The 144,179-nt window shown below is 43.9% G+C and overlaps 1 long non-coding RNA gene across 2 annotated transcripts; it reads right to left on the bottom strand.

Moving 5' to 3' along the window:
• Window positions 1–30,745: 30,745 nt before the first annotated feature.
• Window positions 30,746–124,049, bottom strand: LOC147709699 (uncharacterized). Of its 2 annotated transcripts, none has more exons than XR_015296568.1 (3): window positions 123,923–124,049; window positions 83,576–83,725; window positions 30,746–31,253 (listed from the first exon to the last, which is right to left on the bottom strand). It is a non-coding gene; the product is annotated as an uncharacterized LOC147709699 (long non-coding RNA). The 2 variants fall into 2 exon arrangements; XR_015296567.1 differs by having other exon boundaries at window positions 30,746–31,250.
• Window positions 124,050–144,179: the final 20,130 nt, after the last annotated feature.

Below are 144,179 nucleotides of genomic sequence, written 5' to 3'. Positions count from 1 at the left end.
AAATTTATTTGAGTGGTGGACATGTTAGCCGGTTATTTGCATTGAAAAAGGATAGTGGAGATATAGAAGAAGACAGAAAGGAGGAGAAGAAAATTAATTTGGACCTGACCAAACTAAAGATGTAGGAGAACAAGCGGGACCATGCACTGAGTCGAAGAGAGCTGGATTTGAAAGCCAAGCAGAGTGAAGCCAGCAGTAATAGTGACAGCATAACTGCTGTGTCCACTGGAGAAAATACTGGTCCGCAAACCCAAGGATTTTGCATACAGTTATGTGGTGGGGGATGACATTGACAAATTGTTCTCCACCTATGGCTTTAAGGGTCCACAAAGTTCCTGAGGAGTCCTGGTGGGAGTAAGCATGTGGATGCACATGCCATCAGTGGGGAGGGATACACTCTTAACACTAGAGGTAGAGGATCCAACACAGTATACCCCCATGAAGGCCGCACTTCAACATATTTGGACTTACCCCTGAAATATATAGATAGCAGGAATAGCCACACAATCTCTAAACAGACCTGGTGGACTTCCAGGATTTTTCCAGCAAAGCATTCCAGGGCTGGGTGAAGGGCAGCAAGGTTGAAGATTACACTGGGCTGGACAACTTGATTTTGAATGAGCACATGCTAGATATTTATTTCCCAGAGCTGCACCAACACCTGGTTTATAGTAAGCTGACTGGCCCCAGGCACCCTGGTGAGGAGGCAGACATCTGGGTCAGCACCAGAGTGTCCGAGAAGGCATTTGAGGGGAGACTGTCAAAAGGGTGATCAGGATTCCCACCAGAATAAGGAGGGGGGAGGGAAAAATAAAAGTTCTCTCAGAGCTCTCAAAATAGTTCACAGGGGAAAGGTTTCCATTCCCAATCTGTGTACCAGGAAAAGAGTTTCCCTGATAAAAATCAGAGTAAGAACATAAGTGCTATGAGTTCTACCAGTATGAACACTCCAAGAGGGATGACAAGTGTCCCAAAAGGGCACATCTTCCCACTGGAGGAAAGAAACAGGGGTGATTAGTGTAATATTTAAGGAGAAGTTTGTCTTAGTTTGTCAGGGGAGACTCAGTGAGATCACACTAGTGTCCCTGGGTGACGTGGAAACACATATGCCTACCAAATCTGCAAAGTATAGGCAGTAGGTCAGCCTCAATGGGCAAGGTGTTGAGGCTCAGAGGGACCAAGGTGCCAGTATGACTAGGGTAAGGAATCAGATGGTGGCCTAAAGCAGATTGATCAAATGCATTCCACCAGGTTGTAGTAGCAGACAACAATGAAGGTCTCTGGTCAGTGGTGCTTGTTCCATTTGAGTGGGGGGATCAAAGGTCTTCTGAAAGTAACTGTGAGCCCTCCATGCCTGTGGATTGTTTGTTAGGGAATGATTCTGAGCACGTCTGGTGGTGCTGTTTGTTTGCTCTGGCTCTTTCTAACTTTGCGGAGATCACTGGGGGCTGTGAGGAGTTTGCCCGCCACTTAAGAGGACACTGAGGGCTTGTTGATGCTAAACACAGACGTATTACATCCATCGCAGGACCCGAAGTCCCAAGAGTTCTTGGGCTGCCCGCACCTGTACCGGGGCTTGAGCACCTTCCCACCACTGACGCCTTGTTAAAACCTCACCGCACCCGCTTCGCGGGAGCCGCAGAGTCTGGTGGTGCTGTTTGTTTGCTCGGGCTCTTTCTAACTTTGCGGAGCTCACTGGGGGCTGTGAGGGGTTTGCCTGCCACTTAAGAGGACACTGAGGGCTTGTTGCTGCTAAAAACAGACGTGTTACATCCATCACAGGACTCGAAGTCCCAGGAGTCCTTGGGCTGCCCGCACCTGTACCGGGGCTCGAGCACCGCCCCACCACTGACACTATTTAACCCACTACTACTTCCACTGCGCGGGAGCGTCCTGGCAGAGGAGGCCGGGCAGGGCCACCCCACTGATTACTTTAATCCTGAACTGTAAGCGTTTTGTAATCCGGTTTGCTGTACTTGTTGCAGGGGGTTTGACTGCGGGTTATTAGCATCTGACTGAAATTCATGATTATGAGCAAAAGGAAAGTTGGGGACAAGGTGGTGGGTACTCTTGACGCCTTCCTTGTAAGAGCGGATTCAGTTCTAATACATGAGATTGAGGCTACTGAACGCAGACTCTCCCTTGATCCCACTCTCCTAAGGAGGGATCACTGCCATGTGCTCAGCTACCTGTAGTTCATTTAACACCATATGTTGCTGCGTCCAATGATATCCCCTCGCCAAGGTCGCCAAGCCTGCTCCTCACTAGCCCGTAACAGCCCACCTTACAGTTCCAGAGTAGTGTGAGTAGCCCGGCTATGGTAACAACAAGAGGGATGAAGGCCCAGGGTGCCATTAACAAAGAATCTCCAAATAAATAAAAAAAAGGGGCGAGGTGCAAAGATAAAAAAGTCTCCTTTAGCTCCCTTTGGCCCAAGTGGGGTATTTGTTTTTGGTAATACTAAAACTAACAACAACCCGTCTATGGCTTTAGTTACTGCTCCATTGAATAGTACTATATTAAAGGAGCACCTTTCAGCCCTCCTTGAGCCACTTCTTAAAAGATTAGATTTGGTTGACCTTAGACTCTCAAAGGTTGAAGAGGTACTGGCACTCCCGACCCAAGCGACCCTGGTTCAGCCCAGTAAGCAGGCACCTTCAAGCACTAGTCCAGCTAGTGTGGGAGAAATCCATAGGAATCAGGTTGGGGGGAAGTCGAATGCCCAGATACTGGTGGGTGGGGTCCAGACTAATGGGAGTACTACTACTAGGATCATCCCAGTTGTTAACCCTAGTATCAATAAGAATCTGCCCAAACGAAGGCCCCTTGAGATAGAGGGTACACGGAGGGTGGATGAAAATGGTGAAAATGGTAATGATGGTCGGATAGAGAAGTCCCCCTACTTACATTTACCACCCGAAGTGACCCCCTATACAGTCATTTTAGCAAATGTCTCCCCCCTCGCTCAGGCCTCTTTTGAACATTGGTCTTATCTTAAAAATAAGGCCCTTCACTACCTGAACAAAAAAACTGGCATGGGGGATGCCCTATTACAGGAGTTTAAAATGGTGAGACGTATTGAATGGGTTGGACACACCACCAAAACCATGCCAGGAGATTGTGCGGTACTGAGTTTTAGGTCACCTGGGTTGGTCCATCATATTTTTGAGACGGCCAGTCACGACCCACTCGATAGGGCTGCCATTGGCATACTCCCCCTTGGCTTCTTTTATAAACAGCATTTGCAGCCAAGGTTGAGGGATACTCGAACTTTACAAGGGATTGCCTCAGGCCCGATTTTACTATCCAACTCAATAATCGCTTTGAGGCTTTCTCCTCACTCGAAGAAATTGATTGAATGGGGATGGATGTACAAGGGGGTTCAGCTAGAGAAGGCATCAAGGAGGGTGTGGGGGTCCCTATGAGGTTTGGCCCACCTCCACTAGCCGTAGTTGAAGATGAATCCCCCCTTCATACCCCCGTGGCATTGGTGTTTGATAACAATTCTCTGGGAACACTACCTGGTATTGGGCGTTATGATTTTGCGCCCCTGAAGAAACCTTTGTTTATCTCTTCATGGAATATAGCGGGTTTGGAATCAAAGGTTTTATCAGCCGTTTGGATGTAATTTATTCAAGGTATAGATATCTGGGCATTTCAAGAAACATGGTCGACCGAGGCTGTGTTCCATGTTGGTTTTTTACATTTTTATAAACCTGCAACAAGGGGTGTTAGGGGGAGATCGCAGGGAGGGTTAACCTGCTGGGTAAGGCAAACTGAGGGGGTAACTGTTGACAAGGTTTATCTAGATAGACCTGACATCCTGGCCATTAGAGTAAGATTGACGAGAGGCCTAGACCTGATTTTGTTTAATGTTTATGCTAGGGGCCAACCGGGCAGTAGGAGTTCCCAGGTTATTGCAGCCCTTGAGACATATTTAACCGAAGGTGCACTTAATGCAAATGTAATTATTGCAAGAGATTTTAATACCTGCTTTGAGCCCTTGGACACCGAAGACGGCGGGCTTGGTGATGAGGTGGATGCGATCTGGGGTGTGCCACAGCTGGACCTTCAGCCCATGAAAAAGGCAGCCCTCCAGGTTAAAGGAATGTGCCTGGAACGGGGTCTCAGCGCAGTTAACGGTAGGACAACCTCCGATGTCAAGGGTACGGCGACTTTTGATAACAGGCTTTCTTAAAGCCATATAGACTACATTCTAGTGAATGTAGAGATCTGGCCCCTGGTTTTAGATATGGAAGTCATATGTCGCCCTGAAAGCGATCAAAACCCCCTGGTCCTTACTCTGAACGATTGGAGTTTTTGTGGCACAACCTCTACGGAGGGTGACACACGCCCTGACCAAGTAATTCTGGCAAATTATTTGAGAAGGGTCTGATGGGCTAAGGTGGTCCTCGAAGAAAGGAAGGTGTTAGAGATCAGGGCACTAGTTTCAGGGTCGCTAAGGAAACTGGAGGAATGTGGTTCACAGGACGTTCTTAACGTTAGACCACCTGGGATCCTTAAAGAGCTCTTTAATGGGCTATAAGTTTTTTTATTAATACCATGCCAGCTAAGAAGGTTATTAAGCTAAAACCAAACTCATGGAATAATGACTTTTGCAGGCTTGCACATAAGGCTTTAGTGGCAGCTATCAAATCAAGGAATCACCCCAATATCCAACAGTCTAGAACACTCTAAAAAACCACCTTAAGAAAGGCAAAGAGAGACTGGGATGAGGTGCGTTGGCAGGACCTGCTTCTAGCATGCAAAGGTAGGAACATGACCCAGTTTTGGGATTTAATAAAATGGGGAAATGGGCAGAGGTCGATCATCCCAAACAATAATGTAGAACTACAGGAGTGGGTTGCCTTTTTTGAAGCCCAATTCCAGAAGGGCAAGGAAAGTGACGCCCCTGCCCTGCATATTACTTCAGACGTGCCCCTGCTATTTAGCACTAAAGAGGTTGAGGCACTCTGGATTCCAAATATTACAATCTTAATTAATTCATTAGCAGGGGGAGCTCCAATACCTGCATCTTGGCTCGGTGCGGCAATCATCCCAATTTTTAAGAAGGATGATCATTCCGTACCGACCAATTATAGGCCAATAAGCCTTATTGATGCACTGCAAAAAACTGTAGCCCTAGTCTTACCGGGTAGGATACAGTGTTGGATGTCTGAAGCAAATATCCTCTCCCCATTACAAGCAGGGCTTCGGGCCCATATGGGGACTTTGGACCAAGCCTTCAGATTTGTTCTGCTTTATTGGAAAGAGGTCCTGTTGGGCAGGGGTATGATCTGTGCTGCTTTCGTGGATTTAAAATCCACGTTTGATTTAGTACCAAGATCTAAATTGTGGAAAGTCCTATTAGGACTGGGAATGCCTAAAGAATTGGTTGCTTTCGTGGTAAGACTACACAGTTCTAACTACGCTCAGACCCGCTGGGGGAAACCGGGGGAGGTCACTGAAAAATGTACATAGGAGAAGGGCATCCGTCAAGGGTGCGTGCTGGCGCCCACCCTATTTACACGATTTATAAATGGGGTGGTGCAGTACTTTGATAATTACCCTACTGACGTGCCTATGCTAGCTGCCCAAAGGGTGCCCCTGCTCATGTTCGCAGATGACAGAGGGCCCCAATAAAGCATGTTCAGCCAAAGGATTGCATTCCCCAAGAATACCACAAAGCTAGATACCACATGTAGATAGGAACACTCAGCCAATCAGGACACGACATGAACACCTCACCTGGTGATCACTCGCTCCTCATGCCGGACATCTGGACACACACACACTGGCCCACACTAGCTCTCCACGAGGTAGAGAGCCATCTGTGTCCTTATCTGATGCCAAAGCTTGTTCAATTTAGGAATACAAAAATTACTTCATTGTTCCTAACCAGATGTATATATTGGCAGCGAAAACTTATACCAAGAGACTTTCTTTAGATGCATTCTGTTGAGACTCTCCCAGCCGCTGCGTTTAATTAAGCCAACTTGTTCCTGTTTTGCTAAACGCCTCTTGTCTTTTCATTTCTTTATGTAATATCATATTCGAGCAACATCCCAATGCCTCATGCAGCATCAGTGAGGATGAAGCAGCCGATCAGTAGCTGGGTTGTGAGGTTCGGTGTCGAGGTGTTACACGCTGCATCAGTTCTGATTAAGCTACCGATCTGGAGTTGGGGATGTGAGGACCCACATCAAGATACATTGCACTGCGTGGCTCCGATTAAGTCAGCAGTCTGGAGTTTGTTTTGTTCTCATAGCGTGGAACAGAAGGTCAGCCAACTGACCTTTGTAGTCCTGGGTTCATGCAGCAACGAAGGCCTCATTCCACAAGGCAGTCCGCAAGCAGCAGGGCAATACTAAAGGAGAAGGGAAGTACGCCAACAGCACAGTAGTACTTAAGCAGTTGGGCATTCCTTCTCCAGTAAAGTACATAGGTCGAGGAGTGTTCTGAAAAGTTGTAGTTGGTCTGAGGGTCCATTTTGTATACCTGGGACCAGCCTTTAATGTGGGAGAAACTTCTAGGCTCTTCCTACTATCTGTCTCTGGAATATTCCCCATTCCCTGCCAGGCTTCTGAAAGTCTAGGGTCCTAATACACCCACTATTAAACGCAACGCGAGAGGCAACCATAGTCCTATGTATTCATTATAATGGTAAACACTGTATAGTTCATCAGCGTGTTATCAATAAAGCATTTTATATTCAAAAAGTGTTTGAGAGTATTTTTTACTATTTTCATTCTACTACAACAGTCATAGAACCATTCTCAAGACATTCCTACACTCTAAAACCCAATAGCAAAAGCTCCAGTTCTGAGATCATGTTATAATGACCCCAGCATTCTGTAGGCCTGATTCACAAAGGTAAACTTACACATTTGTGTACTTTTTTTTCTTTTTCAGTATTCACATAACTGCAATTTAATAGTAACTTTATGACTGCAGAGACTCCACAGTCAGGGCAGAGAACTACAAACATACATAAAAGCTCTGTCATCTTTTACATTCTCAGTTTTCAAACACATTCTTGAAAGTGGCTGCTGCACCTCTGCAGCCTCCCAAATACTCTTTCATAACAGTTGGTGGCACTGCTGCCACTTCTTAGGGCACCACAATAGCAAGTATTTTAAATGTTGCCCCCTCGCGAGGAGTAAAGTAACTCTATATTTATTCAAATGCACATAAATAACATAGAGAACCATACTAGTGTCATGTATCATATAAAACGAAACCTCCCTATTTCTCAAGTCACCCAAATTTCAAAACTCATTTATTTAAACCATATTCTATAAACCTTAAAACATCTATAAATAGTTCTAAAATCTTTGCTAATATAAGACTCTAAAATAAATTACAAAGCACATTTCTAGACACATACAAACACATCAATAAAAATAACAGTTATTACAAAGATCTTATTCCAACCCGCTCGATCCTTCCAGGTTATCTGATAACCCTTTTAGTGACTCCTGTATTGCTATTAAAAACCTTCCTCCTTCACATACCATGTTTATAATTCTCATATTTATCATCAGGCTAAGAGCTTGATCCTGACAAGTAATCTAAAAATTCATTAACCCTAAAAAGATGTTTTTAAAATTCTCTCTGTTCATCTAGGAACCAGAAAAAATCAAAAAAATATGTGGTCCACTACATTTTACCTTCTGCCCACAAGTACACAAACCCTGCTCTTCATGTTTGCAAAACTTGGGTTAAGCCTTACCCTAAATGTCAACACAACAGTCCTTAACTTAGGGCTCGGTAGGGACTCAGTATAACCGGACGTATCATCATTGCTCCAATGTTTAACCAAGAACTGGGTAGACTGTTTACTCCCCAAGTAGAGCAGGTCTTCCTCTCTAGCTCTATTATTTATAATCGCAAGTAGGGATCCCTGCCCTGATCCGGCATGAATGACAGATTTCTGCAAATCTTATCTAGCGAAATCTAGCGCATGGGATGCGCAATTCAGTTTGCTTTTCTCTTTTCTGTTTTGCAAAATTGCAACATTGTTACATTTCTTTAACTATGGAATCTCTAACAAAAATTCAATGTAGCCTGCAGCCCCTGATAACTCCAGGTTGTAAGTTGGCATTCAGCCTTAATTTCCTGGATCATAGCTGATGGGTAAAGCGAATGAGCCTTTTCATCAACTTTAACCTTTCCCAAATACCAATTAACATCCCCTTTCCTTTCCCCAACACCATTGTTTTGGTCTTATCCAAACTAACCTTAAGCTTTTCTTTTAGGCGATAGTCATAAAAAATATCCAATTTCCTTTGTAAGTCGAATTCCGCCATGTCCACTATCACCAAATCTTCAGCATATAAGAGGCATGTCATATGAGTTCCTTCCCATCTTAGGGCAAAGGCCTTCAGCTTTATTTGGTGTATTAGGTAAATTGGACAAAAACAGAGTGAACAATAAATGGGCCAGAATACAGCCTTGCTGTAGAAAATTCCTTTGCCATATTTTCTTTGATTGAGTTCTCTCACCGGGCCCAGTTTTGGGAATGCAATTCGTGAATCACTGAGTGTTACTCCTTGTTGATACTGAGCTAGCCCAACATCTCCCACAATAATTTACATTCAACCAAATCAAAAGCAGCCCAGAAATCAACAAAAGCAACAGAACAGTCTACCTTAGAGCTCACAAGCCTTTTTACCATTGCCCAAAGACTTAGGCAACGATCTATTGTTGAATGGCCCTCCTTACAGTTGCCTTGCTCTATAGGTAATAGATTGTGCTGCTCCAACCACGCTTTCATTACACCTAACAGTATCTTAGAAATTACTTTCACCCACACATCAAATAAACTAATTAGCCGATAATACTTGGGCTGTGTGGCATCCTCCTTCTTATATATTGGTCCAACAATTGACCCTTTCCAACACTCTGGAAAACTCCCAGATGCCAAGGCTTTTTGGAAGACTACATCGTTTTTAAAATTGGTATTATGATTGCTGGAAGTTTACCTGGGTCTGCTGCTTTAGTTAATTATAGGGATTGAATAGTTTCCTTTATCTTCTGAAAGGAGAAGTGTGACTTTATATATGCCCCAACACTACTTATCATTTCCGGGTTCTCATCTACCCTATTACTATCATATAGATTACTGAAATGGTTAATCCAGTCATCTTCTCCAGCTGAACATCTTATTTTCTCTTGCTCATTCTCCTCTCGCACCAGCTGCCAACATTTTTAAATATTAATTGAGACCATCACTTTTAGCATTGATTGCCAATTTTTTGTTGTATACTCCAATTTCTTTTCCTGCAGCTTTTTTTTATACTCAAGTTTTGCCAGGTGGGGGCTCTCCACTATTACCTTATCCTGTCTTTTCCTGAGCAATCTTTCCCATTTCCGTACCCATAATTTTAACCTTCTACACTCATTATTAAACCATCCATTCCTCTTACCCCCTTACCATGATCGCAATCCTTATATACAGAGCCCAATCTTAGTTACAGCCTCAAGCAATCCACCACCTGCTCAATCACCTGATCATTCCCTGTTAAAACATTATTTGCATCTTCAATTTTACCAAAACATGGGAAACAACCTTTACAACGCAACTTTTACAACGCACTACCATTACAACGAAACTATTACAACATCCATTACAACGCATGCATTTACAACGCAACCATTACAAAGCATGACACTACAACGCACACCACTACAACGCATGCCATTACAACGCAGTCATTACAACGCATACCATTACAAGGCACAGCATTACAACACATAGTACCCTTACACTATCCAACACTTACCCTACTTTTGCACCCCCTGGAGTTAGAATAGTAATTTTTACCCCTACACTATCCAACACTACCCTTCTGTTGCACCCCCTGGAGTTAGAATAGTAATTTTAACCCCTACACTATCCAACACTTACCCTACTGTTGCACCCCCTGGAGTTAGAATAGTAATTTTTACCCCTACACTATCCAATGCTTACCTTACATGCAATGTAATTTTATGCGTTGTAATGGTATGCATTGTAAATGTAGTATGCGTTGTAGTGGAATGCCTTGTAAAGGTAGTTTCAAAGAATCCGTTGTAATGGCATGCATTGTAATGGTATGCGTTGTAATGCATGTTGCGGTGTAAAAAATGCGTTGTAAAGGTAGGCGTTGTAAAAGTATGTGTTGTAATGTCATACATCCCCAAAACACGCATAGTCTACCATCAGGTTATTTGGCAGTTTCAAACCATCATGTTATGCAAGTGCCTATACGTCAAGGATACTCCACCTGCAGGAAGGCTACTCTGTCTCTTTGCACCCCTTGATCTATCCTGAGAGTTATTGTAAAGGCCAAGGGTCACTGCCTTTAATTTGCAGCACTTCAAATCCCTCTACTTCACAACGGCATAATGAATTTGACAGATCTGGTTACCAATGCGAAACATCTGTCTTGCAGGACTGTCAGTATCTACATGTCCCTTTACACAGAACATCCCTCTAGATCCCAGAAAGTTCACTAGGGTTTCATCTCATCCAGTGCCACCAGCTACAGCGAAAATATCTTGGGGCAGCAGTGCAGTGGCTAACAATTCTTTGAAAATCTTATCGCTATAGGAGGGATCCAATCTATGGTTAAAATCCCTTAGAATCATTACCAACTGTGTTGCCTTTGCTGTACAGAGTAATTCCAGGTCTACTTTTAACAAATCCAGTCGATCATCTTAACCTATTATGTACCCCGGCCAAATATATATGTTAACAACTATTATTTGTCTTTCTTCCCAGGATCCATTATAGAGCTCTATCTAACTAATTAGGATCCATAACTATCAATCAATCAATCAATCATAGCATTTGTATAGCGCACTACTCACCCGGAGGGCCTCAAGGCGCTTGGGGGAAGGGGTCTGCTATTGCTCGAACAGCCAGGTCTTGAGTTGTCTCCTGAAAGCGAGATGGTCCTGAGTCAGCCGAAGGTGGGTGGGGAGGGAGTTCCATGTCTTGGCTGCCAGGTAGGAGAAGGATCTTCCTCCGGTGGTGGCTCTTCGAATGCATTGTACGGCGGCGAGGGCGAGGCTTGTTGAACGTAGCTGGCTAGTGGGCGTGTAGAGGGTCTGGCGGTCGTTGAGGTACTTGGGGCCCAGGTCGTGGAGGGACTTGTGTGCATGGGTGAGGAGTCTGAACATGATTCTCTTGCTGACGGGGAGCCAGTGCAGGTCCCTCAGGTGGCCGGAGATGTGGCTGGGTCGGGGGATGTCCAGGATGAGTCAGGCGGAGGTGTTCTGGATGCGTTGGAGTCTTTTCTGTAGCTTGGCTGCGGTTCCAGCGTAGAGGGTGTTTCTGTAGTCCAGTCGGCTTGTGGCGAGTGCCTGGGTGACCGTCTTCCTGGTTTCGGTCAGGATCCATCGGAAGATCTTGTGGAGCATGCGTAGGGTGTTGAAGCATGATGAGGAGATGGCGTTGACTTGTCTGGCCATCGAGAGGGAGGAGTCCAGGATGAAGCCCAGGTTGCGTGCGTGGTCTGTTGGCTTGGGAGTGATGCCCAGTGCGGGGGGCCACCAGGAGTGGTCCCAGGCGGAGGGCGATGGTCCCAGGATGAGGGCTTCTGTCTTGTCTGAGTTCAGTTTCAGGCGGCTGTTCTTCATCCACTCGGCGACGTCTTTCATCCCTTTGTGTAGTCTAGTTCTGGCGGTGGCAGGGTCTCTGGTAAGGGAGAGGATCAGTTGGGTGTCGTCGGCATAGGAGATGATGTTGAGGTTGTGTTGGTGTGCGATGGCTGCAAGGTCTCAGGTAGACGTTGAAGAGGGTGGGGCTGAGTGATGATCCTTTCGGTACACAGCAGATGACTTCGGTGGCCTCGGATCGAAACGGGGGGAGGCGGACTCTCTGTGTTCTTCCGGCGAGGAACAAGATGATCCATTCCAGTGCCTTCTCTTGGACACCTGTGTTGCTGAGGCGTTGGACTAGGGTGCGGTGGCAGACAGTGTCGAACGCTGCGGAGAGGTCAAGGAGGATGAGGGCCGCTGTTTCCCCATTGTCGAGCAGGGTTCCGATGTCATCGGTGGCTGCGATGAGGGCGGTCTCGGTGCTGTGGTTGGCTCGGAAACCGGACTGCGAGGGGTCAAGGGATCCGTTCGTCTCAAGGAAGGCGGCAAGCTGTCTGTTGACAGTCTTCTCGATGACTTTGGCAGGAAAAGGGAGGAGCGAGATGGGGCGAAAGTTCTTGAGGTCGGCTGTTGGTTTCTTCAGTAGGGCGCTGAGCTCTGCATGCTTCCAGCTCTCCGGGAAGGTGGCGGTGTTGAAGGAGATGTTGATGATGTCCCGGAGTTGGGGTGCGATGATGGAGTCGGGCTTGTTGAAGACGTGGAGGGGGCAGGGGTCGGTTGGACATCCGGAGTGGATAGTGTTCATTGTGCGGGCTGTGTCTTCGGGGGTCACCGTGGTCCATGTGCGGAGGGTGGCGGTGGGGGGCGTTGGTTCGACGGTAGGGTGCGTGGATGGTGCGCCGAAGCTGTTGTGGATGTTGGCGATCTTGCGGTGGAAGAACGAGGTGAGAGAGTCGCAGAGGTCTTGTGAAGGAGTGATGTCGTTATTGCCGGTGCTGGGGTTGGAGAAATCCTTGACGATGCTGAAGAGTTCCTTGCTGTCGTGGGCGTTGTTGTCCAGTCGTTCCTTCAGTCATTTTTTCTTGGTGGTGCGGATGAGCTGGTGGTGCTTGCGGGTGGCTTGTTTGAGGGTGGTCATGTTGTCTGTGGTCTGGTCGAGGAGCCTGGCTTTCTTGAGGGTGCAGCAGTTCTTCTTGGAGTCCCTGAGTTCATCGGTGAACCAGGTGGCTTTCTTGCTTCTGGGTCTGCTGGGAGGGTTCTTCAGTGGCGCGAGGTCGTCTGCGCAGGCGGTCGGCCACTGTGTGAAGTTGCGGGCTGCTTTGTTGGGGTCCGTTGTGCTGGCGGGCGGGTTCTGGCTGAGGGAGGTGGTGAGCTGCTCGGCGGTGATCTTGCTCCAGCTCCTGTGAGGAACCTGTTGCGGGTGGTGGTGGGTCGTTGTTCTTCTGAAGCTGAAGTGGACGCAGCTGTGGTCGGTCCAGTGAAGTCCGGTGGAGTGGCTTAAGGTGATGTGCTTGCTCGATGAGAAGACAGGATCAAGTGTGGGGTGCATAGTGGGTGGGGGTGATGACCAGTTGCTTGAGTCCGAGGTTTGCGAGGTTGTCCAGCAGGGCGGCAGTGTTGCGGTCCTTGTTATTCTCCCGGTGGAAGTTGTGGTTCCCTAGGAGGATGTAGTCCGCGGAGGGGCGGGCGTGCAGGCTGATGAAGTCCGTGATGTCTCCGCTGAATTGTGTGCATGGTCCCGGGGGTCTGTAGAAAAGGGGTGCCTCTGCGGGTAGTCTTTGGGTCAATGTATATCTGGAAGTGGAGGTGCTCGGCGGCGGGGAAGGTGTCGTTGGAGTCGGGCGTGATGCGGATGGTGTTCTTGTGTATGATGGCGATGCCTCCTCCAGTCTGGTTGACGCGGTCCCTCCGAGTGATCTTGTATCGGTCCGGGATGGTGATGGCGATGTCGGGAGCTGAGGAGGCGTTCATCCAGGTTTCCGTGAGGAAGGCGACGTCTCGTGATGTGGTGTCGAGCAGGTTCCAGAGTTCGACGGCGTGCCTGTGAACGGAGCGGGTGTTGAGCAGGATGCACTTGAGGTGGTTGCTGGGGGTGCTCGGCTTGGCGGGTGCGGTGCAGGTCCGGAGGCAGGTGAATTTGCAGGCTAGGCAGGTGAAGGGTCCGTGGGTGTGTTTCGGGGTGGCTCGGTAGCTGGCGGGGGATCGGCCGGCGTTGAGGGTGGCAGCGTCGTCGGTCCGTCGTGTGGGCAGGCGTCTTCGGGGGCCAGGGGTTCTGGCGCTAGACGCGGTCCAGGCGCGGATGGGCGCAGACGGGCTTGCCTTTGACACACCTTCGGCGCACAATCGGCGCGCCCGCTGCTCGTGACCGCTGCGCGTCCGTGCGGTCGCCATTTAAGGCTAAGTGGGAGGGAGGAGCAGCTGGGAAGCGGGAGCGGGGAGGTCACAGAGAAAAAGGGGGCGTGGCCACAAGAACGGTAGCGGCAAGCGGGGAGTGGGGCTAAACAGGCAATTCGGGAAACAATGCACTAATTTACAACAATTCAATTCAATTCAATTCAATTCAATTCAGTGATTTATATAGCGCGCTACATTCCCAGAGGGTCTCAAGGCGCTTGGAGAAGGGTGGGGAGTTACTTGTCGAATATCCAGGTTTTAAGTTGTTTTCTGAATGCTAGGTGGTTCTGGGTGAGGCGAAGGTGAGTGGGAAGTGAGTTCCAGGTTTTAGCCGCCAGGTAGGAGAAGGATCTTCCTCCCATGGTGGTTTTGTTGATGCGAGGTACAGCAGCAAGGGCTTGGTGGGAGGAGCTTAGCTGGCGGGAGGGGGTGTAGAAGGAAAGTCGTGTGTTGAGGCATTCGGGTCCAAGTTCGTAAAGTGCTTTGTGTGCGTGGCTTAGAAGGCGGAATGTTATCCTCTTATTGATGGGAAGCCAGTGGAGGTTTTTCAGGTGACCAGAAATGTGATCTTTACGCGGAATGTCTAGAATGAGTCTGGCTGATGCGTTCTGGATGCGTTGGAGTTTTTTCTGAAGTTTTGCGGTGGTACCAGCGTATAGGGTGTTTCCGTAGTCCAGACGGCTTGTAACAAGTGCGTGGGTGACCGTATTTCTAGTTTCAGTGGGGATCCAGCAAAATGTTTTTTTGAGCATGCGAAGAATATTGAAGCAAGATGATGAAACTGCGTTGACTTGTCTGGTCATCGAGAGTGAGGAATCCAAAATGACGCCCAGGTTTCGTGCGTGGTCTGTTGGGATGGGTGCTTTTCCAAGGGATTCTGGCCACCACGAGTCGTCCCAGGCGGAGGGGGAGGTACCTAAGATAAGGACTTCTGTTTTGTCGGAATTCAGTTTCAGGCGGCTGTGCTTCATCCACTCGGCTACTTCTCTCATTCCTTTATGTAGGTTGGTTTTGGCGGTGTTAGGGTCTTTGGTGAGTGAGAGGATCAGTTGAGTGTCATCAGCGTAGGAGATGATGTTAAGGTTGTGTTGACGTGCGATGGCCGCGAGGGGGCTCATGTATACGTTTGAAGAGGGTGGGGCTGAGTGAAGATCCTTGTGGCACGCCGCAAACGACTTCAGTGGCTTCTGATTTGAATGGTGGGAGGCGGACTCTCTGAGTTCTTCGGGCAAGGAACAAGGTGATCCAATCCGTTGCTTTTCCTTGAATTCCGATGTTTCTGAGGCATTGTAACAGGGTGCTATGACAGACCGTGTCGAAGGCTGAGGAGAGGTTGAGGAGGATGAGGGCAACGGTGTCACCATTGTCCAGTAGAGTTCGAATGTCGTCTGTTGCTGCGATGAGTGCGGTCTCAGTGCTGTGTTTGGCTCGGAAGCCAGACTGTGAGGAGTTGAGGGATTTGTTGGTTTCGAGGAAGGCGGCGAGCTGGTTGTTGACAGCTTTCTCGATGACTTTGGCCGGGAATGGAAGGAGTGATATGGGGCGGTAGTTTTTGAGTTCGGTGGGGTCAGCTGTGGGTTTTTTCAGAAGGGCGCTGAGTTTGGCGTGTTTCCAGCTATGTGGGAAGGTGGTTGAGGTGAGGGAGCAGTTGATGACATCTCGGAGGTGGGGTGCGATGATGGAATCTGCTTTGTTGAAGATGTGGTGAGGGCATGGGTCTGTGGGGGATCCTGAGTGGATGGAGTTCATCAGGCGGATGGTATCATCCGTGGAGATTGGGTTACAGTCATTAAGGATGTTCAAGGGGGGTGAAGGTGTGGCAGAAGGTTGGGTGGGTTGGTCTCCGGGTTGGTTGTCGAAGCTGTTGTGGATGTCTGCGATTTTGTCGTGGAAGAAGGAAGCTAGGGAGTCGCAGATGTCTTGAGATGGAGTGATGTCGTTGGAGTTGGCAGTGGGGTTGGTGAATTCTTTGACAATGTCGAATAATTCCTTGCTGTTGTGGGCGTTGTTGTCAAGTCGGTCTTTGAAAGCGGCTTTCTTGGCAGTTCGGATCAGTTGGTGGTGTATGCGGGTGGCGTTTTTGAAGGCGTCTCTGGTGCTGGTGTTTGGGTCTTTTTTCCAGGCCTTCTCAAGGGAGCGACAGAGTTTCTTGGATTTCTTAAGATCATCGTTGAACGAGGGGGCGTTTTTGCTGCCTAGTTTGATTTGACATTTTTTCAGGAGTGTCGGCGCTGTTGGTTAGCCATTGAGTGAGGTTAATGGCTGCTTGGTTGGCGTTCGATGAGTGGGCAGGGGGGTTATGAAGAAGCGATGAGGAGATCTGGTCGATGGTGATTTTGTTCCAGTTTCTTCGCAGAGTAGGTTGAGGATGGTTGTGGGTTGTGGTCTTTTTGTAGATAAAGTGAACGCAGCTGTGGTCCGTCCAATGGAGAGCTGTGGTGTGACTGAAGGAGATATGTTTGCTGGAGGTGAAATACTTTACAGGCTATTCTATTCTGCACCTCTTTGGTCAGCATTAGGAACCCATCTACTGGGTCAGGCACTTCACACAGCCACGATTCTTGGAGGCACATTATTTCATATTGTCCCAGTGCCTGTTTAAAGGTGTCTTGGTTCAGCCGCCTCCTCCGATTCCAGGTCAATACTCACAGGCTGGGTAAGTACTCTGATCCTTTGTCCAAATCACTCATCCCGCTCATTCTGCTATTTTCCCTACTTATCGTTGAATCAGAAAGGGTCACAAATCGATTCCTCACCAGTGGTCCAGTATTTCCTATGGTTACACATAGGCCACCTTTATAGATAAATTTTCTCTTATGCTGGTCCCCTGAAAATCCATACTGTACTTGATCAGGCCAAAATCCTGCACGGTGAGTCAGGGCCCTAAAACTCCTTCCCTCCATCCCCAATTCCTCCACTTGTACCAATCGTATACCCTCTTTTTCAAATGTATCACCAGCTCTCACCACCATCTGTTTACACATTTGAAGTAAAAAATGACCCTTCTTTTCCTTCCAAATTGTGATCTCACAAAGACTAGGGCATTTAGTCAACATGTGTAATAAATGGAAGCAGTTCAGGGGTTTTAGTTTCCTCTGCTACTTCCTCCTTGTCTCTCTTCCCCATGATCCTTAGAATACCCTTCTTTTGTGCTTTTCTTCACTTCTCCCATCTCTGGAAGCACATATTGGCTTTAGACATTCCCTTTTCCCAGGTTGCTCTGAAGAGGTATCACCCCTTTTAATTATACTCAGCAACTCACCCTCTGTTACAATGCCAGCTATTCCCCTTCCTCTTTCTTTTTCAGGCCTTCGGAGATGTGTACTTCCAAACACTGCCTTGGTGTTCCCTCGACCTTTTACTCCAACTTTTTTTAGAGTCCCTCAAGCCCTCTTTTTACTTTCTATTTTACTCTTCCACCGGCTCACTATATCGTATCTGGGGACATATACGGTCAATGTTCCTTATATCTTTCTGCACCCCCTTTCTTTTTGGATGTCCTCTTTAATTTCCCGTTTCCAGGTTGAGCCCTGAGCCAGCGCACAAGCGCTGCTCTGGGGTTGATCTGTGGTGGTAGAGTACAGGAGAGAAGCCGCGCCCACTCCCCGCCCTTCTTTTTCATTGGCTAGTGTCTTTGTCCTTTCTAAATGCTGCCTTCTGATTGGTCGATAGGCTTGTTAGTCACTCCTTATGATGGCCATGTCGTCATTTGTATCCTTCCATGGCTACAGGCCCCTTTACTTTGAGTGTTGCATGAGTACTTTTTTCTTCCAATGCCTTGTATCCCCACCTCCAGCTGTCCGTGCCTTCTCCCCCCCACACTCCCGTTGTTGAATGCAAGCAGATGTGTTCTGAAACAAGCTGCAAAGACTGCAGAAACGCATCCGTCCATGTGCTCATTTCCTGGGCCAAGAGGTCTTAGGGGATTAGCGGGATATAACCGACTGCTGAAAATGCAAGCCCCAGTAACCCTTGGGTGAGTTTGGGAGCTGCAGTATAGAGGTGGCAGTTAAAAATGACATTAGATTTAGTTATTTCATTTGAAATGGTTATCTCCCCTTACAGAAGTGATGTACACAATGTCAGCGCGATGGCTTGAATGAGGGCAACCACCTGAACTTAAACGTTACTATATTTCATATATCACATGTTCACATTTTGTTTCAAGTTTCAAGTTTATTTGTTTGATTAATTAAAATCTTACAAAAATAGCTAAAATATCAATATGTTCACATGTTGGAATATAGTATGTGGGCAAATGTAAGAACTCCAGTTGTCTACTACAGCCTTTCGACTAGGTTCTTTCCCTGCTGCGACATTAGGGGGAATATATTGGGCAGCCGAAGATGTTGCGACCTGGGGATAAAACTGAGCGCTGTTCTAGGGCTTTGCTCGTCATGCGGCAAGTATGTTGTTTATTGTAGCCCAGCTCAGTGCCCGCCAGTCCTGCGCTGCAGGTTTAAGAGCAAAAACAAGTCTGTGTTTTTATGAAGATGCCAGAGTCCCTGTGTGGTTTAATACAAGGAGAGTGCTTTGCAAGAGAGTGCTGACTGTCTCAGATTTTGATGTAACAGAAGCATCTGTATGATGGGCATCCTGGGCTTCACTATAGATCGATTTAAACTATTTTCACCTGTACAGCATGCATTATCCTGTGATAAGTAAAGGACCATGAAACTCGTGTATCCAGTATAATAACTTGTGCCAGTGCAGGTTGTTCAGAATATCAAAAGCTCTGGTTCATTTAAGCGCTTCTTTTTCAACAAAACATGATCCAGGCCAGAATGGCATGGCCCCCTCCCTGCCCCCAGCTCTCTTCACCCATCCACTGAGCATGGACTTAGCTCCAGCAACCCTCCTCCCCACCTGCTCCCACAAACCAGGAAATACAAATGTCATATGTGTCAGGACACCAGGGGGCGACGTCAGAAGACCGGAAGTGTCCGTGGAAACTTGGGGAGCAAGGATCGGCCCCCCGAATGTAGAGCAAGGGAGTGTGTGTACACTCCACACTCTAGACAGGAAGTGAAACCCACCAACGATAAATTTATGTTCTGAGATTCGTGTACTTGAATCACATTGTGCATATTCCTCTGCACTCATTTGTAACATGGCAATTTGGCTTCCACTTCCTTTAATGGTAAATTGGGTCTATACAGATTTAAATATGTTTGACGCAAATTCTTTCTGTATTTTCTGCTTGTGTGTAATTCAAAAGGGCAAAACCATGGCTTCTGCCTGTTTTTCCAATGTTTCACCAGCCTTGAAACGACAAGCATTTGCAATGCAATAGGTCTCGCATTTACTCGAGTTTAAGCTATTTAAATTGTAAATGACAATGCTTATTATTTTCGTTTTTTAAAACATAAATAAAATGCATTGTCATTTACAATGCCAATAGATTAAAACGTGCGTAAATGTGAGACCTATCGCATTGGAAAGGCTTGTTATTTGGGCCCCAATGCCCCTCCCTCCTTATTACCAACATTGGTCATTTTGAGATGTGCGCTGTACAGGAGCTAGTTGAAGGTGTTTGATCTTCTTTGTCGGTATCAACTTGCACATATACCTCCTGGACTCCTGTGTCCGTTACCGGTCGCCCTAGGGTGGGCATACAAGTATTCATGTCTTTGAGCTCCTCCGTGATCTTCTGAAGTAGGGTCTTATGAGATTTCCCCTGCCCGTTATTCTCAACTAAGACTTCAAATATATTGTCTGAAGGGATTTTTGCATTAGGAACATCACCTCTAATACCATGGAGGCTAGGGTCGCCGTCATATCTAGGGTATCAATGGGATGCTGTGTTTCTTAGGGATCTCCCTTTCTACCTCTTCCAAGGAGCCATTCTCCCCGCTCCCGCCCTCCCTCGCAGAGTCACTGGTTCTTGAAGGGTCTTGCTATCCTCTATGATGCTATTGACCCCAAATTGGGAGAGGCAGAGTGACAAGGATAACCTTGGCTCACTCAACAATCTCCTGCCTACATTTTTATCCCCTCTGTCCCCCAAACCTTGTTCCAAACCCGACAATGTTTAAAAAATGAGGGGCAGATTTACAAGAAAGGGATTCATGCCCACATGCATCAAACTTAATTGCATTCGCAAACGGTGCGAATCGCAGAATTCGACCATTTGCGAATGCAATTCCTGTTTTTGAGATGCATCATTCAAAATTGTACTTTTCTCAATCTGCGAATTTGCAATTGCTTTTGCGATTCCTTAAAATCTCGCAATTGTAAGGAATCGCAAAAAAATCTCAAAAAAGTGTATGCATCAAAATTCGCAAATAGCGTTTTTTGAAGGAATCGCATTTAGGAATCTCTAAATTTAGAAGTACTGGGAGCAGGTGGTAAATTTTTTAAATTGTAGGGAAACATGTGAAATCAATTATTTGGGTACTTAAGGGGTTGTTCATGAGTAGTACTTCTCTTTGAGGATGGCAGCAGTCATTTTTCTGGCACGTCGATGGAGGTTGAGAGCAGCAGGAAGGAGAAGGAGGATGCTTAGTGAAAGGATATTTAGATTGCGGATCACTTTGTTTGGTCAGACACAGGCAGAAATATATGACAAGTATAGGTTGAATGCTGACTCCATAATAGATCTTATTGCTGAATTAGACCCAATATTACGCAGAGAAACACGTAGGACCCTAGCCATACCCACCCATGTGCAGGTCTTATGTTGTCTACACCTGTTAGCCTCAGGATCCTTCCAGGGAGTAATAGCAATTGCTGGGGGGGTTTCACAGAGAGCACTTTCAAGATTTTTCCAAGATTTCATTAATGCAATGCTGACAAGGATACAGCATCACATCCATTTCCCTAGAAATCAACAAGAGTTGTTGGAAACCAAGTTGGACTTCTACAACATGGCTAATTTCCCACATGTCATTGGTTGCATAGATGGAACCCATATTCCCATTTGTCCACCATCTACCAATGAGTATATTTTTCGCAACAGAAAAAACTACCACTCTTTAAACATCCAAGTAATTTGCAATTCCAAAACAATAATCACTGACCTAGTTGCAAGTTTCCCAGGGAGTGCCCATGACTCCTATATATTCAAACATAGTGCCATCCATGGGCGACTGTTGTCTGGTGAATTTGGAGATGGATATTTGCTAGGTAAGTCATGCTCTACTGCTCAAATTACATTCCTTTTACTGTTACATGATAACTGAAATGCCATTGAAATATTTTTAAATCTTATAGGAGACAGTGCATATGGTGTGAGATCATATATACTGACACCATACCTCAATCCATCAACCCGTAAGCAGCAGAACTACAACCATGCCCATATTACAACTAGAATTGTAGTGGAGCGGACCTTTGGGGTCATGAAGTCTAGGTTCAGGATACTGCACAAAACCGGTGGAGCATTGCAATATCGTCCTGATGTATGCTGCAAAATTGTAGCGACATGTGCCATCCGGCACAACATTGCCACACGTAGAGGCTTGGAACTGGATGTAGATGACATTTTACCAAATAATGACAACCAGCCACAACAACCACATGCAAGAATGCGTGGACCTGATGCTGCTGAAGGAAGGCGAATACGAGCAGAAATCACAGAGCATTATTTTTAAAAACAGGTAAGAAGCCAGGTAATGTTCATGAATTCAGATTTGTTTTTAATTGAAAATGAAATAGCAATAATGACAAACCAATGTAACATGAATGCAAAAGAAGTTGAAAATAAAACAACATGTAGCTTTAATTTTTCAGCTGCTCAGGCCAGTATTGCCAAGTTTTGATTCATTCATTAGTCTTTACATTTATTTTCGTCCTCTCACACCTAAAGCTTTGCTTTTGGTACTCTTCAAAGCTGTAGATGTGTTGCCCTGCAGTGTGACATGTCTGGTACTGCGTCGTCCAACCACTGTTTCAGTTTTTGATGCAGTACTTGCTTCTGCACCTTCATTTGCATTGCCCCCATGTGTTGATGGAAGCACAGTCATGTCTTCCTGCATTACCTCCTTTGAATTACTGTTGGAAACCATTCTTACTGACAGGGCCTTGCAGCATTTCCTTAAGTCCTTTTGCATACACAGTGTAGTTGTAATAAGTTTGCTGTTTGTGTTGCATAAGCGATGGATTGCTCTAGTGTAAGTGTGTATGCTAGAGTACATTCTCAGGTGCCTATTGGCATTAGCAATGTTCTGTGACTCTATTGCATCACACATTCTCTCCATGGCTGTTGCCATGCGCTCAAGTTTCGAACTAGTGGCCAAATGTGCATTTTCCATCACAGAAGTCATTCTGACAAGGCTGTCACTCATGGTGCTAATGTTGCTTTTGATGCGGTTCAGTTGGCCCTTCATGACCCTGATGTCTTTGCCTTGCAGCCTTTGAACTTTGAGGAGCTTTTTCTCCACCACACTGGCCTAGCTCTCATCTTGTGTGGACATTGCCTGGTGAGCAGGACGTGATCTTCTCCTGTAAAAATGTTGGAGTCTACTGCGTTGATTTACAGTTTTTGTTACATTACTTCCAACTGATTGTTGCAAATTTTCATTTGTATTTATCTGTTCATCACTATCAGACTCTTCCAGTTGCAGAATCCTTTTACTTTTTTTCTTTTTGCATACTGTTGGTGATGACATATTTTGACTATGGACTTGCATGTCCTCTATGTCTGTATTGACATTGTTGTCCAAATCCATGCTTTCCCTCTCTTTTTGAAAATCTACAAATTAAAAATAAATGTTTAGGTAACATTATTATGTTTATGTGATTTTCCTTTCTTACTCTAATAAATTGATTTTTAAAATACTCTTCTGTCCTCTGACTTCGTAAGTAATTTGGAATTATTTAATTCAAACAAATTGAAAGACACAAATTCATACGAACTACATCTCCCACAATGCACTGCTGCAATGCAGACTCCCATTTATTCCTATGTCTCTTTTTGTGTGTGTTTCAGAGTACATGCTGTAAATTACTTATATCATTTGAGAAAGATTCTCAAGGCAAAAGTCTGTGACATATTTTAAGTAATAACATTTACAGTTACACACTTACCTTGCGAAGTACCAGGCATTTCAGATGTATCTATGTTGGTCACTCCTACCACTGCTTCAGTGAGCAGGGTCCCCTCAACCATCTCCTCCAGTGGGGTGTTTGGTTTATCCTTTGGGGGTCCACCACCTGTCTTGTTAGCATGTTTAATCCTGGAGGCAATTTTGTCCTTAGCACGGCTGCGCAAGTCATACCAGCATTTTTGTAAATTTGTGATATCTCCGTGGGCAACCCCCACAGCATTCACTTTTGATTGAATGGCCAGCCACAGTTTCCTCTTCACTCCTTCGGGGACTTTCAAGGAATCCTTGCCAAAAAGCTGGTCATGCCTCAGAGTGACCTCTTCAATTAATATTTCCAGTTCCTGGTCACTGAACTTTAATTTTCGTTTTCTCGCATGCAGGTCTTCAACAGCACTTTCAGCAGCCATCTCTCGTTCAAGGGCACACCAAACACACTCCTCCTGTAGCTGAAAGCAGTGCTCCAACTGCCAACAGCCACTCCTGCAGTTTAAAGTGAACTTCAGCTGAGTCTAATCATTGTACTGGTTTCCTGGGTGTGTCCTCATTGGTATGCATGAAATTGCGAATTCGCATTTTGCGATTTCGCAATGTGCGAAGTCGCACCGAAAAAATCGCAATTTTCTTGCGATTCAGAAAAAAATGCGATTTTTACCGAATCTCAAAAAAATTGCAAAAAAAATGATGCATACCATTATGCGATTCCTAATATGCGCTTCGCTAATTTTCGCAAATTAGGAAAAGCAAAAAATAACTTTGATGCATGTGGGCATCAGTGCCTTCCGCTAGCCATTTGGCTTCCCTGTACTGAGTCACTGTTAAAGCACAGGGATGGGACATATTTACAACAATATGTCGCATCTCTGTGCTTCTCCCTGTGCTGGCGCACAAACTGTTGCCATGCGCCGGCGCAGGCACCCTTGCACCATGGTGCAAGGATGCCTGCGTCGTGGTGAGATTGTTTTTGTTCAGGAAGGGTTCCCTTCCTGAACAAAAACAATCATTAGAGGTGATTTCCTCTTTCTGCATTTGCTAAAGAATGCAGCAAGCATAGCAAGAGGAAAAGAAAACGAGGAAAAATTAATACATTTCCCTCTGTTGCGCCTCCCTGTGCCTCCCCTGGGGAGGCGTAGCATTCACAAGTATTTCCAGATTTACGATCCCTTCTAAATTTGGAAATGTGTCTGGTTCCATGAGTGTTGCGTGGGATCGCCCACAGCAGCACCCATGGAACACCCTTTTCACGCAAAGTGCTGCGTGCAAAGGGGCCATATTTACAAGGACAGGAATAGTCATGCAGGGCGGCTTTTCCTGTCCTTGTAAATATGGAGCAGTAACATGTACATCGGGTACAACACAAAAAAGGGACGCACCAATGGCGCAAGGGGTTTGTAAATCTTCCCCTGAGAGAGTCACTTGTTGTGTTCAACCCCTCTATGTCTTGAGAGTGTCCTGACAGAAGGAGTTCTCTCAAACATTGGGTTTCATTTTAAAGTATTTCCCCACAAAGGGCCATATGTATCAACAACCAGATTTGCGATTCTGAAATAGCGATTTTTTAGAAATCGCTATTTCAGAATCGCAAATTGGGATGTATGTACAAATTCGCATGTTTTTTGAGAATTCTTAGTATTCCTTAATTGCGATTCGCAAATTGCGAATCGCAATTAAGGAATACTTTCCCATTCATTTCTACGGGCCAGGAGGCCCATAGGAATGAATTGGAAGTTATTCTCAATTTGCGATTCGCAATTAGAGAATCACAAATTGAGAATAATTTCAAGGGTGCAGGGGTGTCCAAAGGACACCCTGTTGCACCCCTGAAATAAGCATGGGTGCACATGTGGCGCACATACATGCCCTAAGGGCATGTATGTGCGTCACATGGCACTTTAAAAAATGCAGAAATTAGCATTTTTCAAGGAATTCACAAATTACCACCAACCTAAAGTTGGTGATAATTTGCGATTTGGCGTTTCCTTGTTTTGCACCAGCTTTTCCTTAATACATTCCATTTAGCAAATTCACATTCGCAAACGCCGAAATTCTGCAAATGTTGGCGTTTGCGAATGCAAATTTGCTCGATACATATGGCCCCTAGTCTTTTATAGAATGTCCCAAAGGTGTCACACCTAATTTTTCGTTAGGGTTTGCATAGGCGCCTATCACCTGATCATCCCCTACCTTAAAAATGGGCTCATTGGGTAACCTGTGTAGGTTCAAACAATTTCAATTTGGGGAGGGAGTTTGTTTTCTACAAAGACGAACGGTTCATATACTCATAAGTTACAGATGGTCAGGAAGTGTTTTAACCTGTAACTAAACGGTACGATAATCAGGGAGCCGAGAGTCAGGATTCAAATAATTTTTCATATCGATATTCGTAGTAGGGGAAAGCGATCTCCAGCTGTGGCTCTCGGTATCTGTGGAACACCACGAAGGATCACAGTGTGGCGAATGGCTGGATGCAAACAGACTGTCTTTGTAGGAAACAAACTCCCTCCCAAAAATTGAAATAGTTTGAACCTACACGGGATACCCAATGAGCCAGTTTTTAAGTCACAGTTATTAGAGATCTCTATCCGTGTCGCCGACATCATTACTAGTGGCTGTAATCACGCTGCATATAACGTCTTCTTTCCTTACGGTACTACGACCATTAAAATATCTTATTATGGCCTCGACCACCACGCTCTATCTCAGCTCAAATTAGTTTCATCTGCAAAAAGCCGGGTTGACACCTTGCAGCCCTTCACATGTTCTTTCTCTTTTTCATTGAATGGTTTGGATATCTTGGTCCTTTGCAATAGACGGTCACCTGAGGAAGGCTATTTGGCCGAAACCCTTGTTGTGAACTACCCTGCCGCATTGCCTCCATCATCTGTCATGTCTTATGCTTATTGTTTGTTTGTTATGTGTTTTTAAATCTACACGTTCATTGTAAATCAATCACATCAGAAATGAATATATAAAATGAAAAAAGATAAAAAAAAGTGTTACAAAAAGATAACATGTCTATATCAATTCTTCAATAAATAAATCAAATATCCAATCATTTCTTTGGGTGATGAGTCTACACACCATTGGATGCTATTACCATAACATTGAATTGTGTTTGTTTCACATACTGTTTAACAGTTCTTGCACTTCTACTTGGCTATAGACCGTTCTTAAATTAACTAGTTTTCCCTATGTATAGCAAGTGTATTATTATTAATATATAGGGGTCCCGTTTTTCCCAAATGGCGGTACTTCTGCCATCAGACTGCGATTTTCCACCTGCCAAATTAGGATGGTGGGGGAAATCCGACCGCGGCTGTGGAGGTTGCCAAGACTGTCCTCCACGGAACCGCCACAGGCAATTGATCTGTTTGCCTGGTGGACGGTCCACATTAGGTAAAATGGTGGTGGTGCCTAGCAGGCACCGCCGACCAAATTAAAACACGAGTTTCAGCAAGCCTTTACATGGTGGGTAGACCACCATTGAAAGGCTGGCGGAGATTGGTTTGGGGACCCGTTGTGGGCCCCCCTTCTGTTGGAGCGAGGTGTGGGTGCACTGGGGTACTAATAAAATATTAATAAAAGGCATTTGTAGAGCGCGCAGCTACCCCTGATGGAGTGTCCCGGCGCTATAGCAAACAGTGTACATGGTAGAGGACAGCGCAATACTAGTCATTCCTACTAAATAGCCGAATTTTCAAGGCCTTCCTGAATACCTGTTTGGACAGCATCATGCATAGGTGGGGAAGGAGGTTATTCCAACATTTGGTGGTCCCCATCTTGAATTTTCTACCACCCATTCTTGCATTCGCAAAGCGCAGTATGGAGAGAAATAGTTTGTGGTTGGACCTTAAAGGTCTATCTTGTTGATATGGGCGGAGTCTCCTCCTCAGGTAGATATGCCCTCTCCCTTTATCTGCTCAAAAGGCAAACATAATCGAGGTGGGAGGTGATTAGAGCATGGACCATGGTTTTGCGGGTTGAGTCAGTTTTAATTTTGCCAAAACAATCCGCAGAAACCAATTGTACATGGGTCGTGAGGGACAGATCTTTGTTCCATCTCACACCCAGATTTTTTACCAAGTCCTTCGGAGTGGGCGTGTCACCCAATTCTGATGGCCACCATGCGTTAGATGGGGGGTTGGTTAAAAAAACAGGACCTATGTCTTGTACGCATTAAGTTTTAAGAAATTGCAGTTCAAAGTCAAATTCAAAGTCAAAAGATCTTGTATAGCGCACATATGACCGTTAGGTCTCAAGGCGCCGGCAGACCCTTCAACTGGCTGAGTTGTAACTCATTTCACTTGGGGAACAGCCATGTTTATAATTCACTACAGAAGCGTAGGTTATCTGGGATGGACATAAGATGGGGTGGAAGCTGGTTCCAAAAATACGGGGCGAGATGGGAAAAAGATCGGCCACCGTTACGCACAGAGCGAACCCGCAGGGGAAGTAAAAGGAGCTTAGAACTGGATCTAAGAGGTCTCACAGGTTGATATTTTTTCATTTTGTTTCCCAAGATACCCAGGCCCGGTGCCATAAAAGCTTTTTTGTGTGAGGCTTTGAATTTTATACTGCCCTCTCTTTCTAATTGGAAGCCAATGAAGAAGCTTCAAATTGGGGATGGATGGCGACCTGGGAGGCAGATCCAGGATTAATCGGGCTGCCGGGTTCTGCAGAATCTGTAGTTTGGGAAAAAGATCTTCATTTATATAGGCCAATAAGGTGTTCCATAGTCCATGCGACTGACAATGAGGCCCTGCACCAGTGGCTTCCAGGTTTTAAATGGTAGCCATTTGAAGATTTTTCGTAATTTCCGTATTATGACATAGCAGGTGCCCAGTACACGATTCACATGTGCTTTCATGGAAAGTTTGTTATCGATGGTAATTCCCAGATTGCAGATGGTTTGTTTTGGAGATGGACAGGGTCTGAGTGTCTGGGGCCACCAGCTGCTTGACCAATGATCTTCGGCCTTGCCAAACAGAATGATCTCGGTTTTGCTGTTATTTAACTGTAGTTTATTTTGGCCCATCCAGTTGTCAATGTGGGTCATGCAGTTTTTAAACCGGATCATAGTATCAGTTGGGTCTGGGCCAAAGGTGATCTGCAGCTCGGTATCGTCTGCATACGAGACAGCCTCAAACCTATAGGATCTAATAATCTTGGCCAGCGGTGTAACATACATATTGAAGAGCATAGGGCTCAAGATAGATCCCTTGGGAACTCCAATACATACTGGTCTGCTACATGCAGCATGTGAGCTTAAGTGCACAGTGGTGAAACGATCCTTTAGATAGTTGTTAAACCAGTCATGAGCCTTCCCTTGGACCCCCACCTCCCAGAGTCGCTGTAACAAAATATCATGGGAGATGGTGTTGAAAGCGGACGACAAATCTAAAAGAACCAGCATAGCTGATTCCTTTTTGTCCAAGGCCAGCCTGATGTTGTCTACCATTTGAACTACTGCAGTTTCGGCACTGTGTGCTGCTCGAAACCCTGATTGAGAGGAATCAAGAAGCTTATGGCTTTCTAAGTGATTAGTTAGTTGTTTGTTTACCAGGGCCTCGAGAGCTTTACCCAAATATGGCAGCAGTGAAATGGGACGGTAGCTTCCAGGTTCGTTTGCAACCAATGTAGGCTTCTTTAGAATGGGTCTGACTTACTCTATTTTCCAGTTTCTTGGTATAACCGCTTGTTCCAGAGACATATTAAGAATCTCTGTTAACCACAGTGTCAGCTTTTCATCCAGTCAGCAATGTTTTTGAGGCACTCTTTTAGCGGGTCAAAGGTGGAGTCTGGCACTCCGCTGAAGGTGAACAGCAGCTGAGTGTCATCAGTGTAGGATGTCACCTTTATCCCCATTTTGGAGATAAGCTCCGCCAAAGGTGTTAAGTAGACATTAAAAAGAAGCGGGCTCAGGGCCGAACCTTGGGGTGCACCCCAGTTGAGAGGTTTAGCAGGCGAGGTGAAGGGTTGGGTCAGGACATGTTGGTTACGGCCATGCAAAAATGATGTTAACCAGTTCATGGTACCCCCCTACATTTACTGCACCAAGTGACAGGCACCGTGTGGTGCCTGCCACGTAGTGGAGTAAAATGCACAACATGCACTTTTAACATCGCGGCGGGTTCTGCTGTCTGCAGCACCCACCGCAATGTTAAAATGCAAGATGCGACCGCCATTGTAGCGGTCGCATCCTAATTTGGTGTGCGGAACCACCGCATGTATTGCGGATGCTCCCGGTCTCCACCACAATGGCAGACGGCCTCCAGATCGTCCACCATCGTAATTGGCCCCAATGTTTGGGGAGCAATCTCCCAAATACTGCCAGGTTTGCTTGCCTCAGTAATTTGCTAAGTCCTGTTTACATTTCTGACTTCTCCCTTGCATTGTAGAACACAGATTGGCACTGGACAGAGCTCATAAGGCTTCCAGCTAGTAGCACTAATAGTGTAACACTGGAAGCCATCCTAACTGTGAGACACTATTGAAGGCCCAGTCCATTATGTTCAGTCTCAAGTTGCAAATGAGTCACAGCTATTGGTAAAAATCCAATCCTTTCATCTGTGCATGGGGAGGGTGAACAAAACCGCTTGATAAGGTCATCTAAAATTGCAGCCACATATTGTGCACAAACGCTGGATGGTCAGAAAATTCTATCCTTGCTGTTTTACCCCAAATTGTTCATTTAGGTAATCTTTCTTTAATTGCTTTTAACTCATTTCATGTTTCAAAAAGGATCAATTCTCAGAGGCAATAGAATCCCGTAAGGTAGTAGCATTTTCCTCTAGGTTACGCCTTATACTACTCAAAGTGCTTCACAGAACTTACTTTACTAGAGAGACATTATGCAAGATAGGGAAAATCACTGATCAGTACTGCTTACCCCAATGTGGTGACATAGGCACCTTTTACCATACACTTTGGGAATGTCCTGCTATTGGTTATACTGGACAGAGGCAATGAACACTATCACTAAAGTTAGAGCCAGCCCGCTCCCACCTGAGCCTAAACAATGTCTCCTGAACATCTAGGAACAAACAGACATGAAACACCCAGCCCAAGCTTGGGTACACACTGGGGGTGGTGGACACTCCAGGTATTGAAGACTGGTGTAGGGATATGGATATGGACATGGTGGCCAAAAAAGCTACGTATGTCCACAGAGGATGTCCTACAAAATGGGAGAGAATGTGGGGTAAATGGAATACCTTTAGAGGAGGTATATGCACCCCTCCAACAATGGGTCCGGACGAGGATGAGTGATAAAGAAATTGTTTATGCGTTATAAATTATACAATGTCTGCCATATACATGATGTACCTACGTTATTGAGACAATGTAATGGGAACTGTAACCATACCAACATGCAACACGATTAATGTTATTACTGCAAGTCTTATCTTTAATTAAAAAAAATTTAAAAAAGGATCAGTTCTCCAGCTCCCCACCGGGTGGCTCACTGTTCTTCAGGGAATTAGAGTATTCTGCTGTAGTTGGAATTTTGGTCACTTCAGTACTTTCCATTCTGGGTTTTCTCTTCGGAAAGGCTGCAAGTTTACACACCACAGGCTTTGGGAAGTGAATAATTATTTACTACAACAGACCTGAGGTTGTGTCTCCAGCACATATAAAACTAATGTTTTACTTAATCAAAGGACGATGACATTTTCTTTGAATCAAAGTGTAATGGATTTCATGAACTAAATCCAAACAAGTTTTAATGTTTTAAGAGCTTTATTTATGATGAATTGAAATATTCATCCTTTTATAGCGCAGTGTGAACACCCCCACCAAGGCATGGCTTCTACACTAAGTAATAAAGTCGGAGGGAAACAAGACAATGTAGTCGATGGAAGATGCACTATGAAGTCAAACTTTCTTCATGTTAAAGAATAACAATGTTTTATAATAATTGTATGGATTGTTTAACATTTCAACTCAAGTGGATCTTTGCATAAGACACAATAATTATACATTAAGTTTGCTATATCTTTGATACAGGGAACCAATGGATAATCATCATCCCTCCACTGTTCCAGTCTAGTAAGCAGTGCAAATGAGGAGTAAAACAGAGCCAGCCTCAATATCCCAAGAGCACCCTTGCTACACACTAAGGGAGGAGACTCTTGTTGTTGCAGTGGTGGAGCAGCAGGAGGGAGGGACCACAATCCTTCTGATGCCAGGAGAAGAGCAGGAGCTTCATGTGAGATTGGATTCAGGCTGCTATGGGAAATATGGAAGCAAACAAGAACACAGTGAGTTAGACACTATATGTGCACTGACAAAACAAATCACAGTCGAATCCCAGGGCCTCATTTACAACAAAGTGATGCAGCGCTGCAGCGCAGGCCATTTAGCTGCTCAGAGATGCATCATTTTAAAAGTATAGGGATACGTTACATTAACAACAATACAACGCATCCATGTGATTTCCAATGCGCTGCATACAATTGGCTGGATGCACCAGTGCAGGTACCCTTGCGTCATGTTAAAAGGGTGCATGCGCTGTGGGGATGATTGTTTTTGTGCAGGAAGGAAAGCTTTCTGCACAAACAATCATTGATGGCATCTTCCTCTTTCTAAATGTACAGAACCTAGGGCAACTCATATTTATTAATCTGCAACATAGTAAAACGTACACAAATATAGAGGGGCAACACAAATGTGAAAATCGGGTACAAAAGTTTAGATTTGTCGCCAATGCTTTCTTAATGTATGTTTTTGTATATTTTTGTTTTGTTTTGGAAACTACCAACAAAAATGTGTGAAATCAAAAATATATATATATATATTCTTTCAAATATATTATTAAAATCCATACAATCCAAAGAATAATACATATCAATTAAGACACATACTCCAATAATGTCTACAGTCACACCCAATTTAACCACATGCTAAAAGCAAGGTGGACAAACAAGAACAAGACAAAAAACATTGTAGAGGAAAAACACTCAACTCTGTGATACCATGATAATATATAACATAACAATTGTGATATTTGATCAAGGAGCAGTCAGTGGCTATACAATAAACTTCCTGTTGTCATCACATGCAGCAAGCATAGAAATAGGAAACAACAAGGAGAAATACAACTATTTCTCCTCGTTGCGCCACTCCTATGCTGCCCCATGGGAGACCTAGAATTCTGACTCATTCTCAGGTTTACGAAAATTTGTAAATCTCGGAACGTGTCAGGTTCCAGGGATGTTGCATGGGAACACCCACAGCACCACTCATGGGACGCTCCTTTCACACAGAGTAATACACAAGAGGGGTCCATATTTACAAGGCCATGAAGCCATGCATGGTCGCATGGTGACTTTACGTGGCCCTGTAAATATGGGCAGGCCCTTTGCACCACATCTAAAAAAAGCGGGGCAATGGGCTTGTAAACGAGGCCCCTATACATCTCTTCATGCACAGACACTTATACATTGCAAGGAACAAAACACTAGAGGCAGGCTTTAGGAAAAGAGGTATAATAAGAACACTTGCAATAGTTGGGTATTTGTAGAAGATTATTTATGTCTTTGTCACAAACCATATAAACTCTTAACATGAAAAAAAAACACATTCATTAAGTAATTTGCATAATTACACAACAAGAGATGAAGGGGCCCTCCCAAGTCCTAGTTCCAAGTTTGGAAACGTCCACAAACACCTACATTTGTGGGAATTCCCAAAGTATGATCTGACCCTTTTCCACCGTGGAAGTGGTCAATAATGTATTCCAGTATTGCCTATAGCAAATCGTCTTCCAGGATGGGAAGGGGAATAGACCATCCCCAAATTTGGTACAGGTGTAGGGGAAGGAGTTTCCCCGCAGGCAAAAGTGTGTGATGACAGAGGGGACATATTTCACCCAGGGCAGAGAGTAAGGCTATGTAGAATTCCCCTCAGAGGTAATAGGAGCCCCAAGACGATGCCACATGGCTTCCCCGGCACAGCTTTCCAGGTGGACTCCTGGGAATGTTTGTGAATGGGAAAAAAGTTCTAATATATTCAGATGGAGGTGTATCTCTCCATCCATACTTTTACATTCTTTTTTCAAACAGGGGCTCAATATTTACATGAAGGTGTTTGCATCGGAGGGTTCAAGGATAGCAAATTAGGCGTAAGAATTTCGGGAAAGTTTAGAAATAGAAAGAGTATGAGTCTGTTGTAGGATACGAGCACTGATGGAAAAAGTAGTTAAAGCAGCAAACAGCATGGGGTAATACACTGCACCTGGGAAAAGGTGTGGACTATACGGGATACCATGGACTCTAAAGATAGGTGCTACACAGGTTAACAGGCAAGAAGATGCCCCACAAGCAGAAATATATGGGGTTCCCGGATGTCTAATTTTGGCATTAAGATGTGAATTAGAAGAGAGTTGTACCCAGGCACTCCTACGAAGTGAGAAGGTATGAAAGGGTATGGTTATGCAGTAAGGGAGGCACATATACAACTGGGAAGATGGATGCAGAGTGAGGCTTGGTTGCCTCCTTGCATGGAAAGTGAGAAAGGGGTACATGGGTGGCTGTTATACTTTTCTTTGACACTGAAACAGTAATCGATACATTGTGCATAGTGGCTGAAGAACAGGAGAACAGTGAAGGAGGGAAGGTGAGCTGGAATAAGAAACCTATCGAGGGATGTGGTAAGGAAGTATGTCTAAAAAATGGGAAAGTGTGCAGGTTTAGGAGAGTAAAATCAATATCCATTAAAAGCTTGAATCATCAGCATGAAGCTCAATTTTATTTGAGAAATTTAAATAATGAAAATGTGGTAACTAATTATACTGTATAAGGGAGTAAGTAAGGGAATGAAATATGAAGTGACGAACGTGGTGACACAGGTGTCGATGACAGCACTTTTTTTTCTGATAAAACATCAGAACAAGTTCTGATACAGAGCATGGACAGAATAAAAAACCTCACTTACAAACATTTAGCGTATTCAGAGGTATTTCAATGATACCAAAAACGTACAAAATGTATGGGAAACTCATTATTGTCTCTTGCCTTAATATTTTATGCCATTTACCATATTTCTTAAAATGGTCTAGAGGAATGTTTCTGACTCATGTGTCACAGTTCAGTTACCTCTTTCTGTCTGGCAGCTTCTCTTTCACATTCATCAAGAATTCACATCTATTTGTATCAAATGATCAGGACACTGCTAATGTCTGCTGAACAGATTTGCTAACTAAACTGTCTAGAAACTAACATAAAGTGTCCTAACCACATAGTTGAGAGTGAGTAGTGGTTCCATGATCTCCCATAACAAAGAAGATACATTTGCAGTATACATTGCGACACCGTGGTTATTGAATAGCATCCCTGCTAGGACACATCACACGGGACACAAAATGGCGATCCAGTGCAAAAGAGACAAGGCCACTGTTGCTTACTTATTTGCTAGAACAGGCACTGGGGATTTTGTGACAGAGTCCTTGTAGGCATTCCACTATTTTCTCGTACCTTATAACCGGTGTTGTAACAATAGCCCTCGCAGCCTCTGGGAGGGGGGGTGTGAGAGGGGGTGAGCACCAGGGGACCTCCTCCTGCCCTGTGCACGGGTGGTGTCTGAGAACTCCAGGCTCCTGTGTGTCCCCCTTCTTGTACTTTGCAGGGGGGCCCCTCAAGTTTTGTTGTGCCACTGCATACAACACGTCACTGGCTGAAATGAGATTGGTTGGCAGAACGGCTTCTCACCAGTAACACCCAGTAGCAGCTTAAGTCCACTTGGAAATTGGGACTGCGGAAGCGGAGATGAGATGAGGCAACATATTTACAGCATTGACCTCCACACATCATGATTAGGCCAAGAATCTGCTGGTTGCGCCAAAGGATTGTAGCCCTCATGCCCTACACTGCCATCCAAGGGGTGGCTTACTAACTCTATTCACAGCCCAGAAGGACATAACAAGCTGTAGAGTGTTCAAGAAGTTGTCCATCTTTCTAACAATCGTTGTTCGAATAGTAAAGATCCTTTGAAGTTGTAGGAAAATGCTAGTTATTGTAAATGTACATCTCTTGCTCAACAAGAAGCAAGGACAAGAATTTATCAGGCTCATTCATTGAGTTGCGGCAATTAAATTTAGATATCCGCAGGCCCCCATTATACTTTAACCAGATATTAATACAAAAATCCCAACAACGGCGAACCACAACGAGAAGGAGCTTGATTTGAAAAGAGTGTTGGGTATTCCTGGTCAAGTATTTTGCAAAGGGAAAACTACCTTTTTTGGAAAGAAATTAGGCTGTGCCTTAAATAGACTTAATCTGTCAGTTATAAATGGGAGGTCCTTTTGTGAGTGCCCTGCTAAAACCTCATTTACTAATAGGAGAACAACTTCACTGATAGATTATGTGGTGATATTTACTGAATAATTGTCGATGGTAATAGACAAGGTCATATCAGAGTCCCAGATCCTTCGCTGCTGATAAACATGGATTTGGACTCTCTCGAACACTCTTACTCAAGTGCTTATCAGGCTGGGATTACTGTTTCTGGAATTTATTATCTGCTTGTGCGAACCGAGTTAAATGTTGGTTCGCTAAATGCTGCATATACAATATTGGTTGAAATGCAAGAAGTGGGCAGCGAAGGATCTAGGACTCTGATATGACCTTGCTGCATCCAAACTATATTGTTATCAGCACAAGACTTTTTTTGTGCCCTGAAGAAGCCTTTGTCTGGGGTGCAAACGCGTTGGTTGCGTCTGTTTGTCACACTTTCAAGATTGGAAGAGAAAAAATAAAGAAAGAAACATTCAAGCAACATTGGACTCTATGGATAACTTTACAAATTATTTTAACAGTTGAAGAGATGTTAACTTGATTTTCCTTGTTTATGTGCTGCCTCTCATCTCTTATGTTCCTTCATGTATGATTCATGACCATTTGGCAGCTGGTTATTTGAGGAGGGCAATACTGGTGCTAGGAAACATACTTGTAACTATATTAGGTGGTGCAGTGATAGAGCCTACCTAACTGACACTATTTCTTCAGTAGTACCACAATAAAATTGTCTCCCAGCAAGCCTCAGATGTCTACATTTAATTACAGCACAGTCCCTGCTCTTGGTTTTAACAGATGGACCAATCCATCTAACCCTTCCTACCAAGAGGATATCCTTGTATTTATGTGGCATAAAATCTGTATATTGAGATAACCAATGACAAACTTTATTCTTTAGTTCAAAAGTCAATTCATCTTTGTTGTTGTTCAGATGGGGAACATCTATCAATATAGCCACATATGGACAACAATCTGGAGGTAGTTCTATATTAGGTTTGGAAGGGCGAGGTGGCTGACGTACTACTGGCTCTGCTGTTTCTCTGGGTTCTTTCATTTTGGTTATAACTCTCCTCGGGGTGACTGGCCATTAGGCAGATCATTATTCCTTATTTTGATGGAACATTGAGATAGTGGGACACCAAAGCGAGGCTAAGATTGATTCTCCTGTCCCATAACTGATGAATTTATGGAATTCAAGGTCAAAACTTGTGGCCTGGTAGCAGTCTCTACCAATGCTTGGTTTGGGCAGAGATGACAACTTGTCTTAGCATGAATATTAAAAAGTTTGATCACAACAGCTTCCAATTTACCAGGACTATCCAGAATTGGGCAGAGGCTTGTTGACAGAGCGTGCTGGATTTGAGCAAATACATGATCCCATCTCGGACCAGAAGTGATACCAGCACTTGCAGGGCCAGGCCCAGTACCAGGCTGTCTAGATTAGCTAAGCCACGCTCTGGTGGGGTGTTTGTTAACTGGAGCTGCCGCCTTTGCAGCCGTGCTGTTTTTAAAATGTTTGAAGCAGCTTGTTTGATTTTGTTGGTCTTAACATGGTGAGGTGATAGGCATACCTCACTGGTTACAGCCTCAGTTGGTGTGCTATATTGCACTATTTCAATCTCGATTCCTACTGCAGCTATTCCCTCAAAATCACTAATGGGCCCTCAATGACTCTGAGCAAAATCACTTAAATCCACAGATAACGGTTGTTCGGCCAATGATATCTCTTAGACCAGCACTCCCAGAGCTTGTATAAAAAAGAGTCAAGAGTGGAGCTTCATCGATTCCAAGAGGCCACATTCGTAGCCCTTGCATTTTCCGCTTACTCATAGTAAACTCATAGTATTCACAGATTCTGACTCGAGTAAACAATCACTCTCCAGTAATATGTTAGGTAAGACTGGGGCCAAGGAGGGTAGCCCAGCCCAGGCTCCTCTGGGCTATGATGGGTGAAGACGGGCCCTGTCTAGTCCCGTTCTCCGCCCAGGCGCAAGCCACACTGCAGGAAAAAACAAGGAACTTTATAGAGAGTGTATAATGTGGGGAATCAGGCGGCAGTCCATCCTCTATGGTAATGTCTTTATGGGACCACAAGGTGGGCACCCAATAACTCAATTCTGTCAATATCTGTATACAAGTGTCTGGCTTTCAAGCACACATGAGTGTTGGAAGGACAGGCAGTGGCATTGTCTTCTTCAGTCATCACATGTAGTTGAAAGGGAGCAAATATGTGAATATTGTACTTAAGCACATTAACAAAATTGTTAAAGATCGGATGCACACATATCACCCTGGTCAATGGAGTGATCACCTCCCATTGCATTCTTCTCTCACAAACCTTACAAACTGCTTTGATAAACCTTTAAACTGCCCACCAACCATAGCGGACTCTACCAGATCCCTTGGAATAACCGATGACTGCAGTTTGAACATGTGTGACCACTTCAACTCGATGGGCAAATCAGCCAGATTTCACCTGAGCTACCTAAGGAAACTGAAACCTTTCCTTGACACTCCAGACCTAAAAATGGCAGTCTAGGCTCTTGTCATTTCAAGACTGGAATATGGCTGCTCTACCCTCTCAGGTTTACCCAAGAACTCTCTGGCCCCTCTGAAAGTCTTCCTCAATGCGGCCGCCAGAATCCTAACAGGCTCAAGGAAATTCAACCACATTTGTTCACACTTGAAAGCTCTGAACTGGCTTCCTCTTGAGGTCAGAATGCAACTTAAATTGGCATGCATCACGCTCAAGACCCTTTACTCAAACTCCCTGGCATTTCTTGCCCAGAAATCTTGTGATATCCGGAGGAGCTAGAAACTCCCATTCTGCCAGAGACCTTTTTCTCCAACCAGCATGCTTGTGAAAAAAAAGCTTACAATCGGGGCTTCTCTGGGGCTGCACCAAGAATATGGAACTCACTCCTGCCTGCCATTAGAAGAACTCCATCTCTGGCTTGTTTAACCCCTTCAGTGCTGATGACGAGCCCAGGCTCGTCGTGCAGCACGGTGCTCGTGTGCTCATGACGAGCCTGGGCTCGTCATGAGCCGTGGAACGCTCACACACAGGGCTATTTCCCCCGCTGTGCTGAGCATTCCATTGCCCGGGCACCGTGCTGCATGACGAGCCTGGGCTCGTTATCAGCACCCCAGCGCCGAGCGCGGCCCGCCTCCCCCCCGCACCGCTGGGGAATTAGCCCTGCGGCGAAGGGGTTAAAAAAGGATGCCAAAACCTTCCTGATGGGCAAATTCCTCTCCTACATATTGACTTGAAATCACCCCAGCGACCTTGTCCCACTTCCAGTTACTTTCGACTACTACCTCTCATCTGGTCTATCCTGTTGCCATCCACCCAGTACCTCCGAGCACCCCACCCTGGCATCTGGGATCTCTGTTTCTCGTAAACTGTTTTTTCCTGTGTTTATCCCAAATGTTCCCTCCCCCCACCACTAATCCTCTTGTTTACAATTTGTGAATTCTGTAAAGCTCTCTGATATCCTTCGGGCCAAGTTCACTTGTTGTTACCCCCAAATGTATATCCACCCCCCTCGAAGTCTCTTGTACACATCTTATGAATCCTGTAAAGTGCTCTGATTCCCTAACGGGTCAAGTTCACGCTCTATAAAACACAAATAAATAAATATGAGACACTTCCGCTCACCCAGGCTCCTACTTGGACAAATCACTACTTTACAAAAAGCCAGTTCTGGTAGTCAAGGCTTCTCCTGCATCACTTCTAAAGCAAGGTACCTGCTACTACACATAAGATCCTTCTCTTCACATCTTTAATTCCTCAAGCAGCTGAAGACCTGGTTTTGGTACTGTCTCACTAGGCCATTGGTGTGCCTAAACTCACACCTGATAAGAGCCAGGATACACCAATGGGTAAAACTGCACTCTACAAATCTGCATAACATACCACTCTCAGCTGTCTCCCTACTCCCCTTATGCCAGTCTGATCAGACTGGATTGTAGTCCCAATTTAACGGGATATGGATGTTGGCAAATAAATATAAAGAATTTGGGAAGCACAGCCATTTTATCTATAGCAGCAAAGGGAGTCTTTTTCATATCGGCACTCACGCCTCCAGCCAAGTTATCACTCTGACATAGTTTTCACGCAAGAAGGAGTCAAGAGCACAGCTAGTATTTCATAAGTCCCATGACCCATTTCAGGGGAAACACCACAAAATTCGACTGTGACAGAGGTGAGTGGAAAAACCACTGGCTTGGCCCAATTTTTAGGTCGAGCCTGGCAGCGTGCATGCGCTATCTGGAGGACATGTTGTATTGACTATAAGGAGTATAATCCTGCCTGCTGCTTGCAATAGCCTTATTCCAGTGTCAGTCTTCTTTGCTGCTTCCTAATTGGTTCTGCAGCCGATGCGCCATGGCCCTTTTTTCGTTCATAGGCTCCAACTAAGTACAGTTTCCTCACGCTTTTATTGCTTTTGTGCTGGTTGGGACATTCATGACCACCACTCTATATGCGGCAGTGCTGCACTCATGCGCCACCCTGGAGTGCTTACGCAATCTCCCTTTCACTTTCAGTGCATGCAGGACTACTCATGTTCTCAAGAGTGGACTAATTTAAATCATTTTCTGGAACGCATGCATATGTATTGAAACTGTGTAATATGGAAATTTTCACAAAGAAAAACAATTTATTTATGACGCCAACATTGTACAGCATGTTGTAAATGGTGTGATAGGACATGTGATATTCAATGCTAGCGTGGTTGTGGTTTTTGCTCTCTGTGTGGCCCTTAGAGCTGAGTGCAGCTATTAAAAATGTTGGCTCACCTTCTCTGCAGAAACTCAAGCAAAGGAATCTCCATGAGCCTTGTATGTTGGGTGGAATCAATCATGAACTGTTATACTCTTCCCCACGGCTTGACAAATACAACATGACATGAGTCATTGCAGCAGCACGCATTGATGGACAAACACGAGTAAACGCCGTTTCTTGGATGGCTCTCTCTTTGCTTCTACTCTTTTCATTGCATTTCCCAGCATTTGAGTTTTATATATTTTATAGGGGAAAGGATGTGGCCTAACAGCCAGCATTGCTGACTTTTTTGCACGGGCACCAGGTTTGAGTTGCGTGTCGGCTCAACATCCTGTGATTCTGGGCAAATCACTTAATCTGCAATCCTTTCTTGCTCAAACATTGTTGAAACACTCCAAAACCGAGGTGTGAAGCCGTAGCAGAATAGGGGACAAACTAAGGAAAACCTCTTTACAGATCTCCCTGGCACAACAGGAGAGTCACTGCTATAGAAATAGAAGACCTTGATAAGAAAATATGTTCCAATTCAACAATCTCTAACTCTAAGGATGTGTTAGAAATTATTACTTTGACCATAAAAGAATTTGAACAATTTAATAAAAGCAAAAAGGCAGACAATATACAGAAGGATATAAAGAGGTATAATAAAGAGCAAACCTAACCTTATTTGAGATAATATTTTTATCAAATGTCCGGTGCTAATACCAACTCCATTAAAATACCTACTTTTTCTGATAAGAGTTCTGACACAGAGAGTGAGCAAGCAAAAGATAGATTCTATCCAACAGTGTATGATAATTAACATCCACCTCCAATCAGGCTTTTTTAAGATTGACTCACAGAGACTCAGGTCCCGGAGAAAAACACCAATGGCCAGACAAGGATCGTTTGGCAACTAGTACACTCAGGAGATAGAAAAACCCAGAACAAATATTACGAATAATGAATGATAACTTAACAGTACCCATTTTTAACCTCTGTTCACACACACTTACTGATTGTGAGTCCTCTGTCCTTGCAACAGGATTATCTTTCGTGCCGACAAATATAACTGATATATTCCAGACCAAAATAGAACTTCATAGATTTGTTTGATAGGTACAATTAAAACATGTATTTTCGATGCAGGACTCCACCTATAGACAAGACACCACTGGACTACAAACCTTTTGTACTATGAATACCATGACACCAAAAGAAATTGTTACCTTCGAAAACGCAATCTTAACTGAGAATGTCAATCTTTTAATAAACCCTATAGGACAAAATTCAATTTACTACGCGGGAGCCCCGTCCAAACTCATCAACAGACTCCAAAGAATCCAGAACGCCTCCGCATGCCTGATCCTAGACGTCCCACGCTGAGACCACATCACCCCGCACCTGAGAGACCTGGACTGGCTCCCCGTCAAAAAAAGAATCACATTCAAACTCATGATCCACGCACACAAGGCACTCCACAAGACTGGCCCAGCCTATCTCAACAGCCGACTCTCCTTCTACGCCCACAACAGGAAACTCCGCACTGCTGACCTGTCCCTGGCTGCCGTCCCCCACATCCACAGAACCACTACCGGGGGCATATCCTTCTCCCACCGCGCCGCCAAGTCCTGGAACACCCTCCCCCTCCGCTTACGACAGACAGCAGACCTCCCGGCCTTCAGAAGACTGCTCAAGACCTGGCTCTTCGACCACTAGCTGCAGCTCCTCCCCCCCCCCAGCGCCTTGAGACCCTTGCGGGTAAGTAGTGAGCTTTACAAATCCCCATATTGATTGATTGATAGTGATTGAAATTATCGAAAGATCAACAGAAAGCTCTCCAGAATCTAAAACTTCTGTCTGATGAGTGTAAAGCAGCTTGTTTTTATCAGATTGCAATCTTATAGTAGAGATTAAGTGAAGAAGAACCACACAAGATATTTATAAAAGTATATATCTATGTATTTATTATACAATACTCACAAAATAATATTTCCTACCCGGGCAATTCACAATAGACATAATGCGTTGCAAAGAAGCACAGTAACTAGCATAGACAATGCGGTGGACCCCAGGGAGGGGACCAAACCATATACTAAATAAGTGGTATAAGAACCACGACTCGAGTCAAGACAATGTCGAGAGGACGTAGAATCACTGACGACCCACATAATGACTCAAGGTAAGTAGATATGGACCCCACTGAGAGCGTGTGCAGTGTGCGTACACAACCGCTACCACAACTGCAGGCTCCGTACAGTTCTACGTGTAAGTTGTGTTGGGAGTTTTAAAGGAAAAGGGCCCTTCCCAAAGGACACTGAAGACACCATGTGAAAGACAGCAAGTTGGACAGCCACCCCACCCATAAATACCCTAGTACCCACTTTACCTACAACAGGGAAGCCATGTCCATAGGAGTGAAGTGATGTCGGAAACTACTGTTGAACCCAATGAGGGACTCCAGGAAAGTGCTGCGTCTGGAAAAAGAGAAAGTCCGTGGCAAACCAAATGTGGATTCTTGAAGAGTAGTACCTGAAAGCAGAGGGGACAGAGTCTATGTCACTCAGGAGTGACCAGGAGGCTGGCAGGCGAATGCCCATTTATGTTGGGTATTTCAGTAGGGAAGACGATGAGCTAGACAATGCAACTGTGTGGCCAAGATAATGAGGTCAAAGTCCAGGAGCCATCCACAAGCTGTACCACGCTGAATGCCGTGTCTAGAGGGGTCGGTGTCTGCCAGGAGCACCAACAAGCCTTGACAGATGCAAAGGACGTGCAGAATCAAGATGGAGCAAAGTCGTGATCAGCAAGGTCCTGAAGAATCACCAACAACAGGATAGTCAGGGCAGGCCCTGAGCAATCAGGGGAGCACAAGAAATCAAGAGATGACCCTCAAGAGGCCCCACAGGCCGATGGCACTGGAGTTGCGGGAGGACCTTGAGCAGCTCAACAACGGAAGCAGGGCACGGTGCCCACAAAGCGATGTGACTGAAGATCTTGGTGGAAGATATTGCCAGAGGTTGGGGCTACTTGGAGCCCAATGCACTTGTTGCAAATTTGCAAACAAGCACTTGCAAATAAATGCAGTGCACTGGCGTACGGTTATTGCAGCCCCCACGAGGGATACTGGACTCTATCTTGGTGAGAGGATAATGCAGGCCTCGAAGGATGTAGAGAACCACCACCTGTGTTGACGACCACTTTAAAGTCCACAGCAGCTTGGGTGCAACAGGCTGATCAGCAGTGTTACAGTGCCTGCGAATGTAGGGAAGTGACTCCTTCGCTTCAAGGGAGATTCCTCCAAGTGTCTTTGATGCTCCACATCCTTGGAGGGACTCTGTATGAAGCACAGTCATGGACGTTGCAGTAGACGAGCAGGGAGACAAAGTCGGGCCCTTAAAAGTCCAGAAATTACCCTAGGAAAAGGGTTGGGACGATTCACGGGACCCTCCCAGGAGACGGTCTGGACAGGGAGGAGATTACTCCCATGTCCTTTGTCCAGTTTCATGCCGGAGTGGGAGCCAACGGCTCCCAGGACTGGTTTGAACTAGACTATGCAGAGGGGACATAAAATGTGCCCCTCATGCAGACTTTCTGGTGCTGGCAAGGACCCCCATCCAGTCCTAATACTCAGAAACCTGTGGGGAGGTGGTCGCACCTCCCTGTGCCAGGATACCTATTATTCTGCCTTCCTCTGCTCGAGCTGGCTCAGCAGCAGGAGGGCAGAAATGTGTCTCTAGTTGGCAATAATCATTTTGTGCTGTCAGGGTCTGGAAGACTGGTACCAGGAGCACCAAGAGCCTAACGGAGGTCCTTTCCAGGGCTTGAAATCATAACTTCCACACCATTGTATGGGGGTATGATTCCAACGTGTTTGACAGAAAACATGATAAGAAGAGTTTCAGCCAATTTTGAGATGGTAATTACGCGGTACCACTTTATGTTAGTCTATGGCTGTATCACTGACAACCCTTCAGAGTGCAACAGAATCTAACGCCACCCCAAAGGTGGTGTTTGGGGGGCTCTACTAGGGTACATGTTTTCATTTCTCCTCTTTTTGTAATGTCTCTATGTGTGAAGCATTCTGAAGCACACAGAGAAAGAAGAAATACTCTAGGTTTTGTGCATGTAGGTGTCCCTTCCCGCACAACATCAATCAGTTCCGCAACACCGTCACCTTTGCACCTCAGCGCAAGGTTGCCTGCATTGGCACAGAGCAGCCATTGTGCCCCAACATAGGGGGAAAAGACAGGGGGATTATTCATGAGCCCCTTATGACAGTTGACGCCGCTGGTGCGTCATTTTCTAGACTAACTTGCAGCTTGAATGTGACACCACATTGCACTTTATTTCCTAAGTAACACATCTAGGCATGCGTGACCTTGTGAAACCCTGTGCCACATTATACCTGTGTCAGAGTGGGCATTCCCATGCAACAAAGCCTTGTAGAAGTGGCACAGTAAAATCTATGAGATTTAACTGCGACAATTCTATGATGCCACTGTATCCAAACCTTACGCCATAGGGATAGGCCTGATGCATGAATTGCTGGAGTTGCATCACACTTGCGACTCAACTACAGCAATGCATGACTTAAGCGCTGATAGATATGTCAGAAATACAGATGTATCTGTATTTGATTGCGAGATGGAGGGCCACCAGATTCAGGATAGCCTGCTGATGAGGGGTGTTACCCCGAAACCGGTCCCAGGATGCTTGTTTATGGTCCTGGTAGGCCCTGATCTGGCAGTTCCAACTGGACTGTTCCCATGGGGCACAGGGTGAAGAATGATTTCCTTATAGTTGGGTCCAAACTGGAATGGCGGGCTTGCAAAAAAACAATGGATTTAACCCATATCTGTGACTGGGGTGAATGCTTGGTTAATTCAGCATTCCCTCCATTATCTGTTCTTTTTACATTTGTCCCCCTAAGTGAGAAGGGTATGCCCATACATGTGTCCCATGCTCATATGCCACCAGATTCATGCTAGGCTGGCTGATGAGGGGTGTTTCCTCGAAAACAGTCCCAGGGAGGACCTGGTCTGGCTGTTCGGGTTGGACTGTTCTAATGGGGGACATGATCATGCATATGGGTGGGTCTAACCTGGAATGGTGTGGTGTGCAAAAGAAACTATGGATTTAACCCAGATTTGTGACTGGCAGTGAATGTTTGATTAATTCAGCATTCCTTCGATTATCTGTTGTTTTTGTACAGTAAATAGGGCACATCCATGGTGTCGCAAGGAGGGCACGTTGAAAAGTGTTGGATCACTGTTTTATCACAGCGATGCAACACTTTTCATGAATGAGGCCCAGGAGTTTGCCCTATCTTATTTATAGGGCGCATTCCTGACCTTTTGTATTGGTGCCGGGTAGCACAGCAATATTCCTTGCAGCGCTTTACAGTACCCAGACATCTTATTTGTGGACCCAAGTGTTTACACCAATTTTAATATCAGGTTTCTTTAGGCCTTAAAAACTGCCTCTAATTGGATTTAGCTGCAGTTTTTGTGATTTTGCAACATACAGGAAATCCTTGTAAATATCGTGTAAAGTGTTTTGCAGGAGATTTTACACTGGGAAGCTTACATTGCATCTCATTTTCCGTTATTGATGCTAACAGAAATGCAGATGTGAAAAATTCACATTTACACTAGAAAATTGCTGCTAACTGGAGTTAGCTGCAACTTGTAAATACGTCAATAAGGATAGCCGCCGTAAGTCAGAAAATGTACGCTACGGTGGCATTAAGTTCTTGTAAAGATGACCCCAAGAGTGTTATCACAGCTGACAAGTCGTTGCTACTGATATGATGGTAAAACTACGTTTTGGTTTTCCAGTAACTTTGGAATCAGATAGAGGACCTAATTTTTATAATGAAGTAATTCAATTAATCTGTGATGCATTCAAAATTGAACAGAAACTGCACTGTGCATACCGCTCAGAGGCCTCTGAAGTGGTAGAACAAATAAATGGCACAATCAAATGTAGACTGGTGAAAGTGTGTACATCCACATCACTGAGTTGGCCAGATGCATTGCCCCATGTGTTGATGGGACTCAGGAGTATTCCTGACAGGAAAACAGGTTTGAGTCCACATGAGAATCTCATGGGAAGAGCAATGAGACAAGCATTTATACCAGGACATAAACTGCTAAATATATCTGATGATCTGGTATTGGACTATTGCAAAGGATTGGTTGACCTAGTTAGTTCTGTCTCTCACCAGGTTGGAGAAGACGCAGTTGCCAAGCAGCCATATCAGGCACATGATTTGCCTAGAACCCAGGTGGGATGATCCACAGCAAGTCATACTGGTCACTAACACAGCAGTGAAGTGTGCTGGTTTGCCCAATTGTATACATGCCAGCCACACCAAAAGGCTTCTAGCTCCTGCTGAAGAGAGACCACAACTGATTGAAACAGTTGGGACTGCTGAAGGTTGTGAGTCGAAGAATCTAGAGTAATAGCTTCTGAAGTGGCTGACAAAGAACAACCGAGCACAAGTCAGAAGGACTGGAAACCAATGGTCAATATACCTGAGGTGATTATTCAAACAAGAAGCAAAACAAGATTAGAAAGACCAGAAAATAGTGAGGACCAGATAGCTGTAGAAGAACACGCTCAGGAAGAGGTGAACAAAGCTACTGGAGAGTCTGAGCAGGACCAGGCAGGGAAAGAAGAACATACTCAGGTGAGCAGATCAATCAAAAGATCTGAACAGGGACAGACAGGTATAGAAGAACATGTTCAGGTATCATTAGAACCATTTTTGTAGTAAGACCTGAACAGGACCAGTTAGGAGAAGAAGAACAAGTTTGGGTGGGAGACGGACAGTTTGAAAAAAGACCGAACAGGTACAGGTAGAAGAAGAAGAAGGAGTTCAGGCAGATGAAACCACAAAAACAAGACCTGAACAAGGACAGATGGAGACTGACTCTGAAGAAAGCAAAAATCAGATTGTGACACAACATAACAAAAATAAACGAGTTCTCGAAAGAGACACAGAAGGTGAAAGTGCAGTACAAATTAAAAGGATCAGAAAAGGTGATAACTGGCCAGGTGGAGTCAAAAGACTTAAATATAATTTGAGAAAAACAAATGAAAACCCAGAACAAGTGAATGAGGTTACCAGTCTGTCTGAGCAGTCGATTGTGAAGAACATTCGAAGAAGCCAAAAAATGAGAATCCTGAACAATAAGTTCAAGGGACCAGAGTGGACCTACATAATATTTGATGAATTTGAAAATTTAGATTTGAATGAAGAAACAGACAAAGAAGTAAATGCAAAATAGATTGATGAAGGAAGAGTGAGACCGCCTTGAAGTAAAATTGAATTGAATTCATAAATAAAAGAAGAGAAATCTTCTTAGACAAAAATGGCTGAAGACAGAGTTGCTGAATTGTATAAAGAAGTTCTCTGGAATTTGTTTATGTAGCATTATATTAGTACTCACAGTATGGCCATTTCTAACAATAGCAGTTCCTTATCTCATGATATTAGAAAAGTATAATGACACAAACACTAATGAAAAGACAGCTAACATGAAAGGAGAGTAGAATTAGAAGAGGCAGATGATAGATGTACATCACACAGTAACAGATAACGACACATCTATAAATGGATTCACAAAGTTGTTGTTCCAATATGTAGACACAGTGAATATTATTTTTGTATGAACTTACCAGCTTCAGTAGCAGAGGAAGTCACATATCATCATTTACCATTAATTTATGGTATTTCATGGAGCATATTGACAAGTTTATTTTACAGAACCGGAAAACTTCAGTATTATTATTCAAACTTAGATGTAATATTTTCAGAAATTACGATTCAATAGAATATGAATCCAGGGCTTAGTAGTCCAGATGCACAGTTTATAGGTGAATTTTTCTTAGCCATGAAGTCAATAGATATAGCAAAGGCACACAAGAATAACCCAACATGCTCATTACCTGTGGAAGAGAATGTGTTTTTGAATTTAGTTGAAGAAAGGAGACAAGATTTCCTAAGAAAGGCTGCAGAACAGAAAACCCATATACCACCATGGGCTGAGATAGAGATAATTTATACAGCTGGCACAACTCATGCCGCGATGTCCCTAGACTTTGTAAAGACAGGGAAAACCTGCCCCCATGGATTAAAAACAGACTATAACAATGTATGTATTGGTTGCAACGAATTTGAACATAACTTCCTGATTCTGGGAGGTTGGGAACTAAAACGGGGAACAGATCCAATATTTCCTGGTGTTCACTACATGTGTCGGAATAATGCGTATTACAAGATGCCTGCACGATGGTACAGGAGTTGCTACTTCAGAATAGTATTCTAAAGATATATCATGTAAAAAGAATCACTGGAAGCCATTAAAACACTTATGAACTAACACGGAGAAGGAGAGATAGTTTTTCAAAAATAATAGGTGACATATTTGGTGCATTGATACCTTCAGTGGGAGTCATTCTTAATTCACAAACAATCTGTCCATTGTCAACAGTAGTTGATCGTCTTTCGACTGATACTGCTGGAGGTTTCTTGATGATTAAAACAGAAATGGTTGCAATTAGGTCAATGGTTTTACAAAATTGTCTTGCACTTATATTATTGGCAAAATAAGGCAGACTGTAAAATGTTGAAAGTGCAACATTGTTGCACTTACATACGGAATAAAAGCACAGAAATCAGAGGGTATATAAAGATTATTACAAAACTTTAAGAAGAATTGCAACCCGTGGAGGTTGATAGTATAATGGAGAAATTAACAAAAAAGTATTTCTTTAATAGGGACTTGGTTTACTAATCTGGGAAAAGTTCTCATAGGTCAAATATTCCTCCCATTAATTGGTATAGCAATAATAGTCTTATCAATAATAATATGGTGCAAATGTTGTCGAAAATTAAGGATATATGAAGTAAAATGAAAAGTTAAGAAGAGAAAATATGAAGAGATTCAGCTAGAAGAAATGAACGGAAAACTATATAAAAGAATAAAAGGTTTGAAAAACAAGGATAAGGACAAGAATGAAAAGAGTGGAAAGGGAATTGGGATGTGCTAAAGTTGGCATCTGATTGGGATGGGTAATTTTTGTGATGACTCAAAAATGCCATCAGAGAGGGGATTGATGGAGCAAGGACTCGTGGAAAAGAGACCTGCTCGGAAGCAATCCTCTCATGTAACATTGTTTTAACTATGTATTGTGTAAATTAATACTCACCACATTTTACATAAAAGACAGAGAAGCTTGCCTACGTGTCTTACTAATAAGTAACTTGAGCGAAATTCGAAAAATGGCCTCTTATGGGGAATATGTATTGCGCATACGTCAACTGCATCTACGCAGTATGACGAGGTGTCGCTTGGAGGGAATTTTTGGTGCATGAGCAGACACTATTAAAATGGCTGCTTTGAAGCTCACATGCTTTGCATCTGCTTTGCGGAAACTAAACTAAGCTATTTACTAATGCTAACGTGGGAAGAGTAATAATGATTAAAGGGGAATAGTGTAGAGATAAGTGGTACACAGTGAAACCATTTTTTTTTTAATTAATATTTGTCTTTATGACTTTTCGATTAGTAGATATTTGGGCCTTTTATATGAATCCAGAGTCTATTAACCACCTGACCTCAGCGCATGCCCGATGAGACTGGGAAGGAAGAGTGACGCAACTCTTGAATACAGTTCAAGGACACAGGAGATACATACCCTTCAAAACAGCATCATAGCCCTCTTAATGAATAAAAAATATGATAACATATACTTTTGTTTCCAATAAAGATGTGAATATGGGTGGGAATAAAGATTTGTGAATAAAAATTAAGGGGTGGGATCTTTGAACAATGGACTGATAGACTAAGCTGACAATAAAGTATGGTTTGAGGATCTACCCCCACCTTTCCTGTCCAATCAGAGTTAGTATTTTCACGATATTGAAACATTAATGGGTGGTACATGAACAGAGAAGGGTATAATTGAGGTAGTCTCAGTTAGTTAGTGAGACGGAGATTTGCTGAATGCTGCAGAGCACGGTATGCTGTTGGAGTGATTGCAGAACCCTCAACTTTAACAAATTAATGCAGAAGAAGATCGCCAAAGAATCTCGAGGAGGAAGAGAGTGTCAGAGAGGAGTGCTACACAAGCGTCGGTGCTAGAGAGGTCATCTATCCTGTCCTGATTCCTGCCCTGAAGCGTTTATTGCCTGATCTTTCCTGGGGCACCCTTCCTAACTCCTTGGCCACGGGGTTGGTTTTGACACCATCCTGGGTAAATATATCTTCGTGAATGAGCAGATGTACTTTTCTCTCTATCCTCTCCTTTCTGAGCATGTCATTGCCAAAGATAATATATGTGTCTGATGATTGATTAATTAAATATTCCTTCCTTTAAGTAATAGAGACTGTACTGTACTTTGTAAGTGGTTCACATGAAATTAATTCAGATAAAGATTTAAAACTTTCCCTAGTCTGTGGTCATTTCAATAAATATGAGAAGATCATTTTAGGTCATTTCACCATCAACTAGTTCAACTAATGGTTCATCGACCAGAGGAAAGAACTTTTTGATCAGTAAAAGATTAGTTGAGAATAATAGGTAATTAATCTAGAAATTTCAGCAAACAGACATAAATAAACTTAGACTCCAGCGGTTGTTACCAGGCTGTGTGAGTAAGTGTTTTATCGCAGCAAAGAGGGGGATTGAGGCTTTATGGGCCGCACCAAGGGTCAAGTTCCTAATATTTGTTAAAGTAAGGGTGCAAACGGTCTGGGATACAACCCCCTAGATCCCAACATAGAACAAATACAAATTTGTTCTGTACATCAAATTTCACAAATTGACCTCGCACACCAAAAAACTATGTGATAAACACAATATTAGTGCTCAATAAACATTTGTATTGTAACAAAGATAAAATCCAACTGTCCTCCCAAGAAATTTTTCAAGTCAGTTTTCTTCGTTTTATTCTTTCTTTATTTGTTCAAAAACTCGCAGATAAAAATAGCCAACGCGTTTCGTCCGAAACCGGACTTATTCAGGGCTACATTTAAAAAGATACAAAAATATATTTCAATGTGTGTATAGATACAGGAGTGCGTGCACAGATAGATAAATCATACAGTTTTAGACTCAAGGAGCATTTTACAAAACACCAGACCATTTAAATATGTACAGCATACGAAAAAAGACTTGAAAAGGTGCCTTTGAATTACAGGGAGAACATGCGCTGTTACAAAACATTTTGTTAAACTAAATGTAAACTAATGTGTTATATACAGAGTATTATTCACCTAACCATGTAAGAGAGAGTCACGAAAGGACAGTACCTACTGAATTTTAACTGAAATACACAACATAATGTTTATATACCGGCTCTATGGTCATAGATAATTTTGAATATCTTTTCACAAACAAGAGTCATGAAAGGACAATACCTACTGAATTCTGACTGGAGTACACATTGTGATATTTACATAACAACTCTCTAATCATAAGTGGTTTTTAGGTCCCTTTACGCGAATAAGAGTCTTGAAAGGACCGTACCTACTGAATTTTGACTGTGATACACATTGTAGTATTTACAAAAGAGCTCCAAAGTCATAATTTATTTTAAATACCTTTGCGCAGTGTATTCTTATGTTACACGTCCCATCCGTCCTGGCAGGTGTATAAGTAATAGGTTTCTATAAGTAAATATATCAATGTTTTAGAAAAAGTGGTCATATAAAAGAACCTGTATGTGGCAAGAGACAGCTGTTGATATCTAACAGGCTTATGGACTATTTGGGCGACAGTGTAATCGGTATCTAAGTCGTATGTCCAGTCTATGTGACTTTATGGGATAAGTTTTATGACAAGACCGTCACCTAAAGAGCCTACCTATCTGGGGGTTAAGGAACGTTTAACATTCATTAGAAAATGGAAATGTGCACTTACTATAATTATATAGTTGGCAGATCTAATAATCATCCATTCGTTTTAGGATCCAGTAGAGTTAAGGGAAGAATAAAGTATATGCCTGAAACCGAAAAAATAGGCAATGGTTATATGAGGAAGAGTATCTGGCTTTTAGAACCAGAATTCAAGGTATCCATAGGTAATAGGTGATCAGCCAGGTAAAAAACCATTTACAAAATATCATTGTGAGTGAAAGAAAAGTAAAAACAAATGTACCAATAGTATGTAGTCACTATGGTTAATATTATAACACTAAAGATTTTAGGCTTGTAGCCTAAGTAAGGAAGTCCAACTACTTAAACAAGTAACATGATAGCACTGATGTCTCTAAAGTTCGAAAATTGACATTTATTATTTACAGAGTCAAAGAGACACGTGTTAGTTAAAAAACTAACACCCAGCAAAGCTAATCTCATAATGCTAAAAGCGTACAGAAAGATAAGCCGACAGTACAAGGCGACAATAAGAACAAGGAGCCACAGCCTGTTGTATTGTAACTCTCGTATCAATTGGAGAAAACGACACTCAAGCGTGCCCGCCATCTTAGCATGGTTATCTTGCATGGTCATGTACCAGAATTACAATCACAATGAATATTGTGAAGGGTTTAGGACCAAATAAGATACAGGCTGTCAAAGAGTTGTGAAGACTATATCCTACCAAATATTTAAGAACCCATACAGCGTTAACACCTGGGGCTTACCATAAGTTCGGCGTCGTCGTCGCGTGCGTGTGCGGTCGTCTGGTCTCCCGGTCCATAATGAAGACACCTTGGAGAGGATATATATAGTCCCCAAATGTGTGTGATTAATCAATTAAGACTACTGATTAGTAAACGCAAAAGGCGCGCAGTCTCTGAAGACATGGGGATCAAATGCTAACATGGCCGCCATCTTAGACTAGTCACAAAGAAGATGGAAAAAGTGACGAAAAGTGGCTAAAGAGGTGTTATTGTATGCTTAAATCAAAGAGACAAGATAGTTTAGTAGTTGAAATTCTGTCTAATGATTGTTGTGATTTAAAAGACGAACTAACAAGCTTAAAATAGAGCTTGTTAGTCGAATATTATCGATCGAAAAAACGAATATATCGCAGTCTGAAAAGACATAAAATGCGAGCAGACATCTTGTAATGGTTAGAATTAGATATACAAAGCAAAATCTAGCCAAAAAACAAAAGTTAAATGTATCATGATTGGAATTACGAACTTATACAAACGTGATGTGACATGATAAAAAATGAATCCAGTAAAGTGAAATATTTTTCACTTATTTATCAAAAGCAGCCCAAGTTTATCCCATTTTAGTAGTCTTTGTTAGCCACTTTATCATAATTTTATGGCAGCATAAATAAGTGAATGCCTGCTCAATAGCGCACATATATTTATAATCAAAGTCCAGGCAAGTGTAATTTGCTATCGGCTGAGGGGTAGTCAGAGACAGGTATACCCCGTTTTAGTAGTCTTTGTTAGCCACTTTATCATAATTTTATGGCAGGATAAATAAGTGAACGCCAGCTCAATAGCGCACATATATTTGTAATCAAAGTCCAGGCAAGTGAAATTTGCTATCGGCTGAGGGGTAGTCGGAGACAGGTGCTACAGAGAGAGTACTGCAGATAAGGTACTGCAAGATATACTGGGCTAGCCATAGCATCTATAGTCAGATATATATGCAAATCTGATCAGAACAGTTGCACAGCTCAACCAATGTCCCAGTTGACAATCAGGACAATATACAGACCAAATGTTTAGATAAAACATGGCTTAACAAAATTGCTTACATCGGTTTCTCAGATAAGTTACTCTTATTAGTTGCACAAGTGCAATGCAAAGAAGGCCCCATTCATTGCATAGAGTTCTAACTGTGCTTAATACACAAAAAAGAGCAAGAACAGGTGCAGTGAATCTAGTGTAAAGATACCATGCAATGATGTACAGATTGAATTCTTAGTGTGTTAAAAGGAGAATGATAAAAGAATTACTGCGGCAGCAGTAATCTGACACAGAAAATGCGGAGAGTCGGAAGGAATTGAGCTGAGTCACAAAAAATGATGAAATTCATTATTTACATTTAAACCCTGATCTACAGCTCTAAGTCTGCATATCCAACGGGCCTCAAGTTGTCTGAGGCAAGTGATCCTATCACCACCACGTTTACCTGAAACTACCCTATCAATTGCATGGAATTTAATTTCTTTTTCATCTGGGTGGTTGTCAATGATATGTTGGGCCACAGGGCTTCGGAGATCATTGTTTTCGATGCTTCTAATGTGCTCCTGAATCCGTGTTTTAAGACTTCTGGTGCTACTACCAACATAGATCATTTTACAGTGGCAAATAATTACATAAACTACAAAAGTAGTGTTACAATTGATGAAAGAGGTAACCTTATGTGTCCTGGAGCTGTTATAGCTGTAGTCAACCAGTTTGTTTATGCCGTGTTAACATACTGAGCAATTACCACATACAAAAAAGCCAGCCGGCTTTTCTGTAAGCCATGCAGAGCCACTAGTCTTTGGGGGATCTACATAACTCGGGCAAAGAATGTTTTTGATAGTTCTGCCCTTTTTGTAAATGACCTTGGGCTTGTCGGGGATGACGCCTTCTGGTAGTATATCTGATTTTAAAAGGTGCCAGTGTCGTCTCAAGATGTTATATATATGATTACTATACATACCGTATTCAGTTATGAAGGCACATTGTTCATGGGGTGCACTGATGTTTTTTTTCGTTTGTTTGAGTAGGGTTTCATGACGTTTCCTTTTTTTGATTTTATTCTCCGCCCTATCAACATCTTTCTCAGCATAACCCCTCGCCAAGAAATCTTTCTTCATTCTTTGTACCGTGTTTTCAAAGTTGGTATCTTCACTACAGTTGCGACGGGCCCGTACCATCTCACCATAAGGAATAGCCACTATGGTGTTTCTGGGGTGACAGCTCTCAGCATGAAGTATGCTGTTACAAGAAGTGGGCTTTTTATACATTTTGCTTTGGATGCTGCCATCTTTTATATAGAGATGCAAGTCAAGAAACACTATTTAACTTTGGGAGGAGCTCATCGTGAGCTTGATGTTACGGTCATTACTGTTGAGGAAGCGAAAGTAATCATTCAAACCATCAACACTACCCTTCCAAATAAGGAAAATGTCGTCAATGTAGCGTACATAAAAGATTATGTCATCCATCCATTGACCAGCACCATGACCCCAGGCATGCTCCATCTCGAACAGCCCCATAAAAAGGTTTGCATAAGATGGAGCAAACCTGGAGCCCATGGCAGTCCCCCGTGTCTGTAGGTACCAATCGTCTTCATGCAAGAAGACATTATGGGTCAAAATTAGTTTAGCCATGTTTAGAAGCATCTGGGTATGTTCTAGGTGACAAGCATTACGTTTGAAAAGAAAATGCTTCAAAGATCTCATACCATTCTCCAGTTCTATGCAGGTGTACAAACTTTCCACGTCCATGGTTACAAACGTGAAAAGCTGGTCCTCCCAAATGACATCCTCTAGTTTACAGAGAAGTTCTCTGCTATCTTGCAAGTATGACGGTAGGTTTTGTACAAAGGGTTGAAGAAAGGAATCAACGTATTCAGCTAGATGTTCCGTGGGACCTCCGTTGCCCGATATAATGGGTCTTCCCGGAGGAAATACTCCGCCCTTATGCACCTTGGGAAGGGCATAGATGCACGGGAACCGTGAGTTGTCCGCCCTCAGATATCTGTACTCTTGTTCGGATAGTAATCCTGATTCTTTCCATTCTACTAATCCCGAATTGATCTTACTTTCAATATCTTTAATAGGATTTTTGCGTAATGGGGTATAGCAGGCAACATCATGCAATTGTCTCTTGATTTCATTTGAGTAATCCACAAAATCCATTATAACAGTATTGCCGCCCTTGTCAGCCTCACGGACTACCAAGGACGAATCATCACGTATGGTTTGTAAAAACTTTTTTTCAGATTTACTGATGTTATAAGGGTGTTTACATTTGTTATTAGAATGATGTACGTCTTCTAATTTATAAAGGTCCTGTGTCACTCTAATGGAAAACTCATCGATGGCAGTTTTAGAGCTAGATGGTGTGAATTTTGAGCGATTTTTTAAGCCGCTATCCATGGTGGTGTCCTCATGGATGTCAAGATTTCGAGCATGCATAATCAAATCTCCCACCATATCCTGGTCATCTAATGTGGCAATGATGTGGGAAGTATCAACTACTGCAATTGTAAATTCTGAAACATTTTTTACAGATTGAACAGGAACACGTATATCAGGTTGCTCAGCAAAGTGTTTTTTTAATTTCAACTTGCGTGTGTAACAAAAGAGGTCAACATGTACTTTGTCCAACATTTGTTTTTCAGTTATACAAAATTTAATTTCTTTTTCAGGACGGATGGGACGTGTAACATAAGAATACACTGCGCAAAGGTATTTAAAATAAATTATGACTTTGGAGCTCTTTTGTAAATACTACAATGTGTATCACAGTCAAAATTCAGTAGGTACGGTCCTTTCAAGACTCTTATTCGCGTAAAGGGACCTAAAAACCACTTATGATTAGAGAGTTGTTATGTAAATATCACAATGTGTACTCCAGTCCGAATTCAGTAGGTATTGTCCTTTCATGACTCTTGTTTGTGAAAAGATATTCAAAATTATCTATGACCATAGAGCCGTTATATAAACATTATGTTGTGTATTTCAGTTAAAATTCAGTAGGTACTGTCCTTTCGTGACTCTCTCTTACATGGTTAGGTGAATAATACTCTGTATATAACACATTAGTTTACATTTAGTTTAACAAAATGTTTTGTAACAGCGCATGTTCTCCCTGTAATTCAAAGGCACCTTTTCAAGTCTTTTTTCGTATGCTGTACATATTTAAATGGTCTGGTGTTTTGTAAAATGCTCCTTGAGTCTAAAACTGTATGATTTATCTATCTGTGCACGCACTCCTGTATCTATACACACATTGAAATATATTTTTGTATCTTTTTAAATGTAGCCCTGAAGAAGTCCGGTTTCGGACGAAACGCGTTGGCTATTTTTATCTGCGAGTTTTTGAACAAATAAAGAAAGAATAAAACGAAGAAAACTGACTTGAAAAATTTCTTGGGAGGACAGTTGGATTTTATCTTTGTTACAATACGAATGTTTATTGAGCACTAATATTGTGTTTATCACATAGTTTTTTGGTGTGCGAGGTCAATTTGTGAAATTTGATGTACAGAACAAATTTTTATTTGTTCTATGTTGGGATCTAGGGGGTTGTATCCCAGACCGTTTGCAGCCTTACTTTAACAAATATTAGGAACTTGACCCTTGGTGCGGCCCATAAAGCCTCAATCCCCCTCTTTGCTGCGATAAAATAATTTAGGCTAGCCTGCACTTTATTGTCATCCTTAAAAATCTATTACCTATACTGCTCATTGAAACACAAATATGTTTGAGGACAACAGAGAGGAATTACTAGGTGATCTCTTTAATAAGGAGAAAACCACTGCTCGACCTCCGGCACCCCCAGTTCAACGTGATAGTCTCAAAAACAAGTTTATCCGATTAGAAAAGCTACGTAAACAAGAGCTTGCCAAATGGTGGGATGGTGCGACGCTTAAAAAATATCTAGAAAATAAACGCATCCCCCGAGGACTCCGTATTCTCATTTTTCCAAACTATGAGGATTTAGAATTAGATCTTCTGGGTGAATGGGAGGAAGGCTTACATGCCGCATCTTATAAAATGATGGACATATTGATACGTAATGCTGACAGGAGAGGCAAAAAAATAAGGGAAGACATATTGGCTCTAGAAAAAGAAATCAGTGAAATGAACTTACCTGATTTGACCAAAAAAAACTATGAGATACTAAAAAAGGAATTGACTAATTACCAACTATATATCAAGGGTAAGAAACAACAAAAAATAGAGCGAGATCGTGGGGACTATGAAAGGGGACGCATATTCACCTTTGCGCGAAAATTCGATGATGTAGCCCCTAGAAATACCGTGGCCCCTAGTGCTGCAACACGCACTATAAGTATATCATCTAGCAGCACGTCTATCTCCTCTATCTCATCAATTGAAACTGACCCAGGGGAGGGAACTAGCACGGCTACCTCTAATCCAATTCCAGAGTCCGATTTTTTAAAAGAGGTACAGAGATACCGCCTGGGGAACAACAAAAAAAGAGTTCAAAACAAAGAACCAGGCGGGGTGGCCAGAAACACAAGATCCACAACAAAGGCAAAAATGGGAAACAACCAATAGGCTATTGTACTCAGATTGTGAACCATAAAATGGACAGGACAATGACTACTGATGATGGCAATGATGTGAATGTGATTAATTTGTCGTCTAAAACTTTTTCTGATTCTGAATTGTCTATTCTACAAAAAGGTTTGAATTTTTGTATAACTGAAAAACAAATGTTGGACAAAGTACATGTTGACCTCTTTTGTTTCACACGCAAGTTGAAATTAAAAAAACACTTTGCTGAGCAACCTGATATACGTGTTCCTGTTCAATCTGTAAAAAATGTTTCAGAATTTACAATTGCAGAAGTTGATACTTCCCACATCATTGCCACATTAGATGACCAGGATATGGTGGGAGATTTGATTATGCATGCTCGAAATCTTGACATCCATGAGGACACCACCATTGATAGCGGCTTAAAAAATCGCTCAAAATTCACACCATCTAGCTCTAAAACTGCCATCGATGAGTTTTCCATTAGAGTGACACAGGACCTTTATAAATTAGAAGACGTACATCATTCTAATAACAAATGTAAACACCCTTATAACATCAGTAAATCTGAAAAAAAGTTTTTACAAACCATACGTGATGATTCGTCCTTGGTAGTCCGTGAGGCTGACAAGGGCGGCAATATTGTTATAATGGATTTTGTGGATTACTCAAATGAAATCAAGAGACAATTGCATGATGTTGCCTGCTATACCCCATTACGCAAAAATCCTATTAAAGATATTGAAAGTAAGATCAATTCGGGATTAGTAGAATGGAAAGAATCAGGATTACTATCCGAACAAGAGTACAGATATCTGAGGGCGGACAACTCACGGTTCCCGTGCATCTATGCCCTTCCCAAGGTACATAAGGGCGGAGTATTTCCTCCGGGAAGACCCATTATATCGGGCAACGGAGGTCCCACGGAACATCTAGCTGAATACGTTGATTCCTTTCTTCAACCCTTTGTACAAAACCTACCGTCATACTTGCAAGATAGCAGAGAACTTCTCTGTAAACTAGAGGATGTAATTTGGGAGGACCAGCTTTTCACGTTTGTAACCATGGACGTGGAAAGTTTGTACACCTGCATAGAACTGGAGAATGGTATGAGATCTTTGAAGCACTTTCTTTTCAAACGTAATGCTTGTCACCTAGAACATACCCAGATGCTTCTAAACATGGCTAAACTAATTTTGACCCATAATGTCTTCTTGCACGAAGACGATTGGTACCTACAGACACGGGGGACTGCCATGGGCTCCAGGTTTGCTCCATCTTATGCAAACCTTTTTATGGTTCTGTTCGAGATGGAGCATGCCTGGGGTCATGGTGCTGGTCAATGGATGGATGACATAATCTTTTATGTACGCTACATTGACGACATTTTCCTTATTTGGAAGGGTAGTGTTGATAGTTTGAATGATTACTTTCGCTTCCTCAACAGTAATGACCGTAACATCAAGCTCACGATGAGCTCCTCCCAAAGTGAAATAGTGTTTCTTGACTTGCATCTCTATATAAAAGATGGCAGCATCCAAAGCAAAATGTATAAAAAGCCCACTTCTTGTAATAGCATACTTCATGCTGAGAGCTGTCACCCCAGAAACACCATAGTGGCTATTCCTTATGGTGAGATGATACGGGCTCGCCGAAACTGTAGTGAAGATACCAACTTTGAAAACACGGTACAAAGAATGAAGAAAGATTTCTTGGCGAGGGGTTATGCTGAGAAAGATGTTGATAGGGCGGAGAATAAAATCAAAAAAAGGAAACGTCATGAAACCCTACTCAAACAAACGAAAAAAAACATCAGTGCACCCCATGAACAATGTGCCTTCATAACTGAATACGGTATGTATAGTAATCATATATATAACATCTTGAGACGACACTGGCACCTTTTAAAATCAGATATACTACCAGAAGGCGTCATCCCCGACAAGCCCAAGGTCATTTACAAAAAGGGCAGAACTATCAAAAACATTCTTTGCCCGAGTTATGTAGATCCCCCAAAGACTAGTGGCTCTGCATGGCTTACAGAAAAGCCGGCTGGCTTTTTTGTATGTGGTAATTGCTCAGTATGTGAACACGGCATAAACAAACTGGTTGACTACAGCTATAACAGCTCCAGGACACATAAGGTTACCTCTTTCATCAATTGTAACACTACTTTTGTAGTTTATGTAATTATTTGCTACTGTAAAATGATCTATGTTGGTAGTAGCACCAGAAGTCTTAAAACACGGATTCAGGAGCACATTAGAAGCATCAAAAACAATGATCTCCGAAGCCCTGTGGCCCAACATATCATTGACAACCACCCAGATGAAAAAGAAATTAAATTCCATGCAATTGATAGGGTAGTTTCAGGTAAACGTGGTGGTGATAGGATCACTTGCCTCAGACAACTTGAGGCCCGTTGGATATGCAGACTTAGAGCTGTAGATCAGGGTTTAAATGTAAATAATGAATTTCATCATTTTTTGTGACTCAGCTCAATTCCCTCCGACTCTCCGCATTTTCTGTGTCAGATTACTGCTGCCGCAGTAATTCTTTTCTCATTCTCCTTTTAACACACTAAGAATTCAATCTGTACATCATTGCATGGTATCTTTACACTAGATTCACTGCACCTGTTCTTGCTCTTTTTTGTGTATTAAGCACAGTTAGAACTCTATGCAATGAATGGGGCCTTCTTTGCATTGCACTTGTGCAACTAATAAGAGTAACTTATCTGAGAAACCGATGTAAGCAATTTTGTTAAGCCATGTTTTATCTAAACATTTGGTCTGTATATTGTCCTGATTGTCAACTGGGACATTGGTTGAGCTGTGCAACTGTTCTGATCAGATTTGCATATATATCTGACTATAGATGCTATGGCTAGCCCAGTATATCTTGCAGTACCTTATCTGCAGTACTCTCTCTGTAGCACCTGTCTCCGACTACCCCTCAGCCGATAGCAAATTTCACTTGCCTGGACTTTGATTACAAATATATGTGCGCTATTGAGCTGGCGTTCACTTATTTATGCTGCCATAAAATTATGATAAAGTGGCGAAACAAAGACTACTAAAACGGGGTATACCTGTCTCTGACTACCCCTCAGCCGATAGCAAATTACACTTGCCTGGACTTTGATTATAAATATATGTGCGCTATTGAGCAGGCATTCACTTATTTATGCTGCCATAAAATTATGATAAAGTGGCTAACAAAGACTACTAAAATGGGATAAACTTGGGCTGCTTTTGATAAATAAGTGAAAAATATTTCACTTTACTGGATTCATTTTTTATCATGTCACATCACGTTTGTATAAGTTTGTAATTCCAATCACGATACATTTAACTTTTGTTTTTTGGCTAGATTTTGCTTCGTATATCTAATTCTAACCATTACAAGATGTCTGCTCGCATTTTATGTGTTTTCAGACTGCGATATATTCATTTTTTCGATCGATAATATTCGACTAACAAGCTCTATTTTAAGCTTGTTAGTTCGTCTTTTAAATCACAACAATCATTAGACAGAATTTCAACTACTAAACTATCTTGTCTCTTTGATTTAAGCATACAATAACACCTCTTTAGCCACTTTTCGTCACTTTTTCCGTCTTCTTTGTGACTAGTCTAAGATGGCGGCCATGTTAGCATTTGATCCCCATGTCTTCAGAGACTGCGCGCCTTTTGCGTTTACTAATCAGTAGTCTTAATTGATTAATCACACACATTTGGGGACTATATATATCCTCTCCAAGGTGTCTTCATTATGGACCGGGAGACCAGACGACCGCACACGCACGCGACGACGCCGCCGAACTTATGGTAAGCCCCAGGTGTTAACGCTGTATGGGTTCTTAAATATTTGGTAGGATATAGTCTTCACAACTCTTTGACAGCCTGTATCTTATTTGGTCCTAAACCCTTCACAATATTCATTGTGATTGTAATTCTGGTACATGACCATGCAAGATAACCATGCTAAGATGGCGGGCACGCTTGAGTGTCGTTTTCTCCAATTGATACGAGAGTTACAATACAACAGGCTGTGGCTCCTTGTTCTTATTGTCGCCTTTTACTGTCAGCTTATCTTTCTGTACGCTTTTAGCATCATGAGATTAGCTTTGCTGGGTGTTAGTTTTTTAACTAACACGTGTCTCTTTGACTCTGTAAATAATAAATGTCAATTTTCGAACTTTAGAGACATCAGTGCTATCATGTTACTTGTTTAAGTAGTTGGACTTCCTTACTTAGGCTACAAGCCTAAAATCTTTAGTGTTATAATATTAACCATAGTGACTACATACTATTGGTACATTTGTTTTTACTTTTCTTTCACTCACAATGATATTTTGTAAATGGTTTTTTACCTGGCTGATCACCTATTACCTATGGATACCTTGAATTCTGGTTCTAAAAGCCAGATACTCTTCCTCATATAACCATTGCCTATTTTTTCGGTTTCAGGCATATACTTTATTCTTCCCTTAACTCTACTGGATCCTAAAACGAATGGATGATTATTAGATCTGCCAACTATATAATTATAGTAAGTGCACATTTCCATTTTCTAATGAATGTTAAACGTTCCTTAACCCCCAGATAGGTAGGCTCTTTAGGTGACGGTCTTGTCATAAAACTTATCCCATAAAGTCACATAGACTGGACATACGACTTAGATATCGATTACACTGTCGCCCAAATAGTCCATAAGCCTGTTAGATATCAACAGCTGTCTCTTGCCACATACAGGTTCTTTTATATGACCACTTTTTCTAAAACATTGATATATTTACTTATAGAAACCTATTACTTATACACCTGCCAGGACGGATGGGACGTGTAACATAAGAATACACTGCGCAAAGGTATTTAAAATAAATTATGACTTTGGAGCTCTTTTGTAAATACTACAATGTGTATCACAGTCAAAATTCAGTAGGTACGGTCCTTTCAAGACTCTTATTCGCGTAAAGGGACCTAAAAACCACTTATGATTAGAGAGTTGTTATGTAAATATCACAATGTGTACTCCAGTCAGAATTCAGTAGGTATTGTCCTTTCATGACTTTTGTTTGTGAAAAGATATTCAAAATTATCTATGACCATAGAGCCGTTATATAAACATTATGTTGTGTATTTCAGTTAAAATTCAGTAGGTACTGTCCTTTCGTGACTCTCTCTTACATGGTTAGGTGAATAATACTCTGTATATAACACATTAGTTTACATTTAGTTTAACAAAATGTTTTGTAACAGCGCATGTTCTCCCTGTAATTCAAAGGCACCTTTTCAAGTCTTTTTTCGTATGCTGTACATATTTAAATGGTCTGGTGTTTTGTAAAATGCTCCTTGAGTCTAAAACTGTATGATTTATCTATCTGTGCACGCACTCCTGTATCTATACACACATTGAAATATATTTTTGTATCTTTTTAAATGTAGCCCTGAAGAAGTCCGGTTTCGGACGAAACGCGTTGGCTATTTTTATCTGCGAGTTTTTGAACAAATAAAGAAAGAATAAAACGAAGAAAACTGACTTGAAAAATTTCTTGGGAGGACAGTTGGATTTTATCTTTGTTACAATACGAATGTTTATTGAGCACTAATATTGTGTTTATCACATAGTTTTTTGGTGTGCGAGGTCAATTTGTGAAATTTGATGTATAGAACAAATTTTTATTTGTTCTATGTTGGGATCTAGGGGGTTGTATCCCAGACCGTTTGCACCCTTACTTTAACAAATATTAGGAACTTGACCCTTGGTGCGGCCCATAAAGCCTCAATCCCCCTCTTTGCTGCGATAAAATAATTTAGGCTAGCCTGCACTTTATTGTCATCCTTAAAAATCTATTACCTATACTGCTCATTGAAACACAAATATGTTTGAGGACAACAGAGAGGAATTATTAGGTGATCTCTTTAATAAGGAGAAAACCACTGCTCGACCTCTGGCACCCCCAGTTCAACGTGATAGTCTCAAAAACAAGTTTATCCGATTAGAAAAGCTACGTAAACAAGAGCTTGCCAAATGGTGGGATGGTGCGACGCTTAAAAAATATAAAGAAAATAAACGCATCCCCCGAGGACTCCGTATTCTCATTTTTCCAAACTATGAGGATTTAGAATTAGATCTTCTGGGTGAATGGGAGGAAGGCTTACATGCCGCATCTTTTAAAATGATGGACATATTGATACGTAATGCTGACAGGAGAGGCAAAAAAATAAGGGAAGACATATTGGCTCTAGAAAAAGAAATCAGTGAAATGAACTTACCTGATTTGACCCAAAAAAACTATGAGATACTAAGAAAGGAATTGACTAATTACCAACTATATATCAAGGGTAAGAAACAACAAAAAATAGAGCGAGATCGTGGGGACTATGAAAGGGGACGCATATTCACCTTTGCGCGAAAATTCGATGATGTAGCCCGTAGAAATACCGGGGCCCCTAGTGCTGCAACACGCACTATAAGTATATCATCTAGTAGCACGTCTATCTCCTCTATCTCATCAATTGAAACTGACCCAGGGGAGGGAACTAGCACGACTACCTCTAATCCAATTCCAGAGTCCGATTTTTTAAAAGAGGTACAGAGATACCGCCTGGGGAACAACAAAAAAAGAGTTCAAAACGAAGAACCAGGCGGGGTGGCCAGAAACACAAGATCCACAAAAAAGGCAAAAATGGGAAACAACCAATAGGCTATTGAACTCAGATTGTGAACCATAAAATGGACAGGACAATGACTACTGATGATGGCAATGATGTGAATGTGATTAATTTGTCGTCTAAAACTTTTTCTGATTCTGAATTGTCTATTCTACAAAAAGGTTTGAATTTTTGTATAACTGAAAAACAAATGTTGGACAAAGTACATGTTGACCTCTTTTGTTCACACGCAAGTTGAAATTAAAAAAACACTTTGCTGAGCAACCTGATATACGTGTTCCTGTTCAATCTGTAAAAAATGTTTCAGAATTTACAATTGCAGAAGTTGATACTTCCCACATCATTGCCACATTAGATGACCAGGATATGGTGGGAGATTTGATTATGCATGCTCGAAATCTTGACATCCATGAGGACACCACCATAGATAGCGGCTTAAAAAATCGCTCAAAATTCACACCATCTAGCTCTAAAACTGCCATCGATGAGTTTTCCATTAGAGTGACACAGGACCTTTATAAATTAGAAGACGTACATCATTCTAATAACAAATGTAAACACCCTTATAACATCAGTAAATCTGAAAAAAAGTTTTTACAAACCATACGTGATGATTCGTCCTTGGTAGTCCGTGAGGCTGACAAGGGCGGCAATATTGTTATAATGGATTTTGTGGATTACTCAAATGAAATCAAGAGACAATTGCATGATGTTGCCTGCTATACCCCATTACGCAAAAATCCTATTAAAGATATTGAAAGTAAGATCAATTCGGGATTAGTAGAATGGAAAGAATCAGGATTACTATCCGAACAAGAGTACAGATATCTGAGGGCGGACAACTCACGGTTCCCGTGCATCTATGCCCTTCCCAAGGTACATAAGGGTGGAGTATTTCCTCCGGGAAGACCCATTATATCGGGCAACGGAGGTCCCACGGAACATCTAGCTGAATACGTTGATTCCTTTCTTCAACCCTTTGTACAAAACCTACCGTCATACTTGCAAGATAGCAGAGAACTTCTCTGTAAACTAGAGGATGTAATTTGGGAGGACCAGCTTTTCACATTTGTAACCATGGACGTGGAAAGTTTGTACACCTGCATAGAACTGGAGAATGGTATGAGATCTTTGAAGCATTTTCTTTTCAAACGTAATGCTTGTCATCTAGAACATACCCAGATGCTTCTAAACATGGCTAAACTAATTTTGACCCATAATGTCTTCTTGCATGAAGACGATTGGTACCTACAGACACGGGGGACTGCCATGGGCTCCAGGTTTGCTCCATCTTATGCAAACCTTTTTATGGGGCTGTTCGAGATGGAGCATGCCTGGGGTCATGGTGCTGGTCAATGGATGGATGACATAATCTTTTATGTACGCTACATTGACGACATTTTCCTTATTTGGAAGGGTAGTGTTGATGGTTTGAATGATTACTTTCGCTTCCTCAACAGTAATGACTGTAACATCAAGCTCACGATTAGCTCCTCCCAAAGTGAAATAGTGTTTCTTGACTTGCATCTCTATATAAAAGATGGCAGCATCCAAAGCAAAATGTATAAAAAGCCCACTTCTTGTAACAGCATACTTCATGCTGAGAGCTGTCACCCCAGAAACACCATAGTGGCTATTCCTTATGGTGAGATGGTACGGGCCCGTCGCAACTGTAGTGAAGATACCAACTTTGAAAACACGGTACAAAGAATGAAGAAAGATTTCTTGGCGAGGGGTTATGCTGAGAAAGATGTTGATAGGGCGGAGAATAAAATCAAAAAAAGGAAACGTCATGAAACCCTACTCAAACAAACGAAAAAAAACATCAGTGCACCCCATGAACAATGTGCCTTCATAACTGAATACGGTATGTATAGTAATCATATATATAACATCTTGAGACGACACTGGCACCTTTTAAAATCAGATATACTACCAGAAGGCGTCATCCCCGACAAGCCCAAGGTCATTTACAAAAAGGGCAGAACTATCAAAAACATTCTTTGCCCGAGTTATGTAGATCCCCCAAAGACTAGTGGCTCTGCATGGCTTACAGAAAAGCCGGCTGGCTTTTTTGTATGTGGTAATTGCTCAGTATGTGAACACGGCATAAACAAACTGGTTGACTACAGCTATAACAGCTCCAGCACACATAAGGTTACCTCTTTCATCAATTGTAACACTACTTTTGTAGTTTATGTAATTATTTGCTACTGTAAAATGATCTATGTTGGTAGTAGCACCAGAAGTCTCAAAACACGGATTCAGGAGCACATTAGAAGCATCAAAAACAATGATCTCCGAAGCCCTGTGGCCCAACATATCATTGACAACCACCCAGATGAAAAAGAAATTAAATTCCATGCAATTGATAGGGTAGTTTCAGGTAAACGTGGTGGTGATAGGATCACTTGCCTCAGACAACTTGAGGCCCGTTGGATATGGAGACTTAGAGCTGTAGATCAGGGTTTAAATGTAAATAATGAATTTCATCATTTTTTGTGACTCAGCTCAATTCCTTCCGACTCTCCGCATTTTCTGTGTCAGATTACTGCTGCCGCAGTAATTCTTTTATCATTCTCCTTTTAACACACTAAGAATTCAATCTGTACATCATTGCATGGTATCTTTACACTAGATTCACTGCACCTGTTCTTGCTCTTTTTTGTGTATTAAGCACAGTTAGAACTCTATGCAATGAATGGGGCCTTCTTTGCATTGCACTTGTGCAACTAATAAGAGTAACTTATCTGAGAAACCGATGTAAGCAATTTTGTTAAGCCATGTTTTATCTAAACATTTGGTCTGTATATTGTCCTGATTGTCAACTGGGACATTGGTTGAGCTGTGCAACTGTTCTGATCAGATTTGCATATATATCTGACTATAGATGCTATGGCTAGCCCAGTATATCTTGCAGTACCTTAGCTGCAGTACTCTCTCTGTAGCACCTGTCTCCGACTACCCCTCAGCCGATAGCAAATTACACTTGCCTGGACTTTGATTACAAATATATGTGCGCTATTGAGCTGGCGTTCACTTATTTATCCTGCCATAAAATTATGATAAAGTGGCTAACAAAGACTACTAAAACGGGGTATACCTGTCTCTGACTACCCCTCAGCCGATAGCAAATTACACTTGCCTGGACTTTGATTATAAATATATGTGCGCTATTGAGCAGGCATTCACTTATTTATGCTGCCATAAAATTATGATAAAGTGGCTAACAAAGACTACTAAAATGGGATAAACTTGGGCTGCTTTTGATAAATAAGTGAAAAATATTTCACTTTACTGGATTCATTTTTTATCATGTCACATCACGTTTGTATAAGTTCGTAATTCCAATCACGATACATTTAACTTTTGTTTTTTGGCTAGATTTTGCTTTGTATATCTAATTCTAACCATTACAAGATGTCTGCTCGCATTTTGTGTCTTTTCAGACTGCGATATATTCGTTTTTTCGATCGATAATATTCGACTAACAAGCTCTATTTTAAGCTTGTTAGTTCGTCTTTTAAATCACAACAATCATTAGACAGAATTTCAACTACTAAACTATCCTGTCTCTTTGATTTAAGCATACAATAACACCTCTTTAGCCACTTTTCGTCACTTTTTCCGTCTTCTTTGTGACTAGTCTAAGATGGGGGCCATGTTAGCATTTAAACCCAATGTCTTCAGAGACTGCGCGCCTTTTGCGTTTACTAATCAGTAGTCTTAATTGATTAATCACACACATTTGGGGACTATATATATCCTCTCCAAGGTGTCTTCATTATGGACCGGGAGACCAGACAACCGCACACGCACGCGACGACGACGCCGAACTTATGGTAAGCCCCAGGTGTTAATGCTGTATGGGTTCTTAAATATTTGGTAGGATATAGTCTTCACAACTCTTTGACAGCCTGTATCTTATTTGGTCCTAAACCCTTCACAATATTCATTGTGATTGTAATTCTGGTACATGACCATGCAAGATAACCATGCTAAGATGGCGGGCACGCTTGAGTGTCGTTTTCTCCAATTGATACGAGAGTTACAATACAACAGGCTGTGGCTCCTTGTTCTTATTGTCGCCTTGTACTGTCGGCTTATCTTTCTGTACGCTTTTAGCATCATGAGATTAGCTTTGCTGGGTGTTAGTTTTTTAACTAACACGTGTCTCTTTGACTCTGTAAATAATAAATGTCAATTTTCGAACTTTAGAGACATCAGTGCTATCATGTTACTTGTTCAAGTAGTTGGACCTCCTTACTTAGGCTACAAGCCTAAAATCTTTAGTGTTATAATATTAACCATAGTGACTACATACTATTGGTACATTTGTTTTTACTTTTCTTTCACTCACAATGATATTTTGTAAATGGTTTTTTACCTGGCTGATCACCTATTACCTATGGATACCTTGAATTCTGGTTCTAAAAGCCAGATACTCTTCCTCATATAACCATTGCCTATTTTTTCGGTTTCAGGCATATACTTTATTCTTCCCTTAACTCTACTGGATCCTAAAACGAATGGATGATTATTAGATCTGCCAACTATATAATTATAGTAAGTGCACATTTCCATTTTCTAATGAATGTTAAACGTTCCTTAACCCCCAGATAGGTAGGCTCTTTAGGTGACGGTCTTGTCATAAAACGTATCCCATAAAGTCACATAGACTGGACATATGACTTAGATATCGATTACACTGTCGCCCAAATAGTCCATAAGCCTGTTAGATATCAACAGCTGTCTCTTGCCACATACAGGTTCTTTTATATGACCACTTTTTCTAAAACATTGATATATTTACTTATAGAAACCTATTACTTATACACCTGCCAGGACGGATGGGACGTGTAACATAAGAATACACTGCGCAAAGGTATTTAAAATAAATTATGACTTTGGAGCTCTTTTGTAAATACTACAATGTGTATCACAGTCAAAATTCAGTTGGTACGGTCCTTTCAAGACTCTTATTCGCGTAAAGGGACCTAAAAACCACTTATGATTAGAGAGTTGTTATGTAAATATCACAATGTGTACTCCAGTCAGAATTCAGTAGGTATTGTCCTTTCATGACTCTTGTTTGTGAAAAGATATTCAAAATTATCTATGACCATAGAGCCGTTATATAAACACTATGTTGTGTATTTCAGTTAAAATTCAGTAGGTACTGTCCTTTCGTGACTCTCTCTTACATGGTTAGGTGAATAATACTCTGTATATAACACATTAGTTTACATTTAGTTTAACAAAATGTTTTGTAACAGCGCATGTTCTCCCTGTAATTCAAAGGCACCTTTTCAAGTCTTTTTTCGTATGCTGTACATATTTAAATGGTCTGGTGTTTTGTAAAATGCTCCTTGAGTCTAAAACTGTATGATTTATCTATCTGTGCACGCACTCCTGTATCTATACACACATTGAAATATATTTTTGTATCTTTTTAAATGTAGCCCTGAAGAAGTCCGGTTTCGGACGAAACGCGTTGGCTATTTTTATCTGCGAGTTTTTGAACAAATAAAGAAAGAATAAAACGAAGACAACTGACTTGAAAAATTTCTTGGGAGGACAGTTGGATTTTATCTTTGTTACAATACGAATGTTTATTGAGCACTAATATTGTGTTTATCACATAGTTTTTTGGTGTGCGAGGTCAATTTGTGAAATTTGATGTACAGAACAAATTTTTATTTGTTCTATGTTGGGATCTAGGGGGTTGTATCCCAGACCGTTTGCACCCTTACTTTAACAAATATTAGGAACTTGACCCTTGGTGCGGCCCATAAAGCCTCAATCCCCCTCTTTGCTGCGATAAAATAATTTAGGCTAGCCTGCACTTCATTGTCATCCTTAAAAATCTATTACCTATACTGCTCATTGAAACACAAATATGTTTGAGGACAACAGAGAGGAATTACTAGGTGATCTCTTTAATAAGGAGAAAACCACTGCTCGACCTCCGGCACCCCCAGTTCAACGTGATAGTCTCAAAAACAAGTTTATCCGATTAGAAAAGCTACGTAAACAAGAGCTTGCCAAATGGTGGGATGGTGCGACGCTTAAAAAATATCTAGAAAATAAACGCATCCCCCGAGGACTCCGTATTCTCATTTTTCCAAACTATGAGGATTTAGAATTAGATCTTCTGGGTGAATGGGAGGAAGGCTTACATGCCGCATCTTTTAAAATGATGGACATATTGATACGTAATGCTGACAGGAGAGGCAAAAAAATAAGGGAAGACATATTGGCTCTAGAAAAAGAAATCAGTGAAATGAACTTACCTGATTTGACCCAAAAAAACTATGAGATACTAAGAAAGGAATTGACTAATTACCAACTATATATCAAGGGTAAGAAACAACAAAAAATAGAGCGAGATCGTGGGGACTATGAAAGGGGACGCATATTCACCTTTGCGCGAAAATTCGATGATGTAGCCCCTAGAAATACCGGGGCCCCTAGTGCTGCAACACGCACTATAAGTATATCATCTAGCAGCACGTCTATCTCCTCTATCTCATCAATTGAAACTGACCCAGGGGAGGGAACTAGCACGACTACCTCTAATCCAATTCCAGAGTCCGATTTTTTAAAAGAGATACAGAGATACCGCCTGGGGAACAACAAAAAAAGAGTTCAAAACGAAGAACCAGGCGGGGTGGCCAGAAACACAAGATCCACAACAAAGGCAAAAATGGGAAACAACCAATAGGCTATTGTACTCAGATTGTGAACCATAAAATGGACAGGACAATGACTACTGATGATGGCAATGATGTGAATGTGATTAATTTGTCGTCTAAAACTTTTTCTGATTCTGAATTGTCTATTCTACAAAAAGGTTTGAATTTTTGTATAACTGAAAAACAAATGTTGGACAAAGTACATGTTGACCTCTTTTGTTTCACACGCAAGTTGAAATTAAAAAAACACTTTGCTGAGCAACCTGATATACGTGTTCCTGTTCAATCTGTAAAAAATGTTTCAGAATTTACAATTGCAGAAGTTGATACTTCCCACATCATTGCCACATTAGATGACCAGGATATGGTGGGAGATTTGATTATGCATGCTCGAAATCTTGACATCCATGAGGACACCACCATAGATAGCGGCTTAAAAAATCGCTCAAAATTCACACCATCTAGCTCTAAAACTGCCATCGATGAGTTTTCCATTAGAGTGACACAGGACCTTTATAAATTAGAAGACGTACATCATTCTAATAACAAATGTAAACACCCTTATAACATCAGTAAATCTGAAAAAAAGTTTTTACAAACCATACGTGATGATTCGTCCTTGGTAGTCCGTGAGGCTGACAAGGGCGGCAATATTGTTATAATGGATTTTGTGGATTACTCAAATGAAATCAAGAGACAATTGCATGATGTTGCCTGCTATACCCCATTACGCAAAAATCCTATTAAAGATATTGAAAGTAAGATCAATTCGGGATTAGTAGAATGGAAAGAATCAGGATTACTATCCGAACAAGAGTACAGATATCTGAGGGCGGACAACTCACGGTTCCCGTGCATCTATGCCCTTCCCAAGGTACATAAGGGTGGAGTATTTCCTCCGGGAAGACCCATTATATCGGGCAACGGAGGTCCCACGGAACATCTAGCTGAATACGTTGATTCCTTTCTTCAACCCTTTGTACAAAACCTACCGTCATATCACGTTTGTAACCATGGACGTGGAAAGTTTGTACACCTGCATAGAACTGGAGAATGGTATGAGATCTTTGAAGCACTTTCTTTTCAAACGTAATGCTTGTCACCTAGAACATACCCAGATGCTTCTAAACATGGCTAAACTAATTTTGACCCCTAATGTCTTCTTGCATGAAGACGATTGGTACCTACAGACATGGGGGACTGCCATGGGCTCCAGGTTTGCTCCATCTTATGCAAACCTTTTTATGGGGCTGTTCGAGATGGAGCATGCCTGGGGTCATGGTGCTGGTCAATGGATGGATGACATAATCTTTTATGTACGCTACATTGACGACATTTTCCTTATTTGGAAGGGTAGTGTTGATGGTTTGAATGATTACTTTCGCTTCCTCAACAGTAATGACCGTAACATCAAGCTCACGATGAGCTCCTCCCAAAGTGAAATAGTGTTTCTTGACTTGCATCTCTATATAAAAGATGGCAGCATCCAAAGCAAAATGTATAAAAAGCCCACTTCTTGTAACAGCATACTTCATGCTGAGAGCTGTCACCCCAGAAACACCATAGTGGCTATTCCTTATGGTGAGATGGTACGGGCCCGTCGCAACTGTAGTGAAGATACCAACTTTGAAAACACGGTACAAAGAATGAAGAAAGATTTCTTGGCGAGGGGTTATGCTGAGAAAGATGTTGATAGGGCGGAGAATAAAATCAAAAAAAGGAAACGTCATGAAACCCTACTCAAACAAACGAAAAAAAACATCAGTGCACCCCATGAACAATGTGCCTTCATAACTGAATACGGTATGTATAGTAATCATATATATAACATCTTGAGACGACACTGGCACCTTTTAAAATCCGATATACTACCAGAAGGCGTCATCCCCGACAAGCCCAAGGTCATTTACAAAAAGGGCAGAACTATCAAAAACATTCTTTGCCCGAGTTATGTAGATCCCCCAAAGACTAGTGGCTCTGCATGGCTTACAGAAAAGCCGGCTGGCTTTTTTGTATGTGGTAATTGCTCAGTATGTGAACACGGCATAAACAAACTGGTTGACTACAGCTATAACAGCTCCAGGACACATAAGGTTACCTCTTTCATCAATTGTAACACTACTTTTGTAGTTTATGTAATTATTTGCTACTGTAAAATGATCTATGTTGGTAGTAGCACCAGAAGTCTTAAAACACGGATTCAGGAGCACATTAGAAGCATCAAAAACAATGATCTCCGAAGCCCTGTGGCCCAACATATCATTGACAACCACCCAGATGAAAAAGAAATTAAATTCCATGCAATTGATAGGGTAGTTTCAGGTAAACGTGGTGGTGATAGGATCACTTGCCTCAGACAACTTGAGGCCCGTTGGATATGCAGACTTAGAGCTGTAGATCAGGGTTTAAATGTAAATAATGAATTTCATCATTTTTTGTGACTCAGCTCAATTCCTTCCGACTCTCCGCATTTTCTGTGTCAGATTACTGCTGCTGCAGTAATTCTTTTATCATTCTCCTTTTAACACACTAAGAATTCAATCTGTACATCATTGCATGGTATCTTTACACTAGATTCACTGCACCTGTTCTTGCTCTTTATTGTGTATTAAGCACAGTTAGAACTCTATGCAATGAATGGGGCCTTCTTTGCATTGCACTTGTGCAACTAATAAGAGTAACTTATCTGAGAAACCGATGTAAGCAATTTTGTTAAGCCATGTTTTATCTAAACATTTGGTCTGTATATTGTCCTGATTGTCAACTGGGACATTGGTTGAGCTGTGCAACTGTTCTGATCAGATTTGCATATATATCTGACTATAGATGCTATGGCTAGCCCAGTATATCTTGCAGTACCTTAGCTGCAGTACTCTCTCTGTAGCACCTGTCTCCGACTACCCCTCAGCCGATAGCAAATTACACTTGCCTGGACTTTGATTACAAATATATGTGCGCTATTGAGCTGGCGTTCACTTATTTATGCTGCCATAAAATTATGATAAAGTGGCGAAACAAAGACTACTAAAACGGGGTATACCTGTCTCTGACTACCCCTCAGCCGATAGCAAATTACACTTGCCTGGACTTTGATTATAAATATATGTGCGCTATTGAGCAGGCATTCACTTATTTATGCTGCCATAAAATTATGATAAAGTGGCTAACAAAGACTACTAAAATGGGATAAACTTGGGCTGCTTTTGATAAATAAGTGAAAAATATTTCACTTTACTGGATTCATTTTTTATCATGTCACATCACGTTTGTATAAGTTCGTAATTCCAATCACGATACATTTAACTTTTGTTTTTTGGCTAGATTTTGCTTCGTATATCTAATTCTAACCATTACAAGATGTCTGCTCGCATTTTATGTCTTTTCAGACTGCGATATATTCGTTTTTTCGATCGATAATATTCGACTAACAAGCTCTATTTTAAGCTTGTTAGTTCGTCTTTTAAATCACAACAATCATTAGACAGAATTTCAACTACTAAACTATCTTGTCTCTTTGATTTAAGCATACAATAACACCTCTTTAGCCACTTTTCGTCACTTTTTCCGTCTTCTTTGTGACTAGTCTAAGATGGCGGCCATGTTAGCATTTGATCCCCATGTCTTCAGAGACTGTGCGCCTTTTGCGTTTACTAATCAGTAGTCTTAATTGATTAATCACACACATTTGGGGACTATATATATCCTCTCCAAGGTGTCTTCATTATGGACCGGGAGACCAGACGACCGCACACGTACGCGACGACGACGCCGAACTTATGGTAAGCCCCAGGTGTTAACGCTGTATGGGTTCTTAAATATTTGGTAGGATATAGTCTTCACAACTCTTTGACAGCCTGTATCTTATTTGGTCCTAAACCCTTCACAATATTCATTGTGATTGTAATTCTGGTACATGACCATGCAAGATAACCATGCTAAGATCGCGGGCACGCTTGAGTGTCGTTTTCTCCAATTGATACGAGAGTTACAATACAACAGGCTGTGGCTCCTTGTTCTTATTGTCGCCTTGTACTGTCGGCTTATCTTTCTGTACGCTTTTAGCATCATGAGATTAGCTTTGCTGGGTGTTAGTTTTTTAACTAACACGTGTCTCTTTGACTCTGTAAATAATAAATGTCAATTTTCGAACTTTAGAGACATCAGTGCTATCATGTTACTTGTTTAAGTAGTTGGACTTCCTTACTTAGGCTACAAGCCTAAAATCTTTAGTGTTATAATATTAACCATAGTGACTACATACTATTGGTACATTTGTTTTTACTTTTCTTTCACTCACAATGATATTTTGTAAATGGTTTTTTACCTGGCTGATCACCTATTACCTATGGATACCTTGAATTCTGGTTCTAAAAGCCAGATACTCTTCCTCATATAACCATTGCCTATTTTTTCGGTTTCAGGCATATACTTTATTCTTCCCTTAACTCTACTGGATCCTAAAACGAATGGATGATTATTAGATCTGCCAACTATATAATTATAGTAAGTGCACATTTCCATTTTCTAATGAATGTTAAACGTTCCTTAACCCCCAGATAGGTAGGCTCTTTAGGTGACGGTCTTGTCATAAAACTTATCCCATAAAGTCACATAGACTGGACATACGACTTAGATATCGATTACACTGTCGCCCAAATAGTCCATAAGCCTGTTAGATATCAACAGCTGTCTCTTGCCACATACAGGTTCTTTTATATGACCACTTTTTCTAAAACATTGATATATTTACTTATAGAAACCTATTACTTATACACCTGCCAGGACGGATGGGACGTGTAACATAAGAATACACTGCGCAAAGGTATTTAAAATAAATTATGACTTTGGAGCTCTTTTGTAAATACTACAATGTGTATCACAGTCAAAATTCAGTAGGTACGGTCCTTTCAAGACTCTTATTCGCGTAAAGGGACCTAAAAACCACTTATGATTAGAGAGTTGTTATGTAAATATCACAATGTGTACTCCAGTCAGAATTCAGTAGGTATTGTCCTTTCATGACTCTTGTTTGTGAAAAGATATTCAAAATTATCTATGACCATAGAGCCGTTATATAAACATTATGTTGTGTATTTCAGTTAAAATTCAGTAGGTACTGTCCTTTCGTGACTCTCTCTTACATGGTTAGGTGAATAATACTCTGTATATAACACATTAGTTTACATTTAGTTTAACAAAATGTTTTGTAACAGCGCATGTTCTCCCTGTAATTCAAAGGCACCTTTTCAAGTCTTTTTTCGTATGCTGTACATATTTAAATGGTCTGGTGTTTTGTAAAATGCTCCTTGAGTCTAAAACTGTATGATTTATCTATCTGTGCACGCACTCCTGTATCTATACACACATTGAAATATATTTTTGTATCTTTTTAAATGTAGCCCTGAAGAAGTCCGGTTTCGGACGAAACGCGTTGGCTATTTTTATCTGCGAGTTTTTGAACAAATAAAGAAAGAATAAAACGAAGAAAACTGACTTGAAAAATTTCTTGGGAGGACAGTTGGATTTTATCTTTGTTACAATACGAATGTTTATTGAGCACTAATATTGTGTTTATCACATAGTTTTTTGGTGTGCGAGGTCAATTTGTGAAATTTGTGTGAGTAAGTGTGTTTATGGGCCCAGGTGAGAATATGGCATTGGAGTACCTGTTGCTGGTTCAGCGCTGGATTGTTGCAAGGATTTCTGCTCATAAACAGAACTGTGCACAGAGACCTAGGACATTAGTGAATTGTGGTGTACCAGAAACTCACCTCAGTACCTACAAAACCCCAACCAGCTAACATCAGTGTCAAATAAGCTCTTCGTCCTATAGCAAATTAACCAATGATTAGACAACCTAGAACATGCGACTTAGGACCATCTAAGGAATGGTGGGAAATGAGAACATTCTTTTGTTATACTCTCATACCAGTCCACAACATGAGTAAACAAGCATTGGCATAGCCAATAGGTCTCGTCTTTGGGACCTTATAAGTATTTAGTTATATAGCACAATATCCTTGATGCAACAACATTAACTGATAGCTAAACAGTTATAAGGTCCTAAAGGCGAGACCTATTGGCTATGCCAATGCTTGTTAAATTTTGAAGCGCTATTATCATTTTTATGTGATTTGTTTTATAAATTGCATAGCAATCGTTTTTTTGGCCGGTCTCGTGCACAGTCTCTCAGAGCCATGTCGCCTCTTGCTGGGCTGCTCTGTTCATCTGTTGGCTAGCCCTGCCGCCGGTAGAAACGCCCCTGTCTTCCAGTCTTTTTGCACTTTTTCCCAATATTGGGAAGAGGATGTGGTGTAAAGGCCAGAGCTGCTGCCAATGAAGCTGGGAATTTTTTTTTTTTTTACAAAAAACAAATGGTCCCTACATGTGGACAGGATAGCAAACAAAAAACAGTAATCATACACCTAATAAGTAGTATGTTTCTTTGTCCAGTCGGACAAGAATTTTATTTTGAATGATCAAGTTCATAAAGTGAGTTGTAAGACCAAGATAACAAGTGGGCACAGCCGTGACCCACAACATTCAGGACAAAACAACAAAGAAATGGCCAAAAAGCAAAGCGAAAATATGACTGTATACTATTGTTCAGTGCTACAGACTCAATCTCTTAAACATAACCATACCATTGCATCAAACAATATAGCATTATCATATTGCATATGGGGTTTTTTGTCGACGACGTTTCGATTATGACATCATCATCAGGACGAGAAATATCAGGATTATTGTTTTGTTCAACAATTATTAACACAATGCCTATTATCACATTACTTTACATGAAGGAAATGGGAGGCAAGGGGAAGGAAAAACAGGAAATGTATATAAGTATCGGCATGTTAGGAACAATTTTAAAACATGGGTGACTTGAGATTTGCGGCGAGTGAAGAAACATGCATGTAGCTAAGTTGAGTCGGTAATCGCTGAGTGAAAGGGATGGTGATTTGTGTCGGATCCGGGTCTCTATTAAGATCAATGGGAAGTGAAAGTGGAAATGACTAGTCACGATAAAAACGTCGTTCCGGTGATAAAAAAGAACAATGACATGGCTGGGTCGTGAATGGCGTGAAGAGTTACTGTGGCTAGGTACATGGATGTGACAATAATCGCGGGCGGTGGCAGGAGAAGGAACCGAGTGACCTACATGTCGGTTTCCTCGTTGGTTTCCTGGGGAATCGCGTTCAGTGTTCGCTTCAGTCCAACATCCTTTGATCCTGGGCAAATTAGCCTGCAAATGAATGTGTACGTCTGTTATTCAGCTGGGATTCATGTAAAGCGCTCCAATACCTTCGGGTGGAGTTTGCGCTACATGAAACTGCAAAGCAAAATTCATCTCCCCCTCTGCACTCACATCTTTTCTACCCTCATCCCATTTGACGCTTCCTCCAGCTGCAAGTTTCGCCAATTCCACTGCTTTCTTTGTTATTTTGCAGTTTTAGATAGTATGAATTGGACCCAGCGGCTTTCGGGAGCTTTGTATGAGCACCCGTTACATTAAACAAGGTCAGATTTACAGGGAGCTTAAATGATTTGCCTAGAATCACAGGTTATTGAGCCGAGGCCGGGACTCCAACTAGGTTTCCCAGCTGTGACCTTATTGCCACATTCTCTCATCATCTTCATCACTGGCTCTTCACACTCTCCATGGACATGTCGCACTCATCGCCTCAAGCAGTCTTTTCAGAGAGGCCAAAGAATGCATGAGCACAGAGACTCTGAAATGCCTTGTAGCCGGCTTGTAATGTTTATTATTTTTATTTTATTTTTTTACACTTGTATGGCGTGCAAAGGGTTTCCCGGCGCCGACGACATGTTTCTGAGCAGGTAGAATGAGATGAGCTTGGTAAGTAGAGTTATTTCTGGAAGAGCCAGGTCTTTATGTTCCTCCTAAACCTGGCATAGTTTTCTTCTTTGCGAATGTGAGGGGGAAGTGTATTCCACAGAGTAGGCCCTAGGACAGAGAAGGATCTACCCCCCAATTTCACCAGTCTGAACCTGGGAACCACAAAGTTTGCCACGGTTTGGGAGCGCAACTTCATTCCCGGGATGTAGGGAGTAGCTAGAGATTGCAGGTATTTTGGTGCCGTTACGGATTTAATCCTGAACATGTAGCTCAGGGCTTTGAACCTGGTGCGGTTTTCCACCCTGAGCCAATGCAGATCATTCAGGTGCTTCAACACACTGGCCGTTTTTGGCATTTTGCTTAAGAGTCTTGCAGCTGAATTTCGAACAAGTTGTAACCGTTTAATGACTGCCTGATTTGAGCCCAGATAAAGAATATTGCCGTAGTCACGACGAGAAGTGCATTGACTACGGTCTTTTGGGTATCAGGGGGCAGCATCCATAGGATTTTTTTCATCCACTTCATAATGGTGAAACAGAGGCCTACCAATTTGTTGGCCTGTTGTTTCATGGATAGGGCGTTGTCAATGGTAACCCCCAAGTTTCTTACATGGGTTGCAGGAGTGGGGAGGTTACCTAACTCAGAGGGCCAGTGGGAGGAGTTCCATAGATCTTTATTTTTCCCTAGAAGGAGGATCTCAGTTTTATCACCGTTTAACTTCAGCTGGTTGATGGACATCCAGCTGAAGATACTTTGGAGCCCCTGTCTGAGAAGGGATGGAGCTGAAGGGTTGGGCTCTGACAGTGAAAAGATGATCTGAGAGTCATCAGCATAGGTCATGAGGGTGAGTCCTGACCTATCTGCTAAATCAGCCAGGGGTCTGAGATAGAGGTTAAAAAACAGTGGGCTCAGGATGGAGCACTGTGGTACTCCATGTGGGGCACTGAACGTATCAGAACAGGCGAGGGAGGATGTGATCTGGAACGTCCTGTGTGTCAAAAAGGACTCGATCCATTGTAGTGCGGCACCCCGGATACCGTTTCTCCCGAGTGTGGCCAGGAGTTTCTTGTGTGAGATGGTGTCAAAAGCCGCACTCAAATCTAACAGAATGAGTGCAACTGTTTGACCCTCATCTGGGAGTTTCCTGATGGTTTCGGTTACTCCCAGCATGGCGGTTTCTGTGGAGAAACCCGCTCTGAAACCGGACTGTGACGGGTGAAGGAGGGCATTTTCCTCAGTGAAAAGAGTGAGGGCAGAGTGAATGTGTCTTTCCAGAAGTTTAGAGAAAACTGGGAGTAGAGATATGGGTCGGTAATTTGCTAATATTTCAGGGTTGGCTGTGGGTTTTTTTAGAAGTGGATTGACCATGGTGTGTTTCCAGAGTGAAGGGACTGTGGAAAGTTGAAGGGAAGAGTTTAAAGTCTCAGCAATAATGGTCAGGGATGGGGCATCAAGCTGTTTCAAGACACTAACAGGTAATGGATCACGAGGGCAACCTGATGTAATGGTCTTGAGGGAGGACCTAAGTGATTCCAGGGTTATATGAGGCCAGTGTTCTAAGATGTTTATTTCGGCCGACCTAGAGGGGATGACCTCTTGTAAACCATTAGCGGAAGGGTTTGAATTTATATCGAGAATGATTTTGTCAATTTTTTCAGTGAAGAAAGAGGCAAGATCTTGGCATTGTTTTTTGTTTAGAGGGCGGGTCGTTGCGGTCGTTTGCGCACCTGCAAGTTCTTCACCCGTGTTAAAGAGTTTTCTTACCTTATTGGGTGCTGTGTCGATGGTGTTCGCTACATAAAGGGCTCGGGCTTTAATGCATGCCGAGTGGTATTCATTTCTGGCTTTATGATATATATATTTTTTTTTCGAGTGCATAGTCTTTTCGCCACTGTCTTTCGAGGGCTTTGCACTTTGATTTTTCGATTTTTAAGAGCTCGTTAAACCAGAGGGCTGGGGGGCGGTGGACATTCCTTTTTGTCCGAGATGGAGGAAGACAGCCGTCTGCGGCATTTTCCAGCCATGAATGTGTTGCATTGGCAATACTTTCCATATCACAAGCTGGGGCAGGGGGTTGAGTGGCCACAATTTGGTTTGGGTTTTCGGGATCAAGCAGCTTCCAATTTCTCACAGAGGAAGCAGGCCAGGCCGTATATTCTTGAGAGGGTGCTGGTAGTGTTAGGCAAAAGTGAGTGTTCTGACCAGCAGATGGGAATGGTGTTTAGCCATCTCAATTCGGGAATGTTAGATAAGATGGGGTCTAGCAGGTGTCCTGCCTTATGTGTAGGCCCGGAATTTAGTAGTCTTACGTTGAGTGCTGCTAGGTCATCCAGTAGGTTGGTGCATGCCATATTAGTGGGATCGTCAAGATGCAGATTTAAGTCTTCAATTAGAGTTATGTTTTTGGAGGCAAGTTGAAAAGGAGTGATGTGAGAACATTGCTCTAAGAGGAGGAGGGTGGAGTGGGGAGGGCTGGGGGGGGTGCAGGGAGACTGCTGAGTTCAAAGCTCCATTTATTTCACAAACCCCTGAACTCACCCGTACGCCTAGAGGGTACGCCATTCACGCTGTGCGCTACACACAACTCAAACGTTGTATGGAAAATAAAGATACACAATAAATATGGGAAAGACGATTATTGGGGAGTGGGGGGCTAATGTACCCTCTGCTAAGATGAATAGTGACACAATTATTGGGACACAGAAGTGCGCAGGGAGATTTCAGTCTCAAGGAATCTGTGGGTTCGCCTAACTGTGTGGACTGGATTGCAGCACCTTGAAACAGAAGCGCCTCGAGCCCCCCAGACTCCGAGGGAACTGTACGTGGACACAGGGCATGTGACGTCGATTTATTTTGCTTTGCGGTTTCTTATACGTATTATTCAGAAAAGTATCAGAATGTGAGTTCTAGCTTGTGGAGAAGTCCTTCCCATTTTTGCAACAACACCCCTTCCCCGCAAACCCGATTTTGAAAGCTTGAAGCATCGCGGGCTCTTCACAATGTGAGACATGAGGCACTCTTGTAAAAGAGCAGGCGCTAGGGAAAACAAGCACGGCAGGTCTGCCGGCAGCAGGAGGAGGTGCGCGCGCCTCGCACGGCAGACATTGGCCGCGCCGTGCGGCAATGAAAGTGGCAGGCTGGCAGCAGGGGGAGGGGGCATGGGCGATTTCTTTTCGGGAGCGTGCAACCATATGGTGCTGCGCGCTCCCGAAAGGAAATCACCAAGATGTGCACATGTTGCATTGCAAGCAATGCAACGCGTGCACTTCTTTGCTGCAAAAGCTCTGCCCATGGCATTAGGTCCCCTCGTATGCAACGCATGTGCGGTGCGTAGGACGAGACCTAAAAAGAGACACAGTATGGTTAAAATATTTATTTTAATAACGTGATCTCATGTGCAGTATTTTAGTCAACATAATCAGACATATGATTAAGGATAATATGGTCAGCATGGTTACAATTCCATAAAATACAAAAAGAGGAATCATATTACAATGATAGTACAAACAGGTTATATAGCGCTTAGTTTTAACACCCACCCGATATCGGAACTATGTATTATAAACTAAAGAAGGTCTCTTGGGCTTGTTTTGGGGACCCCATTACCTTTCTGCTCAGTAAGTGTAAATTACATCTGGACCAGCAAGGCTCTCTGCATCCCTGGAATCTTCCAAGTGTGTGAAATGATGGCAAGTGTGCTATGATAAAGGTGCCAGAATCTTACTTGGCTCGCAGCAGCCAAAATGTTGTGTCTAGAATGTGTTACATGGACATGCCAATAAACAGGCTCATATGTTATTATAACCTTGACTGCTCAGCACTCCCTGTGCAGACTAGGGGCACGATGTATGTCTAGAGATGTCGAAAAACAAACCTTTTCTAATGTGTAGACCTTCGTGGAGGCTAACTGACAAAAACAGCTATGCAGTGTTGTGTGTAAAAGCAGCAAAAGGTAAAATTGCGTTTCAACTTCTAATAAGCCATGCTAATATAACATGCACGCAAAAGTAGGCCCTAAACCATACTACAGGATCACTACTGTACCTGTGGTCAAGGGGGGGCTACACTTGTTGATACAGCGCACCGGGCAGCACTTCTGGTTCCCCGGGCAGTTGCTGTCAGTTGTGCATCCGTTAGGTGCAACCCAGATGATGTTGCAGGGGGAATCCTTTTCAGGGCACACACCAGGCTTCTCTGTAAGTAAAACACATTTACAACAGCTCAAATGAGTCGATGACGCAAATCAAGAATCACCACCAAGAACAAAATCACCAACTGCGAACGTCACTTGAGAGCTGCACAATGTCTTCACACATAGATTTTCAGTAGCAAAAGCATCCTATACATTTCAGAATATCTTTGAGAATGAGAAGAACTTACTTGTTTCCTCCCCTGGTTGAAATTACTAACATAGTAATTGAAGAGATGTGTACATCACAACACGCACTCATCGCCGTCTCAGCACGACACACACCTGTGGCACGTTTAAACTGTGCAATACAATATTGTATTCATGGAATGCCTTACAAATTCAACTCCTTTTTCATGCATACTTTTTGTCAACTCAACATTTCATTTCTCACTTCTTTTCAGTCCCAAGAGTTGTCGCCCCTCCTCACTGGGCCATTGTCTCAAGTGATATTGCATGTTATAGATATCTTTTCAATATAACATTGATCATTGTTCTCCCATCTCATCTAATCCTGCCCACCCCTGTCCTGATTGCAAAACTACTTATTTCATCACTTGTGGGTAGCTAGGATGTTCTCCAGTTTAACTGATTCTGCTCTTCTGCTGATAAGGCTCCCACAATCTCCACCTCAAAATACTTTGAATAGAAGCAATGATCACAAGAAGATGAAGACCATCAAAGAGTCTCAAACACTGCATGGGGTATTTATTGCCCATGGATAAAGTGGAATTTATTCATTAATGATGGGAACTGGCAAATGGGGAACACTAGAAGTTTGACAATGAAGGCAAAAGTCCCACTGTGTTCTCTACAATTTAGTCTAAGCTGGGAAACCAGACTTCCTTCTTTGCTCTTGATTTTCAAAATTCACTGGATCAGGGAATGTGAAGGTGCATGCCCTACAAAAGACAGTCATAGGACAAAACAGATAGCTTATGTTTTACGTGGGACAAGTGAGTCTGCTCTGTACTTCTGGCTTGCAGGTTTATAGGCCAGATACCGGAAGTCCCCAGTTCCCTTTCAGTTGCATGGATGGCAAACTGCAAACAATCATCTTGTTAGTGACTTGGAAATCTTTAATCAACGTTGGCATGTGAGACACTTGACTGACATATTCGTTCATTTCTGCAGCATCTTTCATCTCATGGGATGTTACTGGCCAAGGATGTCTCAACAATTAGTCTATGGGGTTCTGAGTCCTGGTTGGTTGATTACAGAGCAAGAATATTCTCGAAACACAAGAATCCATCTTGAGGTGGTGGTTGAGAGAATAACCCGCAGAACAGGGGAATTAGCGACTTGTGGTCTATGTCGATACTATAAGAACGCCCATTAAGATACCGATGGAAGTGGTAACACCACCAGGGTATCACAATCTCCTCCTTTCAATAAAGGAATAACTGTGTTCAATCAGAATTTAGACAGGTTGCACAGATGGCTGGTGGATACGCTCCATACAACTGCCTCTGAGACCGCACTCCTGCAGTTGACTGATAACCCCGTATCTATGGATGGGGTAACACACTTGAGAGTTGTCTCAGTGAATAGAGCATCCTCATCCTTTGTGTTTTGGAATGCTGCTTGCTGAGTTTCACTCCTGGTCCTGATGCTGTTGACTTTGTTAGTTTCTGTCAGGAAGGCGGATTTCTTGATGAACCTTCCATAGAATGCTCCCACCCCAGGACAGCTTCCAACCTCAGATGGGACGGGGGGCTCGCTAACTTCATAGTTTGCACTTTCACCAGGTCATGGGCCACTCCATCTGCTGAATACTAGTAGACATATACATTGATGTTCTACTTTAGGACTTCACATTTCTTTTAGGTCAGTGTGAGCCCACATTAATTTAGTCTCTGAAAAACAAACATGGGACAAGTGTAATGTTCCTATAGTGTTTTGGTGTGGTTTGTGGTGTGGTGTGGTTTGGTGTGTTTTGGTGTGTACCATATTTCATCACTGCCTGTTAAGTCAAGGCAGTAATTCTCTATTTGTGTTCTGTATTAATTTGGCTGTGCTGGATTTACTGAGGTGCAGTCTTTTGATACAGTAAAGACCACGGTGAGAAAGAACAACTGTGATGTGTCTGGAACATTGAGCCAGAAGGAGCTGGTTATAACCAGAATTTAAATTGACTTTAAGAAGCCAACAAGACCCATTTACTATAAAAAGCAGGTCATGTATCGCTGAAGTGAGACTGTGTTCCCTATTATTTGCAACATTTGGGAGACACAGATCTACACCTTTGCGCACGTCATCAAACTAGTGTGCCGATATATAGATATGTGATTTGTTTTTCATCGATGATTTATGAAATCCCCAGGGTCGGCCTATTAACATATCCCATGATGACAACTTTTCCAGGTTTCATATATTTTTCCTCTAATTTGGAACTTAAGTGAAATCCTACTCATCGCTGGTTCAGTGCCATTGGTGGGACGGTTTGTTAAATGGCGAGCCCTACAGTTTGGTCTTCTACGCACCCTATGTCTTGGAATAGATTGTTGACTACTGTTAATGGGCTGTTTAAATCATTTGCTTATCAGACTGCTGTCTGGCAGCTCATCAGGGTGCCTGATCCTTCTTGAGGGATGCACATTGTTGTCACTAGAGGCTGGCCATGCGGAGTCAGTTTGGTTGTAAAGATGCCACAAAGGAAAAACTATTTTGTTGCTCAGGCATAGATCTTGACTTTTGTAGGTTTTAGTTTGGTTAAAGGTTTGAGGGAACTGAAGTATTCTTTTGCTGTAATATATACCCTGATGGGCCAGTATCAATTCAAGTGGTTATTATCTGCATACCTATTTACGCTTGTCTTCGGGCGTTCCTCATTCCATGGTGTGGACAACGCCCACTGCTCCACAATCCTCTTGATTGTCACCCATGACTTCATTTCACAGGTCGATGTTACAGGTGAGAACAATGTTTACGGCTTTAGTTGAAGAAGCTTCGGTGCAGTAGGACAAGCTGCAGACTTTTGCGAAATAAAAACATTTGTCTCATGATGGACACTTCTTCCCTTGAGCTGGACTTTCGATCAAATGAGATAAAAATGACACAACACTGCCTTTAAAGTCTTCTATTTTTGATGGGGGAGTGGGTTTGGGCTTGTTGCAGTGTTGGTGATTTGGTTTACAGCTTTGCCCTTCACAGTTTCATTGAGGGCTGACTTCATGACTGGCCCCTTGATGTTGGAAAATTCTAGAGCTTCCAAAGTTATGTTGGACAAAGGCTTGCCCGTTTCCGTAAGATCTAACTTGAAAATATGAATGCACTGCTCCCGGCTCTCTTCTGTCTTGTCTTGTAGAAGGTGCGTGCTCACCAGTGCTTACAGCTGTGCGTGCAATGGAATGATAGATTCAGCCAATCCCTGCTCAGCTCGACCCTGGAGGGATCTCTCACAATCCAGGCTGGTGAGTGTATCATAGTCTTCGTTAAGAGTATTTACTGTCGCACTGTAAGTGTGAGCTGACACTGTTCAACCATCACGTGTGAGAGTTTGAAGATGCTTTCTCCAGGTAATAGCAATAGCACGGGCCTCTTTTTATCCCCGGGGACATCAGTGGCTGCCATAGACACTTCAAGGCACTTTACCAATTCAGCGCCTGAGAGGAGGATGTGCTTGAGATTCCAAGCGGAAGTGATGGCTGGGGTAGCTTGTATTTCTGCTGGTTGCCCACTCCTATCAATATGCAGGCAATGACCTGTTGGAAGGCCAGGCTACAGAAATAGAGATTTGAGAATTACTTTTAGTGCAATAGAAGGATGAACCATCTTTCGGTGCAGTTACCAAATCGTGCAGTCACTTGTCTTATGTAATTGATTGGCCTGTGGGCTTCCAGTAATCCCGGGGCACAGGGCCCTCCAATGTAGCCCCAGTTCGGTGAGCCTGTGTGCAGCAATGTTCCTGACATCCTGTGTCACGCGGCACATGGAGCGCGGTGTTTCAATGGTTCGACTCTGGCTTGTGAGGCCCGCTCCCTGTGACTGCTGCCCACACCAGGGGCTGTGCTTAGTTGCAAGCTGAACTGCCTACAAGAGGCATCTGGTCGGCACCTTGACTGTTGCTGCGTCGGCAGCAGGTTCAGGCAGAACAGCGCAGAGAACAGCATTTGATTGCAGATTCAGGTCAGCCGGGCCTGGTCCCCAATCTAGTGACATGTGACGACACGCAAGGTCTAGGGCACTGAATCTACATTTTTCTTCAAAGTGCGATGTCTTCACATGTTCAACCAAACGTCATGGCTAACTAGAGAGAGGATGAAACCATCGTTTTATGCCACTCATGCGCGAGACTAGACCGTTCTTCTTCCCTACCTTTTCTTCTAATTGCCTTGTTTTCTCCCTGGTTCTCTTCTTTTGTTCTCCCTTCCCCTTCTCGTCTTCGGGCCGCTTCCATACAGCCAGGCTCTCCACTTCTGTTCTCCAGCTCGCCTCTTTGCCACTCCGCCCTGCCTCTATGAATGTCTTTTGCGCATCTCTCAGCAAGCCCCCTCTATACCCTTTCAATCTTTTTGTTTTTCAGTCTCTAATCTATTTACTTCTCTCTGAGTTTTTCCACTCAAACTCCCTTCAGTTTTCATCTTTTAAATCTGTCCAAGTTATCCATTTGTCTTTTCTTGCTGCCTCTCAACTGACAGGCACATGTACCTTTTTCTTTCTTTTTAATGTCTCCCCTCTTCCTACCTCTTTTATTTCCCTTTCCATCTGTCGTGTTCCCGTTGTTTGCTGGGCGGCACACCAAAACACAGGACACCGGTTAGTCGGGTATTCCCTTTATTTTAATTTCGTACAGCTGCTCGTCAGCACGTCCTTACTCGTCCCTGTCCATTGTCTGTCCTCTTCCTGTCCCCTCACCGGATCTGGTGTCCGATGACGACCTGGTTACTCTCCCTTAGGACCCACAGGGTCCTAACGCCCTACTGTCGGTCGCCCACCCTATCAGGTCACGACATCTCCCCCCGTGTTGCAAACAAATGTTCATGACACATTTATCATAGCCACTGTCGCCCACCATTGACAGTCCTCATTCACAGTTACATTGATGAAGGGGAAAGAAAGAGAGAGAGAGAGAGAGAGAGAGAGAGAAAACCTGCTCATTTTATCTCTCTTCAAACAAATTGTCTCTGTGATTTCTTGCATGTTCTTCTCAGCCTTGCTTCATCTTCCTTTATTTGTACTCTATCTCCTCCGTTATTCTTGCTGCTGGTTCCGTTGATGCTTCTTCTTTTTTCAGTCTTCAGCTCCTTTAAGTGTGAGCACTTTCTCGTCATGTCGTGTTGACATGCTGCTGCTGTAATCATTGGTCCTTTTACTTGCGTCACAGTTAGTGGGTCTCTGGAGAGTTGGTTGTCAGACTTCTTTTGTTGTTTCTGTCGCCCCAGTATCATGCGCCTTCTTTCAGTTTTAGTCCAGATGCATGTTTCCGGTGATCACCACGTGCTTTTATCCTTCTTTTTGCCTCTTTGTCTTTTATTGTTAAGTCCCTTCGGTCTGTACTTATTTTATCTTCCGCTTGTGGCAGTCTCGTCTTGGTCAGTCTGTAAGAGTTCATTATCCGTGCCTCCTCCATTAAGATGCCTTTCTCTGCTTCTGACAGTTCTTCACTTATTGCCTCGAGTGTTAATAGTTCTTCTTTGCTCACTCCTTGACCCGTGAGGCTGTTATTGTTTGTGTGTCTCCATCTTTGTTGCCTCGATACTTCCTGGATCGCTAGCATGGCGGTGTCTCTTTTTGTCTCTTGTTCTTTGTCCCTCTTTTCTTTGTTATTTCTCTTTTCTGTCCTTTCTTTCGCCTTATCTCTGGCTTTTCCTTTATTTTTACTTCTTCTTATTTGTCCTTCTTCCTTTTCTTTATTTTTACAAAATTCTTATTTTGGCCTCTTCTGGGCTTTCCAAGTCTTTTTCTTCTTTATTTCCTTGTTTTCTTATATTTGCGTCTTTCCTGCGACTTATTTCTTATATTTGTGTCTTTCCTTTTGTTTTCTTTTCTTTCTTGTTCTCCTTTCTTCTTTCTGTTTCTTTGAGTGGTCTTTGTCCCTTCTTTCCTTGTTACTTTGTTACTTTACTTCTCTTTCTTCTTTCTTCTTTTCTTTGTTGGCTTGTAACTTCTCCTTTGCTCTTTCTTTTTCCTTGTGCGATCTTTGTCCTTCTTTTCTATGTTGTTCTGCTTTGTTTCCTTTCTTTTCTTTGTTATTTCTCTTTTCTGTCTTTTATTTAGCCTTCTCTGGCTTCTTCCACTCTCTTTTGCTCCTTTCTTATATATTTTCCTTGTTTCTCTTTGTCGATTTGTCTTTTTGTTTATGTCCTTTCTCTTTGTTTCACTTATTTTTCTTTGGTTTTCTCTTTTCTTATTGCACTGTCTTCTTTCTTTGTCTTATTGCTCTTTTTCCACTTGTGCGCCTTTTTGCGCTTTGTTTATCCTTCATTCTTCACCTTTTCTTGTGTTATTCTTCTTATTTGCCCTTTGCCTGGCGTTGAAATGGCTGCTCTGCTGTTTCCTATGATCTTTTCTTGAATGTCCCATTCAAAATGTCCGCCGTCGTTCTCACGATACTTTGGTAATCTTTGTTCTTTCTTTCCTTATCATGCCCCTTTATTCTCCTTAGTTTGCCTTTAACCCCTTAAGTGCTGCTGACGGCCAATGGTCGTCAGCAGCGCTACCTCCCCAGTGCTGCGCACGACCATTGAACGTCCATTCAGCACTAGTTCTAATGGACAGCGCAGCACTGGGGAGAAATGTTTACACGCAGCTAAGGTGTTAATTTGTCTATTTTTGGCTTCTGGGTGTCTTTTCTTTTTTATTTCCTTGTTTTTCGACGTTATTTGGCCTTAAAATGGCCGCTCCATTGTTGTCTATGCTTGTTTCCTGATCTAAGATGGCCGCCACTGTTCTCGCGCTATTTCGCGGTCATAATCGCATTGCCTGTTCATAAGATGGCTGCCACTGCTGTTCTTAGTGCCCATTGGCTCAGCTCGCCTTATCCTAATATGGCCGCCGAGACTCTCGATATTCTCGCGATGGCTCGCGCCAGCCCTTTCACTTCATGCCCTTATTTCCCAGCGCTTACCGCATCCGCACTGGTCTTCATCGGTGGCAGTCGCGGTGGGCTCCCGCGTCGCTGCTCAATGGGCAGTCTTTCTTGTGTCTCTTACACTTCCAGGGTGGGCTCCTGGTGTATCTCCAGCCATCGAATTGTTGCTCGACAATCCACGCATCGTTCGTCACTTTCCCTCGTCGCCAGTTGTCGTGTTCCCGTTGTTTGCTGGGCGGCACACCAAAACACAGGACACAGGTTAGTCGGGTATTCCCTTTATTTTCATTTCGTACAGCTGCTTGTCAGCACGTCCTTACTCGTCCCTGTCCTGGTCATTGTCTGTCCTCTTCCTGTCCCCTCACCGGATCTGGTGTCCGGTGACGACCTGGTCACTCTCCCTCAGGACCCACAGGGTCCTAACACCCTACTGTCGGTCGCCCACCCTATCAGGTCACGACACCATCCTTCCTTGAGTATTTTCTTGTCCCCCCTACCTTTCCATTTGCTTTTCCTTCCGCTTGCCTTTGAAACTCTGTCCCTCATCTCTGCCCTGGTTTTCTTGTTCTTTATTCTTTTTGTCCCCTTTCTCTCCTTTGGCTCACTGTTTTACCTCTTACCCCCTCCCCCCAATTCCTTCAGCCTATTGTTGGTATTACTCTTCTCTCTAGCTCCCATCCCTCTGCATCCATATTCTCTTCCTTACTTCCCTCTTTATCACTTTCTCTCTCTCAGTTCTTTTCTAACCCACCCTGTTTTCTTCCTTTTAGAACCCATTGTACTGAGATGCTACTGTTGGTAAATAAGTGGACTTTTTACTGAACCTCTACTAGCCCTCCTTAATCACACAGCAAGGCATCAGATAAAGGGCCAGATATATCACCTTTCAGTTTAGTGAGTTGCAAATTGCACAGAATTGCGACTCACAATTTGTGATTCGCTAAACTGTCCTGGACACTGTTTGAGATTCCCAACGGGGCCGCAAACTGCATGCCTAATCCATATTCTTGAAGCAAGCGCAATTTGTGACCTCATTGGGAATGGCTAGCACTCACTGGGATAGTGACCCACTGGGGTCAGCAGACCACCATGTCTGTGACTGCTTTTTTAATAAAGCAGTTTTTTTTTAATGCAGCCGTTTTCCTTAAAGGAACACCGGATGCATTTTAAAAAAAATGAAACTTTTCAGTTTCACTTTTTAAGGGCGGGCAGTGGTCGTTGGGACAAGTGGCTGCTCTTAAAAAAATATTTGCACACCCATTCACAAAGGGAAAGGGGCCCCTTGGCAACCCATTGGCGAATGGTTTACCACCTACTTGAAGTAGGTGGTAAACCGCAAATGTGGTTGCAAATATGCTAATGTGACAGCACCTTGCAATGGTTCCGTGGAAGAATGTAATCGGGTGGCAAAGTACTTCTCACAGAAGGTGAGGAACATTTACTCATCTTTCTCTGGAAATTTAACGAGTGGGGCTGATTTTGAGGAACAGGTGGAAGATAGTAAGACAGGGTTAAGACTGAACAACTTCACAGTCCCCCCTTCTGAGAACCTAAGGAGTGTCAGTGTCAGCGTAAAGTCTGGCTCTCCCAGAGACCCTGCTCCACCTAAGGTGATGGGGGAAGCTTGGAGATTCTTGAGCCTTATATCAGACATGTCTTAGATACCTCATTCACCTTACACACGCTGCCAGATAATTGGAAACAAGCTGTTGCTCTGCCAATTATGAAGAAACCGAATGTCAGTCAGGATATCCTAGAAAATCTGTGACCCATCTCGCTTTTACCATTTCTGGCTAAGGTAGCACAGAAGGTGGCCAATCAACAACTTATGACGCATTTGGAAGACGCTAGTCTCCTATACCCCTCTCAATCGGGATTTCGGGCAGGCTATTCTACGGAAACTGCCCTACTACGGGCCACGGAAACCATCAGACAGGGAGTCAATGCGGGACACACCATGGCACTGATAATGTTAGATCTCAGTGCAGCGTTCAACACTGTGGCGCATCACACCTTGCTGCAGTGTCTGAACAGAGATGGTGTCTCTGGTCCAGCCCTGAGGTGGCTAAAATCTTTTTTATTAAAGCACAGTTTCCAGGTCAGACAAGGTGCTCACTACTCCGATGACATTAAACTGGAGCAAGGGGTACCTCAGGGCTCGGCCCTTAGCCCCACCCTGTTTAATCTATACATGTCTCTGTTGGCAGAGATAGTACAGGCCTTTGGAGTAGATGTAGGTTCTTATGCTGACGACACCCAGCTGCTGATCTCCCTATCCCAGGCACCAAAGGTTGCAGCATCCAATTCTAGAGCATGCATGCTGGAGCTTGCCTCCTGGATGGATAAGAACTACCTGAAGCTGAATGGTAGCAAGACCGAGGTGCTATTGTTGGGTGGTGACAAGTCAAGCTGGACCTCAGAATGGTGGCCTCCGAGTTTGGGTCCTACCCCTACACCCTGTACCGAGGCAAAAAAATTGGGGATCCAGGTTGACTCCACCCTTTCATACGACGGACACATCCGTTGCGTAGTGGGGAAATGTTTTGGAGTCTTAAAAACATTGCGGAAAACACTGGATCTCCTCCCATTAGGTGCTAGGAAGACAATGATACATGCTCTTATCACATCTCGTCTTGACTACAGGAACTTACTCTACCTTGGAGCCACAGCTAAGGGCCTGTGGAGGCTACAGAACGCGGCCGCACGGCTGCCTCTTATGCTGCCCAGGAGAGCGGCTTCAAAACAAGCCCTTGATTCTCTGCACTAACTCCCAGTCAAGAAAAGAGTTATGTTTAAGACGTTACTTACATGTCATCGTATTACTCAGAATGCGGCCCGTCATATCTGAGAAACTTGTCACCAGGTATGTGCCGAGAAGGTCCCTTAGATCCAGTGGGACTGGTCAGCTGGTAATCCCTAAGGTAAAGAAGGCGAAAATGGGTGGTTGCTCGTTCCGCGTCCTGGCAGCTCAGAACTGGAATAAACTTCCTCTATCACTTAGGCTAGAAAGTTCGGAAGCAAAATTTAGAAAACTGCTTAAAACATATCTGTTCACTGCCTAGTTTCGGTCTGCCGGCTAACTGCACATCTGCTCTCCCTCGCACTCAGCGCGGGGACACACCGAGATGGCGTAACCAGGCGCTTTATAAAATGTCTTTATTATTATTATTATTATTAAAACAATACTACATTGCAGTCAGACTCGGTATTAGGAAGGAACGCCCTTGGCATGCCCCTTCCTAATAGCGAGTTGCAAACCATATTTTACTAATATGTTAGCGGCTCACAAAATATGGTTTGTATATGGTGCTGACCAATTTTATGTTTGCAAACAGGCCAAATTCCCGCTTGCAACCACAAAAAAACTGTCGTACATCTGCCCCAAAGCTATTTGTAAGTTATTTTTTAGCACCTTTGCTTCGTTCAATGGAACATCTTCACAAGTTACTGGTTTCAAGTTGTTCGTCATTGGCGCAATATTTTGAGTTTGTCAATTTACGTTTAATGTATCGTTAATTCACACCAACCAAAGGTTTCTGCATTGCATTTATTTCACAGAAAACAGGTTCATCTCCATTACAATGTTATCATATGCAGAAGCTTTGCAAACTTCTTTAAGGGTGAGAATTGGGAACTTTGTACCTAACATCCACGTTTTCCAGGGGCGCAGGCAGGGTTCTGATCATGTACGGATGTGAGGAGCCTTCAGCACTTTTGGGACATCTTGTGTGCCACCTGCCCTCTTTTTTGGGAGTGTAGTGCATTTTAGGTATATGAAATACATTTTGGATTCTTTAGTGAAATCACAAATAACCTAGAACAAATCATTGTGAGTTTTTCTAAATATTTTAAAAACATGCCTGTTTAATCTGGGCAATAATAAGCCATACAATTTACACCCAATAATCTGAGGGGAGCAGGGTTGTTTTCTAAGCTGTATCTCCACTCAGGGTATCATCAGATTCTCCTCCACCCAGACTCACAATACATAACTACGTTCTCCACACACCTGGGACTCTGACGATACAAGTGCCTGAACTTCGGGATCTCAAGTGCGGCTGAGGTTTTCCAGAACATGATAGATGAGGTGCTATCAGGGCTCACAGGAGTGCTCAAAGTCAGGACGCTAATCCTGTGGACGAATGTTCCATGAGGCTGCAGGCCATCCTGTGGAGTTTGCAAGAAAATACTCGCACCCTGCACAAAGAAAAGTGTGAGTTGATGTGGAACTCAATGTGCTTCTTTGGGTATCAATTATCAGTTGTAGGGGCATCATTGGATCCAGAAAAGTATGTGACTTGAAGAATAGCCCTGGCATTCCCTGCATCCCAGAAGTACACAGCTTTCTAAACATGGTGAACTACTGTGGGCCCTCACCCAGCCAATGTGGAAGTCAACACATCCTGGTTGTGGGGGACAAAGCCTTTCAGAACACCAAAGCCACGCTCTCGAGGACATGATCCCTGTCTACTTTGTCCTCGAAAAAAAGTGAATCGGCCCGTGACCTATGACAGATGAGCCCTCACTCCCATGAACCAGAGATACTCCCAGATTGAGTGAGAGGGCATTGCAAAACACTGGGGATGTAGTCACTTCCATTTGTATGTATGTGGACACCTCTTCATTGTCCGAACTGATCACAAGACACTCATCCTGCTTTTTTAAGGCTAGGCTTCAAAACTCCCAGTGAGAATTGAGAAATGGGGCCTTCAGCTGCAAGAATGTTCTTCTGTCATCAAGACCCAACCATGGTCTCAGAACCCTGACGACTATCTCTTCAGGCACCACATAGCAGCGTCCCAGCAAGAGGAGAGGGAAGTCCAAGAGTCTGAAGAATATGTGAGGTATGTAGTGAAGCGGGCGAGAAATCAATCTCTGTTCCTTGATGATAATGTGATTTTGGCAAGGGAAGTCTACTGAGAAACCATCCTCTAGTGACACATAGCTGCCTTATATCTCATATTCTACATGCTGAACACAAATGCATTGAGAAGACTGAGAATCACCCACAAAGCAATAGTGGGCTATATGGTCCCACTCACCATTTTCAAAATATTGTGGACTATGTGTGGTTTGAGGTTCAGGTTTGTAGGGATGGCTTCTTTTTGTCACAGTGGAGGTTTTCAGACGTTTCCTTTCACTATGACAGATCCTTGCTTAGCTGGAGTCTTAGTACTCTTTTAAGCAACTGCTAGTTGCAAATGTAGTGGAACCCGTGAACAAGCGGTAGTCATCTCAACAGATTGATCAATGGTAAGGCCTGGGTGCTGGCGTAACCATTTCTGAGTATGTTGTGGTAATGTTTCTAAGAATTGTTTCAGACATATTTTGGCCATAATTGCCTCTTTACTATTTTCTTGTAGGTTTAACCTTTTTTCTGAAACTGTTTGTTTGCTTGAAGTGGAGGGTTTTCAGCACATCTCCAGACTTTCTGCTCTCTGCCAAATTTTCAGTCATGTGCCTCTTTATTAAGTCCAGCCCTATCTAATATCACTCTTTAAATTTCTTCATAGGTTTATTTGCCTCTAGGATGTGCCATCTGGTAGGTGGCCTGGGACTCACCTGTCAGTAAAGGAGCCAAATAGAAAGGTCAGAATTCCAAGGGCCAAGAAACTAGCTCTGGATGTTTGTTCAAAATTTTATAAAAACAAATCAAGATCTTCACCTGGTAATAATTTCTGTAAGGTTATTATAGGACCGGTTGTTATGGGTCACCTATTGTTCACCACATCTGTCATGACTTGTAACTGTTTTTGGGCGAGTTTATTGAGATGTTCAGTTTGGGTCTTTAATGCATCTTGAAATATTTCTCTATCAGCCTTGGATGAAGGCTGAAGACATTTGGCATTTAATGGTCCATTCCAATTTACGCTCTCTTTGTACTTAGTGTTGAATTAAGGCATCAATTTTGTATCAATGGAAGACAATTGCCCGCATTCTCCACCACTTGTCGCTTGGCAATCGAATGGAGGATTTGAATCAAATTATTATTCTGAAATATATTTCATTAGTGTAATATAATTTGCAGCAGTTTTTGTAATTTTTTTTTTTTAATTCAATTTCTTCACCAGGACTTGCAATACATTCATAGCAGAGAGACCAATCAATCAATCAATCAAAGACATTTATAGAGCGCACTACATACCCGTAGGGTCTCAAGGCACTGGGGGTGGGGGGGTGCCGCTACTGCTCGAACAGCCAGGTCTTCAGCTTCTTCCTGAAGGAGAGGTGGTCTTGGGTTAGGCGCAGGTCGGTCGGGAGGGAGTTCCAGGTCTTGGCGGCCAGGTAGGAGAAGGACCTTCCTCCTGTAGTCGCTCTTCGGATGCGGGGGACGGCGGCGAGGGCGTGGTTGGCTGATCGGAGGTGGCGTTTGGGAGCGTAGAAGTTGATTCGGCTGTTGAGGTAGCTCGGGCCTTGGTCGTGTAGGGCTTTGTGTGCGTGGGTGAGGAGGCGGAAGGTGATTCTTTTGTTGACGGGGAGCCAGTGTAGGTCTCTCAGATGTCCGGAGATGTGGCTGGTTCGTGGGATGTCGAGGATGAGTCTGGCTGAGGCGTTCTGGATCCGCTGGAGTCTCTTCTGGAGCTTGGCGGTGGTACCGGCGTAGAGGGCGTTGCCGTAGTCCAGTCGGCTAGTGACGAGGGCCTGGGTGACGGTCTTCCTGGTCTCGGTGGGGATCCACCAGAAGATCTTCCGTAGCATGCGTAGGATGTTGAAGCCATACTTTCATCTGGAATCGCTATATCTAGAAACAGTTTTCAAATAATTTTCTGGTTGTCTCTTATACATAATAATCATCAATCTTACTCAACAAGCGCTGTTCCTCTCTCCTTACCCCCCACGTATACGAACTGAAGAAAAACAAATCAATCAATCAATCACCAAAATTTGTATTGCGCGCTACTCACCCGTGATGGTCTCAAGGTGCTGAGGGGGGGGGGGTCGCTACTGTTCGAACAGCCAGGTCTTGAGTTGTTTCCTGAAGGAGAGATGGTCCTGGGTCAGCCGTAGGTGAGTGGGGAGGGAGTACCATGTCTTGGCTGCTAGGTAGGAGAAGGTTCTTCCTCTGACAGCGGATTTCCGAACTCGTGGGACGGAGGCGAGGGCAAGGCTGGCGGGTTGGAGCTGGCGGGCGGGTGTGTAGAATGTGAGGCGGCTATTGAGGTACTTCGGGCCCATGTCGGGGAGAGCCTTGTGTGCATGGGCGAGGAGTCAAAACTTGATCCTCTTGTTGACGGGGAGCCAGTGAAGGTCTTTCAGGTGGGCAGAGATGTGGCTGTGGCAAGGGATGTCCAGGATGAGTCGTGCTGAGGCGTTCTGAATGCTAGTCTTTTCTGGAGTTTGGCTGTGATTCCAGCATAGAGGGTGTTCCCGTAGTCCAGACGGCTGGTGACGAGGGCCTGTGTGACCGTCTTCCTGGTTTCGGTGGGGATACATCGGAAGATCTTTCGGAGCATGTGCAGGGTGTTGAAGCATGGTCATCGAGAGGGAGGAGTCCAGGATGAAGCCCAGGTTGCCTGCGTGGTCCGTTGGTTTGGGTGCCCTGTCCAGGGCAGGGGGTCATCAGGAGTCGTCCCAGGCGGAGGGAGGATGAGGACTTCTGTCTTGTCAGAGTTTAGTTTCAGACGGCTGAAATTCATCCATTCTGCAACGTCTCTCATTCCTTCTTGGAGTTTGGCTTTGGCTGTGGCGGGGTCGTTGGTGAGGGAGAGGATCAGCTGGGTGTCGTCGGCGTAGGAGATGATGTTGAGGTTGTGTTGGCGGGCGATGGCTGCGAGAGGGTTCATGTAGATGTTGAAGAGGGTGGGACTGAGTGAGGATCCTTGCGGGACGCCGCAGATGACTTCGGTGGCCGCGGATCGGAACAGGGGGAGGCGGACTCTCTGGGTTCTTCCACGAGGAACGAGATGATCCACTCCAGTGCCGCTCCTTCGATTCCGGTGTTGCTGAGGCGTTGTATCAGGGTGCGGTGTCATACGGTGTCGAAGGCTGCTGAGAGGTCCAGGAGTATGAGGGCAGCCGTTTCCCCGTTGTCGAGCAGGGACCTGATGTCGTCAGTGGCTGCGATGAGGGCGGTCTCGGTGCTGTGGTTTGCTCGGAAGCCGGAGTATGAGGGGTCGAGGGATCCGTTGGTCTTGAGGAAGGTGGACAGTTGTCTGTTGACGGTCTTCTCAATGACTTTGGCTGGAAAGGGGAGGAGTGAGATGGGGCGGAAGTTCTTGAGGTCCGTGGGGTCCACGGTGGGTTTCTTCAGGATGGCGCTCAGCTCGGAATGTTTCCAACTCTCCGGGAAGGTGGCGGATGCGAAGGAGCTGTTGATGATGTGCCGGAGCTGGGGTGCGATGATGGAGTCGGCTTTGTTGAAGATGTGGTGTGGGCAGGGGTTGGTTGGGAAACCGGAGTGAATGGTGTTCATCATGCGGGTGGTGTCTTCGGTGCTGACAGGGGTCCAGGTGCAGAGGGTGGTGGTGGGAGGCGCTGGTTCTGTGGTTGGGTGCGTGGTCAGCGCGCCAAAGCTGTTGTGTATGTCGGCGATCTTGCGTTGGAGGAACGAGGCGAGAGAGTCGCAGAGGTCTTGCAAAGGGGGTGATGTCGGTGTTGCAGGCACTAGGGTTGGAGATTCGGTGGCGTGACTGAAGGAGATGTGCTTGCTGGAGAAGACGGGGTCAAGCATGTGGCCGGCGTAGTGGGTGGGGGTGTTCACCAGTTGCTTGAGTCCGAGGTTGGCGAGGTTGTCCAGCAGGGCGACGGTGTTGCAGTCCTTGTTGTTCTACAGGTGGAAGTTGAGGTCTCCTAGGAGGATGTAGTCTGTGGATGTGAGGGCGTGTGGGCTGACGAAGTCTGCGATGGCTTCGCTGAATTGTGTGCGCGGTCCCTGGGGTCTGTAGATGAGGGTGCCTTTGAGGGTGGTCTTGGGGTCTGTGTGGATCTGGAAGTGAAGGTGTTCGGCGGCGGTGAGGGTGTCGTCGGAGTTGGTCGTGATGCAGATGGTGTTTCTGTGGATGATGGCGATGCCTCCTCCGGTTTGGTTGACGCGGTCCCTCGGGTGATCTTGTATCCCTCCGGGATGGCTATGGCGATGTCGGGGGCTGAGGAGGCGTTCATCCAGGTTTCCGTGAGGAAGGCGACGTCGGTGATGTTGTGTCGAGGAGGTTCCAGAGTTCCACTGCGTGCCTGTGGATGGAGCGGGTGTTGAGCAGGATGCACTTGAGGGGGTTGTTGCTGGCGCTCAGCTTGGCGGGTACCTGGGTGGTCCTGAGGCAGGTGAATTGGCAGGCTTGGCAGGTGAAGAGTCCGTGAGTGCGCCTCGGGTTGGCTTGGTAGCAGTCGGTGTTTCGGCCGGCGTTGAGTGCGTGGAGGGTGGCGGTGTCGTAAGTTCTTCGGGTGCGCTGGCTTCGTCGTGGACCAGGGGTCCTGGCGCTGGGCGCAGTCCATGCGCGGACGGGCGTAGATGGGCTTGCCTTTGGCGCACCTTCGACGCACAATCGGCGCACCCGCTGCGCGTACGCGCGGGCTCCATTTAAGGCGAACTGGGATGGAGGAGCAGCTGGGAGACGGGAGCGGGGCGGCCAATGGGGACACGGAAAGAAAAGGGGGCGGGGCAGCGAGGGAGAAGCAGCGGGAAGTGGGAAGCGGAGGGGGGTCACACCAGGGGAACAGTAACGGCAAAATCGCAAAGCCTCCTGACAAAAAGAAACACTACAGTGAAATGCAAAACGAAATACAACACTACAGTGAAATACAAATCGAAATACAACACTACAGTGAAATCCAAAACGTAATACAAATGAAAGGCACAAATGAGGGCAACAGCGGGAGGAAGAACGAGCAGCAGCGATGGGGCACCGAGGTCAGGGACGCACCTGAGGCGCTGGGGCAGAGACACGCCTACAGCTGGTGGGCCGTGCGGCGTGGGGGTGTCCTGAGGTCAGGTCACACTCACCTACGCCGCGTGGGCTCCATTTAAGGCCAAGTGGGAGGGAGGAGCAGCTGGGAGGCGGGAGCTGGGCAGCCAATGGTGACACAGAAAGAAAAGGGGGCGGGGCCGCGAGGGAGCAGCAGTGGGAAGCGGGGAGCAGAGGGGGTTCACACCAGGGGAACAGTAACGGCAAAATCGCAAAGCCTACTGACAAAAAAGAAACACTACAGTGAAGTGCAAAACGAAATACAACATTACAGTGAAATACAAAACGAAATACAAATGAAAGGCACAGATGAGGGCAATAGCGGGAGGAAGAACGAGCAGCAGCGAAGGGGCACCGAGGTCAGGGACGAACCTGAGGCGCTGGGACAGAGACACGCCTACAGCTGTTGGGCCGTGCGGCGTAGGGGTGTCCTGAGGTCAGGTCACACCGGTTACAAAAGTTAAACAGGAATAAAACAAGGTACTTTAATGTGATATCCGAGGTCTACAGTGACTGCTTAGGAACAGTTATGTGCAACAGGATCGGGGAGCCCCCGTAGTTAATTCAGGTTCTTTGTGAGGGACTATTTAAAACTGGAAGAGATGTAATGCCCGTGTTCTTGATGGGCAGGCTATGAGCGAAAGTTCTTTCGAGAGACAGCTAATTAAAGAACCCCATGAGTACTCAAAATTTTTAAAATTGTCCCTGAATATATTACTCATTTGTTGCATCTTGACCATTTTCCAGAGTCGGGAATTCCATTGGGTCAGAGTGGGGTTTCCGGCTTCTTCCAGGCTGGTGCCACTGCCATCTTTGCCGCACCTAGACACAGCCACAATGTACCTTTGTCTGCATTTGCTTTGTATTTCAGGGAGTCGGTTCTAAGCCCCAGCAGTGCAAACATTGATGTGTCTGGAACTGGATACCCCTGAATGTCTTTAATCAGTTTCAAAGTTTCTGACCAGAATGGTCAGATGGTAGGGCAGTCCTACCAGATGTGGCAAAAGTCACCCAAAAGGCTGAAGTCCCTCTAGCACATATCTGATGTGTTTGGAAACATTTTTTTCAGTTTCGGATAGGTACCAGTCATATAAAATGTTGTAATTGGCTTCCCATAGACCTAGAGAATGGTTGCGTCTGTGTATAACTCCCTATAATGCTCTCCAGTCTCCCTCTGAAATGTCATGACCCAGGGTGTGTTCCTAAAAAGCAATAGATAGATAGATAGATAGATTTATACTCACAATTAATTAAAATCATTGCAATTCGTACAAAAAGGAAGATAAAAAACAATTTCAGCTCTCAATTTAAAAGGAAAAAGAGAAACACAAGTTTATATCTGATATCTGACACAGCAAGGATTCATGAGTGGTATCTGCCAGTAGAATTGAATTCATCTTAGTCATACATTTTACAAAACGGGCGGCCATTTGAGCTGATTCCCCCTTCATACACTCCTCTAACGCTTCGTGGCAGGTCTGCACATTAAGAATTCTCCAAATGGGGTGCAACCAATACGTTTGAAGGGGGAGTAGAGTGCTGCAGATACACTGGACGTGTGTTAAATTTTCTTCCCTGTTGTTGCAGTAGCTGCACTGGGAGGAAATGTCTGCCTTGTACTTACTTCCTTAATTAGCCCAAAACGCAGTCTCATTAACTGGTGTTTCACTAATGCCTTCATGGAGGATGACAGGTAGTGTGGTAGGGTTTTAAGATCGTAGAGATTTGACGCCCAGCTGCCATGTGATAGTCTTTTCACAGATATTTCATCCTGTTTCATAGACAGTATCTCCAATGGGTAGTGAGCTCGCCCATATATTGTGGGCTTCTAAAGCATCCAAGCAGAATGTCAAAAATGTATTCCAAGAAGTGCTAGGATTATTTAACAGTGACCAGACGCAATTCCTTAATGTGGAGGCTTGGGCCACTTTTGTTTTTGCACAGTATGCAACAAATCGTGCTTTCATGGTCCAATGTTGGGAGAAAAAACAGACCTGCGGATTTGGGCATGAGAGGTCCAGCCAGGTGAACATTTTATCTTTAAAAGTAGTGGCGCCGAAGGCTATTGTAGATAGTAATTTGGCATCTATCACTCTAATTAACAGGGTGAAGTCAGGAGAATGGAGATCTTTCTTATTCAAAGAATGGCCCCTTCAAGGCTGCGGGCCACACTTTGCATTGCCACAATTTGCGGACCTGAGCTCTCTCTGTGGTCTATCCAAACTCCAAGATATTTGTAAGTGGTGACTACCTCAATAGATTTTCCAGCAATGTACCAGGGGCGCTGTCGCGCTTGTCTTCTAGGGACTATCATCACCTTGGTTTTAGAGATATTAATCTTCAGCGCATTGGTTTCACAATATGTTGCCAAGGAATCAAAAAGGCATTGGAGGCCCACCTGTGTTTGGTCGAGTAGAATCGTATCATCTGTGTATTGCATTGACTGGATTTCAACAGATGCGATTCTTGGTGGGAAAGAATGAGAGCGGACAAGCCTAAAAAGCAATATGTTGAGGCGGCCGCGTGAGCATTGTGCGGAGTAGTAAATCGTACAAAAAAGCAATGGTGCCCTTAGTACCCCTAGCCACCTTTACAAAATGCTCCAGTGGGGTGAGCTCCCTCATAGCTGCTTCCCATGTATCTGGTTGGTACAATGCCCATAACGATGCAGTTGACAATAGCGAAAGTATTCCCACCTGTAAGATTATAATCCGCTGTTCAAAGTTGTGGATATCTGTGTTGTGAAAGAAGTGTGATAGTATCAGGCAACCTCCCTCCCTCCATGCATCAAAAGGTCCTGGGGGCACTGCTGGAGGGACCAACAGGTTGTAGTGAATTGGGGTGAAGGGAGAGGGAAGTATTCTCCTTGCCGTTTTCCTAAGTACTGTATCCCAGGTTCTCAGGGTGGCCCCTGTTGGTGTGCTGAGGTTGGTGTTAGGAGGGTTGTCCACCTTTGGTTTCCATAGTAGTTCCCAGATGATCCTCTCTGTGATTACCCTGTCCATGTGGAGCCAGTGCTTGTCAGACTCCCTCTGGGAATATCCAGTGATGACCCTAAGTTGGGCCGCCTGGGTAGGGGTTAAAATCCGGGCAGGTCAAACCTCCCTCCGACCTGGCATTTGGAGCAATTTGAAGGGGAGACGAGCTCTCTTGTTTTACCAGATGAATGCATTGAGTGTTGTCTTTAGTACCCTCAGGTAGTCTGTCTCTCGGTCAATGGGCAGGCTTCAGATTAGATGGAGGAACATAGGCAGCCGCACCATATTGACCACATGAATCCTGCTGCGCCATGATAGATAAAGAGGAGCCCATTTCATACGTTGACTTTCAAACTGTGTTAGAGTGGTGGGTAGCCTGGAACCACTGCAAGACCCTGGGCATCAGTTTGATGCCTAAATATGTGAGGTATTTTGTTTCCCACTGGAATGGCATTGTTGGCATTATTGCCTCCATCTCTGCATCTGGAAGAGTTAAGTTGAATAGGGAGTACTCAGACAGGTTTACACATAAACCCAACACTCCTTCAAATAGTCAGAGTTCACTATGAAGGGCGGCCAATGCGTGTTGTGGATCGGTAGTGGGTATTCGGATGTCATCAGCAAATAAGGAGATCTTGTGCTCCTCTGCTCCAAAATCAATCCCCTTGATCATATGGTTGGCCCTTATCATTGCTACAAGGGGTTCAATACTCAGGGGGGCGAGGAGGGGGGAGAGTGAGCATCCCTGTTTAGTTACACTTTCTACCCGAAATGGCTCTGCACTCATTCCATTGACCAATACTCTAGAACATGGCACTCAGATCATGGTAATGAAGGTCTTGCAGAAACCAAACTGTCCCAGGGTGGAGAATAAAAATTACCAATCCATTTGGTCAAACACTTTCTCAGCGTCCAGGCCAAGCACGACCACTGGGATCTCCTTCTTGGTTACTTCCTCTGTCAGGTGTATAAGTCTCCGCACATTATTGTGGGTCTGTTTCCCCTTGATAAAGCCTCAGTTGTCCCGATGGGTCAAATCAGGCATCAGGTCCTCGAGCTAAGAGGCAAACATTTTAGAGTAAAGTTTTGCATCAAGATTGAGGAAATCTATGGGGTGGGATGACCTACAGAGTTTCAGATCCTTTCCGGCCTTGGGAAAAACCATGAGGATGACGTCACTCATGTCTTTATTCCTGCCAACTTCGGCTACATGGTTAAAGAGACAGGTCAAATGTGAAACAAGTTCCACACTAAATGTTTTATAGAAATGTGTTGTAACCCCATCTGGACCATGGAATTTCAAAAGTTTTAGGGAGCCTATGGCTTGAGGTACTTCTTCCTCTCTAATCGGTTCTTTCATCTGCTCATTCTGCGTGGGTGTAATATGTAGTTGATCTACCTTGGTAAGGTAATCTAGTTGAGACAGTGAGAAAGTGGGTTCATCAGAATATAGTGAATTATAGAACTGTCCGAAGATGACAGATTTACCCTGTTCTGATTTATCCAGGTCACTCTTGGGGCGATAGATATCACCAATGTACTAACTTTCCCTTCATACCCTGAGTTGATATGCCAAATGTTCTCCCACCTTGTTGCCTTGTGTGTTGGATGTTTGCTTGATTCTTTAAAGTGTCAGTTTGGCTCTGTTTGTATATATTGCATTTAGTTTCCCCTTCACAGCTGTGACTTTGCTCTGGAGGGCTATGGTTGGTGTAATCCTGTGTGCTTGTTCCAGTGTCTGGAGCTCTGCTTCTAATGTCAAGCATTCAGTGCTCCATTGTTTATTCAGCGCTGTTTTTCCAACCATGCACTGAACCCCCCCAAGACTGCATTAAACACGTCCCACTGGCTAGAGGGAAACGTATCCTGGGACTTGTTCGTCTGAAAGTAATAATTTCTAGATTTAGGCAGTTCATCCCATGCTAGTCTAACTCGTAGTATAGCATGTACAAAGAACCAGCATGAGTTGGTCCACCATCGCTGCCGAGGCTATAATACTGTGACTTTTTTACCGGTATTAGTGTCTTAATTGGCCATGTCCAGTGCAGGAATTGCCCGTACCTTGTCCGTTGTCTATGCAGTTGAGAAAGTCGTCAGACCACCCCTGTGGCAGTTGCGTGACCATGCTCAGTGTTCCTTTGGTGCCATTGCCCATCAAGCCTCTTAATGTCCCATTCACCAGGCCCATAGATCCAATCGCCATGAGCACCCAATAAACCTGGGAGCGGAAATATAGCGCCCGGTCATTTAACGCCTCCTCTGTTGTTTAGGGGTCACTGGAAGAGCCAGGGAGAGCTACCCCTAACCCCTCTGACCTCGTTCCTGACCCCAAATTTGGTCCCAGGATGCATGTTTCCAGTCCAGGGAAGCCATGGCTTGGCAGTTTGGGCTGGACTGTTCCCATGAGGCACAGGATCAAGACTTATTTGCATATAGCTGTGTCTGAACTTGGGTGGAGAAGTGAGCTCAAGAATGATGGACTCAACTCAGATCTGTGATTGGGGGTGAGTGTCTGAAAAGTTTCAGTGCTAAATCCATCATCTCCTTGTGTTTGCTTTGTTTGCCCTAAGATAGCAGGGTAGGACCAGACATGTGTACCTTGCTCACTTTGCCACTGGATTCAAACTAGCCTGGCTGAAGCGAGGTGTTACCCTGAAACTGGTCCTAGCTGTGTCTGAACTGGGGTAGTGAAGTGAGCTAAAGAATGATGATGGATTCAACCGAGATCAGTGATGGTGGTGAATGTCTGAAAAGTTTCAGCGCTCCGTATATCATCTCCTTGTGTTTGCTCTGTAGATCCAATCACCATGAGCACCCAATAAACCAGGGAGCGGGAATCCAGCTGCCGGTTGTTCAACGCCTCCTCTGGAACAGGTCTGGTCGCTCCCCTGCTGCCGCACAGCTCCACCTGTGCTCCAAGTGCCTCCCATGATGCCACTACCCAGTGGCGAGGTGTCTCCGATGTTGAGCCTGTGAGCTGCGCTCCTTAAATCTTACTGTACTGTTTTCTGTGGTAAGGTGTCTCTGTTGTTGTGCCTATTAGCTGTGTTTCTTAATTTTACTGTACTGTTCTGTTTCTGCTGCCCTCGCCTTTTGCCTCGCTTCCCTCTCCCCCACTTTTTTCTTGTGTTACCCCTTCCCGTTTCCAACCACCTTTGCTGCATACTCCTCAACACCCGCTCCGCACGCAAACATGCCGTCGAGCTCTGGGACCTGCTCAACACCACCGCCCCAGATGTTGCCATCCTGACCGAGACCTGGAGGAACGACTCCTCAGGACCTGACATATCCTTAGCCATCCCGGACGGTACAAGATCTCCCGCAAAGACCGCACCAACGGAATTGGAGGAGGGATAGCATCATCCACAAGTCCACCCTCTAGGTCCACACCCTCGCAGATGACTCCCTCAACTCCGCTGAACACCTTCACTTCCGGATCCACACCACACCACCCTCAGAGGAACACTCGCCTACAGACCTCCCGGACCCCGGGCCCTTTTCAGCGACTCCATCGCCGACCTCGCCAGCACCCACACAATCGCCTCCACGGACTACATCCTCCTCATGGACCTGAACTTCCACCTCAAGAACAACAACAACGCCAACTCCACCACCCTAATCGACAACCTCAGCCTCCGACAACTCGTCACCGGACCTACCCATGCCGCCGGCCACACGCTCGACCCCGTCTTCTCCACAGGGACCCACGTCACCTTCAACCACACCACTGAACTCCTCTGGACCGACAATCGATGCATCCACTTCACATACAAGAAACCAACCACGCACCACCGGACCCAACAGCTGCCTCGCCCCTGCTGGAGCAAAATCACCGAAGACCAGCTGACTTCCACCCTCGCCCAGAACCCACCCATTGACACCACCGACCCGGACGCCGCCGCCTGTAACTTCAGGCAGTGGATCGATGACTGCGCCAACACTCTCGCCCCGCTCAAGAAACCCTCCATCAACCACTCCAGCAAGAAAGCTGCCTGGTTCCCCGAAGAACTCCAGACCTCCACATGCCGGAGCTGGAGAAGAAATGGCTCCACAACTGCACACCAGACAGCCATGCAGCCCACAAGGACGTCATCCGTAGACAACACCACCTCATCAGAACAGCCAAGAGACCTTTCTTTAAAACCCGCCTGGACAACAACGCACACGACAGCAAAGAACTTTTCAACATAGTGAAGGAACTCTCCAACCCCAGCACCAACACCAATGACATCCTGCCCTCGCAAGAAATGTTTGACTCACTGGCCACCTTCATCCATCGCAAGATCGCTGACATACACGACAGCTTCAGCACCTTATCCGCCCGACCACAACAGACCCCATCCCTAACGCCACATGCACCAACCAGCTGACCTCCTCGTTCTGCGTCACTAACGACGCAAGGACATGAACCCCTTCCACTCCGGCTTCCCATCAGACCCCAAAGCAGTCGCAACCATCACACCCCAACTACGGAAGGTCATCAACATCTCCTTCGACACAGCAACATTCCCGGAAAGTTGGAAGCACGCCAAAATAAACGCCCTCCTCAAGAAGCCCAAGGCGGACCCCGAGACAGCCCTCATCTCCGCCACAGAAGACATCCGACGGCAACTAGACAATGGTGAAACCTCAGCCCTCATCTTCCTGGATCCATCTGCCGCCTTCGACAAGGCCTGCCACAGCACACTAAGAACACGCCTCCAAGAAGCCAGAATCCAGAAGAAGGCCCCGGAGTGGACCACGTCCTTCCTCTCCGAAAGAACCCAGAGAGTCCGCCTCCCACCCTTCCGATCCAAATCCACTGACATCATCTGCGTCGTACCCCAGGGCTCATCCCTCAGCCCGACCATGTTCAACGTCTAAATGGCCCCCCTCGCACAGGTAGCCCGCAAGCACAACTTGAACATCATCTCCAACGACGACGACACCCAGCTCATCCTCTCCGTCACCAAGGACCCGCAAACTGCCAAAACCAACCTCCACGAGGGAATGAAGGCTGTCGCCGATTGGTTGAGAGGTAGCCGCCTGAAACTGAACTCAGACAAGACAGAAGTCCTCATCCTTGGCCCCATCCCCTCTGCCTGGGATGACTCCTGGTGGCCGACCACACTGGGAACAGCACCAACACCCACGGACCAAGCACGCAACCTAGGATTCATCCTAGACTCCTAACTCTCCATGTCAAAGCAGGTCAACGCCATCTCCTCCTCCTGCTACAACACCTTCCGCATGCTTTGCAGGATCTACAAATGGATCCCGACCGAAACCAGAAGAATAGTAACCCAAGCCTTCGTCAGCAGCAGGATGGACTATGGAAATGCACTCTAAGCAGGAATCCCGGCCAGACACATATGACGGCTTCAACACATCCAGAACGCCTACGCCCGCCTGATCCTCAACATCCCTCGACGCAGCCACATCACCTCCCACCTAAGAGACCTGCACAGGCTCCTCGTCAATAAGAGGATCACCTTCAAGCTCCTCACCCACGCACACAAAGCACTCCACAACACCAGACCAGCCTACCTGAACAACAGACTCAACTTCTACACCCCCGCCCGCCAGCTTTGCTCCGCCAGCCTCGCTCCACCAGCCTCGCCCTCGCCGCCGTCCCACGCATTCAACAAACAACCTCCGGCGGCAGATCCTTCTCCTTCCTCGCCGCCAAGACCTGGAACACCCTTCCTACCCACCTGCGACAGACCCAAGACCTGCTCACCTTCAGAAGACTCCTCAAGACCTGGCTCTTCGAGCAGTAGCAGCACCTCTGCCCCTCAGCGCCTTGAGACCCTCACGGGTGAGTAGTGCGCTTTACAAGTTCACTGATTGATTGATTGTTTAGGGGGCCACTGGGAGAGCTAGGAATCAATGCCCCCTCTGACCTTGCTCTCGGCGCCTCGGAGACGTCCACCGCCTGACCACTGTTCGGCATCTCCAGGCCCAGGAGTGTTACAGCTTTGTCTAGTTCCATAATGTGATATGCTCTTTTTTTAAATTTACAGGCCACCCGAAGGGGTATGACCATCTATATTGGATATTTTCTGAGGGTGTGGCCAAGCGGAGGCTCCCACATCGAGCATGAATCTCGCCATCCACACTGCACTTAGGTGGCCAAATATGAGCCCACAGGGATTGGAACACCGCTGGAGGCTGACACAGGGCTGCCCATTCCGCAAACTCCAGGTGTTTTAGCTAAAACGAGTCCCAAGAGGGTGCAACCCGTAGACAAGATGGCGACGGCCAGAGCCCGGAGCTCACACTTACCGGGCGAGCTCCGTGACCCAGTGTCGAACCTCACAGATGTGTCCAGGGTGAGCACTGATGGAACAAATACTGCGGTGAAATGATGGAAGCCCAGAAAAGGCAGCCAAGAGCAGGGCAGGCACAAACCAGAACCGGCCTATCACTCAGTCCCCTCCCTCCACATCGAAAACAACGGAGGCAGCCAAGAACCGGACATACATCGGGAGGCGGCACACCGAGATGCATTGCCCCGCTGAACATCAGAGACATGAGGAGGAAGCAGGACGACTCGAGAAGCACTCTGAGTACTGAGGCCAGCAATGCCTGACACCCAAGATGGCAGCCGGCTAGCGCTACTAACAATCGCCCAGAGCCCGGCGCGTACGGCAGCAGCCGAAGAGAGAGTCCCCAGAAGCAGCATCAAGATGCTGAAACCATCCGGGGGTAGACTGGGCAGGAGATGTGGCACCATTAGAAGTAAGGAGAATTGAAGGCACCAACCCTGTTGCATACATGGAGACATGGACCAAATCATTCACCCGACCATTGACCATTGAGCATACTGCATTCTTCTCCATTGAAAGAGTCCATAAGGTGCCGGCATGTAGACGCCCGCCCAGCACACCCCCTCGACCGATCTGGTACTTAGAGCAGCCAGACAGCAAGGCCCTATCCCAATTCAATTAAATTTATTTTATTATGATTTGGAATTCCGAAGAATTCCACATAACATTACAATAAAACATGAATTCTTAAAAAACAGTATTAAAAACCCAAGAGGAAACACCCTGAAATTATCCTACATTACACACAGTACATAATAAATGTTTCATTAAACCACTAACTTTAATTACGAATAAATACTGTAAAAAACAATTTTCCTAAAATTACCTCCTCCCTGAGGGGACTAATCTCTGTTAATCATTAAATACGTCACTCAGGGGGGCTGAATTCTTCTAATCATTATCTGGTAAGGAACACTATTGGCTGACTCCCTAATTTAATAAAACGATCTAATCTAATCTACAATTACATTTGAGCAGCGCCTGGTTAAGAGATTATGTATAGTTCATCCAAAATACGGTTGCATTAAAACATTTCTTTCGTCGAGGACAGAGAACAGTGTTAACAACAGATGATTTTGTAAAGTGCTACTGAAAGTGCAAATATATTAAGATAAAGTGCTAGTGCATAGATGCCTTAATCCTGGACAGAGCCCAGAGTGATTACAGCATCAATATAACCAAAATAACTCGGAAAATGCACAAGAAAGTTAAGTAGCAAACAGGATTGTTAAACACACTAATAAATAATTATTACTTATTAGAAATATTTAAAGTGCTCACAAAGTGCTAAGACAAGGGAAGTTATACAAGGTACTATCCACATCAAAAACAAACAGATAATGCTCTTGCCGGACTACTCCCGAGCAGTGCAACGCCAATGGGCCTCGTTTCTTGAGGTACAACGTCGTCTCTGGCTGAAAGGAATACAATACTCCCTGCTGTTTCCATTCCGTCTCAAAAAAGTGCACGAAGGTTCCAACACATTTTTTATGGATGCAGAAGAAGCCATGATAGGGCAGACCAACACTGCAAGAAACACCCCAAGTTTGCAAGGCTCCCAAAGACACAAAGCATCAGCAGGCACTGAGCAAAACAACAAAGCAGAAGAAAGACTCCGAAATGCACACCCATTCCATGGGCTCAACTGACCTAGAACAAATTTAACAGGAAAGACGAAAAATCATACAAGCCACAGCAGAGCTCAGACCCTCCTACCCCACAAAGGACCTGAATAGAGGCCCTCTTATCTTCTCATCATGGGAGGAAGTGGCAGTGAAGGCTCAATCTTAAGGGTGGACTCAGTGACCCCACCACTGGTCACACCACAGACTGCTGACACACTGATATGAATGAGCATCAGTAGTCTATGTAAGCAGGATACCCCTGTAAGTCGCATTATAATGGAACTCGAGGTATATGATTAATTGCGCCGCTCCTTCATCAGGCCAGCTAAGGTGAAATGTTCCTGCAAATGCCCCTAAGGAGAGCCACTGCGCTGACATGCACTGCCATCCCCACACTATGTTTAAGTCCACTTCTTGCACAAGAGCAAGTTTGGAGGTATCACTTGTTGCAATAGGTCCCCAGTATTGGGATTGTTCCCCACCCCTGTTGTCTCCCCCCATGATGTCCCACATCACCACACTGTATTCTTATGTGTACATCATTAAGGGACAGCAGCTGAACCAGGAAAGCAAGGGTAGCCTAAGGAAGGGAGGTTGCTTAATACTTGACGCCGTGCCCGACCATACTCCTCCCCAGACTCCCCCAATACCATATGGCACATAAGGGAAACCTCACCATCCTAACACTAAACGTGCAAGGCATGCACACAGCAGGCAAGCGATACTCAATTTAAGTATACACAGAACAAGGAGATCGCACTAGTACAGGAAACCCACCTGGTAGCAGGAGAGTTAGAAAAACGGCACAAGCACTGGCGCTGGATATTCTGTGCCACAACATACTCGGCCTATGCACGAGGAACCTTTATCTGGATGCGACCAGAGGTCACTTTCCAGGAACTAGCCAGGAAAATCAACTCCTAGGGTCACTACGCTCTTACACAGGGTCTCCTAGATGGTCCTAGATGGTCAGCTAGTAGTCCTGGGAAGCATTTACGCACCTAATACAGGACAGAGTAAATTCTGGGGCATACTTTCACTCCCATTGAGCTTACACACTCAAGCGCCATGGATCCTGGGAGGAGATTATAATTTGGTATGAAATACGCTCCTAGACAGATCCTATCCCCCACCCAGCCTCCCCAATAGTAGCACAGGCCAAACGCTTTGCAGCATGGACAACACTGAGCTTTACTCATTCCACTCGATACCACATGATCTCAAGGTCCGCCTAGAAAGCTTCCTCTCCTCCCCCATACTTCCCAAGATAGGGAGTCCGAATACCTAGGCAGGATCATGTCAGATCACAATGCCTATGCAATCACTCTTGCGTGGCACCCACCCAGACCACCAGTCACCACTGGCACCTACCCAAAGAATGCATGGCGACCCTGTATTTAGTAAAACACAAGCAGAGCACATACTGAATAATTTTTTAGGAAAAACACACACAGACACCACCCGTGCAATGGAACTGAATGTATTCAAGGTCATGATCAGAGGCACATGCATACAGCACATCACAGGGGTGTGTAAAACCCTAGAGCGCTGCATAAGCAAAAACAAGCGCGCACTGGCCACGCTAACACAAGCAGCAGATAAAAACGAGTCCACGCCGGTCCAAGTAGTGGAAGCTAAAACCTCATATGCAGAGGGCACTAGCAGACCTCTGCAGATATAATATTAGGTGCACACAGCTAGGGCACACAAAGAAGGAGACAGAGCAGGTGCACTACTGGCGTGGCTAGTGAAACAGGACACAACCCTTCCACCGAAGCACAGTGGGCACCCTAGTTCATTCACAAGCCTCTATCCTAGACATATTCCTGCAACACTATATGCTGCTCTATTCAGCCTCCGACCCAGTAGACGCGGAGCGACACAATAGATTCTTTGATGAGCATTCCTTACCTCCATAGCGCAAAGCGACTGACACACCCTAGATGAACCAATTACCGCGACAGATTTCACACAGGCGCTGCAGGCCACGTGTAAGGCTCCCGGGCTAGACAGCCTCCCACTAGAATTTGTCTGCACTTTCTCCACACAGTTGGTCCCCCGACTGGTGAAGCTGTTCCAAGCAGTCCTAGATAAGGGTGTGCTACCGCAATCCATGTGGGAGTTGGTTATAGTCTTTAAACGGGACAGAGACCCCCATATCATTGGATCATATCGACCATAGTCCTGTTACCAGCAGACTACAAAATATACAGGAAAATATTGTGGGACAGATACTCCATAATCCTCCCAACACTTATACACTCAGATAAGTGAGGGTTTGTGCAGGGGAGAAACACCTCCTATAACATAAGGTACCTGTTTCATGTCCAGGATCAGATTCAGAATCACTTATCACTTCCCCCATGTACCATTCGTGGTCCTGGACCAGGAAAAAGCCTTTGACAACCTCTTATGGGCCTAGCCCCTGCAGGCCATACAGCGGATTGGAGTGGGACCCCGCCTGCTCGCATACACCAAAATCATATACTCCAAGCCGACCTCCAGGGTGAAACTTGGGCACCACATGTCACCTTTATTCCCGATACTGAGAGGCATGCACAAGGCCTGCCCGCTCTCCCCTCTGCTCTTTGCAATGGTGATGGAGCCATTTTGTGATCCGATTCTGCAAGGAGGGAGAGAGTTAGGGCATCCCAATTGCAGAATCTTTCCATGCGATCTCCTTGTACTCGGATGACATACTCGTCTAAATCCGAGACATCACGTTAGAACTCACCCCAATATTTAACACTACGAGGCGGTAAACTGGGCCAAGTCCACAATATATCCCCTCTCGGGCAGCTTCCCCCCTCAGAAAATAGAAGTGGGCAGCATAGATGTATCATGAAAATCCCAAGCAGCATGATACCTAGGTATACGATTGTACCACATGCTGCAAGTCATGTATGAAGGAAATCACCGAAGGGCACTGTCCGGAATCAGATCCTCCAAGAACTTCTGGAAGGATCACCCCTTGGCCCCATCGGAAAAATTGCACTGGACAAGATGATACAGGTCCAGCGACTACTGTATTATTCTACTAACATCTCAGTGGTCCCCCCGTCCCTTATTTTGGGAGATGGATACCATTCTCAGAACCCTTATTGGGGGAACAGGACCCCGGATTCCCTCGCCAAACTGCAGCTACCCATAGACCAAGGATGTCTGGGTGCCTCTTGCTTCGAGGCATGCTTCCTTGCAGCAACAATTTCAATGGCTGTCACAGTGGGTAGTGGGCCCCAAATTTGGGGAAACCCTCACAAATGCACGGCCAATTCAAATCACTACCATACACCGCATGCTATAGCCCGGAGCTGGACCAACACAGGTGTGCCCACTCCAGGTGACAATGGCAAGCACATACTTGAAACGGGTATACAAAATGAAACATCCAACCACTGGTAGGATTCCCCAAAGGCTGTGCTCACTACACAGAAAGAGCGCTGCGTGCATGGACGGAACACTCAATTACGGAGGAGGGCTCCCTTTATGTGAATGGGCAACTACAGACATTAATAGAATCTGCAATAGACACAGACCTCCCAAGGGGACAATTCCTCTAACACAGGCAGCTACTAAAAGACTACCCTTGTGTGTGACACCCAGTTAATACGAAGCCACCCATGCACCCAATTATACACGCAATCCTGAAGAAAAGTCCCGGCCGACACCTGGTGACATGGCTATATAATGCGGTGCAAGCACTGAACTCATTCTCTCTCACTCCACTCCATGAGAAATGGGAGACTAAGATCCAGAGACCACTCCACGACAAAGAATAGTTGCAGGCACTGGAGTTCCACAAAAAAGTGTACTGCAACTACTGATTCAAAAACATTCAACTCCAAATACTACACCACGCCTACCTGACACCAAAAAAGCTTCAGCATTTCTACCAAACACTCCAGGATTTGTTTAGTTTGCAACAGGGAGTTGGTCCTGCTCAGTGTGCTGATGAAAGGCTAGTGTTTGTGGCTCTTTCACTGCAAATTTCTTCTGTGGCAGCAGAGCCATTGTGGCTTACATCCTCCCGCCCATCCTGGCTGACCACGCCCCCCATTTGCTGCAGTTTTATTTTCTCCAGTAACATTCTGTATTCTTCACCTTCTCTTTAGGGCTCAGGGAGCTCCTGTGTACCGGCACCCTCGAGAGAAACGCAGGTTCAGCTAAGTCACTATTTGTACCCTTATTTTTGTCACCTCTTTCTTGTGAGGTTAGTTCTGTGAAGCCTTTTTAGTAGGATTATAGTCTAATAGTAGCACTCAACAAAATATAAAGTGTATAATTCTCGCCCCAAAAAAACTATATTTCAAGTTGTCAGACTTCTGTCTTTTAGTTTGATGACACTCGTTTCAGGGGATTATAATCTTTCCTTTTCCAGTACCTCCCTTTGTTTTGAATGGCCCTTTTGTTTCCTTCCATGGTTGAGTAAAGATTTACACACCTGGCGTAGCTATGCTGCTCCTGAAGCTTGGCAGGTAGTGAAGCTATGCCAGTTTATCAGATGGGTCTCCGGTTCCATCCTAGCTGTAGACTCTCTCCCTCCGTCCACAGAGTTCACAACACCGGGCAGTGTCCCTTCGGGTGTCAATGCATCACTGGCCTTCTAACTTGGCTTTCTGGGGGACTCTTCTCTGCTCTCTTTCTCCTTCTCTATTCTGACCTATTGCATCTAACGAATGGCGCTTTCTCCTGTGCACTGATTAGCTCCGTCTCCTTGCTCTCTCTGATGCGCAGGACCGGGCTGATCGTTGTTCCGCTGTGGTTTGCCTGACGTTCGGTTGATGTTTATTTGCAGAATCGGACGACAATATAAGAAGGACGTAGCCTTTCTTATTCCCCCAGCTGGTGACAGATGCATTCCTTGATTTTCATGATTTTGTAAACCTAGAAATGTGAATTGTCAAGCTGTGCTCATTTGGCCCACCCTGTTTTCCTTAGTAGTATGCTAAGGCCTTCCTGCCTTTTCCCACATTCTAACCAAATGTCCCCCAAGAGCATTTTGCTTAAAGTTTGGTGACATGTTCTTGTTGCAGATGAATAAGAGGACATCTCCATCAAACAAAATGGCACATACTTCATATAGCTATGAGGAAATACCCCAGTTCACCTCCTTGTAGCCTCCTCACTTTCTCTTGACAATGATTCATGTTGTCACAGAATTGTGGATGAAAGATGCAGGAGGAACAATCACATTGCCAAAATGCAGGCACAAAAGTTTACTGGAGACATTACCTTGTGGTCCTGTGTGCTGTTGTAGTGTAGAACATGCACTAGACATTTATCCATCGAGATAGCACTTACTAATTCATCAGTATAAAGTACTCTAGGTTGGTAGACATTTTAGTAAAAACTGTGGACTCCTCTTGGCTACAATTAGGTTTCATTCTGACCATGATGCTGACTTATTAAAATTAAACCTCAACAGCAAGCACTTATAAGGTGCACCAGCTGAAGCTCCACTTGAATAAAGGGTAAACAATGCTAACTTCTTGGGTTTGGTGGAGGCAAAGTAAAGGCCTTTGCTCAATTATTCCAAGTTGAAAAATTATCTGAAATCCTTTATGGAGGTGAATTAGTTGTTGCCCTATTAGAGCGCAATCTGACCAGGGGTGACAAATGGTTTCTTTCTTTTCATCACTTGGTAAGAGCGGAGTCTACGGTTCTCCCTTTTAAATACCCTAGTATGCAAATGCCCAAAATCCATAGCACCACTCACACAGTTAGGAAATATCATTTAAAAAGCCTATGAAATTCACAGAAAAAATGAAAGCTTAGAGAGACTTTATAGTTAGGATAAAATTTCACTCATAAAAAAACAGTGTAATTCAGCAGTTATAGTTGCCTGAGCTAACTATAACTTACTTTCCCACAATGCACTGCTTAAGACTTGACATATTACATCACTCATGACATGGTCAGTAACATCACTCATGACATCACTGACAACATCTCAAATTACATCACTGATTACATCACCCAGTGATTGTGAGTGTTTTCAAAAGGGTTCTTAGTATTAAAAAAAGGGTCATAGTGAGTCATGCGCATGGAAAGGGCTGCATCCCTTGCTTGTTTAGAATACAGCCCCGGGAGGACCAGGTCCAGGGTGTATTGTTTTAGAAAAGGAGGGGGCCCACATGAGTCCCACCCTAAGGCTTATTGAGTGTCAGGGACCATCACCTCCTTGGTGAGTCATTTATAAAAAAGGAGGGGGTAAACAGGGTCCCCCTCTATGTGCTCTATAAGGCCCAGGGACCACCACCTCCCTAGGGCAAAAAAAAGATTGATGATGGGTTGCGAGGACCCCCCAAGCACTGTCGACCACCACCATGGGGCAAAATTAGCCTAATGGAGGGTCCGCAGACCCCCTCAGGCCAAATATATATTTGTTTAATTGGGAGAGGGACAGTACGGCCCCCTCCCAGCCATCTACAGCCCCAGGGACCATTACCTACCTGGGGTCAATCCATGCAGGTCAAAGGAGGGGAAGGTGCTGCCTCTCTCCTGTAGCCATTAATATCCTTTGGGAACAGCATCTCCCTGGGCCAGTTCCTGCTACGTACCGGTGTGCCCACCCCTGGGATATAGCAAGTTTATTTTGACTTGGCCCCAGCTTTCAGCAATCGAGAGCTGTTAAATGCCTTCGCTTGTTGGAAGTGGAAGCTTTCATTACATTCCCTGGCTGTTGTCAAATGGCCAGGAAAACAGACAAAAGGATTGCTCTCACAGACAGGGAGCTTCTCGTTTAGCAGCTCCCTGTGTGTGAGAGCACTGCTGGCTCCCATACGAGGCAGGAAGCTTGCTGGGAACATAGGGGCCTTGAGGCTCCCCCCTCAGTCGGGGGGTAAAAACAAGAAAGAGGCAGAATAAAGGTCAGGAAAGAGCAGAAAGAGATAAAATTAAGGTGAGAAACAAGCAGAAAGAGGCAGAATAGAGTTGAGAAACAAGCAGAAAGAGGTTAAATAAAGGTCAGAAAGGAACAGAAAGAATCAGAATAAACGTCAGCACTGAGCAGAAATAAAGGTTTGAAATAAGCAGAAAGTGGTTAAATGAAGGGGAGAAATTAGCAGAAAGAGGCAAAATAAAGGTAAGAAATGAGCAGAAAGAGGCAGAATAGAGGTCAGAAACAACTACAAGCATAAACAGACAGGAGGTGAAATAGAGAACAGAAACGAGCAGAAAGGGAAAAAATAAAGGTCAGAAACAAGCAGACCGAGGAAAAATAAAAGGCAGAAACGAGCTGTAAGAGGCAAGATCAAGGTCAGCAACGAGCAGAAAGAGGCAACATATAGCTCAGAAGTGAGTAGAATAAATGAAGAAAACTAGTGGTGGGTGGTAAACTTTTCGGTTCCAGCGGAGTTTGCCGAGTTTTCCACTCCGGACACCACTTGGAATGTGGAGTTTGGCCAATACTCCGTCAACCGACTACGGAGTAGAATTTACTGATGCGCTCACCCCTAGACATCATACCCTAACCAGTAGTGTGCCAGGATATGCATTTGCATGGTGGCTTAGAAAGGGTTCACAAGAAGAAGCAAGAATGGTTGTGGTATATATTCCCGCACTCTGGATTGTATCAAAAAATCTAAAGGGTGCTCACTCCTTGGGCCAACTGTCTTAAAAAATACCCACACAAGCAAGAATGTATTTATTAGTGGAAGAAGCACTCCTTAAACATACATTTTGATTTCAATTGAGTCACAAATAGAAAGTAATATGAGCTCGAACGTTCGTACTAACAATAGGAAAAAGGAAAAACGTTGTTGTATTTTACAAGACCAAACAACACAGAATAGGTGTTCGAATTTTGAAAGACTTAGTCTTTATTTTTTTGTTTCATGTAAAGCAACAACCACAGCTAACACATGTCATCCCACAAACAAAGGAACTTCCTCAGAGCTGTTGAAATTCTTAAGATTAACACTCAGCATAGCCGATATAACAATTAAAAACACAAAAGACTAAGGGCCAGATGTGTGTTGCCCAATACCGGTCGGTAACGGCCGAAATTACCGAATTTCGGCCGTTACCGACTGGTATTGGTTTTTTGAGATGTAGGTAGCATTTTTTAAGGATTCGGTATTTTACCGAATCAGTAATTTAAGGATTCGGTAAAATACCAAATTCTTAACATACCGATTCGGTAAATTACCGAATCCAGGATATAGGGAGCACTCAAGTTAGTGCATTCCTCAGTTAAGGATTCGTTATTTACCACCAACTAGAAGTTGGTGGTAAATAATAAAAACCTTTGAAAAAGCATTTTTTTTTGCTTTTCCTTCAGTGCCATGTTACAGACATAAGGCATGTATGTATGCAACATGTGCACCCATACCCAATTGAGGGGTGCAACAGGGTGTCAAAGTGACACCCTGCCACCCTTCAATGTTTCCCCCTTTTACCGAATCGGTATTTTCTGATTCGGTAATTGGCATTCATTCCATTAGGAATAAATGGCAATTACCGAATCAGTAAATACAGATTCGGTAATTACAGAAACTTACGGATTTGGTAATTTTTAACGAAAAATTACCTACAATTTCAGCCGTTACCGACCGGTATTTGGGATTTGACATGTAGGGGGCCTCATATTTACAGAATCGGTATATTTACCGATTCGGTAAATTTACAGAATCGGTAAAATAATGAATCGGTAAAAATAAACGATTCTGTAAATCCATAAGTAGGTGGCACTGTAATCAGTGCCACAGGCCCTTACAGAATCGGTATTTACCATGGAATACTATTCCATGGTAAATAACGAATTCCAGTGTACATGCACATCTGTGCATGTACACTTGTGCCATGTGGCACACAGACATGCCCTAAGGGCATGTATGTGTGTCACATGGCACACAAGCCAGAAACAGGGGTGAAAACAGGGTGTCAAAGTGACACCCTGTCCCCCTTGTAAAATCGGTAAAATTACCGATTCGGTAATTACCGAATCGGTATTTGCTATGGAATCCTATGGGCTTCAAGGCCAATAGGAATCAATGGCAAATACAGATTCGGTAATTACCGAATCGGTAATTACCGAATCTTACCGATTCGGTATTTTTGCCGAATATTTTACCTACATAGCATTTACCAAATAGTGAATACCGAATCGGTAAAATTAGGTATTTACCATTCGGTAATTTGCTGTTACCTACATCTGGGCCATAATCTCTGTTGTTTTGTCTTGTAAAATACAACAAAGTTTTTTCTTTTTCTTTTGTTTGGTATGAACTTATGAGCTAATATTACATTCTGTTTGTGACTCAATTGAAATTAAATATTTATGTTGAAGGAGTACTTCTTTCACCAATAACTTACATTTATGGTTAAGCAGGGGACGGGACGCCAATGAGGTGTTAGTAATCCTGCTGAGGGGACATTCTTGTTGCAACAATAGCAGTTCTTGGCCCACAGCGACCTCCAGCAGCCAAGGTGACTTCATTCCCTAACCAGTAGTACACCAGGAGGAGCATTTGCAGAGGGGTTGAGAAAGGGGCAGGGCATCCAATAAGGTCTCAGCAATCCTGCTGTGGGGGACTTACCTGTGACAACAATAGGGCTTCTTAGCGACCAACGATCCTCAGTTGCGCTGGGGACTTCATCCCCCAACCAACATTGCACCAGGAGGCCCTTTGCAGAGTGCTTGAGAAAGGGAACAGTGCCTCCCACGAGGTCTCAGCAATCCCATTGTGGGGGACCTACTTGTTGCAACAATACGGGCTTTGGCCCCAAATGAACCTCAGCAGTCAAGGGACTTCATCCCCCAACCAGCAGTGTGCCAGGAGGCCCCTTTGCAGAGTGGCTGAGAAAGGGATTGGGGCCTCGGATGATGTCTCATCAATCCCACAGTGCATGACTTACTTGTGGTAACAATAGGGCTTCTTGGCTCCCAATGACTCTCAGCAGCCAAAGGGACTTCATCCCCCAACCAGTAGTACACCAGGAGGTATGTTTGCAGAGTGATTAAAAAAGGTGGTAAGGCTTCTGGTGAGCTCTCAGCAATCCTGCAGTGAGGTATTTACTTGTGGCAACACAGGGGTTCTTGGCCCCAACGACTCACAGCAGCCAAGGTGACTTTACCCATTCACATACGAACTCAGACACATACACACAGTCACAAACACAGTGAGATACTTTTACACCCTCTTACATAATCATGCATACTCTCTCTCACCCACTCACAGATCTACTCAGAGACTCACACACCCACTCACAGACCAACTCAGACACTCATATACCCACTTACAGCCCCACTCATACTCTTTCATAGCCTCTTACAAACCCACTCAGACAGTTGTACACCCACTGAGACACTTATGCCCTCTGTCACACACTCGGTGTCAAAGGTTAGTGGTTATTGTTCGGAAATAAAATTAGACACCCTCATAAATTCCCTTAAAAACAAAGTTTACAGCGATCTAACAGTGTGTCAAAGGTGACAGTGAATGGACATTCAACAATAACTATAGGGTCATAGTCAGAGATAACACTTTCCTCCACACCTAGCAATGCATCAGAGACAACAGTGAATGGACATGCAACATTAAGTGCAGGGTCCCACTTAGAGATATCACCTTACTCCACACCTTGCTGTGTGTCAGAGACGACAGTGAATGGGCATGGAACAATAACTACTGTATAAAACTCAGAGATAGTACTATTCCTTCACACCTAGCGGTGCATCAGAGGCAGCACTGAATGGGCAACAATAACTATAGATTAAATGTTAGGGATTAAACATGTGAGTCCAATCTCTAGCTGCCTCATATTCTGAAGGTGAAATTTGTTTAACTTGCAAAATGTACATCCAAGCATGTTAGACAGAGCACATTGTATGCAGCAAAGCACATGTGTGCAACAGTTGGCTATCACCATGTTCACAATATCGTGGCATGCCATTATAGTTCATGCACTAGCAGGCAGAAGGGTACACTGGATGTATCCACCAACTACAGTATCCAACAGCACGCACCACCAGGAAACACGATAAGCCCCCAAAAAATGCCACGCACACATCATGAATCGACATGCCTGTCAAACTAGAAGACCCGTTACTCGTAAACAGACATTATACACACATAGAGCAATGCATTAGACATGCCACATAACATAGGACACATTCTCTGTGGGGAAATAATGCTCCTGGGTACTGTGTCAGAACCTGAATTATTAGAGTATTTTGGGACATTCATTTTAGAACAGCCCACCAAAATTAATGGCTTTCAGACCAAATAATTTCACAATGTAGTGTATTACATGCTCCATAGAGCCCCATTGGTTAACTCAATATTCATGAATAAATTTGTCACACTTGCCAGGTCTGTTTAAAGCAGAGAGAGGCCATCTTGCAGCCCTGACTTCCTAAAACCTGTTTCTTGCAGTCTTTTGAGAGTTATGGATGAGGATAAAGTGCTCATTTCAAGCTCATCAGGCAGTTCCTGAACATTGCAACTGTACCTTACACATGGCACTATCAGAAGCCACATATCCATGTCCTGGGCTTGTGTTTACCAACATATTCCAGTCTGGGAGTGGTATTCTTGGTACACTTCAGTGGGACTAAACCAATTGAAAACACTGGTTTCCAATTGGAAATCCAGGATTGGTTTACCTGGACTCCTTTGGCATAGAACACGTGATACTCCTACTTATGCAGGGGGTGTAACTTCCTTCCATACACTTGCCAATTTTACCAAGTCAATGACCTACGGGGCTTATAGTCTTGCCTATTCTTTTATAAAACTAAGACTACAACTCCCAGAATGCAAAGGGACATGGTTTAGTGGAACAGCTAGTCATGAAAGACCCGTCAATCTCTGCTACTATTTTTCAGTAGAATCTATTGCATTTCCTGCACCAGTGATCTCAGTTCTTGAATGTCACGAGACCCTGCCGGACACCTTCCATGCATTGCTCCACCATTTCGATGCTTTATGTAATAAAACACATATGTCAGTGGCATGAATTAAAGCATTAGCTACTGTTCCACCACTACAAAATGTGAAGAGGCCCCCCCTGAGGTCTTGCAAATAGTCGACATACAAAGACCTTAGGAAGAGAGACTCCTCCGCCAGTAAAACAGGGACTTTACACCCCTGAGAAAAAACACTTGAATGGATGTAATTCACACCCACTTGAAATTTAGGCCCACTCTCTCCTCAAACCCTTCTCAATAATTTAAAAAAACACACATTTCCCAGAACAATTTTATACAGACGTGATTGTCACTGTAGTGTGTCTCTCACACAATAAAAGACCATTGGTATTTCTGTAGTTGTTCTCCAGAAAGAGACACAACCTCGACCACCTCAAATGAATTGTGCTGTCATATGCTAAGGGCTTGATCCCTGTGTACGCACCTTCCGAAGCCTCACAGAGCCCAAGGAGGAAGACAAGGAACAGGATGACACCTAAAGTCTTCATTATGGTGTGGGAAGTAATTTCTGAATCCCTTCTGCACTGATGTATGGGATTTATAGCATAACACAGGATGAGAAGTAGGTAATGCTGACGCTGGCAAAGACTGATTGGATACAGGCCAAGGATGTCTCAAAACGACCCCTATCACATGCTGCTGCATTATGCACACTTCTAGACAAACTGGTTTTCTTCACTTTTCCTCCCATGGTTAGAGAGAAAATAGATTTTTGACTACATTATGTAACTTTAGAACTGCCTCAAGGTATTTGTCTGCTAAATAAATACCTGTGCTTCTACAATCAATATTTAAGGTTAATGACAATCAGATCTAGTTGTTGTTGCTGTTTTTCAAACTTAGTGGACTTTGTGCTTGTGCTCAACCTGGACTCGACAATAGGAAAGAAGCATATTGACCCTCTTCTAGAAGTGTTTTGAAGGAAGTGTATACCTTTGCTAACCTATTGGTCTGGTCTGTGGGGTTACAAACATGTTACTGGCGTACAGGTTCAGGAGAATAGAGCCTGTAGGCTGTTTCTGGACCTCCCTCCCAGGTCCGCTGCATTTGTTATCCACCAGGAGCTTGCCTTCGATTACGTGGAGGACCAGATCAATCTGATCGAATTGCTACTATGGAACTCAATTTGGTGCAACACCCATACTTCATTCAACAGAGAGGTGATTGAGGACTACTGGGCCTGTGAGATGGGGCATTGTATAGCATGGTTGGATTACATAAAGTGTATTTGTTTTCACTTTTGGGCAGACCATCCATTTGTTCCAAGCCATGTGAGCTCTCAAAAATGCCTACATTTTGGATTAAGAAATTTTACCTGGACTGGAGGTAGCTGGATAGAGAGGTTGTGGAGTTTGCTTATGTTCTGAATCAGGAATATTACACTACTGTAGGGGAAAGTCCACCCACACGGATCAAACAATGGCTCATAAGGAGTCCAATAATCTCAGTGCAAAACAAGGAGCTCACCACGGGGCGGAAAATGGGTCACGGGGTGAAAAGAATTTCACATATAAATGTACAAAATCTTTATTTTCTTTTTTTCATATTTTAGTCTGCACACATTTTTTCAAACACATTAGATAGCATAATACATCAATTAATGAGTTGATAAAACATACATTAATAAATACACATAATATAAAAACCCCACATCAACCTCCCAATATACATACACTCTCTTCTCATTCAATCACACACACACATATCCACTAGTACAAATTCCTCAACGTAATCCCCAGAGTGACACAGGAATTGGATCCTGCAGAGTCTTCGTTGCAAGCTGCCAGAGAGTCCAGATCGTTAGGGCAGGATCCAGAAGACGTAACGCCTACGCGCGTTTCGGTGCAGGGCCCAGATCTACGGGCGCACCTTCATCAGGGCTATCTCGCCGAGGGAGTGGGGAAGACTCAGCACATTAGTGATACACCCATGGCCAATCTCTGACAACGGTTCATAGATCGGAAGATCGCAGCTGGTTCGTCACAGCCCAGCAAAGATGACGTGGATACCAAACTAGTCCGTTGGAAACCCGCTATGGAAAGTTAATTGCACCAGAAGTCTTCCGTTGGTCTCATAAAGATCGTGACCTCATGTTTGAAACGGCCCGGGTCCGAGTGCCATAAGATGATTGACACGGAGAATAGTCGCAATTTCAAGCCCACGATGGAGAGAGTCACCCGGCGTTTCCGTATACAGCTCTAAGTGCCCCGAGTTCTAAAAGCAATTAATGAAAAAAGAACTCTCCTCTCGTCATAGCGTCCTTACGGCAGGACAGCGGGTTTCAAATCAGGAATATGTCTTAATGCAAACCACCTTATGCTTGGAATTATACATGGATGATGTGACCAGTACATGGGACAGGATATACCTAATCAAATTTAGGATTGGAGTATATTATTAATTAATATATGGTATCATTGTTTTTCTCTGGGTCAGTTTGATAAGTAAGCCCATCCGAGGGAATATCGCCCCAGAGGGGCCCAACTTCCTAAGCTCTGCCCTTAGGTGCTTGGGTCTATGTAAGTGCAGACCATCATTATTGTTTTTGCAAATACTGAGTAAGCCAGACATTTGAATGTAGGAAGTCCATGCTTTTATGAATGATGACAGTGGGGTTCCCATTCACTGATAAGGTTTATCTTGTATGAACCTGTTTTTTAAATTCATCAGTTTGTATCTTTTTTAAATATTTGAATGTGGGCATGGTCAGATCTCTAATTATTATGTTGAATTATAAATTGCACTTGCTTTTATAATCATTTGATTGATTGACTTTTTGTGTCTTTTTTACATGCCATGAAAAGATTTTTCCTCATAGACAAATCCATTCCACACACACCCATCACATTTGATGGTGATCCATTCCTCTTCCTACCCAATAAACACATTCATACCACTATATGGCCGGATTTAAAATGCAACCTCTGTTAGCAGGAAATGGCAATGACAGGACTTTGTGAATGCACCCAAACCTACTAGTTTCTTGGAGTTCACAAACTTTATGAGGCAAAACAAGCTTTAAACGGCCTTGCCTGTGATTTAGGGATGCAGAGAACTCCACACTCAGACCTCAGTTTCTGTAAAAAAGATTATGCCTACTAGAAATCACTTTGTGTGCTTCTGGCTTCACGTTTCCCCTTTCTGTACATATGCCCCTGCAGTCCTTGTTAGTCCGACACCTGTACAGCCCATGCTAAGCATATTGGGAACACTGGGAACTCTCCGCCACTAACACCCGTATGCTACCTGATATGATGAGGGTCTTGAGCACTTGCACTCCCTAATACACTGCAGCAAACACAGTGTGACTGCTTTTGCAATCCCATAGTAACTCTTAGTACTATGTGGTAATCTATTCACTAAAGTAAAGTAAAGTCAATCAATTAAGAATGTACCCAGTGTTTCTCTTTATAGTACTGTAATCATTCAGTGAATAAGCATGTACTCATGCAGTGAGCCAGGCTTTAGGGCATGGAGTGCTTCAAAGTGCTATGCATTATGCATGTAGTGGTGTAACCACCCTCACACTTGTGCTTCAGGCCTACAATTTCTTAGTGAGAATTTACATGAAATGTGTTTGTATAGTAATAGAAAAGTATAATTTATAAAGTTATTAATATACACATATTTATGATTTGTTTTATAGAAACTGCTTATCATCATTTAAAATAGTTATCATGCCGTACAAAATAAGGAAAAAAAAAGTACATAAAAAGGAGAGTTACTTGAAAAAAACTCAACCACAAGTATTGGATATCCAACATAATGTGGCTAAAAAGACAAAATCTTCTGTTAAGACCATAAAGCAATTTATAAAAAATGTCTGTAGGGCCAGACAGAATGTAGAGAATACTGAATCTACTGATAATGTTTCAACTAGAAAAAATTGTGAAAGTAACTGAAAGATACAAAGAAATATAAAAAGAGAGCAGTATTTTATAAAATGAAGTAGCATATTGAATCCATTGTTGAAAAGGCATTTGAAGTAAAAAGAAAACTAATCATTTTAGTATTAAACAGAATTTGATCACTAGATAAACCAATCCATTTAATGAAGGCCAAAAGTAAGAGGAATAGAGTAATTAATAGAACTAATTTTTGTGATTTATTTGGGGGGAATGGAAACACAGTTCACGTTCTGGGCCTTTTTTTAATGAAGAGAGTTATTATCAGACCAATATTTGTTGCATGCATTTCACACCAGTGGTCGAGTTTATGAGGTTAGCAATGGTTGTCCAATTGACAAAGAGCAAATGGTTCCAAGAAATGCAGAGGAAGTGATAGCTGATGAAGTTCTAGGGAGACGTCCTAAAGCCCCAGTGTACACTTGGTATTGCAGTAGTATTTGTAGTGTACAACAAAAATCTATTGATAAATCACGCTATTTCTTAGGAGCATATAGTGAAAAAGGAGTTAAACAAAAGATTAAGCTGTTGCAAGGATTAGACCCTTGCAGAGTGATAAAAAATACTGGTGTGCAAGGTCATCCTTTGGCTACTCTTTCTAGGAAAGTATGTCAAAGTGTTTTACACCATTTCAGGATGTTGGCGGTACATCTTACACAAATGCAAAAATAATTCACAAGATTGTATTATGCTAAAAGTCCAGCACTAAAGTTAAATGAGTTGAACAGTGTTCTGTTGCATGGGTGTGTATCAGATGTGAAGAAGGTTTGTGATGATATTGAGTTTTGTTACTTTGGTCCTGAACAAGAGATTGAAGAAACTCAGACATTAATAGAAGAAAACGTTGTAGAGAATGTTGAACATAGTTGTAAAATAATTTTTGAAAGTGAAATTACAAAGTTTAAGGTGATTTCAGTTGAAAGGCCAAATTTTGCCTGTATGTTTTTGTCGGAGAACTCACCATAAAAATCAGATTAGGAGTGTTGATCTGTATTTAAAAAGTGAAAAAGAAAATAATGATATGTGGAAGGAATTTGTAACTTGTTTGTGGGAGAGAATTGTTTTGATTTGGGTTCTGAACAACGTATTTGTAAATATTGTTATAACAAATTTGATGAGAAATGCCCTCTAGAGCTGTGCATAATAATGTTGTGTTAGTTGCTATTCCTCCAGAATTGACAGATTTAAATACCTATGAGTCTATTCTCATTCAATGTGTGCACCCGTTTCAGGCTATTGTTCGTATGGAGCCTAAAACAGGTAAATAGCCTCCTTCAGATTTACAAAGAGGATTAAAAGGAAGAGTTGTGTATTTACTGTTAGATTTAAAAAAGAAAATATTGAAACTATTGGTGTAGAGAGTAGGAAGTTAACCGCTAGTTATTCGTGTTAATGGTGTGCCGACTAAAAATAAGAAAATCTGGCAGGAGTTAGTGGATGTTAGGAAAGTACAGAAGGCCACTTTGTATTTGATAAAAACAATATATACTGTAACCATGTTTATATGGGAGAAGAAGAAATACTTTTAGCAGAAGATACTGAAACGTCAAGAGGACAAATTGAAAAAGTGGACATGTTAAGATGTGAAAAAATCTATGAATATTACAGTGTGCATCCACTTCATTCAAAAGAAGTGATGGGGAACACTATTGAGCTGTTTCAAATGAAAAAAGCAAAAGGAAGTCCCATGAGAGTATGGGAAGAGAGCTTGGAAGCTCGTTGTTTCATTAGTTGTTCTCAACTGGAAAAGGAGGAGGACATGATGAACGTCCTGTGCAGCTTCCTGCATCCGAATATCTGATAACAAGATTATATGCAGAAGATCTAAGATGTCGACAATGTATTCCTTATATATTCATCTTTGTTTTGTAGAGTGACTTGTCTGGACTTTCATATGCAGTTAATCACATTTTAAAAACTGGAGTACATCTGCAAAATGTATTTCCAAAAGATTTATGGTTAATGTGCACCAGAGAGATGATAATTTAGAATCTCAGCTCATTAATCTCATGGCATGTCAGCTTGGGACTAATGAATATTGGTACAGTCGTCATGGGGAACTGAAATGTATGCTACGGAACTTCTACATGGTTCCTTACCTTAAGCTACGCTGAGTATGCTTGGGATGATTTACTTGAATTTCTTCGAGAGGCAAATTGCAATATAAAAAATATTGAACAAAAGACACCTGGGGAATTGTGCCTTTTGGATCCTGTTAATGTATACAGGTATTTCAATCATAGATTTGAAGCTGTGATGTCTTTTATTTGCAATAAAAAAATCCTCCTCTTGGAGAAGTTGTAGATTTCTTTTGGAGAAAGGAGTATCAAGCAAGATGTGCTCCTCATATACATATGCTGTTATGGATTAAGGGTGCCCCAAAGTTTGGAACAGATGTAGATGATACTGTTTAGTCTTTTATTGAAGAATATGCCACATGTCTAAGGATAAGTTCCACACCAAATGTTGTTTTGCATTTCCACGTCCTGTAATATCCAAAGGAAGAGTGAACAGTTTTATATCATCTTTGCAATATACCATCACAAGAAAGTCTCCAAAAAATACCTACAACTTAACAAGAAATGAAGAGTCAAAATACATAAATGACTACAACCCAGTTATTCTGTCCATGTGGAATGCTAGCCTGGATATTCAGTATGTTGTGGACAATTCCATTGTTGCTCGGTATGTAACGTCCTATATTACAAAATCAGAAAAGACGGAATTGAAAGAAATGTTGGAAGAGATTTCTCACGAGAAGACTTTAAGTAAGAAATTATAGTTTCAGTATGAAGATGTTATTCCATCGAGAAATTGGAGCATATGTCAATAGATTTATATATAGCGCGCTACATACCCAGAGGGTCTCAAGGCGCTTGAAGAAGGGTGGGGGGTTACTTGTCAAATATCCATGTTTTGAGTTGCTTTCTGAATGCTAGGTGGTTCTGAGTAAGGCGAAGGTGAGTGGGAAGTGAGTTCCAAGTTTTAGCTGCTAGGTAGGAGAAGGATCTACCTCCCATGGTGGTTTTGTTGATGCGAGGTACGGTGGCAAGGGCTTGGTTGGAGGATCGTAGCTGGCGGGAGGGGGTGTAGAAGGATAGTCGTGTGTTGAGGCATTCGGGTCCTATTTCGTAGAGTGCTTTGTGTGCGTGGGTTAGGAGCCGGAAAGTAATCCTCTTATTGACGGGGAGCCAGTGGAGGTTTTTCAGGTGATCAGAGATGTGTTCTTTACGCGGGATGTCTAATATGAGCCTGGCTGAGGCGTTCTGGATGCGTTGTAGTTTTTTCTGGAGTTTTGCGGTGGTGCCGGCGTAGAGGGTGTTTCCGTAGTCCAGTCGGCTCGTGACCAGGGCGTGGGTGACTGTTTTTCTGGTTTCGGTAGGGATCCAGCGAAATGTTTTTTTGAGCATGCGAAGAATGTTGAAGCAAGATGAAGAAACGGCGTTGACTTGTCTGTTCATCGAGAGTGAGGCATCCAGGATGACGCCCAGGTTCCGTGCGTGGTCCGTCGGGATGGGTGCTTTTCCAAGGGCCTCTGGCCACCAAGAGTCGTCCCAGGCGGAGGGGGAGGTACCTAAGATGAGGACTTCTGTCTTGTCTGAGTTCAGTTTCAGACGGCTGTGCTTCATCCATTCGGCTACTTCTTTCATTCCTTCGTGTAGGTTGGTTTTGGCCGTGTTAGGGTCTCTGGTGAGTGATAGGATCAGTTGAGTGTCGTCGGCGTAGGAGATGATGTTGAGATTATGTTGGCGTGCGATGGCCGCAAGGGGGCTCATGTAAACGTTGAAGAGGGTGGGACTGAGTGAGGACCCTTGGGGTACGCCGCAGATGACTTCAGTGGCCTCTGATTTGAATGGTGGAAGGCGGACTCTCTGCGTTCTTCCGGAGAGGAACGAGGTGATCCATTCCAGTGCTTTTCCTTGGATACCGATGTTTTTGAGGCGCTGTAGAAGGGTGCTATGGCAGACCGTGTCGAAGGCTGCGGAGAGGTCGAGGAGGATGAGGGCGACTGTATCCCCAGAAAACATCTCCTTGAACAAATTTCCAAAAGAAGCGAGCATTCTGAATTAACTTATAAATTTCGCATGATTACCACCTATTCAGATGAGGCGAATAAACTCAGAAAAATGCTCACAAAAAACTGGCACATATTACGTACTGATCCCATCATAGGTAATGATGTTCCAGCTAAACCATTACTTACGTTCAGGAAGTTAAAATCTATTAAAGACAGTCTTGTTCAGAGCCATTTAATGCCCAATCATTCCAAGACTAGTGGTACTCTGAGAGATACGAGGGGTTCTTTCCATGTGGTAAATGTCGAGCATGTGAAAACAGCAGACACACACTAATGTATAGGATTCCAGGTCTAGGGAGACATAAAATCATTAGTAAATTCATCACATGTACGACACCTACTGTGGTGTATTGCCTGGTCTGTCCCTGTGGATTGAAATATATTGGGAGCACTATTAACAATGTGAAACTCCGGATATTGGAACATCAACGAGCAATTGCAAACAAAGATATAACATATCCTGTGGCGCGGCATTTTGCCAAAGTACATGAAAGTAATAGGGAGCAGCTACGATACTTTGGTATTGACCATGTACCACTAAACCCTAGAGGGGGTGATAGATTGGTGAGTCTTCGGAGATTAAAATCCCGATATATCATCGATCTGCAGACAAAGAGCCCCTTAGGGTTGAATATAGGGGAAGAACTTACAGTTCATCTAGGAAAATGATCCTTTAGGCATCTTATGTCATCTGTTTTGCATCTTGATTAGTATAATCTGTTATCTTAAATTACTGAGGCATATGAAAATCTGTATCAAGTGACTCACGTCTTTTAAAAAGCTGTCATGAGTTGTCTCCTCAGGTTACTGTCAGGATGCTATTCTCTATTCATTTTATTGTCCGTATATTATATGAACTTGGAGGTCGTCTCTCGACCATTGTTTTGATCAATGTCTTTATATGAATGTAGCTGATTGTTAGTTATATTAATATGGTAAGATTATTATCTCTTGCTCTCCAGTTTGAAATATAATTTATCAGTGTTATATATCTCCAGCTGGTGATATATATGGTTTTGTAACAAACAAAAATGAATTTTTTAAGCTAAAACTGGGGTCATGCCGATACGCGGCTGGACACCTCAGAATCTATTATCTACACTTTATATTATAAACTGTAGCAATGTTGGGTGCCTTTTTTAGGGCGCAGGTTGGGTAATTATGCCAGTGATATGCCGATTCACGGCAAGATTATAGCTCCGACTGGAAATTGATTACTGAGCTTGCATTTTGTCACGCGATTACCAGCGCGATAGAGCACCCGCCGACGAGTGCCCCGTGATTCCTGGTAGAACGGAGCTTGAATATATATATATATAAAAACAAGAGGAAAAAATAAAACAACCTAAGGTGTACAAATTCGCTCGTGATTAGGCGGATTAAGAACAAGGCAAAATCTATACGTTCGCCCGCAAATTTGATATGGCCAAAAAGCTCAAAGCCAACCCAACAAAAACAAAAGGGCAGCACGCGGGGGAACAAGCAGGGTGTTCAAACCAACAAACTATCGGCGGAAACGCTCTAGAGAGTGAACAGAGTGATAACAGCTCAGTATACAGTGGCAGCAGCAGGAACAGTACCGATGAAGAAAACCCTGAACTAAGAGCTTTGGACCTTGGTGAAGAAATTGATTTTTTAGTCGAGGACAGGCTAAACACGTTAAGACCGCGGAAGGGACAACAGCCACAACCCCAAGTGGCGCCAAAACCCGAAACGCAAAAAGGAGGGAAAGGTGCAGCAAAAACAAAAGGAAAGGGAAAAAGAAACTATTGGTGCAATCAACAATAAACAACAAAATCAATAAAACAATCATCAATCTGACAACACTGAAGTTAAATGAAAAGGAAGAGGAAATTCTGAAGTTGGGCTTGTCATACTGCCCCCCTAAGAACTTGAATTATGCACAGACTAGAATAGACATTTTCAGTTATATAAGAAAATTAAAACTGCTTAAAGTTCTTTAAAATAAAGAAAGGATTAGCAAAAAAACAATCCGCATGACAATCATCTTTAGAAAGTGACATCAGACTAGCAGCAACAGATGTGGAAGGAGTCTTGGCTGAACAGGTAATAGATGCAAATATTAATGAGGATGATGAAAATTAAATGTCTACCCAACAACAACTACAACTGGCATCAATAAGTCAACTAGGGGCTGGCAGAAGTCCCTTCAAGCAAAAATCTGTGTTCATTCCAACAATGCCAAAAGATGCCATTGACATCTTCCATGAGAGGGTAACGGAAGATATAAAGGATTCGTATCACCGCATCAATCACCACCCCAAAAAATTGGGTTCCAATCAGATTCAATACAACCGATTAATGACCAAACTAGGAAACAATACAGAAATATTTGTGAAGGCATCAGACAAAGGCGGCAACATGGTCCTATGGCCAAAAGAGGATTATTTGATGGAAGCAAATTGACAATTATCTGACACTATGTGTAATGAGGAAACAAACAATAAGGAACACACGAGAGCTTTGGAGACATTGAAGAAACATCTGCTCCAATGCAAAAGAGACAACATGATTTCAAAGGACGAATATGCTTTTCTATGGAATGAATCACCCATAATTCCATCCATATACTTTCTCCCTTAAACCCACAAGGAGAGGACACCAGTCCCAGGACGCCCGATAATATTGGCAATCGTAAGTGCCAGTGAGCACCTATCCCAATACATTGACTATTATTTACAAGATCTGGTGAAAGAATTACCGTCGTATGTAAAGGATACGGGTGATTTTTTTAACTAAAATTATTAACATTGAATGGGAAGATGACATGAAAGTGATACCTATGGATATTGAATCTTTGTATACCTGCATAGATCATCAAGTGGGATTGAATGCAGTCAAACACTTCTTATCGACCAGATCTATTGAAAATTATGAACACAATGAAATGATCATGAAAAGTATTGAATGGTGTTTAAACAACAACTACTTCCTATTTGGAAAGAAGATGTATAGACAATTCAGAGGTGTAGCGATGGGGTCTTGCTTCTCCCCCAGCTATGCCTGTTTAGTGGTTAGCTGGTGGGAGGAGCAGACGTTAAGACAAGAACTTTCTTTAAAACATGGAGCCCAAATAAAATTGTGGTTACGCTTTATAGATGATGTCTTTGTTCTGTGGAAGGGCAGTAATGAAAGTGCGAATGATTTTATATGTGACATCAACGCAAATCAAATATAATTTGAATTTAACTTCACATATAAGCTGTACTGAAGTGGAATTTCTCGACACCAAGATATATGTAGAGAATGGTGGGATGAAAACAACTTTACATAGAAAGCCAACGGCCGGCAACTCTACGTTGCATGCCTCGAGTGCTCACTCTAGACATTTAATCGAAAGCATTCCCTATGGAGAGCTTCTCCGAATTAAACGTATATGTAGTAGTGTTGAACAACAGAATATATGTATGCAAGAAGCAATTGAAAGATTCCGTAGAAGAGGTTGTACGGTACAAAGTCTACAAAAGGCTTTGGAAAAAGCCAATAGTAGACCCAGGGAATCATTGTTGAGCATTAACACGGAGGAAAGAGAACCACGGGAAAGTGAGGAGACTTCCAATACCCCAAGACTAATTCTAACTTACAGTAGCCAGCATCGCCAAATTAGGTCTATAATCATTTGAAATTGGGCGATAGTGCAGACTAATGCGGTCATGATACCAGAGATACCCGACAAACCCACTATAACATACCGGAGGGGTATTTCTATGAAAAGTAAAATAGCTAAAAGTATCCCAGACCTTATCAGTAAAAAGAAACTGATTCCATGGCTACCTAAAAAACAGGGATTTTACAAATGCTCGTCATGTTGGGCTTGTAAATTTGGGGTAACAACCAAGAAGTATACCACACCATTTAGCCCGAAAGAGTTCAAAATTCAGGGGTGCTTTGACTGCAAAACCGAGTATGCAGTTTATAACCTGACGTGCACTTGTGGTCTTATGTATGTGGGAAGTACCAAGCAGCAAGTGCACGTCAGGATTCTGCAACACTTGCGGGCTATTGTTAATAACAACAGTACATACCCGGTCGCGAGACACTTTAAAGCCACCCACCAAAACAAACTAGCGGATTTAAAATACTTTGTCATTGCTAAGGTGAACGACAATCCGTGAGGTGGCAACCAGGAAAAGAACTTGCGTCAGTTAGAATCTAAATTCATTGTGGAATTAGATAGCAGACACCCAAATGGATTGAACAATACAGAGGATTTACATCATTTCCTCTGATGTTCTATCCTCAAATATTCAATATCCCCTGTGTACCTCCAACCTTGTATATTTCTGAAACTTTGAAAATGCCCCCCCTTTTTTTGTCTCAATACTGTTTTTAGTCTTTCACATTACAAGTATAACTTATTTTTTTTTGAAATTTTTAAACCCATGAATGATTTATAATTCATATCAGTAAGTAGTATATGTAGGAGAGTAGGGTCTGCAATCCTATGATCACCCCAGATTTTTGCTTTTTGCTTCACTGGTTTACGACTTTCCTGGCTGTGGGCCTGCTAATCAGACCCAGAGCCTAGCTGTTCTCTCACTAAATTGACACGTGTACCTTAGGTGCATTTACCAATTGGTACTGGGCCGCCTTATCAGACCCTGTCACTCAGGGCATAGGTGTACCCAGGGCCTACCAGGGCCTCAGCATGTATTATGCCACCCCTGGCTGGCCATCTAAATCTGACACAACTGGCTGCACGACAGCTGGGGCAAGGTGGTGTAATCACCCCTTGCTTTAGATATACTATACCTATATCTAACCCTAAAATGGCACTTTTTCACATGCTTTTTCTATGTCCTCTCACACACGCTTTTTGGACTAAAGTGTGGGATCAACTCAATTCTATCTTCCAGACTTCTATCCCTTTCTCTATTACTGACATTTTCCTTGGTTCACTCTCCCCTTCCTGGGCTGCAGTTGAAACAAATACCCAGGTTATTGATTTGTTACTAGCTGTTGCGTTTCAACAGATCACTGTTAACTGGAAAAATTCCGAGAGTATTACTTTCAAAGCCTGGTGGTTTAATGTCTGTTACAATCACAGGTTGGACACTGCATTCGTTTATCCCGTTACTTTGGCCCCAAAACGACATGCATTATGGCTCCCTGTTACCCTTTATCTAGATGTCTGCGCCAAACGATCCTCTCACTTACCCCCATTTCAGCAAGAAGTTTCAAAACCCCCTTGAATAACCTTTTGTTCCTTCTATTTCTTTAGCATTTAACTCCCCGCACGTTTTGTTTTATATCCCACGTTACATTGCCTCTGTGAGTGTACACTTTAATTGAATAGCCTCATTTGCTTTTTATTTTTGTATTCCCTTTTTCTTTTCCCTCCCCTACATTCTTTATTATATGATATTTATTGTGGTAACCTAGTTTACTATCCGTTTTGATGATGTTGTCTTCATTCTTGCTCTTTGTAATATTAACTTTGCTTCTCCTAATAAAATTCTACTTGAACTTAAAAAAAAGTACAAAGGTACATATAACTTAGCTTAGAATACGCTGAGTTCTACTGAACCGGCTGTTGTAGTTCAACAGGGCTTAGCACACCCTGACTACAACTCTTAGCAAGGGATCAGTAGGCAAACAAATAGTGTAGGTAAGTGCACTACTTACACCTCACTAGAAAAGCATGTCAGACAAAGGAGGGAACTCAGAGACCCCCCTTGTGTCAGTTGACCCTCCACCGGTCATATCAAGATATGCAGCTCTCAGCTTCCATGAGATGAGACAAGTATGTACCTCCAGGAAGCTAAAACAGGGTTCTAACCCTACCATCCCATTCCTGATTGGTGTCTTAAAGACTTATGATGCCAGGAGGGCTTCTAACACAGGCCCTCCTAATCCAGATGGGAGCATGCCCCCCTTAGAGGGAACCTTGGGGACCCTGACCTCCACCTCAATGGAACAGTTAGTGAAGGAGAGGAGGAGGATCAGGAGTTGTCAGGGGATGAGGCAGGCAAGGGTCAGGTAGAAGTCAGTAGACTCACCAGGACCAACTTAAGCAGGCATGAGAATAGACCTGGGGGACCCCCAGGGCCACTCTCAGGCAGGCTTAACATTGGGAGTGGACGAGTTAGGTCTCTATCCAGAGGCTCTAACAGATCCATTCGAACCAATGGCTCTCAGACCTCTTCTCACAGAGGGATGACATCCCCTCAGAGGAGAGAGCATGAGGCAAAGATGAGGGAAGTCAATCTGAGGATTGAAAGGGAAGAACTTGCCCTGGCCAGAGAGAGACTTGCCTTTGCTAGAGAGCAGAAATTGAGAGGGGCTGACCCCACTGGTGGCAGCATTTTCCATAGAGAAAAGGACAGGAGTTTAGACACTAGACACCTGAGTAAGATAGTGCCCCCCTTTAAACAAGGGGATGATATCCACAAATGGATAACTGCTTTGGAGAGGGCCTGCACTGTCCAGTGCGTCCCCCAGAGTCAGTGGGCAGCTGTCTTGTGGCTCTCCTTTGAAGGCAAAGGTAGAGATAAGCTCCTCACTACTACAGCTGAGGATGCTAACAATTACAAAGTCCTGAAAAACACACTGATTGATGGTTTAGCCTAACCACTGAGCAGTACAGGTTGCTGTTCAGGGATACCCAGAAAATTCAGTCTCAGGATTGGTATGACTTTGTGGATTGTGCCACTAAGGCTTTGGAAGGCTGGTTGCTGGTCAGTAAGGTTACTGATTACACAGGATTATACAATCTGATCATGAGGGAACAGATTTTAAATAATTGTCAGAACCAGTTGTTGCATTATTATTATTTAAAATTTTACATAGCGCGCAGTTACCCTTAGGCATCCCAGCGCTTTTCCAGACACCATCAGATAGTAAAAACGGCCAGTTTAAAGCACTCAAGCGGGAAACAAAAAGGTTTTAAGACCTTTGCGAAAACGCAGTGTGCAGGTCTCGGCGTGTAATTTTAAAGGGAGCGAGTTCCACAGCTTCGCCGTGTTGAATGAGAATCTTCTCCCACCCGTGCGGGCCCTTTTAACTCTAGGGACTAAAAGAAGGTGTTTTTGATCAGATCGCAACGTTCTGCTTGATTTGTATGGGATCGCTAAATTCTTTAGAATAAGGAGACCTTTCCCCAAAAGGATTTTGTGGGCTGTACAAATTGCCTTAAATATCACTCTCTCCCGCACTGGAAGCCAGTGCAGTGCCTTTAAGGCGGGTTTCGCTGATTGCGTCCTAGGAACGTCCATAAGCAGCCTTGCCGCCGCATTTTGGACCTGCTGAAGTGCCTTGAGGGTGGATTCAGGGGCGCCCAGAAAGATGGCATTACTGTAATCCAATCTGGATGTTATCAGGCCCTGAATCAACAGCTTCCTCGATGTTACCGGTAAAAGAGGGAAGATTTTTCGGGCAGACCGTAACAGGGCAAAATACACTCCTGCAGTTTTCTTAGCTTGGGTCCGAAATGACAAGTCTTGCTCTAACCAGACTCCCAGGCTCTTAATCACCTCTTTGGGGTCTGGGAGGTCTCCCATACAGCTCGGCCAACTGTTCAAAGGAAGAAGAGGAGTTTTACTCCCTAGCAGCATTATTTCCATCTTCGAGCCGTTCAGCTTGAGGGCGGATTCTTCCATCCAGGTGTGAACGTCCGACAGACAGGAGCGCAGAGTATCCGGATTCTCAGCCAGTTGGGATAAAGAAACCACCAACTGCGTGTTGTCCGCATAACTAACGATCTTGATGTCATACGGGGACACTATGTCCTCCAGGGGGGCCATATATACATTAAATATTGTAGGGCTAAGGGAGGAGCCCTGTGGCACTCCACACTGGAGGGGGATCGATTTAGATCGCTCACCGCCAACCCAGAACTGGTATGTTCGTCCGGTAAGAAATGATCTCAGCCACTGCAGGGCCACCCCAGACACCCCTACCTCAGCCAGCCGTCGAATCAACACCTGATGGTTCACGGTGTCAAACGCCGCACTGAGGTCCAGGAGGATCACTGCCACTGACCCTCCTGAATCCAGAATACGTCTGGTTTCATCAACAACCGCCAAGAGAGCAGTGTCGGTACCCTGACCTGGGCGGAAGCCGGTTTGCGAAACACGGAGCAGTCCATTGGACTCCAAGAAGGCTGACAATTGTTGGTTGACCAGCCGTTCAGCAATTTTGCCGAAACCCGGCAGCAGAGAAATGGGCCTAAAGTTAGAAAGGTCCGAAGGATCCAAATTGGGCTTCTTTAAAAGAGCCTTGACAACAGCAGTTTTCCAAGTAGGTGGCACCAGACCCTGGGCAAAGGAGGCATTCATTAGGTCTGTCACAGGAACCACAATGGAAGCTGCTGCTTGTTTAAGGAACTTCATAGGGGCCGGGTCCATAGGGGAGCCACTTTTCAGGGATGCTAAGGCTTTGGAGACCTCGCTCACTGATACTGGACCAAAGGAGTCAAGATGGATAACTGTCTCTCTGGCCTGTGTTCCTAAGTTCAGCTTACCATTATCCTGAGGCAGAGTGGGCTGGGGCAGGGTGTTTAAGATCTTCACAATTTTTGTGTGGAAGAACTCTGCAAGCTCCGTACATTTCTGTTTGTCATAAGTGACAGCCCGCTCAGGAACTTTGAGAAGTTCTTTGACCACTTTAAAACTCTCTCTAGAAGAACTAGAGGCAGATTTTATACGCTCTTCAAAAAATAGGGCTTTTGCCTGTCCAAGAGCGGACTTATAGCCCCTCATTGCGACACGATATTCATCTCTCCTGGATGATTCCCATTTCTTCCTCCATAACCTCTCCAGCTTTTTACATCCCTTCCTTAGGGTACGAAGCTCGACAGAATACCACGGAGCAGAGTCTACTCTTTTCTCCTTCTTTTGAACTCTCTTTTTTGGAATGAGAGCGTCCAAAGAAGCAGACAGCCAATGGTTAATATTGGCATCCACCTTAACTGGGTCCGACTCACAAGGAAGGGGCATGTCTTCCAACTTGGAGGTCCAGTTGTTGATTGATAATCTGGACCAGGCTCTGTCGACCAAAAAAGCCTGCTTGGCGCTTGTAGGCCGTGAATCGACTTGCCAGAGTGCCAATACCAAGAAATGGTCAGACCACGGGAGAGGATGGGCAGGCCTAGCCATAAAGCGGGGAATGTTGGAGAACATTGGGTCAAGTAAGTGTCCCTTTTCGTGCGTGGCCCCAGAATTAATTAAGACCAGCTCACACGCTTTCAGGTCGCCCTGAAGATCTTGGGCTACTGGGTCAGTGGGGTCATTAAAGTGGAGATTAAGATCTCCCAGCACCATAAAATTAGCCGTGGGCGAGGACAAGATCGTCACTGATTCCAAGAGGGAACTCGCAAAGTTACCCAAACCGTCCGGGGGCCGGTAAATCAGTAGACCTGATATCGAGACTGTGGTTGATATCTGCAAAGCGAAGTGGCAACTCTCACAGTCCAAAATTAAACCATTCTGAGCCCTGCATACAAACGAGTCCCTATATAAAATAGCGAGGCCGCCCCCTCGCCCCTCAGGTCTGTCCAGATGATAGATAAGATAGCCCGGCGGAAGGGCTTGCACAATGTCAGTATTGGAACTAGGAGTTATCCACGTTTCCGTCAGAAACAAGATATCTATATCAAAGTCTTGTTAAAGTAGGTTGACTTCTGCTGAGTGCCGTGGAGGAGATCTACAATTCAATAGGCCTACCACCAAGATGTTCTTACCTTTGTCAAAGAGAATGGTCTCAGTTGACCCAGCGACTGTGGGGGGAGAAGGGCATAGAATGGATGGTTCGCCGCCGACGATATTCATATGGCGAAGAGCCATAAGTTCATCACGATCGTAAGTACGCCTCATAACAGAGCGTTTTAGCAGAGTGTAATGCCCTAGGCCCGTCTGGGCCCAGACGGGCACAGACAGGCTGGACTCTGGTGTGACTCCGGCGCTGAATCGGCACATCCGCTGCGCGTCACCGCTGCGCGTCTCCATGGTGACTTTAAATAGGGGCCGCGCCTCCTGTGCCTAAGACTAAAGCGCTCGCGAAAGTGGCGCCTGCAGAGCGTCCCTAAACTACCCCCAAGATGGCGTCGATCGGATTAACCAGCCTAAAGACCCGCGAAAAGCACGGTGAGGGACACAATTAAGATGCAGGTAAGTGCTACTCTGGGAAGACAGTTTAAAAACAGGGTGAAACAACAAATTAAATGAAAGTAAATCTTGTCAAAAAACGGGATACTCAGTTTAAAAAACGCGCGACTAAGTCCACGCACTGTGCTTGCTTGGTAGGGTAGCTCCTTACGCTAGAAAATGCATAGAGATAACGCTGTCCTCTTTAGGTCGCGAAAATTAATGTCAAGCAACGGGCTGCCTGCTGCACTCGTCTTAAACAGGGGCCGCGCCTCCTGTGCCTAAGACTAAAGCGCTCGCGAAAGTGGCGCCTGCAGAGCGTCCCTAAACTACCCCCAAGATGGCGGCAATCAGATTAACCAGCCTAAAGACCCGCGAAAAGCGCGGTGAGGGACACAATTAAGATGCAGGTAAGTGCTACTCTGGGGAGACAGTTTAAAAACAGGGTAAGACAACAAATTAAATGAAAGTAAATCTTGTCAAAAAACGGGATACTCAGTTTAAAAAACGCCCGATTAAGTCCACGCACTATGCTTGCTTGGTAGGGTAGCTCCTTACGCTAGAAAATGCATAGAAATAACGCTGTCCGCTTTAGGTCGCACAAATCAATGTCAAGCACCTTGCATCAGCACCTTGTTGACTCGGATCTGACCTCTCCCCAAGAATTGGGAAAGAAGGCAGACAGATGGGTCAGAACAAGGGTCAAGCAGAACCAGGCTCAAAACCAGGGTGGTCAGAAGAAAGCAGACCAAAAGGGTAGTAATAAGAATGAGCAAAATGACCAGAAGTCTTCGACAGGTCCCCAACATACCAAAGAGGGTGGGGGTCAGGCTTCACAGCAGAAGAAGAAGAAGACTCAAGAAGGCCAGTCAAAAAGGTGGTGCCAATACTGCAAAAGTAAAACTCACTGGTTTAGTGAGTGCACCAAGAAAGGAGGGCAAACTCCTACCACTACAGCCCCTAAGGCACCTGCACCCCCTAGTACAGTAAGTAGTGGTAGTGCACCTCCCAAGGGATTAGTTGGGTTAACCTTGAGATCTGAGGGGTATGACAACTTAGTTGGCACACTCACTCAGGCTGTCCTTTTGTGTACAGGGGATGTGGATATATCCCCTGATGCAAGTCCCAATACTTTGGGCAAATACAGGCAGACACCTTTTATAAATGGAAAAATGGCTCAGGCCTACAGGGACACTTGTGCCAGTGTCACAATGGTAACACCTAACTTTGTGGACCCTGGACAGATCATACTAGGTACAGACTACCTAGTGACCAATGCCAGCAATGTCACTACCCACCATAGTATGGCAATTGTTGATTTCTCCCAGGGAGGGGTAAGTGGCCAAAAGAAGGTTGTAGTTAGTTCAGACCTCCCAGTTGAATGTTTGTTGGGCAATGATTTGGAAACATCACTATGGTCAGAAGTGGAGCAGAGGACTCACATGGAAATGTTAGGCTTGCCAGCACATGTGCTTGCTGTGACTAGGTCACAGGCCAGAATATGCCCCACTGAACAGGTGCTGGATCCTGGAACAATGGAACAGACACCTTCCAAGAAGAAGAGCAGTAGGGTTAAGGCATTGCCTTCCCCCTTGCCCCAGGTTGTGAATCAAGTCTCAGAGGAGGCTGACCTCAAAGAGCTGAGGGAAACTGAGCCTAAAGAACTTGAACCTGATCAGGTTGAGTTTCTGGGTTCAGGGGGACCAGAGAAGACCTGGGGAAGGCACAGTTAGACTGCCCTTCTCTTGAACCCCTCAGGCAGCAGGCTGCTGCTGAGGCTGCAGGAAACGCCACAGGTGCCCACAGGGTATACTGGGATGATGGATTCCTGTAATCGGAGGCAAGAGACACCAAGCCTGGTGCAACCAGGAGGCTGGTTATCCCCTTGTCTCAGAGAGGTTTCCTTCTTACCTTGGCCAATGAGATTCCCCTTGCAGGACACTTAGGCCAGAATAAGACTTGGGACAGACTTGTCTCACACTTTCACTGGCCTCATATGAATGAAGATACCAAGGAGTTTTGTCGCTCCTGTGTCACTTGCCAAGCCAGTGGTAAGTCAGGTGGCACAACAAAGGCCCCCCTTATACCACTACCTGTGGTGGGGGTACCCTTTGAAAGAGTGGGATTGACATTGTTGGTCCAATGGAACCCCAGACAGCATCAGGGCACAAGTTTATACTGGTGGTGGTGGACCATGCCACCAGGTATCCTGAAGCTATTCCCCTTAAGACCACTACAGCACCTGTTGTGGCAAGAGCCCTAGTTGGAGTGTTCTCCAGAGTGGGCTTCCCTAAGGAGGTTGTCTCTGACAGAGGTGCAAACTACATGTCAGGATATCTGACTGCTATGTGGAAGGAATGTGGTGTCAACTACAAGTTCACCACACCCTATCATCCACAGTGCAATGGGCTTGTTGAAAGGTTCAACAGGACCCTAAAAGTGATGATTCATGGACTACCTGAAAAGTTCAGGCGTAGATGGGATGTCCTGATACCCTGCCTTTTGTTTGCTTATAGAGAAGTCCCACAGAAGGGGGTTGGCTACACCCCTTTTGAACTTTTGTATGGACATCCTGTAAGAGGACCCCTGTGTTTG

The sequence above is a fragment of the Lissotriton vulgaris genome, chromosome 6 (assembly GCF_964263255.1).
Source record: "Lissotriton vulgaris chromosome 6, aLisVul1.2, whole genome shotgun sequence".
NCBI classification, from domain to species: Eukaryota; Metazoa; Chordata; class Amphibia; order Caudata; family Salamandridae; genus Lissotriton; species Lissotriton vulgaris.
Note: the sequence above shows the minus strand (reverse complement) of the source record. Positions and strands in the feature narration are given on the sequence as shown.